This window comes from Peromyscus californicus, unplaced genomic scaffold (genome assembly GCF_007827085.1).
Source record: "Peromyscus californicus insignis strain IS unplaced genomic scaffold, ASM782708v3 Scaffold_11__1_contigs__length_118956290, whole genome shotgun sequence".
Classification (NCBI taxonomy): Eukaryota; Metazoa; Chordata; class Mammalia; order Rodentia; family Cricetidae; genus Peromyscus; species Peromyscus californicus.
The window spans coordinates 100,599,368-100,732,201 of record NW_026294402.1 but is presented as its reverse complement, the minus strand read 5'-3'; the positions used below and the strand labels follow the sequence as shown (position 1 = coordinate 100,732,201).

Genomic DNA, 132,834 nt, shown 5'->3' with positions numbered 1-132,834 from the left:
CTTATAAAAGTCTTTTCTTTCCTTCACAGGCCAAGAGGGAAAGAGGCATGTGAGAACATAGACAGATGAGAACAACTTCAGATGGGAAAGCGGTAGAGAGAAATTGAGGTGGGGATAGAGGCAGAGAAGAATCTGAAATAATACTTGTTAGAGAAATAGAGAAAGTAACTCCAGTCAAAAACTGTGATAAGAAGGAACTTTGATTGAGCAAGGAGATACGAAGTAGTATGAAGCACATCCAGGTTTTCCATCTTGTGGAAAGGGGGACCCAACTAGTTATGGACCGATGTGTGTTCTGTGGATTATGCCACAGGTACAAAGCTTTTGGAGATTTAAAGATTGCAGATTGGTGTTCGAGGGCAGAACCAAGGGGAGGGGAAAACACTGACAATTGAGTGGTTGGACAGGTGTAGTCAAGATCTAAAACTCAGGTGAAAGACACCTGTCCATCCCAGAGCATGCTGGGGGAAATGGTCAGGTGCTTTCAAATTCTCAGAAATGGGCTTCCTGGAAAGATCTCTGGGGATGTTTATTTTGTCACTGGCCAAGAAGAATGGAGTCTTGTCTGTATTCTGCTGCTGCAGCAGCAAACACAGCATGTTGTAGTTGGAATGATGAGTACTTGGTGCTTTGATCTTGACTCTTCTGTCTTGTTCTAACATCCCTAGGTCATCTTGTGCCTTCTATGTAAGGAACAGCTCATTATCTTACTGAAGTTTTGTGGTTCCTCATTCTCACCACATCTCCGATTCCTCCTTGGTCATAGGTTGCAACGGTAGACTGACTCCTCTTCAGTGTTCTCTGGGCTCTTAAACTTAGTGCCTTTAAAATCCTACGTTAGCTTAAAAAACAAAAAACATGCCCACGTTCTGCATCATTAGTCACACAGATCTGCCACATGTTTGGTTTTGTGCTATTGGATCTGAATGTATATATATATATACATTCAGATATATATATAATATATATATATAAAACTTTGGGGGTCTCTCTATGTAGCCTTGGGTGTCCTAGAACTTGATATGTAGACCAGACTGGCCTTGAACTCACATAGATTCACCTGCCTCTGCCCCCATGAATGCTGGGGTTAAAGGCATGAGCCACTATACCACACCTGACGTGATGATATTCTTAATGCAAATGACTTTAAAATTTAATTGTAATTAAAGTACCAAAGAGGACACAATAGGCTTCACATCTTCTGTTTACCGGAATGATGGGGCGAGGTCACACCAGACTTCCTAAGGATACCTTTAATTGTTGTAGAACATCCTATCTTAAAAGAGGAGTCGCCGGGTGGTGGTGGTGCATACCTTTAATCCCAGCACTTGGGAGGCAGAGGCAGGCAGATCTCTGTGAGTTGGAGGCCAGCCTGATCTATAAAGTGAGTTCCAGGATAGCCAGGACTATTACACAGAGAAACTGTCTCAAAAAAACCAAAAAAAAAAAAAAAAAAAAAAAAAAAAAAAAAGAAAAAAAGAGGAGCCTTTCCAGTAAGCCAATGAATCTATGCAGCCACAGCCACATTCAAAGTACAGAACGAAAAATGAAAGGATCCCGTTGTGTTCTCCAGGGAGATGGGAGACGGGTGTGTGTGTGTGTGTGTGTGTGTGTGTGAACAGTTATCAGCAACCACAGTGCCATGAAAAAGGGAAAGTGGAGCAGGGAAGGAGGGCTGGGTAGCAATTACAGACAGAGTGGTTGTGAAGGTGACATTTGAGTACAAACGTGGAAGAGGTGAGAGCCTTGGTCACGGAGCCATGTGGAAGAACATTCCAACCAGAGGAAACAGGAAGTGCAGAGCCCGTCACAGGGAGTGTCTGGCTGATCTGAAGAACAGCAGACCAAAGTGATGAGTACCGAAAGTGAAGGTGAGGGATGGGGAGATGGCTTGGGAGGTAAAGCGCTTGCTGGGCAGACATGAGGACCTGACTCCAGCCCCCAGAACCTGAGTAAAACACCTGGCGGACGCTTGTGAGCCCAGTGCTGGGGAGGCAGAGACAGGAGGATCTCAGGGCCTTGCTGGCTTAGCTTCGCTTAACTGGCAAGCCCCAGGGTCTAGGGAGAGACACTGTCTCCAGAGGTGGATGGCTTTTGAGGAACAACACTCAAAGTTGATCTCTGGCCATCACGTGCACACATGTGCACTGGCCCACACCTGCAGGGCCCTCCTCCTCCACCAGGTTAATTAAAAGTGAAAGCGAGAGATAAATGAGAGAGAAAAGCCAGGGTCACATCACTTAGCACTCTGTAACCTAATTCATCTTTCCCTCAGTTGAACAGGGAGCCTTGGGAGGTTTTGAGTAGAAATGGCTTACATTTCACAAGCACTTCCTTGGAAGTGCTGAGGGTATATTTCAGGAGAAAGGGCAGAGCAGGGACCCATGGAAGTTGTTACCGTCATCAGGCAAGAGAGATGAGGGTGTCTTGCCCCAAGGCGTTTGCTGTAGAAATGGTGAGAGATGGGTCATTTCTAGATAGCTCTCTTCAAAGGCTATCAGCAAGATTTTCTGTGTAGGGGAGAGGAGTGTGTGGTAAGTCCGGGGCTTTGGGGTCTGTACAAGTAAAAGACTTCAGCTGTCATGAAGACTTTTTTTTTTATTTTTAGACAGGGTTTCTCTGTGTAGTCCTCACTGTCCTGGAAACTCACTTTATAGATCAGGCTGACCTCAAACTCACAGAGATTCACCCGCCTCTGACTCCCCAGGGCTGGGATTAAAGGCATGTGCCACTAAACCTGGCTTAGTTGTCATGAAGTTAAGTGAGGGAAAAAAAAGGGCAGGGGCAGATTCAGGAGAGAACTGTTGTGGACGTTGATTGTTATAAACAACAAAGAAAACTTGACACATTTTCAGTTATTCATTGAAATAAGGGTACTAGGTTCAGAGACAAAGTGTAACAGGGGTGAGTGACTCTCCACCAGGCTTGGATTAGGAAGTGACCTGGGAGCTTGCTTCTGGAAAATGTGTAGGAGTCTACCAGTGTGTGCACACTCATGGGTGTGTATCAAGGAGTCCTGAGGATTCTAGGGAGAGGAAGGACTACACAAGCTTTATGAATCTGCAAAGCCTGAACCAAACTTGGCAAATGTGTTATCTTGTAATTACCACCTCCCTGGAGTTTGTAGCCCAGGGAATCTTATGACAGAAAATGAAATATCTGATCCTTTTCAGCAGCAGCAGATAGGTTTGTGTTATTGCATGCTTCTCCAATTCCATTTAAAGTTATTTAAGATGTCAAAAGTGATACAAAAGTAGTTCAATGTCACCGAGTTCTTTTAAGCTGTGATTCTTGAGATAAAAATGAAAGTCATTGAAAAAGACATAGACAGCTAGTTCTGAAGAGCTTGTTTCCCTGAGGTGACCATGGTCTCCTGTGTGGTGTCGCACCCATACCTGCATCATTTTGTTGTAGGGAGGCTCTCTCCCACTATTGTAGAAAGTCTGTTAGAATCAGAAACCTCATGTCCATCAAAACATGGCTGTTTCCTGGATTTACCAGGTCAAAGATGTGGTCAGCTTTTGATACAAAGAAAGCATTTCTCTTTGATTAAAAAATACTGATGCTTTGTTTCACCAATGAGAAAGGACTCAGCCCGGGGGTCCTATTTTGTAGACTGTCACTCAAAGGTGACAGACATCTCTAATTTCACAGCATTCCACAAATCTGTCTTCTTCCATGGGTTCGCTGTCTTCACACTAACTCTGTCAAATGGTGCTGGCAAAGAAGCACATGCTCCAATTTTATGGCTAACAGAGCTGAAGTGTAGAATATTCCAGAGACCTGCAGGAAGACGTAAAGCGGGAATGTGTCAGGACTGACACTCGATGGAAATTATAGGCTAGCTCTATGCAGTTCTCACTGTACTTTACTCTCCTTCGTTTCTGGAGGATTTCAGCTGCTCCCCTGCCTGTGTGCATCATCACCATCACCATTATATCATCATCATCATCAGCAGCAGCAGCAGCAGCACACTAGGCTGGTCTGGCACTGGGAGGATGTGGCTGCTCTTTTACACCTAGGTCCTCTCCTTCCCACTCCACCCTCTTTCTGGTCTCAGGTAGCCCAGGCTGGCCTCAAATTTGTTATGAAGCCAAGGCTGGCCTTGAACTTCTTGCCTTTTCTCTCCAAGCGCTGGGGTAATAGGTATGTACCACTGTGTCCATCTTACAGGCCTAGGTTTTGAGTAGTCAAGAGCAGGGGCCAATACCAACTGGTAGGGAGAGATACAGCAACTTGTCTCCATGGAACTGTAGTAGGTTAGCTTGGGGATGATGCATTACTGTGTGGGAGCATGGTGCAATGATGATCACAATGATCACGAGGACCTCAGTGACAGAGATGCAGTAACCAGTGGTCCTCTGGGCCAGGATACATCCTAGAAGTAGCTTCAACTTCAAGGTGACACACACAGGAGCAGCGTGGGCCATAGATGGATAGCAGAATACAGTGTAGGCTCTTTCCCTGGAGTAGTGTAGTTATGTGACCTCTAGGCTGCTTCTCAAGCTGCTGAAGGCCTGTGTGGATTGCAGTGTTCTTCAGTAGCAAAGACTGCAGATGTCTGGACAGTGCTTAGGGCCACTGTGGGCTTCCTTACTTTTCCTCTTGGGGAGAGGTGTGTGCTGGTTTAAGCTGATCTTGACTAGGAAAACAGGGTGTAGAAATGAGGTGTTTCCTTCCATCGCTAAGTGACCGTCTTGAACTTCTGTGTTCTACAGGGCTTCTGCCACTCCCTTGTAGCACCACAGCTGCACCCTGAGGTGTTGGCTCATTGTTCTGGTCATTTTTCTGTGTGGTATTGAGCCCGAGACACCTCTGGTTGGACATTGTACTGATGTCTGAACCAGGCATCACAACGAATCAGACAAGTCAGCACGTGGAGAAGATCTAGGCTAATTAAGAACGGCCCAGCAGCCAAGGTTCCATCCCATTCCAGAAGTTTAAACTCTTCACCAGTTGTGTGCCAGTCTTTGGATTTCCACTGGTGGTTGGCACAGGGCGGGAATCAGCGTGTACTTACTGCTCCACAGAGAGCCGTACTGCCTGGCTCTCTCTCGACACTTGCTGGTGGAGAGCTCCAGGCTCTACACATTGTTGCTTTTGGAGGCTAAGGAGCCATTAATTGTCATTGAAATGTTTGACACAGCTTCCCTCAAATATTTTACAACAAAGTTGTATTTATATCTAAGCCAAGATTTGGGGATGGGCACAGGAAGCAAATGTTAGTGTTTATGTAACCTCTTTAGGCTGAACTTTGGGTTCATTCTTACTGCCAAGCATACCGTTTGGGTTCCAGCGTGATGTGTGCAGAAGATCGTCTTTACACTCCCAATCATTTGCTTTCTGGAGCTCATGGTCCAGATGTATAACACCAAAAGACTATGCTGTAAGGAAGTTCCAGATCCAGTGCTTATTCTAACCCTGTGAACGTGAGAGGAGAGAACACCAATATCAGAGAGTTAAGAATAGATAGAAAGAAAATGGGAAAATATGTTAAAATAATTGTGCACATTTATATTGGATAGTTCATCTACGATCCTACCACTACAGTCCCTCCCTCCCTCCCTCCCTCCCTCCCTCTCTCTCTCCCTCCCTTCACACCCCCCCCCCCATTTTGGCTCTTTACTTAGCTTTTTCAGTCTTTCAGAATATCAATATCTTTGAGGGACACAGGCCATTAGTTTGCAGACTGCCCTTAAATTGTGTTTATGTGGTTCTCTCCCTTTGATGAGATTTTGGGGAGGAATGAAATACAAGGGATGGTGAGGTTTCTCACGCACAGTTCCAGGAGGTGCATGATGTCGCCTCATCAACCATTTGGTTGTCATGCCTGCCAGCTTTCTCTGTTAAAAAGGTTGTTTGTTTTGTCCATCGTAACTTGTAGATAATTTTTAAAAGAGATCCTTTGAGACTGTTATTGTCTTCGTTACTCTTCTATTGCTGCGACAAAACACCATGGTCAAGGCAGCTTATAAAAGAAAGCATTTAGTTGAACTTACGGTTCTAGAGGGTTAGAGTTCATGACAGTAGAACAAAGGCATGGTGGCAGGAACAGCTGGGAGCTCACATGTGGATCCACCAACAGGCAGAACGCCCTGGGAATGGCGCAGTCCTCCAAGCCTGCACCCAGTGACACTCTTCCAACAGCAAGCCCACACCTCCCAGTCTTCCTCATACAGCCATCAACTGGGGATCAAGTGTTCAAATGTGCAAGACTTATGCGGACATCTCATTTAAACCACCGCAGCAATTATCTTGTTTTGCAACAAAATTTTATCCAATGGTTTTAGCACCTTTGGACATGTCCTCTGGAATCACTTGTTCCTGTGGTGGCTGAAAAATAATTAGAAATAGTTTGATTATCTGTGTGTCTGTGTGTGGGTATGTATGTACATGTGAATGCAGGTACCTGTTAAGGTCAACGGCATCGGATACTCCAGAGCAGGAGTTACAGGTGATTATAAGCCACACTGTGTGGGTGCTGAGAGCTGAACTCAGGTGATTATAAGCCACACTGTGTGGGTGCTGAGAATTGAAGCCAGATCCTCTTCAAGAGCAGCAAGTGCTCTTAACCACTGAGCCGTCCCTACCAGCCCAACAAAGCCACTTTTTAATTGAGTGAATCTTAAAAAGTCGATTCTTGGGTTGAGGATGCAGCTCAGTGGATAGATAGGGGAACAAATTGCTTGTTTATATATTGATAAAGAAGTATTTCATTTTGTGTAACTTCATTGATTTTGTTTTATTTAATTCATTCAGTTGGTTTAATTTTCACTTTCACAAAATTGGTTGCTGCCAGGCTGGGGTGTAGCTCAATGGTAGAGTGTTAACCTAACGTGCAAAGCTCTGGGTTCAGTCCCCTGTGCTGTAAAAAAAAAAAAACAAACAAAACAAAAAACAAAAAACAAAAAAAACCAAAAAAAAACCCCAACCAACCAAAAAAACAACAAAAAGTAGATTTTTTTATTTTTTTATTTTTATTTTTTTTGATTGTTTTAACTTTAACATTTTTATTTATTTGTTGACAGTTTTATACACGCATATAGTGAATTTCAGTCATTTTCACCCCATTACACTTTCCATCATTCTTTTTGTTAATATTTTTATTTTATAATTAACTTAATTTCACATATCAGCCACGAATTCCCCTGTCCTCCCTCCTCCCATCCCTCAGCCCTCCCCCCCAATCCACCCCCCATTCCCACCTCCTCCAAGGCGAGGTCTCCCCTGGGAAGTCAGCCCAACCTGGTAGACTCAGCCGAGGCAGGTCCAGTCCCCTCCTCCCTACACCAAGGCTGAGCAAAGTGTCCCGGCATAGGCCCCAGGCTCCAAAAAGCCATCCCAAGAAGCCCATCTCCTACTTTTGTGTCTTCTGTTTGTGAGCCACTGAGTTTGATTAAGGTTACTTGTATGAGCACAAGTGGGAGGTTCTCTACCGGCTGCTTTTCAGTGGCTACACCACTGAAGAAGATGATCCGCCCTCCTCAGCAACCACTGACTGCCAATAGTCCCTCAAGAAGGGCTGGGCCTCAGAAGCCCCTCCCCACTTGTGGTGAAATATTGAGGGACTTTCGTTACATTTTTAATTCAGATATTATTAAATCACATCTCTTCTTCCCTTTCCTCTCTCTAAACCCTTCCAAATCCCCCTTTATTCTCTTTCAAATTAATGGCCTCTTTTTCTTTATTACTGTGATATATATGTATATATACATATATGTCTGTAAATATGTAAGTATGTGTAAATATATAAATACAACCTACTAAGTCTGCTTAGTGTTGCTTGTGTATATATGATTTCCGGGCTGATCACTTTGTACTGATAGTCAATTAGGAGGCTCATCCCTGGGAGAGACCGATTCAGCCTCTTTTAGCAGTCATTAGTTGCCTGTAGTTCCTTGCTCGGGTCTTGTTTAGGCAGCCATACTGTTGCGGTGTCACGGGGGCTTCCCTGCCATTTCTAGGAGACACACTCTCACTGTAGACTTGTTTCTCTGGCTCTGAGACTCTCTCTGACCCCGCTTCTGTGATGTTCCCTGAGCTGTAGGTGTAGGACTTGTGGAGTAGATGTGTCCGTTGGAGCTGCGCATCCCAGGACCAGTGGATCTTTGGTATGATGACCAGTTGTGGTTTTCTGTAATGGTCTACATTTGCTGTAAAGAGAAGCTTCTTGGGTGTGGTGCGACTTATCTGTGTCTATCAGGACAAGTTTCAGAGTGCAGCTAGGAATTGTACTGCTCTAGGAAAGTGGCATCCAAGTCTAAGATCCACGATATCCCTGGTCGTGAGTGGCTGGCTAGGTTTCTAGTTCCAGGCATGGTTTTCTTCCTGTTAAGTAGGTCTTAAGTTCAACTGGACAGTCGTTGGTTACTGCCAAGATATGAGTGCCACTATTGTACCTTTAGGGATAACAAGCCATGTATGTCATTGTTGTGGTATATAGGCATCACAGTCGGGTAGGACTATTGATGGTTTGCCCCCTTTGGCAGCTTGCACAGAACCTTCTGTTACTATGGAAGCTAGGCAACAGGAAGGAGGCTTTCAGGCTAGATACAGCTAGAATCTTCTGAGTCTTGTGTCCAAAGTGTGCGGTGTCTTTTGTAATAGAACTTACCTTCAACTTCGGTGAGGCAATCCCAGACAACAGCAATAGCCTATATTGTTTTGGGAGTACTTGGACAACCCTGACCAACAACTTTAAGAATGTTTCTCATGCATGACACTGGGGTTTTGTTAGGTAGTCTATGGCTTTTGTGGGGAGCATTGTCAGCCCAAGTGGCATACTCAAACTTAATTTTTCCTGCATATGCAAACTTTTTAAATTTTTGTTTTGCCTACTGTCGCGTCCGCCTTGACCAGCAAGGAAGACGCGACGCCAGGCTCTTCTCCAAGCAGTTTATTCAGGAACCTTGAACAATCTTCTGACCCCGGGGAAAGCCATCTTCTTCTTCTCTCTCACTCTCACTCTCACTCACTCTCACGCTCTCTCTCTCTCACTTGCTCTCTCTCTCACTCTCACTCTGATCTCCTATCTCCTCCGATCTTTCTATCTCCTGATCTCCTCTCAGGGAAAGCCAGCCCACGCCCTTTATAGCCACTGGGCAATCAACCCCGTAGTGCCACGTGGACAATGCCGATAGGGTCAGACATACGCAAGCAAGCCAGATTAGGTCCAGGTGTGCGGAAGCAAGCCAGATCCTAGCCTTAGCCAAATAAGGAGCACCTGCCATGGGGAAGGCAGAAGCCGGATGCCGCGCCATCTTTGAGGCACGGCCGTGCACGGCTCTCTACAGCCTACATACATGCCTGCTATGGGATGTCTTTCTGTATGCTGTGAATATATGTTGCTCTGATTGATTGACAAATAAAGCTACATTGGCCTATGGCAAGGTAGCTTAGAGGCAGGTGGAAATCCAAGCAGATAGACAGGAAGAGAAAGGAGAGGCAGAGAGACACTGCTAGCTGCCACCAGGAGAAGCAAGATATAAAAGTACCGGTAAGACACGTGGCAAAGTATAGATTTATAGAAATGGGTTAATTTAAGATATAAGAGCTAGCTAGCAAGAAGCTTGAGCCATAGGCCATGGCCATAAGTTAGTAAATAACATTTTGAGTGATTATTTTATAAGTGGCCATGGGACCACGGGGCTGGGCAGGCACGGAGAAACTTCTGGTTACATACGCCTGTGCACTACGTGTGTTTGTGTGTGATGCCATGGGGGCCAGAAGAGGGCATCAGATCCCCCGGGACTGGAGTTACAGATGGTTGTGAGCTGCTATGTGGCTTCTGGGGATTGAACACGGGCCAGTGCTCTTCAGACACTGAACTATGTCTCCAACTCCCAAGGGACTCAGTCTTGTGCAGGTACCCGGAACTGCAATGAGTTCATGTGAGTTAATTGTTTAACATGCTTTGAGAGAAGTCTTTCTCTGCTGTAACACCATTAGTTAGTGGACTCGATATCCTCTGGTTTCCCAACCTAAGCACCCTTTAATAGTTTTATGTCTTGATTTGATGGTGGGCACTGCATGTTTAAATGCAAACTATCAGACTTAAACAGCTTCCTGAAATAGTATCTATAATGTAAACGTCAAGTCATTGATGTATATTCATCACATATATGCACAGCTGTCAAACGTTTATAGATGTTTGATTTTCCCACTGGGTTTTATTTACAATTGTCTAAAAATGCTTCTCTTTTTTATGACTAATTGCATTAATTATAATGCAGAGGACATAATGGGATATGAAAATATAGACGCCTTCTTGGGAGGTTTTATTTTATATGTAACATTATTAGCCCCTGAATTAAACAAGATTGAAGTACAACCTTTTATTTTCCTCTCTCCCTCCCTCCCTCCCTCCCTTCCTTCCTTCTTTCTTCCCTTGCACAGGATCTTAATCCATAGCCCAGGCTGCCTTGGAATTCACTATATATCCCAGTCTAGGCTTGAACTCATGACTATATTTCTGCCTTAACAACACCTGACTATTTATTTACTTACTTTGAGACAAGGTCTTGCTGTTAGCCCAGACTGGCCTGGAATTCTGCTCCTTCTGCCCTGGTCTCCTGAGTGCTGGGATTGTAGGCATGTGCTACCGTTTCCAGCTAGAGTGTCATATGTTATAATATGAGGATCATGCATGGACTTATTCTGGCTCACTTTTTCTTGCCATTTTTCATGGATAAAATGTTTTACCAAGGTGGACTCATTCAGTTTTGATCACAGCACTGTGAGGTAGGTGCTATTGGGGAATCTCAGGCATAGAGAATTGATGCAATTTACCCAGGATGCACTATTTAGTGGATTTGTGGCTCATCAACCTATCTTCCAGAGTTCTATGGCTTCAAGAGTGATGGTCAAGAACATAAAGATAGGGTGTCACCTGCTCTACTTGGAGCCTCACACTCAATGTGATCACTACACTGTTCTTACAGTAAAAAAAAAAAGTTTCAAGTTCGGGGGAAAGAGGTTATGTTATGTTCCTTCCAGGGGAATATAAAATATGCTCCGGCTAAGCTGATCTTACCAGGCAGATGTGTTCTAAGACATTGGACTATTTCTGGACGTTGCAAATGTTTATCGGGTCATCAAACTCTTGTATAAAACTACAAGCAAAATCACCCAGACATGTTTATGTTCCACCAAATGAATTCAGTGTGTGAAGTGGGAGTTCTGCCCCCAACTCCCATATGCTTCCCCGACCCATAAACCGCTTCTGCACAGCTGTAAACAGCAAGTCTGAGGTGTACACGCCAGTGTTTACAGAGTTCTCCCCAAGTCAGACTAGTGGGACACTTTCCTTACCCAATTGAAGAAGTGTGGTAAGGTTTTTTTTTTTAATTATCATTATCATTATCATTATGATTATTATCATAATCATTATTTTACATGCATGCATGTGTCTTATATGTGTGGGTGGGTATGCTCACTTATATAGGCATGTGTAGAAGCCCAAGGTCAATGTGAGGATGTCTTCCTCAATGACAGTTCCACATTATTTCACTTATTTACTGTGCACTTATATGTGTGTGTGTGTGTGTGTGTGTGTGTGTGTGTGTGTGTGTGTGTGTGCGCGCACTCGTGCTATGGTACCACTGTGGGGGTCAGAGGACAGCTTGCAAGTGTTGTTTTCTCCTTCTGTAATGTGGGTTTCAGGATTGAACTCAGGTTATCAGGCTTGGGAGAAAGCCACTTCACCCACTGAATCATCCATCTTGCTGGCCCTTCAACTTAAAAATTTTTTTTTTTGAGACAAGGTCTCTCATTGGATCTGGCACTTGCCATTTTGGCTAGACTGGCTGGGCAATGAGCCCCCAACATTATTCTGTCTTCCTCCTCTCCCTCTCCTGTGGCGGGGAGGGGGTGACAGGCCATGCGCCCATACCCAACTACATGAGAACCTGTCTTCCAAATTTCTGTCAGCATTACTAAAGTATAACTTACACACAATGTAATACACTCATTTTAAATGAAGACGTAATTTTTAATCATAAGGTTTCTTTCTTTTCTTTTTTCTCTCTAGGATCACAGCCAGCATGGGGACTTGGAAGACATTTTGGTTGATCATCTCCCTTGCAGCTAGTCTGGGCTTCATTAAGTCACAAATGATTGGTAATATATGGAATTCTTAAACTCCAAATGCTTGCTTGCCGGGGACCTGGTAGTAGTGACAATTTTAAAAGGAAATATGATGGGAGCATTATAATTAATGAAACGGAATAGATTCCTTGAAGGAGAATTTCCTTGGAATTTGGAAGCACCTAGTGAGGGATGAGTACTTGATTTTTAAAAAATACTTAACCCCAAATGGTAAGATATATTAAATATATAGATATATTAAAAGCATTGTGCTTATGAATGTATTACCAGGCTCTAAAAAGCCTGTTACAGGGCTTTGCAAGAGTTTTGTGGGCTGCTTTGTCTCCATGACAGAGCTGTTCTCATGGGAACTGTCATCATGAGGTGGGTGCTTTTGTCCAATGCTAGTGACACCTCTGCAATTTTTTGTAGTCTCCCTCCCTCTCTCTCTCTCTCTCTCTCTCTCTCTCTCTCTCTCTCTATATATATATATATATATATATATATATATATATATATATATATGTAGTGTAATGCATATGGGTATGTTCACATGGTATACATATAGATGTGTTCATGTGTGCTTTCAGGTGCTTGTGCACATGTGTGTGCATGTGGACATTAGAGACATGACCTTTTCAATCACTTTCCATCTTATTTATTTATTTATTTATTTATTTATTTTTGGTTTTTTGAGACAGGGTTTCTCTGTGTAGTTTTGGTGCCTATCCTGGATCTCACTCTGTAGACCAGGCTGGCCTCGAACTCACAGAAATCTGCCTGGCTCTGCCTCCCAAGTGCTGGTTTAAAGGCGTGCACCACCACTGCCCGGCTCACCTTATTTTTTGAGACAGGATTTTTCACTGAACCCAGAGCTTGATTTGGGTAGGCTGGCTGGCCAGTGAGCTCTCTAGTGCTGGGATTCCAGGTGTGTACTGTGGTACCCAGCTTCTACATGGGTGCTGAGGATATGAACTCAGGTCCTCATGGTTGCATACACTTTACTGAGTCATTTCCCCAGCCCATTTGGCAGTCATTTTAATGGATTGCACAGACTTTTCAAGATGAAAGTCTTATCAAGGGAACATATTTTTGAGTGGCTTGAAACTCCACTGAGACATTGTTGAAGCCCCACTGTGACACTATTGAGCTTTAAATACTCAAATGCAGGTGCACAGACTGTCATTTGTTGGTGAAAACTCCGAATGAAGCTCTTCCCTTTCCCCTTGGCTCTGTCTCCCCTTCCTGTGAACCGAGCTGTGACAGTAAGTCTTGTCATGTTTCAAATACTGTCTAGAACTACAAAGAAGTAATGGAGACAGTATGATGAAAGCAGGAGGAACCTCTGTGGTGTCTTGTGGTATGAACAATACTTACTGGAAAAAATAGGTTACAGCTGGGGGTGGTTCCTTTAGTTTGGAAGGACCAGGGAAAACTTTATGGCTGTGTTTGCTCATGTGAGAGATGTGTATTAGTCAGTGTTCTCTAAAGGAACAACTGATAGAATGAATATATATGTGTGTTATATTGCTATATATAATTAATATTACTATAGTATTAATAGATAACATACAACACACACACACACACACACACACACGCACACACACACACACACACACACACACACACACACACACACGCGCACACACACATAAAGGGAATGCGTGAGAGCGGCTTACAGGCTGTAGTCTCAGTAGTCCAACAACGCTGTCTCTTGATGGAAAGGCCAAGAATATGGTGGTTGTTCAGTCTCAGTAGTCCAACAACGCTGTCTCTTGATGGAAAGGCCAAGAATATGGTGGTTGTTCAGTCCATGAGACTGGATGTCTCAGCTGTCCCAATCTGGTGCTGGAGTCCTGGAGATTCCTAGAGAGCTCCTGGTCTTCGGTCTACGTTGGAATTCTGAAGTAGATTCTAAATATCAGGGAGGAATGACTCCGCAGTAGGATGGAGGAATGATTCGACAGTAGGCCAGATGAACTTGCCCGTGAAAGTGAGGGCAAGCAGGCAAAAAGCCAGAGCCTCCATCCACATCCTTTTGTATAGGCTGCCACCAGAAGGCATGGTCCAGATTTGGGGTGGGTTTTCCCACCTCAAATGATCCCATCAAGAAAATCCTTTCACAGGGATGCCCAGCTTCTTAGTTTTAGTTGACTCCAGATGGAGTTGGGTTGACAACCAAGATTAGCCATCACAAGGGCAGAAGCCAATTAGCCATTTCTGGACGTCATTGAATTCTCTCTTCCCAATGGAAGAGCCCAAGAGCAACACATTCTGTGTGATACCTATCTGCCTTTTCTACAGTTGGACTCCACTTGGCTTTATGACCAAGGTCAGGCAAACTTCTGCAAGGCAGCTCCCAGGATTCCAGAAGAGACAGGGATTTGATGTCCCTCGATTTTACCACATTTTTCCCCAGTCCTTCTCTGTTTATGCCTGTATTGGGTCTTTCCTTTCTACAGTATAGGCTTAAAAAAATTTAATTTTTATGGGTTGGATGTTGGAAGAGCTGGGCTCTGTCAAGCTCTTTGAAGGAATGTCTGTAGGGTGCTATGCTGATCAGTTTTATGTCAACTTGACATAGGCTACAGGCTACAGTCATTTTGGAAGAGGGAATCCCAGTTGAGAAAAAATGTCCCTACCTGACAGGCCTGTGGTATATTTTCTTGACTGATGGCTGATGTGGGTGGGACCATTCCAAGTGGTGGTGCCACCCTTGGGTGAATGAGATGTCTTATTTTATACATGTCTTGTCCAATACAGTGGCTCCTAGCTGCCTGTGACCATTTGAGTAGTCTGTTTTTAGTCTATTGTGACTATTCGACTATTTTAGTGTGAAAATGCAGTAAAGTATAGAGTCCTGTTTCTCCTTCACACTAGCTGCACTCAAGAGCTCAATGATCACGGATAGCTAGTGGCTACACTCCACTGGTTACAATGATTTCTAGTCTACAATTTCCATTTCTTCATTTGTTTTCATTATTGTTCAAGAGTTCTATCCTTGGGCCAACAAGATGGCTCACTGGGTAAAGGCTATTGCCACCGAGTGATGTAAGCCTGATGACCAGAGTTTGATCCTCTGAACCCATGTGAAGATGGAAAGAGAACGGACTCTGTGAAGCTGTCCTTTGACCTCCACATGCATGCTGTGGCACACACATACACTGATGATGATGATAACAACAATAACAGAACCTCTTTCTTGTAAATGCTGTCTTCCCTCACCCCTCCCTCCCTCCCTCCCTCCCTCCCTCCCTCCCTCCCTCCCACTATGGCAGCTAGGGAGATAATGTGTGTCAGCCAGTAAAAAAGAAGTCTGAGTATTTTCTTCTTCTTCTTCTTCTTCTTCTTCTTCTTCTTCTTCTTCTTCTTCTTCTTCTTCTTCTTCTTCTTCTTCTTCTCCTCCTCCTCCTCCTCCTCCTCCTCCTCCTCCTCCTCCTCCTCCTCCTCCTCCTCCTCCTTCTTCTTCTCCTTTTTTGTTTTTCAAGACAGGGTTTCTCTGTGTAGTTTTGGTATCTGTCCTGGATCTTGCTCTGTAGACAGGCTGGCCTAAAACTCACAGAGATCCGCCTGCCTCTGCCTCCCCAGTGCTGGGAGCCTAAGTATTTTCTAACAGCACCCCCTACTGGTAGAAAGTGGGTTTCTTATTAAGTGTACGGGGCCGAATGGAGAACCTGGGTGAGGGACCTAACTGGAGGGTCAAATGTCTAAGAAGAAGATGGGAAGGTGGCAGATGAGCAAGGGTAGCTGGTACACATGGGATGCAGGCAAAGGAAGGAACAGTGTGTCTGGGCTGCCTCCCATTGGACACCTGTGCGGAGGAGGACAGGGCACCGAATGAGACTGGCTCTCAGCTAGTAGCTGTCCACTTGTACTTTTTTTTTTTTTAAGATTTATTTATTTATTTATTATGTATACAGTGTTCTGCCTGCAGGGACACATGCAGGCCAGAAGAGGGAGCCAGATCTCATTACAGATGGTTGTGAGCCACCATGTGGGTGCTGGGAATTGAACTCAGGACCTCTGGAAAAACAGCCAGAGTTCTTAACCTCTGAGCCATCTCTCCAGCCCCCACTTGTACTTTTTAACTCAAGGACATTCTCTTTTGAAGTCTGCAGGGAGGCCTCTAAGGGGGATGTCGTGTTTCTGGTGCACACCAGCGTCAACCCCCAGCACGCCCGCAGTGTGCGGAGATTCTTGTATATCTTGGCAAACAGCTTCAATGTCAGCAAAGACACCATCCGTGTGAGTCTGGCCCAGTACAGCGATACACCTGCTTCTGAATTCCTGCTTTCTACCTACCACCGCAAAGGTGACGTGTTGAGACACATCCAGCAACTTCAGTTTAAGCCTGGAGGCAACAAGATGGGCCAGTCTCTGCAGTTCATCCTAGAGCATCACTTCCGGGAAGAAACGGGGAGCCGGGCAAACCAAGGGGTGCCCCAGATGGCCCTGGTGATGAGCAGTGGCCCAGCTGAGGACAACATCCGGGAACCTGCCGAGGCGCTCAGGAGGGCAGGAATCTTGCTATATGCTGTTGGCGTTGGAGATGCAGCTCAGGCTGAGCTCAGAGAGATCTCGAGTATTCCCAAGGATAAATTCACCTTTTTTGTTGCCAACTTCTCTAGCCTGCCTGGCCTCGCCCAGAAGCTGCGGCAAGAGCTCTGCAGTACTCTAGCAAAGGCAGCTCAACCCACTGGGCACAAGTCTCCAGGTACCCTTTCCTTCTTTCTCATCTGGACGTCAAAGAACCCCAAACTTTGTCTTTCTTGTACCCCTTTACTACTCTCTTATTTGTATGTGGGCATATTTAACTCAGAGATTAGAATTTCACTAAACACGATGCAACCACTGACCACATCTCACCCATCCCGTGGGCCTTGTGGTGGTGCCATACACTGAAGGAGTGTAAGTCCATTTTGTTGAAGGGTTGTTTGCTCCTAGAGTGATATTATTATTCTGGGTTTAAGGGGCCACAGGAGGGGGAGGACCCGGATGTTTGCTCGGTCCGCTGTCAGCCTGTTGGTTAAGAGAACACATTTAGAGAAAAGAGAGACCTGGCCTTAGATCTAGTTTTTCACTTTTGGTGTCATCTTGGACCAGCCATTTCACCTCTCCGAATTGGAATTTTCTTCCCAGGACCTTGGTTCCTGTCTCAGAGAATTGGAAGCACTAAGCAAGAGTGTATCATTAAAAAGCTTGGCACGGTGGCTGCAGAACCAGGGTACCCATGTGCATTTCCTACTGTTTTGCCTGTTGGCACCTGAGAGAGGGCATGCCTGTCTTCAACTTTGTTTTGCTAGTGATAAGACCCAAACTGATGAAAATTCTTCATGTTAGTTACTTAGCTTTATTAGAAAACATACAACTTTGCTTTTAAAAAATCCCTACATTTGTGGACACCTGCACTGAATTTCCTAAAGCATAAAACTTCAAGTAGAGAAAGATGATTATGTATGTCTCCATCAAAATCCACAAGAGGACAGACCTTCATTATTTCATTATTTTGATATTTTCCTGTAAGAGTATATGAATGGGAAGAAGTCCTAAACTTGACCCCCCAGTGTGGCATTCCTATGGCTAAACAGTTATTATACACTTTTAAAATATCACGAAAGGTTTACAAAGATGTTTTATGTATGTAGTCATAACCACCATCTGCTTGTTGTTCTGGACCAGTGGTTCTCAACCTTCCTATGGTGTGACACTTTAATACACTTCCTCATGTTGTGGTGATTCCCCCAACCATAAAATTATTTCCACTGCTACTTCATAACTGTAATTTTGCCACTATCATGAATTATAATGTAAATCTCTGTGTTTTCTGATGGTCTTAGGTGACCCCTGTGAAGGGAGTCTCTGCCCACAGGTGGAGAGCTGCTGCTGTATAGAGTTTGTAGACCTTGTTTACATTACTCATCAGGCTGATCTACTATCTCAAAATTGTAAATAAGCAGGATGATTAGCATCATTGTTTTTGCATTTTTCAGATAAGGAAACTGAGGTTAGAGGTACCACGGGTCCGTGGTAGAGCTAAAGATTTGGTTCCTAGGACTGTTAGACCCATTGTCTACAGCAGGTATGCTAGACTGCAGGGGTGCGGGCGGAGGGCAGTCAATAAGGCTCTGCTGGACAGAGATGTAGAGGAAAGTAAGGAAGGGTGTGACTATGCTAAGAGTCCCACAAAGGCTGGTGTTGTCCTGACCCTTCGTGGGAACTCAAGAGCAGATGTTATGTCTCAGGGTTGTCTTGACCCTGAATCTAGGTCCAGCAAGAAACTGGCTTTTGTAAAACTGAGAAAAAGGCAGTAGGTGGAGGGAAGTCTTCCAAAGAGCAATGCTTAGAAATGGTCAAAAGGAACCGGCGGGACCTGGAAAGAGGATTGATGTCTGCTATGGTAGATCATTCTCAAAACACCCGCGAGCATGTAGGGACTGGTGCAAAGATTACAACAGGGCAGAGAAGAAAGGTCTCACGGAGGTGAGTGACAAACAGATCATAGGACCGCTAACTGGTCGACAGGCAGTGTGACCTGCTAAAGTGACATATTCTATCTCTCTGACCCGTTTGTGCCAGCACATGCCTGGAGATGAGGTTTTCATCAGGAGAGGGGAGACAGAGCATCCCTGACTGGAGAGAAGAGCACCCCTCTTGCAGGATGCTGTCAAAATTTCAAAAGGGTTAGCTTCTTGATGGGAGTCTAGGCACTGTCCCATGGATTCCAAGGTTGGAGGTGACGGTAGCAGCAGAGCAGGCCTGAAGCCTTGGAAGACGAGGGGTGGAGGGAAGGGACATAACTCCCCGAGCACACTGCCCTTGCCCTATCTTTCTGTTCACCATTCTGCTTTACAGACTCTAAGTGTTTAGAACAAAACCTCTGAGACTTCATTCCTTCCCTTCTTTCTTACAGTTTGCGCAGAAGCATCCCTGGCTGACATTGTGTTTTTAGTGGACAGCTCAACTAGCATTGGACCCCAGAACTTCCAGAAAGTAAAGAACTTCCTTCACTCTGTTGTCTTGGGGCTTGACATCAGCAATGATCAGGTCCAAGTGGGACTAGTCCAGTATAGTGACAACATCCAGCCCGCCTTTCAGCTGAAACAGTCTTCTCTGAAGAGCATGGTCCTGGAATGGATCCGGAATCTGTCCTACAGCACAGGAGGCACAAATACAGGAAGTGCCCTAGAGTACATCAGGTCCAACTACTTGACTGAGATGAGTGGAAGCCGGGCCAAGGATGGGGTTCCTCAGATAGTTATCCTGGTGACAGATGGGGAGTCAAATGATGAGGTACAGGATGCAGCTGACCAGCTGAAAAGAGATGGAGTCCTTGTGTACGTGGTAGGGGTCAATGTTCAAGATGTCCAAGAGTTGCAAAAAATAGCTAGTGAGCCATTTGAGAAGTTTCTCTTCAACACAGAAAACTTCAGCATCTTGCAGGAGTTCTCAGGAAGCCTCCTTCAGGCTCTGTGTTCAACAGTGGAGAGACAGATGAAAAGTAAGCCATGTTCAATCTACCACTCCAAATCTACCACTCAATTACAATGCAGTAATGTGCTCCCCAAGGGGAAGGAAGACCTACTATCATGGGAGCATCTGGGAATGCTTCCGAGAGGAAAGGAAGTTGAGCTGGGTTTGAACAATGAATAGAGTGTTCATGAGTAGGAAAGAAGTGAGGGGATATGCTGTCGAGTTGTTTAGAGGAAACAGCATGAGGTTTGGCGTCCAGAAGACATGCTTTTTAAATCTTGCATCTGCCACATTTTAGTTACTGTCAGGTCCAAAGGAAACTCCAATTCCCCAAACTACAAAAGGCAGTTTGTATATCCAGAATGAGGATATATCAACCTGGACTATAGGAGGATTTTTGGCAGTTAGATAAAAGCCAGCATTCTCCAGGAACTTGTAAAACCCATTTCCACCTGCCAAAAGAAGTCATTTCTCTTATTCCTGACAGAAGGGACAGATGGCAAGCTGTGGCACCTAGCAGCATATCAAAGCACATCCTCCCTCAGTACTACAAGAACCTGTCACACTTTTCAAAGTCCATGCTATCATCCCAGCCCTTCTCAACTCCTCCTCTACCCCAAACTCCCTCTAGCTCACAGGCTTCCCTCTCCACAGCTACTCATCCTCCTTATAACCCTGCTATTCTCACTACTCTCTGCTCTGGCTGTTCTCACTATGCTCTCTCTATTCTCTATCTCTTGCTATCTCACTCTCTCCACTACTCTCCCCTGCTCTCCGGCTTCCCTAGCCCTGATCATGTCCAGTCTGCTGGTCATGTTCAGTCTACTTCTTTCTCTGTCTGCTCTGGGCTCTTCTAGATGCCTCTGGATATTTGATCTCTCTTAAGTACAATTAAAAACCCTTTCCCTTAACCATGCCATGCAGTGGTCATGTTGGCAGCTATATGAGCATTGAAGGCAGCTTTACTTCCCTTCATTGCCTTCACCTTCATGATGGGGACAATAATCTTGTAGAAGAACGATTTGTGAGGATTAGATGGACCACGTATATAAAGATCTGGGATTCCCAGAGGCCATGCAGTAGTGATTAGTTTCTTGCCTTCTTGTTGGTAGAAGAAGAATGTGAAGTAGACAGTAAAGAAGCAGACCAGAGAGGAGAAGGAAGAGGTGGAGAAGAAGAAGAGGTGGAGGAAGAGAGAGAGAAAGACAGACAGAGAGAGAGAGAGAGAGAGAGAGAGAGAGAGAGAGAGAGAGAGAGACAGAGAGAGCCTTTGATAGAGTCCCAAGCAGAGAAGGGACAAGTCCTGGGTGTACAATGTAGTGTCAATATACTACTTGTCCTTATTATTGCCCACATCAAACCATCCTTGTACTCCACTTTTCTCATAAGAACTTGATTTGATTGATCTTTTCCTCCCACCTCCTTCTTTTACTTCTAGAGTCTACCAAGACCTATGCAGATGTGGTCTTTCTTATTGACACCTCACAGGAAACATCACAGGCCAGTTTCCAGTGGATGCAGAATTTCATCTCTGGAATTATTGGCATGCTGGAGGTTGGCAAGGACAAGTACCGGATTGGGCTGGCTCAGTACGGTGATCAAGGTTACACTGAGTTTTTGTTTAATACCTACACGACCCGGAATGAGATGATCACACACATCCATGAGCACCTGGTGCTCCGAGGTGGCTCCAGGAGGACAGGCCGAGCCCTTCGGTTTCTTCACCAGACTTTTTTCCAGGAGGCAGCAGGAAGCCGGATCTTCCAGGGCGTTCCCCAGTATGCAGTGATCTTTACCTCAGGCAAATCTGAGGGTGAGGTTGGGGATGCTGCACAGATCCTGAGGAAGAGAGGCGTGAACATCATGTCTGTGGGGGTGCAGGACTCTGACAGGACGGAACTGGAGGGGATAGGGTCTCTGGTGTTTGTGGCTGACCTGCAGGGAGAAGACAGAGTCAGACAGCTATTGCAGGATGTGAATGTGGTGATCCAGGGGACTCAACAGCCTGAGGTCAGGATAGAGGCTGCAGATGGAGCTGCTGGAGGTAAGCCTTGATCCTTGGCTATGTGAGTCACCAGGAAGTCACAGTATATGAAGAAGATCTGGGGGCCTGGGGGTGTAGTTCAATTGGTGGGGTGCTTGCCTGGCAAGCATGAAGGTTTGGGTTTGATTTCCAGCACGACATCAATGCTTACATTACATTCCCATTACCTTAGCACTCTAGGTAGAGAGACAGGGGATCTGAAGCTTAGAGTCATGCTTCATTAGTTACATAGTGAGACCCCCCCCTTTTTTAAGGAGGGGAAAAAGGAAGAAAGTGTTGGGAAAGACTTCTACTGAGGGCATTCCTCAGTGTTAGGACACTTGTCCCTGTAGATAGGGAAGAGAAAGGGGACATGGAGTACCTCAGTTGTCATCCTGTAGTATCTTTGGTTACCACGAATACGCTGCTAAGCATCTGCAGTGTTTGGAATAATAATTTATCCTCCTAGGTCTGGGTCAGCTGACCATGGGTAAGTCCCATGGCAGAGATTTGCTGACCTTACCTTGGTTTGTTCACAGATTTGAGGTTTAGATGGGGCTTGACTAGCTAAGTATGGCTCTGCTTCTGAGGTCAACCCAGCTACTCTGAGTAAATTCTCCCTGTGGTAATTGCAGAGACCCAAGAGAAAAATCCAATTGTATAAATGCTTTTCAGATCCCTGCAGTACCTGCTGATACACTATTAGTCAAAGTAATTCGCATGACTATCAGCATCAGTGGAGGAAGAAAGTACATTGTTTGCATGGGCATATGAGGAACAGGGAGTGAATATTTCTAAAGAATAGCCTAAGCTGCCACATACTTTTTCTAGGCTGACCATCAGCCTTCCATTTTATATTGTTATTTTGTGTGTGTGGGTGTTTTGCCTGCATGTATGTCTGTGTACCATGTGAGTGCTTGGAGCCTGTGGAGGCCAAAAGAGGACATTGGATCCCCCAGGACTGGAGTTACAGATGGCTGAGAGCCTCGTGTGGGTGCTGGGAATCAAACTCAGATTCTCTGGAAGAGCAGCCAGTGCACTTGACTGCTGAGCCATCCTTCCAGCCCCTTGCTTATTATTTTTATGTGTATGTGCGTGTGCCTGTGTGAGTTTGTGTGCACCACATACATGAAGGAGTCCCCAGAGGCCAGAAGAGAGCATCAGACCCCTGGTTCTGGAGTCACAGGTGGTTGTGAGCTGTCATGCAGATGCTTGGAACTGAGCCCAGGTCCACTGTAAGAGCAGAAAGTGCTCTTAACCACTGAGTCATGTTTCCAGCTCCTCAATTTCTTTCTTTTTTTTTTTTTTTTTTGGTTTTTCGAGACAGGGTTTCTCTGTGTAGCTTTGTGCCTTTCCTGGAACTCACTTGGTAGCCCAGGCTGGCCTCGAACTCACAGAGATCCGCCTGGCTCTGCCTCCCGAGTGCTGGGATTAAAGGCGTGCGCCACCACCGCCCGGCATCAATTTCTTTTTTTGAGACACAGTCTCACTGGATCAAGCTGGTCTTGAACTTGTGATCCTCTGCCTCAGCTTCCCAAGGGCTGGCATTACAGGCATGCTTCACCTTGTCCAGTTAGCCCAATATTTGGAGAAAGATTTTAGCAAAACTCTCAGAATTTCTTGTTGTCTCTGTTGAAATAACACCAAGGTGGGTGGGGAGAAGTGATTAAATAAAGGTGTTTCAGACCTGTAAAGGGCATATTGACCTAGAGTCTTCTTGTTGAAGGTAGAAAATGAAAGAAAAAGCCAGCCATTATGCAGAGCTTCTAAGATCATTACACAAACCGGAAGGTGATTTTGAGTGACTTTATGGTGGACATCTGTAAACTGAAAGAGATGCAAATGCTCTGTGTGTGTATGTGGTGTGTGTGTATGTGTGTGTATGTGTGTGTGTGTGTGTGTGTGTGTGTGTGTGTGTGTGTGTGTGTGTGAGAGAGAGAGAGAGAGAGAGAGAGAGAGAGAGAGAGAGAGAGAGAGAATTTGGGGATAGACACAAACCTCTTGATGCTTTTTGACTATCATGTTAAAAAGACTTTCTCTAAATTCTAAAGCCCGCAAGTAGAAGTTAACATATTGTAGCTTAAAACCTCAAACACATTATTGTGGCACATAGACCTCATCACAGTGATACCTTTATACACGAGTGTTTCCTTTATTCCTCTTTTCTCATGCTGAAACCCCTTATGTCTTTCTGGTTTCCAGCATGTCCAGCTGCCGTTCCAGCTGACTTGGTGTTCCTTGTTGAGGAATTTAGCAGGGCCAGGCAATCCAATTTCCAACAAGTTGTCCATTTCCTGAAGACCACTGTCCAATCTCTCAACATTGATCCTCATGCCGTGAGAATCAGCTTGGTCTTTTACAGTGAGGAACCACAGCTGGAGTTTTCCCTGGATACATATCAAAACGCTGCCCAAATCTTACAGCATTTGGACAAGTTGACCTTCCACGGAAGAAGAGGAAGGACGAAGGCCGGTTCTGCTTTGGATTTCCTGAGGAATGAAGTTTTCATTTCAGAGAAGGGTAGCCGGTCCAATCAAGGCGTGCAGCAGATAGCTGTGGTCATCATGGAAAGCCCCTCTGTAGACAATGTGTCTACCCCTGCTTCTCACCTCCGCAGGGCCGGGGTCACCATCTATGCAGTGGGCATCCAGCCTGCCTCTGAGAGTAAGGACCTGGAGAAGATTTCTACATACCCTCCCTGGAAGCATGCCATCCGCCTAGAGTCCTTCCTGCAACTCGTCATTGTGGAAAACAAACTTAAAAACAGGCTCTGCCCTGAGACCGTGAGCAGAATCTATCCTCAGATGAGTTTTACTCTAGAAAGATCACAAGAAGGTAGGAGGGCTTGATGCAGTTGTGTGTGTATATGTGTGTGTGTGTGAATGTGTGTGTTAGTGTATGTGTGTGTGAGTATATGTGTGTGTGTGAGTGTGTGTGTGTCCTTCCTATCCTTTTCCCACATTGGGGTCAACTCATTAAAAAACAGAAACCTCACCTTAGAAAAATCTTTATTTTTGTCTTGGTTCCAAGCAGTGCAGAGGAAGTGTGATTCCTGGTAAGTGTCTTACTTTTTGAGAAAGGGTCTCTTGTAGCCCAGGCTGGCCTCAAGTTCACTACGAGCTGATGTTCACCTAGAATCCTTTTCCTCCTGTCTCCACTCTCAAGTACTGGGATTGCAGTCCTGTATCACCACACCTTGTTTAACATGTAAATTTTACCTGTTTGACGGCTGTGAAAGCTTTTGTGTCTGCTTTTCTATTTTTCTCTCCCCTGCTAGTATTTCCTAGATTCAACTTCAAACAATATATTTAAATTCAAATCACTGAAATATAGATAATTGACTTAGAAATTCAAGCCTGTGATTATATCTTCAGGGGAAAATCACTGAGGTTTTATAAAAAAAAAAAAAAAAAAAAAAACAAACTAAATGACTTTTATATTTTCTTGATTCCTTGTCCTGAGGTCTAGAAACATGAATTATACAAAGGAGTCTCAGTCTTCCCCTTTGACCTGTCTTTTTAGTCTCTCTTTTTGTTCTGGGGCTGAGAACTTCATTAAAGATGGTTTTCATTTTCTGGTCCATCCTCTGCTTATATCCTGTTGGGCAGAAGGGGATAAAAGGAGCCCGACTAATTTACAAATGGTCTGAAGAGTGTGAGAGCTGACATCTGTCCCAGGCTGCACAGTGGCTAAGAAGGGACCTGGAACCAGGAAAATCATCCCAAAGTCTAGAGTGTAGAGGAAGCTTAGACATTAGTAGAAGCTTGGATGTTTTTACCAGAATTCTGTGTGGATGATCATAATGATCAGAATATCTACCAGATATTGATCAATGTGAACACATCACACACACACACACACACACACACACACACACACACACACACACACAGACACACACAGAGGCACACATGCACGCATGCACATGTATGTGAGCCTTTTAAACACTTGGTGTGGGCAATATATGTGGTTGCTCAGTAGCAGCCTGACTGCGAGGAATGCCCAATTTGACAAGATTGGCAAGAATGTATGATTCTAGGCAGTGTTCAGGACCCTGGGCTCCTCGAGATCGCGTGAAGAGCCTGGGTAGTGGCTTAGCATGTTGGTCTGCTGCTGTGGGAGCTGGATGCATACATTCCTTCTTGCACAGTGGTCCTTCTCTTAGAATTCAGGCAGCCATCTGCCTGTCACCCCCCACGGGGGCAGACTGTTCTTCCTGTGAATCAGGTGTGAACACAAACCCACAACTCTCACCTCAAAGGGGCTATGGTTTGTTCTGGAGTCAAATATGAGTAACAATGACACACTGTCTTAGTTATTGTTCTGTTGCTGTGAAGAGACACCATGGCCAGGGCAACTCTTAGAAAGGAAAGCATTTGACTGGGGCCTTGCTTATAGTTTCAGAGGCTTCGTCCAGGATCATTATGGCAGGGAGCAGGGTGGCGCACAGGCATGCTCCAAGCATGGTGCTGGAGCAGTAGCTGAGAGCTTTTACATCCTGATCAACAGGCAACTGGCAGAGAGAGAGAGAAACAGATACAGAGACAGACAGAGACACAGAAAGACACACACAGAGACAGAGAGACAGAAAGATATACACAGAGAGATACACACAGACAGACAGACAGATAGACAGAGACAGAGACATTGGGTCTAGTATATGCTTTTGAAACCTTAATGCCCCCTCCCAGTTGACACATGTCCTCAAATAAGGCCACATCTACTCCAATAAGGCCACCCTTCCTAGTCCTTCCCAATAGTCACTAACTGGCAACCAAGCATTCAAATATATGAGTCTCTGGGGGCCAATCTTATTCTAACCACCATACACAGGAACACAGATACCCCAAACTCCATGTTCCAACATGGTAATAGTCTGGTGAAATTTTTATAGTAACAGAACAAAGAAAGTCATGACTTGTAGCACTTTTCAAATACAATGGTGGAAACATTAGGCAGATAGGTGAAAGCCAGTGGTGAAGTCTCTGCTACAGGCCGCAGATGCTATCTGATGACACTCTTAGGCTTTTGGTTACTAGAAGCCAGTGGTCCATCAAGTTAATACATTCAAAATGGTTTACCTGGGGCCTGGAGAGATGGCTTAGAGGTGAAGAGCATTTGGATGCCAGTGGCTTGTCTGCATGCCTGACCTCAGGGGATACTGGGAGGGGAGCAGAGACTTGAGAATGCAGTGGAATATAGCAAGTAGGGTTGAGGGGTAACCTAAGGTTTGGCTGCAGGAAAATTCAGACCCAGTTCTGCTGGGACCTCAGGGAAGCCATGGGGAACTTACTTAAGAGTTGTTCTACCCAAGAGTGTGGGAGCTGGTGTGTGTGTGTGTGTGTGTGTGTGTGTGTGTGTGTGTGTGTGTGTGTGTGTATAGCTGGAGTTTTCCTGCCTGGCCCACAGTCAGGACAAATCTCTCTCACCTGCCAGTCCCATAGCTGCTCAAACCCGACCAAGTAAACACAGAGACTTATATTGGTTGCAAACTGTATGGCAGTGGCAGGCTTCTTGCTAACTGTTCTTACAGCTTAAATTAATCCATTTCTATAAATTTATACCTTGCCACATGGCTCGTGGCTTACCGGCATCTTCACATGCTGTTTGTCATCATGGCGGCTGGCAGTGTCTCTCTGACTCAGCCTTCCACTTCCCAGCTTTATTCTCCTCCTTGTCCCGCCTACACTTCCTGCCTAGCCAATGGCCAATCAGTGTTTTATTTATTGACTAATCAGCAACACATTTGCCATACAGAACATCCCACAGCATGTGTGTGTGTGTGTGTGTGTGTGTGCTTTATTTGAGACAGGGTCTCACTATGTATACCAGGCTGGCCCTGAACTCACAGATATCTACCTGCGTCTGCCTCCTTCATACTAAGATTAAAGGTGAGTACCACCACCACCTGCTAAGAGCTGGGGTGTTTAACCGACCCAGTCAGCTGTTGGCCAGTGGCTGCTACTAGTTTCCTTCCTGGCACTGTGGTCTGCCCCGTGCAAGGCTTATGATGCTCAGGGGATTGTGGGAGCGAGGGAGTAGGGTGGAGATTGGGATCAGTGGCTTTGGGTACCCACCTCCTTCTGACATTCTGTTCTCATGGGTTGTGGCTTCTTCTCGTTGGCCAGGTTGCGTGCATGTGGAGAAGGCGGATATTTACTTCCTTATTGATGGATCTGGCAGCATCAGACCAATAGACTTCATTGAAATGAAGGCATTCATGAAGGAGGTGATAAGGATGTTCCACATTGGGCCCGACAGAGTACGATTTGGAGTCGTTCAGTACTCAGACAAAATTATAAGCCAGTTTTTCCTCAGCCAGTATGCCAGCATGGCCGAGCTGAGGACAGCCATCGATGACATCCAGCAGGGAGGAGGTGGTACCACAACCGGTGAAGCCTTGAGCAGAATGGCCCTGGTCTTTGAAGACACTGCCAGAGTCAGTGTTGCCCGGTACCTCATAGTCATCACCGATGGCCAGTCTTCAGACCCGGTGGCTGAGGCTGCGCAGGGCTTGAGGGACATGGGAGTCGACGTTTATGCCATTGGAGTAAGGGATGCTAACACGACTGAGCTTAAGGAAATAGCAAACAACAAGATGTTTTTCATCTATGAGTTTGACTCCTTGACAGACATTCAACAGGAAGTTATTCGGGACATCTGCTCCTCAGAGAGTAAGAATTAAGAAAATGATCATGTATTAGTTGTACGTAATAATTGGGTTTCGTTGTGATACCTCATGTGTGTATATTTTGATCATATTCACCCCAGTATCCTCCCTTGCTCCCCTCCTATTTCTGCTGATCCCCCTTTTCTTCCTAACTGTTCTTCTTCTACTTTCATGTTTTTCCTCCATTTTTCCTCCATTTTTCCTCTTCCTTTGTGTGTGACCCGGTAAGTTTCGTTAGAGTTGCTATGGGAACACGGGTGAGAGGTTGTTTACAGGAACATGGGCAGCTCATCAGAGGCTTTACCACTGCTACATTAAGAATTTTTTAAATTTATTTAGTGGATCTTTAATTATTTGAATGGTCTTTATTTTTTTTGTGTGTGTGTGTGTGTGTAATTCACTAGCTGGTGTGTGAGTTTTGAGCACAGAGTGACAGTGACCTGGAATAAACCGAGCTGGTCAAATTTTATATCTTTATGCCACAGCTGTGTCTTATTTTGTGACTAGTTTGTGCTGAGTTGCTGAAAGTTTATTGACTGCTCTTTACTCCTTTTAAAAATATTTTTTTGTGCTGTGTATATGCTACCCTTGATTGTCATTTGGGGACTTGTAATCCACTGGCTCCAGGTTCTGACCAAATGTCCTCTTGTGCTGTCCCCACCTCCCTCAGCCTGTAAAAGCAAGAAAGCTGACATCATCTTCTTGATTGACGGCTCAGAATCCATCGCCCCTAAGGACTTTGAAAAGATGAAGGAATTCATGGAGAGGATGGTGAACCAATCTAATATTGGTGCTGATAAAATTCAGATTGGCCTTCTGCAGTTCAGCTCCACTCCCCAGGAAGAATTCAGGCTCAACCAATACTCCTCAAAGGTGGACATGCGCAGAGCCATCTTGAATGTCAAACAGATGAATGATGGTACCCACACTGGGAAAGCCTTGAATTTCACTCTGCCTTTTTTTGACAGTTTAAGAGGAGGGAGACCCAGTGTTTATCAGTATTTGATTGTGATCACCGACGGGGTCTCCCAGGATAATGTAGCACCCCCTGCCAAAGCCCTCAGGGACAGAAACATAATTATTTTTGCCATTGGGGTAGGAGCGGCCCAAAGAACCCAGCTTTTGGAGATTGCTAATGACCAGGACAAAGTGTACCATGAAGAAAATTTTGAGTCCCTGCAAAACCTGGAAAAGGAAATTCTTTATGAGGTCTGCAGTCCCCAAGGTGAGTGAGAGAGAAACTGTTGTCTGCAAGCAATCAGAGGTGCCAGGGACCCTGTTTGCTTTCTCAATAATGTAGAACTCTGATCCTCCTAGCTGGGCATGAGATGGGTGGGAAGGTCATCTGTCGGGTCTGAACTCTTGACACTGTGGCTCAGGTTTCCCTGGAAACTCTTAATTATTCCTGTCACCACACTGGCCACCTGAGACCTGAACATTCTCAGACCCATCACTTCCCTTGTAGCATAGACAAAGTCAGATGGGAATGTGTGTGCACAGCTTCCTGAAGGTTTGTGACCATCGACAGGGAACAAGCAGAGAGCCACGTCACTGAGACAGTCTCTTGTGAAGCAGAACACAGTCTTTCCTGTGAAACCCTTATACAGAAGCTTGCTGCCTGTTCCATTCCGTTTCTAAGGACCAACGCTGTCATTAATTCCTTTCTGCCTTACTCTGTAGGCTTCCCTTCATCTCTGCCCATGATGGAGGTTCAGAGACAGTCTAACCTCATCCTGGCAGTCTGGACCTATTCTTCTCTTCTTTCCCTAAGACTTGACTTTCAGGGAGTGATGGAGATAGAAAAGTACCTTCAGTAGGTGAGAGGCTATCACAAACACCTTCATCATCACAGTAGCTAACACATGTACAAGCAGACACACACAAAGATACACAGACACACATAGATATACACACACACAGACACACATAGATATACACAGACACACAGACGTAGATATACACAGACACAGACACACACACACACATAGATATACACAGACACAGACACACACACATAGATACACAGAGACACAGATACACACACACACATAAACACACTTATACTCATACATATACCCCACACCCTGGCTTTGAGGAATCAGTCCAGGGGCTTGAACATTCCAGGCAAAGTATTCTGCCATTATGTTCCATCTCAAACACCTAGGATAGCTAACTTTTATTTTTTTCAAATGTGTATTTTTTTATTTTATGAGTGTGTTTTGCTTGCATGTATGTCTGTGCACCACATGTGTGCAGTGCCCATGGGGGCCAGAAGAGGGTGTTGGATTCTCCCTAGGACTGGAGTTGCAGACTGTCATGACCCACCTTGTGAGTGCTGGGAACTGAACCCAGGTCTTCTACAAGACTAGCCAGTGCTTTTAGCCATTGAGCCATCTTTCCTGTTCTACAGACTGCCTGCCCGCTTCAGCATCAATGAGGCTTTGTGAGTGCTAAGTAAATACTCTGCCACTGTACTACATCCTCAAGGCAGCTGGCTCTGCAGTCTGTGTGGCACATTTTGTTTGTTTATTTATGAGACAGGTTCTCTTTATGTATTCCTGGCTGGCCCTGAACTTGCTGTGTAGGCTAGTGTGGCCTTGATCTGCAGAGATCCACCTGCCTCTGCCTCTTGAGTGCTGGGATTAAAGGCATGTACCGCCATGCCCGGCCACTATTGTGCCATTTGCTGCATGACAAGGTCTTAAAAACATAAACATGTTTGGAACATCTTGGATCTTGCTAAAATGAAGACTCTGAGGTCAGGTCAGAGTGTGCATTTTAAAAATGAGTTGACTTGCCGGGCGGTGGTGGCGCACGCCTTTAATCCCAGCACTCGGGAGGCAGAGCCAGGTGGATCTCTGTGAGTTCGAGGCCAGCCTGGGCTACCAAGTGAGTTCCAGGAGAGGCGCAAAGCTACACAGAGAAACCCTGTCTCGAAAAACAAAAAACAAAAAAACAAAAAAAAAACAAAACCAAAAAACAAAAAATGAGTTGACTAATTATTCTTTGAAAATTTCATCCATGTCTATAATGCTTATCGGTCACTTTTATACCCCCATCACCCACTGTCATTCCCCTTCCACCTTGATGAACCCATTCTTCTTCCCAACAAGTAACTGTGTGTGTGTGTGTGTGTGTGTGTGTGTGTGTGTGTGTGTGTGTGTGAAACACACTGAGTTTAATTAGGGCTGACAGCCTGTGCATGGATAGGGGTTGTTTACTGTGGCAGGGGCAGGAGTCTGTATAGCTAACAAGCTACCAGGTAGTACTAATCCTGCAAGTCTATGAACTACGCTTTGAATAGAGGGAAGTGTAATATAATATGGTGAGGCATAATATAGTCATAGAATGCTATAGTATGGGGTAATGTATAATACACCATGGCATAGAATCATGTAGAAGGATGTATAATGAAACCATAAACTATAGCATTCCTACAAAAGATACTATGTATATAGGAGATGATTTTGTTATTTTATCTCTAAATGTATATGTTTTTATATACACATGATTACATGAATTATCCATTTAATTTTTTGAGACAGGACCTCTCACTGTAGGTCAGGCTAGCCTGGAACTCACTGTGTAGCCTGGCAGGCACTCGACTTGGTAATTAGCCTTAGCCTTGTGAATGCTGAGATGATGGGCATGAGCCACCATACATGGCTTTGTGTCCTTTAGCACTTTGAGGCTGAAGGGACAAAGGGAAGAAAATCTTGTTTTTTTTTTTTTTTTTTTACTTATGTACCTGTTAACAGGGTCATGTGACCTGTCAGCCTTAGCAGGAGGCAGGACGTGGGCTCTGGACATTTACAAACCCTTTGGTGCCTTACTTGATTCTTCAGAATCTGAGAGAGCAAGCAAGTACTTAAAAAAAAAAAAAATCCTTTAATCAGGATGCTTTTCCCAGCGGGAGCAGTGCCACACCTGTCTAACGTGATGTGGCTGTAAGGTGGGGTGACTCCTCTGGGGCGCAACCAACATTCTTTCTCAGATTTCTCACTCTGTGTACAGTGCTGTTCTAATGTGTTAGACGGTGTCCATGCCTCTGATAGTCACGTGGGCTCCCCCCCCCCCCCCCCCCAGGTAGATGCCATTCTTAGGATACTCAGTTCCAAGGTGAGAAAAACAGGGCGGAGAGTGGTTGCCAACAAATGGGAAACAGTGGGAGGCAGGGTTTGAATTGCCCAACCATTTGGTGTCAAAAGACAGCGCAAGCGCTGCACTGCCCGGCATAGTGGTACATGCAGGAGGAGGCAGAGGTGGAGGCGGCCAGGCAGGATCTTTGAATTCTAGGCCAGCTGTGGCTACATGATGAGACCCTGTCTCTCTTCCCACCACCCGCTCCCCTCCCCCCCCCAAAAAAAAAAGAAAAAAAGAAGTCAGGTCAGGGTCATTTTGTTTCTAGGTCAACCTCAGCTACACAGAAGGTTCAAGGATAGCCTAGGTACATGTGACCCTGTCTCAAAAACAAACATGGAAAGCAAACAGAGGCTGGGGAGTTGGAGCAGGCAGTAGAGTGATTCTGTGAAAGCATGCAGACCTGAGTTCAGACCCTAAGACAAGCATGGTGGTCCGTACTGTCGTCCCGGGGCTGGGGAGACAGAAACGGGAAGATCCTTGGGGCTCGCTGGCCAGCAAGTCTGGCTGAGTCAGTGAACTCTGGGCTCATCCAGACACCTTTGTCTCAAAAAATAAGGTGGACAAATGCCTGAAGGAGACACCCAGGGCCAACCTCTGGGCCTCCCTCACCATGCACACAGGCACATGCATATACATGTATACTCACACACATACATGAATATGTACACACACACACACACACACACACACACACACACACACGCACACATGCACACACGCACACAGGCACGCACGCACGCACACACGCACGCACGCACGCATGCATGCGACCCCCCCCAAACAAACAACAACAAAAGCCCACACAATACTCATTATGTATGCATACAGAGACTCTTCTTGTGCAACTAGGGTCCAAGAGGTGCTCGGCTTTATTATGGAAGACTCATTTGGGCTCCCTGCGTTCTATCAAAGCTTTAACATCTATTTTTGTGAAGTATTAAATTAGTGTCTTTGCTTCTGCTGCCTCAAGGTGCCCGTTGTTTGAATTTAGAAATCATTTGAAACAAACACATGGATGCAGTTATTTCAAAGATGGAGGCTGAGGTGTAACTCGGTGGTAGAGAACACTTGCCCAAAACAAACCAAACCAAACCAAACCAAACCAAACCAAACCAAACCAGACAAAAAAGCAAAAGTCAATAAACAAAACAAAAAAGAAGCAAGGACCGTGGGATGGCCTGCATGTTCGGATTCTCCAGATATCGAAGTCCAGTACTTTCTTTCTTTGTAGGTGAACGGTGCCCACCTTTTCTTTCCCTACATTTTGTACCAGGTGGATTAAGGTTCTTGTTCATTCAGTTTTGCCTTTACCTTTTTGATGCAATTGGGCCAGACACTTTAATAACAGCTAGGAACTAATTAATTACAGAATTGTAGAGTCACAAAGCTGGAAAAGACCTTGGAGGCTGCCTGCCAAGATCCAGCTCTCTCCACCAACAGGAAGGAAAATGGCTCCTCGCATTTGTCAATTACTGAATAAAACCAGTTGAGAAGGTTCTAGGGGAAATGTAAGTTAGCAACACAATACTCTGTCACACTGATAAAGCAAAAGTTCTCTTGTATGAAGTTGGGTCTAACGTAGAAATGGGATTTACATCTGTAAAACTGCTCTTTTGTGAAACAGAACTAGATTTTAAAACAAAGCAAAATCCAGTTATTTTATATGAAAACAGGAGTAAGACACTTTCCACTGTGCTAGTTTTAGGAACATACCAGCTGGTGTGGGTATGATCTTCAGGGGCGCTAGAACCTCATGGCCCAGCCCTGGGTCTCAGATCTCTGGGAAATGTTTCATGGGTGAAGGGTAACTACATACTTATTCCTTCCCAAATTGTATCACCTAATCTTCAGTTTTAAGTCTTCTAATTCTAACATGGCCATTTAGCAAAATAACAATTACGGGTCCTATCTAGGGCCTCAAGTATTCCAATGCGTGTGTGTGTGTGTGTGTGTGTGTGTGTGTGTGTGTGTGTGTGTGTGTGTGTGTGTGGTCAGAGGACAACTTACAGCAGTTTGTTCTCCTTCCACTATGTGGGTCTTGAACTCAGGTCCTCTGTCTTGACAGCAAGCGCCTTTAACCACTGAGCCATCCTGCCAGCCTACAATGTGTGAAGATTTAAGGAAGGAATGTCCACATACTCAGCTCGCCTTGAGTAGTTTTAAGCTATGCATTGCCTCTGTTGAAGTAATTCATAGTGCTAGCTCTTCCATGGCTGCTAGTTTATTCATTCATCTACATTCTAACCTAGATGTTATCTGTGAGCATCAATTTTGCATTCTCGATGGAATTTTGTAAATGGGCTTATTATACACTAATTATAGCCTGAAACACCAGTGGACCTTCAAATTCTAGATTAAGCCTCCCCAGAGGGCCTTACATTTCAGGCAGAAGAAACAGAAAACAGATAATACTATTCAGCTCTGACCTTTTCTAATAGTCTGCCACACCCCCCAAAAAGGCTGATGTATGGACAGTAGATGAGGAAGAAAACTCCCAGGGTGGAAGGTGAGTTACAAGTACTGCTGAAAGAGACTCAAGACTTATTTATAGGCCACCCTTACCTCTCAGACATCCAACGATTGTCTGTATTAGGTCATGGGATGATAGGTTGACACAGCACCCACTCTTAAGGAACTAAGTAAAGATTCAATGGACACATAGGACATTAAGTACTTGATCGGAGGAGGTGCAGGTAAAAACTGGAGAAATCTTGGAGGAGGGCAAGGCAGGCATTTGGACTGCTACTTAAAGGACTTGAATATGTCAACCAGCTACATAGGAAAGGACACTCCAGGCGGAGGGACTAAGATCTGCAGTGACAAAGACACGGCATAGCCTATTTTGTATCAGTTGGCTTTTTACCACAGTACACCCTCCAAATGTAACCCACCATTGTTCAGGCTTGGACTTGTGGGACTTGCCTGGGGGAGTGTTCTTTCTGGCTTGGGTACTATCTTCTGCAGCTGCAGGTGATTGATACCACTTTCCCGCTTTCAAAGGATGCGGTGTGGATCTGTCTGTCGGAATTGATATCTCAACCTCTTCAGAGCGAGCTCAGCGGGAACTTCCAGAGTTGCTGCCGCGGCTGATGCAACAGCTGGCCTTGCTTTCTAACATCAGCTGTGACACTCCTGGCCAGATGGACCTGAGGTTCCGCTACGTGATTCCAGGCTCCAGCGGCCAGCTTGTCTTTGACTCAGGCTTTGAGAAATACAGTGATGAGACCATCCAGAAGTTCTTGATACATCAGGCTTCCGTGAACAACCGTATGGATGTAGACTTCCTCCAGTCCCTGGGAGACACTGCCATCCACCTGTCTTTTGCTAAAGTGAAGGTAATGCATGCCTCGGACCCAGTCTATGGAGTCTGCCCCAGTCTTGGGGCAGGGTAGGATAAAAAGGTTTTGTAACTGAAGCCAACAGAACTGACAAGAGGTGGGCTTTCATTCTACGGCCATGTCTTTCTTTATTAAGCCCTGGAGGCTCTGTGCTAAGCAGTACTAGGAGGGAGCAAAGAATATAGCCCTGCCTTCCAACTGCCCACTGGTGAGTGATCCAAATCCTTCCATGACATAATTCATCCTTTTGTTTGTTTGTTTGTGACAAGGTCTCTCTATGAAGCCCAGGCTGGCCTTGAACTCACAGAACTCCACCTGCCTCTCTGCCTTCCCAGTGCTGGGATTAAGGGGTGCGCCACCATACCTTCCCTGCACAATTCTTTCTTAAGACATTTAGAGAATGCTGTAAGATGCTCCCTAGTCTTTTGTATTCACTCATAGCTTTTCAGAGTTCAACTGTTATTTCTGTAGTCATCACCTTGAGCTAGCCCAAGCTCATCCATGAAGCTTCTCCCTTCCTGATGCCCCTTGAACGGTATACTTCAGGCGTAACTAACACTTAGTTTTTCCTACATTCACAATCCAACGTCCCCTGCCTGCCTTCTCTCCTCTTGTTAATGGCACTTTGATATTTTTTGAATGGATAAAGATGGAGGAGATAATTTTTAAAGTATCTTTAAGTGAAGGGTTTAGACGGTCTCGGCTCTTCCTCGAGAAGTTGAAATGAAAATAGGACCTTGAGAGCTTGTTTGGAGGTTCTAGCAGGGGAGCGCAGCTACTCGTATACCCTTGACCGAAGACCGGTCCTCCTCTATTCGGGGAAGGTCGTCAATGACAGAGAAATGGAATGAGATCTACATGAACAGCCTGGACATGAGTGGGGGTAATGAAAGGCGAGGGTTGAGGGAAAGAGAGCTTGGGGGAGCGGGAGATCCCAGCTGGATCAACAACAGAGAGGGAGAACAAGGAATAGGAGACCATGGTAAATGAAGACCACATGAGAATAGGAAGAAGCAAAGTGCTAGAGAGGCCCACAGAAATCCACAAAGATACCCACACAACAGACTGCTGGCAATGGTCGAGAGACAGCCCGAACTGACCTACTCTGGTGATGGGATGGCCAAACACCCTAATTGTTGTGCTAGAAACCTCATCCAACTACTGAGGGATCTGGATGCAGAGATACATGGCTAGGCCCCGGGTGGAGCTCTGGGAGTCCAATTAGCGAGAATGAGGAGGGTTTATATGAGCGAGAATTGTTGAGACCAAGGTTGGATAAAGCACAGGGACAAATAGCCAAACGAATGGAAACACATGAACTATGAACCAATGGCTGAGGGGTCCCCACTGGATCAGGCCCTCTGAATGGGTGAGACAGTTGATTGGCTTGATCTGTTTGGGAGGCATCCAGACAGTGGGACCAGATCTTGTGCTCATTGCATGAGTTGGCTGTTTGAAACCTGGGGCCTATGCAGGATTGTTTGGCTCGGCCTGGGAGGAGGGGACTAGACTTACCTGGACTGAGTCTACCAGGTTGACCTCAGTCTGTGGGGAAGGCTTTGCCCTGGAGGAGATGGGAATGGGGGGCGGGCTGGGGGGAAGGTGAGGGGGACGGGAGGGGGGAGAACAAGGGAATCCGTGGCTGATATGTAGAACTGAATTGTATTGCAAAATAAATTATAAAAAAAAAAAAAAAAAAGAAAATAGGTTTGTAAGTTAGTAACAAATGGATTGGTCAAAAGGAATACATTAAAAGGCTGGGCACACACACAAAAAATTCACTTGTATTTTTAAGAATTGTGTCGTGGTGGTGGTGGCACAAACCTTTAATCCTAGCACATGGGAAGCAGAGGCAGGCAGATCTCGGAGTTAGAGGCCAGCCTGGTCTACAGAGCTAGTTCTAGGACAGCCAGTGCTACAAAGAGAAACCTGGTCTTGAAACCCGCCCCACCCCCACAAAAATTCTGTGTACTTCTTCATTCCCTTTTCTTCTTCCTTCTTTCTTTTCCCCTCTGTTCTTCCTGCTCTCTTCCCCACTCTCAGGTCCTTTTAGTGCTTACGGATGGACTTGACGAGGACCCACAGAGGCTGAGGAGAACCTCAGAATTGCTTCGTAGCAGAGGTAAGTAAGTGTGCAGGTGCCCTGCCTGGCCTGGCCCCTCCCACCAAGCCCCTCCCACCAAGGCCCCTCCCACCAAGGCCCCTCCCACCAAGGCCCCTCCCACCAAGGCCCCTCCCACCAAGGCTGAGCTCCTTTATACCTCAAGTGGAGACGGACTCCAGGAAGCCACCTGCTTTAGTGGATAGAGCACATTTCCACCAGGCCGAGGCCCTGTCTCCCTTGTGTAAGTCAGGGGTTTGGAGGCATCTCCCCCTCCTAGCATCCCTGATGTCAGAGCTGCTTGGACGGTTTGCAGATGCCACTGTACTCCAGTAGTGTCGTCTCGTATTTTAGGTTTCTCAGAAGTCTCTGTGTTTTTTCCTTAAACACTGGAGTCAGCTGGAAGCCGAGCCTTGCTCTTAGCTCGGCAATTTTCTCCAGTCTTTCCCTCTGCCCTCCTCCACTTTTAAGGGCCGGGGAGCTACTCCAGGTGGCATGCTTGTGAAATTAGAAGATGCCCATTGCCCAGAGCGGAGGCAGCCCTGTGCAGGCTGCTGGCTGCATTTCAGAGCTCACTTGCTGCTCAGCTGGATGTCCTAGCGTAGGACAATTTTTCATCTGCATAAAGTGGCTTTGACTCTTCTCACTTTGTGTCACATGGAGCAAACGCAGGATGAATATCCTTGTTCAATATGACTTGTTCAAGCTCCCTTGAGGCGGGATAAAAAGGAAGGGAGAATGCCGGGGACACAAGGACAGGGGGAGGGGGAAGAGGGAGGAAGAGAGGTCTCTCATCCTGGAATCTGGTTGAAGCTTCTCACCCCCAGAAAAGCACAACTGACCGCTGCTTGAGGCTGTCCCCCCTCCACCCTGTAAACCCACAATTTTCTAAGAATCTCACCAGAAACCCCATTTACAGGGAAGGGATATGTGCCGAACCCCTGGTGGTTCTGGTTTTCTGGGATTTATTGGACTCTAATTCCATCTATGGCATCTCCAGAACTACCTCAGTTATCCATCTCACTTATCAGAAGAAGCAGGGGCGGAAGAAGACGTTCCTTAGCAATCTTTTGAGATGTAACTTGAGAACCACCAAAATGTACACAATGCTAAGGCTTAGATAATTCATTCTTACTCTCTCAGAGAAGCCCGGACGCATACTTCGGTCTATCTTAATTCCTGCTACTCCTTCTTTGGGGGAACCCACCCCATGGTGGACAAATCTTTCTTTTGAGCACCCCTCTTTCTTTTAACCCTCACAATCAAGCCTGTATTAGAATACCTTTAATAAAATCTCCAACTCTGCTTCACAAACAGGCTAGTCCTGCAATTCTTCTCTGTGTTGACAACATGAACCCTGGTTTGGCTTGAGGTTAGGTCTTTAAAAGTTTGGAGGAAGTCTCCAGCTGCTGAGGAAGGCAGTGTGGAGCTATGTGTCAGTCCCCTCATGGATGACACCTTTGTCCTTCTCCTTTGATGGAATGTATTCAATATATCTTACTGAGGATGATTTTGCCATTGATGTTGGAAAGCATTTTTTTTAAAGATTTATTTATTTATTATGTACACAGAAGAGGGTGTCAGATCTCATTACAGATGGTTGTGAGCCACCAGGTGGGTGCTGGGAATTGAACTCAGGACCTCTGGAAGAGCAGTCGGTGCTCTCAACCTCTGAGCCATCTCTCCAGCCCTGGAAAGCATTTTTATTATTATTATTTTTAAATGACAGCTTGCTTCCAGATGAACTTACTTCTTTGATTACTCTGGAAGTTTAAACTGTTGCAACTTTTTTTCTGGAAGAAATTTGGGAGTGTGTGACAAGAGACTGAAAACTTGTCTAACACGTTAGTTGCCAAGAACATATTTTTAAGGAGTAAATTGGGAATATGTAGAAGACAGCAGCTTGTTCAGTAGCAAAAAGCCAGCTGCGTATATGCTGAGAGTTTACTGATCAAAATATTAATGGTAATATTGTTATGGTAACAAACATGGCAATTCCTGCTTGAATTTCTTTCTTTTTCTTTTCTCTTCTTTTCTCTCTTTCCTTCTTTCTTTCTTTTCTTCCTTCCTTCCTTCCTTCCTTCCTTCCTTCCTTCCTTCCTCTCTCTCTCTCTCTCTCTCTCTCTCTCTCTCTCTCTCTCTCTCTCTCTCTCTTTCTTTCGAGACAGAGTTTCTCTGCATAGCCCTTGCTGTCCTGGAACTCACTTGGTAGACCAGGGTAGCCTCGAACTCAGAGATCCAGAGATCCACCTGCCTCTGCCTCCCGAGTGCTGGGATCAAAGGCATGCACTGCCGCCCACTGATTGAATTTCTTAAACACCCTTGATCATTTGGTCTCGTTGTGTGAACAGACTGATATTTTGACTGATAATTGAGTGCCTGTCTCATTAGTCAGGATAGGCTCTGCCTACACCCACATAACCTCCAAACCTCAGTGGCGTGAGGTGCTCAGAATAGATGCACTTAGCGCTTCCTGCCCACAGCTCAAAATCCCTGGCCCTTGTTAACTGCTGTGGCCAGAGAAACAGGGTGGAATCGAACACTCTTCTGAGGACTTGTTTCTGGGAGTGACACCTGTCACTCTGTTCACATCTCCTTGGTTGGAACAACTACATTATCACTCTGAACTGAAAATAGTTTTCAAGATAAGGAATTGAGGCTTACTGAAGTTTATAACCTTCTCTAAGAAGTAAAGTCCTGGGGCTGGAGGATGGCTCAGTGGTCAAGACTACTGTTGCTCTTACAGAGGACCTGGACTTGGTTCCCAGCACCCACATGGAGGCCCACAACTATCTGTAACTCCAGTTCCAGGGGATCCTGGAACTTGCTCTTCTGACCTCTGAGGGTACCTGGCATGTATTTGGTGCACAGACATATGTGTAGGCAAAACACTCATACACAGAAAATAAAAGAAATCTAAAACAAATTTAGAAGTGCAATCTTACCATGCACCCTCAAGAAGGAGACCAGAATATTCATAAACAGTCACATGATTACCATAATTTCCCCCATCCTCCCCTCCTTTCCTTACCAGGGCCATGTGTATATTAAGCAAGTGCTCCATCATTATGTGACATCCACATCCCTGGACATTATTTATCGATTTTAACTTTTATTTATTTGTATATGTTCATGTGTGTGTGCATTGTCAAGTCCCAAGAAACTTGGGACAAGTCTCACTCAGTACCTGTGGCTCCTCCTAGCACTTCTTACCCTGCCTCCTACCCTAACCTCTCCAGCCCAGGGCTGGGCTCCCTCCCCCCAGCTTCTGATTCCTGTCTAATCCAGCCATTGTGGCCACATGCTCTAGTCTTTCCTCTCTTGGCTCTGCTCTTGGATCCTCTCTTGTCTGCTTGCCCTCTCTCCTCTTCCTCCCTCCTCTTCCTCTCTTGCTCTTTCCCCTCTCTCTCCTCTCATGGCCCGATTCAGTCTGGACCATTCCAGAAGCCTCTGGCCATTCTCCCCCTCATATCTACAATAAAACCTTTCTCCTCAATCATGCCTTGGAGTGGCCATGTCCTCATTGTCACTCACACACATGCATGTGTTTATGTGGATGCATGCCATGGCACCTATGCGGAGGGCAGAGGACCCCAGGCAGGAGTCAGTTCTCTCCTTCCACCATGTGGGTCTGGGGATTGAACGCGGCTTGTTAGACTTGGCAACAAGGGCCTTTATTTACATCTTACCAGTCCCTGGACATAATTTCCAAGAGTCAACTTCAAGTCAACTTCAAGGATAGGTTTAGAAGGATCTAACAATACAGGAAAGGTACCCAAGGGCTGGAGAGCTGGCTCAGTGGTAAAGAGCACTGGCTACTCTTCCAGAGGACTCAAGTTGAATTTCAGGTACCCACATGGCAGCTCACAACCATCTGTAACTCCAGTCCTGGGAGACCTGATACCGACTCTGGTCTCTGTGGGTACTACATGTGGTGCACAGACACGCACTCAGGCAAACGCTCACACACATGAAATAAAAATAAATAAAATCTCAAAAATTAAAAAAGAAAGGCACTCGAGGGGGAGGCAGGATGACCGCTGATAATTTGAGGTTAGCCTGGGCTTTCTTGAGAGCACTGGGCCAGCTTGGGCTACATAGGTAGATTCTGTATGAAGGAAAGAAAGAAGCCCAAACCAAACAAGCCAACAATACTAACAACAGTGAAAAAGAAGGCTAGTTAGCCCATGCAGCCCAAGTGGGCCTTGAACTCCTGATCTTCATGCCTCAGCTTGCGTGTTCCGGGGCTGCAGATGTAAGCCTCCCTACCTGGCCTGGGAACTGATTTTGATTTGAACAAAAATGCACTTGAGACAAGGACTGAGGGTGTGGCAGTGGTGGATGATGGGTGACCATCTGGGGCTGAGGCAGAGACAGATGATTCTGAAGATAGGTAAGTAACCCTCCCCTACCCCCGATACCTTGAAGGACTCTCCGGACTCCTGCTCATTGGCCTGGAAGGCGTACAGAAGTTAGAAGAGCTGCAGGAGCTGGAGTTCGGCAGGGGGTTCGAGTACCGGCAGCCTCTGAGCGTCCATCTGCCGTCCCTCCCCAGGGTCTTACTGAAGCAGCTCGTGAGTCCTCTTCCAAAGTGTCCTCCACTTGATCCCAATGATGATAATGACTTTGAAAAGCTTTGGGGGTGGGTGGGGATTTTGCCTGTCTAGTGTGTGGTATGGTCCAGGGTGATATAGAAAGAAAAAGCTGTACATGACACAGGTTCTGTGTTTCAGGACACAGTTGTGGAGAGGACATGCTGTCACGTGTATGCCAAGTGTTATGGAGATGATGGGCTCCGAGGTGATCCTGGGAGTCTTGGGAGGGAGGTAAGAATTCCTGGTGGAGGGAATGCACACCAAGGCTGACATCCTCACAGCCTTCTTTCTGATTTTACAGTCGTAACAAGTCTTTGAGGACCTTGCTGTTTTACATAGTGATCTTGAAGTTCTGAGAGCGGACACTACTCTCTCCCTGAACCGTACAGTGTGAAAGGCATTTGAGAGCTGAGCTCCGGTGTTTACCTGACGTCACCATGGTCTATTCTTTCTACCACATAGTGCTGCCTCTTTATGTTGATCTAAAATCATTTTTCATTTTAGTTTTCGTTGCATTTATCTGTGTGCATGTGCATATGCACATGTGCAGGCTGCGGTGTTCCGATGGAGGTCAGAGGACAATCTCTGTAGTCAGTTCTCTCTTTCCACGATGTGGGCCCCAGGGATCAAATTCAGGTTATAAGTTTTTGTTTGTTTTGTCTTCTTTTTTGAGAAAGGGTCTGGCCTAGAACTTGCTCTGTACACCCGGCTGGCCTTGAACTCTCATAGGTCTGCCTGCCTATTCCTCCCAAGTGCTGGACTTAAAGGGTGTACTTTTATTGGCTGGGCCATCTTGCCAGCCAAGTTGTTTTACATTTTTTTTATTTGTATGTGTGGGTGTGTGTGGAGGCCACGGGTCAACATCTGGAATCTCCCTCAGTGGCAGCTGTCCGCTTTAATTTTTGAGACTGTCTTTTGCTGAACCTGGAGCTTACCATTTGGCTAGGCCAGGCAACTGGCCAGCAAGTGGCAGAGTCCTCCTGTCTCCACCTTCCTAGTGCAGGGATTATAGGTGCATGCTGTCACACCCAGCTGTGTGGGTGCTGAGGCTCAAAGTCAGGGCCTCAGGCCTGTGGGCAAGTACTTTTTACCTAAGGAGCCCTCTTCAAGTATCCCCACATGTTTAACTGACAAATGCAGTTTTAGATCCTTCCTTTGCACAGGATCTCCACTTACCAAACATTTACCTGGCCAGCATCTTCTTTTTTTTTTCTCCAGCAATAAATACCTTTCCCCCTCCTAACGTTTTTCTCACAGCATTAAACTTTGAGAAACCATAACAGTCATTGGCTTCATGTGGCAGTTGATTTTCATCTTTGTTAACTCTGACTTAACTGACAGGAAAATTAGTACTTAACACTTTGAAGGAAGAATAGCTCGTAGACATATTCCTCGTATTCAGGGCTGGCCAGATTCCAAGGTACATCCAGGAGCCAAAGTTTTGTGACAGGCGCATAGCCTCAAATCCAAGTGTGAGGTTGAGCCAAACCCACCAACCTTGACACTGCCCTTGAACTCTCTAGGCAGCTAAGGTGACCTTGAGCTGAGGATAATTACAGATGTGTCCCAGGTATGGTGGCACACACCTGTAATTATCCCCAGCTCAGTACCTGGCTGGAAGGAGTTCTTTTTTTTTTTTTTTTTTTTTCATTTGAAGATTTAATTTTATTTTTACTTGCCTGTATGCACCCATGCCTATGTATGGATATATGCAAACAAGTGTTGGTATCTGTAGAGGAAAAGGCATCTGACCCCATCTGTTGTGGGTGTTGGGAACTGAACTTGGGTCTTCATCAAGAGTAGTTTGCTCTCTTAACTGTGGAGCCATCTCCCCAAGCCCTGGCCTGTAATGACTTTGGAGGTCAGTCCTATCAATCGAAAGCAGTGCAAAATATGCAATGACTTTTTTATTTTTTGTTTTTGTTTTTTGAGATAAGGTCATATGTGGCCCAGCCTGGCCTTGAACTTCTTATGTAGCTGAATATAACCATGATGATTTGATCCTTCTGGCTTCAATTCCCAAGTAGCAGGATCAGAGGCATGTACTACCATGTTCAGTCGATGTAGTGTTGGGAATCGAACCAGGGTTTCATGCATGCCAGGAAAGCACTCTGCCAACTCAGTTACACGCCTGTCTCTATACAGACTTGGAAAAAGAAATCGAAGCCAAGCCTTAGTGACAGGCTTGTCTCGCTCATGTTCTACAATGTTAGACTAGAGGATTGAGTTTGGGAACCCCTTACTGTGTGTGTGGCAACTAAGAGGCCATGTCTCGAATGCCAGAAATGACAGGGTGAGAAAATGTTGATTTCCCTGCTCGGTTAGAATTGAGTAGTGCTTGGTTGTAATGAATTTTACAAATACAACATGTCTCACTGATCTTATCAGTGGATTTTAGGCTAAATAAACAAGTCTACCTTTCAAATGGCAAGCCAACATTCCTTAGGATGACACAGTTTGTAAACCTGAAACTGAAAAAAGAAGACTAAACAGTTGAATCAGAAATGAACCTTCCTCATGAGTCATCGGAGACAGGACCTTTGCAGATGGTGTTAAACAAGGACAGAGACCCGTTTAGGAACAACACTTAAAAAAACCAGCTTTAAATTAGAAACTGGTCTCGATTGAAGTTTTTATGATCGGATGGTTTAAAAATATTTTGGAATCATAACAATAATCTGATGAGCCAAACAAATAATTGTTCATATTCTCCCTGTAGTACAGGCCGAGAATCTCCATTTCTGTGTACCTCCTCCAGTAGCTAATGGATTTTTCAGTAACATATGGACCTAGTGAGACAAGCTTGCCTCATAGTAGCAATTGAAACTTTTTGCATAGATTTGAGAAATGATGAAGAATCCAAAGTCCAAGTTACTTATTTGAGTTTCTTGTCTTCTCAGGGAGAGAGGGGTTTGGACGGACTTCCTGGCTACCCTGGTGAAGAGGGTGATTATGTGAGTACTGGGTCTTTCTCCTTCTCCTCTTCCTTCCTCTTCCCCTCTCCCACTTCATCCATCAGCTAAATTGAGGTGATTTGTTCCAATTATTGAGACACCCGTAATTATAACAGGTGTGACGAGGTGAGTTGAAGAGAGTCCAAGTCCATTCTTACCACATAATGCAATCATTCAGCTTTCTTGGGTGTCAGTGAAGGTTCTGGAGTTATGGTGAACCACTGAAGGTTTGCATAAAACCCTGGATACCTCATGCCACCCCAGGACGTGCTGCATGAGAAGTATACACCATTTGTTTATCAGCGAGACGAATGTACATCATAGACAGAACTGTGAGGTAGGAGAGCAGAATGTGGTAGAGACCATCTTCATCTCATCTCAGAAATACCAGGAGGATTTAATAATTCTGTGGTTTTTCCAGATGATTTTTTTTAACAGTCCTTTGTTCCACGAGCCTGCTTTAACGTTGATTCGCATGTACATCACTGGTTCTCTAGCTTTCTGGTCTCAAGACTGTCGGGTGTTCTGTATTGTGAGGGTGAGTTGAAGAAAGAGGGTCACTCCAAGATGAATTTTAGGCTCTCTGCAGCATGGAAGGAGCAGTTTGAGGAACGGTACCTCAAACAGCCGTGCAGAAGCATACTTATTGATAGTCACACAAAAGTTGTTTTTTGGGTAAAACAAGTTCCTCAGACCAAAGCCCCTGATCTAATCTTTGTGTTTTCTGAAGGAAAACGGTCACATCCCTGCACCCTTAGTCCTTACTGTATACTGTTTGCAGTACCTAATAATTCAAGACACTCCAGGTGTGCCAGGAGAGTCTTGGGACCAAAGTTATACAAAGACTGTAAAGCTCCTTCAGAAAAACAACTCTGTAGGAAACAGAAAACGATCACCATTTCCCACAGTGATTTCTTCATGGTCTAAGTACTTCTAGAAAACAACTCTTTGTTCTGATGTTTACCTGAGGTACAGGGAAAACAACTGCTTCATTCTGATGTTTGTCCCAGACACAAGGATTCTTCTGGAGTACCACTACTAAGACATTGTCCTACTCTTTGTCACCCTGGCTGCGTTGAGATTTAATTGACAAGTGGAATTGCGTTCCCTAAGATGTGAACCTTGATGGTTTCATATATGTACATGTTGTGAGACCATTATACAATCGAGGCCATTGGCAGGTGGGCCACATTGCAGCCAGCACTTTTTCTGGCACTGTGTGGTAAGAACATTCAGGATCAATCTCCTTAGAGACTTTTAATAGCTAATGCTGTGCTGTTCACTATAGCTGGCATGCTGTGTGTTAGAGCCCAAGACTCACTTAAAATAGAGTTTACACCTTCTCACCAATGGCTCTCCATTCCCTCATCCTTCAGTCTTTATGCTCTTAACAATTACAGAGGATCTCAAAGACGTGTGTGTGTGTGTGTGTGTGTGTGTGTGTGTGTGTGTGTGTGTGTGTGTGTGTTGCTGGGGACTGAATGTAGGGCTGTGTTCATAGGCAAGTACTCTACCCCTCATCTTGTCCCAGCTCTGGGTTTTGCTTTTGTGCTATCTACTTTTTTATAAGCTAAAGCTAAGAGAATTTTATTTACTTATTTCATAAAGACAAAACCCACTATGTGTTAATATACATGGTATATTACTTTATGAAAGATGAATATATTTGACAAAAGAAAAAACATTAGTATGAAAAGAGCAATGTTTTCCATATTTAGCTTTTAGGAGGCAGCCGAATTTGCATGCCTGCTTCTGTCTCCTGCCTGCTCTGGTACCCCTGTCTATGTGGTTCTTCCCTCCACTCGTACTTGGGAAGAATGAGAGTTAAAAACAGAAAATAGCATTGGAGTGTTGTTACACCTAGTCCATTGTCTGTCATGAGGAAGGAGAAGACAACACTTATATATGGGTTCCAAAGATTTTAATAAATCTCCACATAAGCAGGTCACTGATGGATCAAGGCTGCAGGACAAGGACTCGGGAGCCTCGTTTCTCCTGGAAGCCCTGAGCAGGGGCAGAAAGCGGGGTTTATAAGCACAAAAATCACAAACATTTGTTGCTAAGGTACAGTTACAATTTTCACCAATCAGGAATCAGCGATTAGGGACTTCCTTGTGTGTTCCATCATTGTCAACCAACATACTATGCAAAACTTTTAGTTCAACCAACCAGATTCATATGTTCCTTCTGTGGTTAGGACCAGCCATGATGTTTCTAAAGAGCTAAAGATGCATAGCAACTATTTCTATGGTTTAGGGAGGAGGTGGGTCAGCCATTGGAAAGTTCTCGGCTCCCCTAGGACTTGGGAACCTGAACTTTATTTCATCCTCCAGGTAAAATGGAGTGTGAAGTCAAAATGGCAGAACTTAGGCCAAGGTGCTTTTGCCTGCTCCCTTCAGTGTAACTGGGAAAAATAACCCTTGTGAACTATTCTACACACAAGTATAGATGTTTTTTTTTGCTTCACCTATTTTTTTTTAAATTTATTTTATTCGTATCAGTGTTTTGCCTGAAGGTGTGTCTATATACTACATACATGCCTGGTACCCATAGAAGCCAGAAAAGGGTGTCAGATCCCCTGGAACTGGAGTTATAGACAGGTGTGAGCTGCCATGTGGGTGTTGAGAACTGAATCTGGGTCCTCTGGAAGAGCAGCCAGTGCTTTTAACCATTGAGCCATCCAGCCTGCCCTTCTAGCTGTTATTCTGAACACCTACACTATCTGAATATAGAAGATAAGCATAAATTAAAGAAAAAAATGTAGCTGCCAAGACATGTATAAACCTATCTACTTTGTAGTTTGGGGAGAACTGCTCACCCCCCTTCTCCCCGCCTCTTCAGTAAGCACAGCCTTACTGAACACGAGTATGAGCTCTTGTTATTTCATTTAGAAACAGCAAAAATATTCCTTCTAATTTTTTGATGTCTAAAATGACCTGGGTTATTTTTTATACATGCAGGGTGGGTCAATGAGTGAGCATGTGTATGCCACATGGAGGTCACTTTCAGGGTAGGGTTCTCTTCTTTCATCTTGCTGAGGCAGGATCTCTCTTGTTTATGCACTGTATACTTCAGCCAACTGGCTTGGGAGCTTCCAGACAGTTCTGTCTCTGCCTTCTGTTTTGCACACTGGGATCCCACCACAACCTCTGGCTTTTTGCATAGGCACTGGGGCGGGTGGGCGGGGGGGGGGGGGGGGGGGGACACGACTCAAAGCATCAGCTTTGCATATCAGGTTCTCTTGCCCACTGAGACATCTCTCCAACCTTCTTTTATGTTTCATGAAATTCCTTATAAAAGAAGATGACTTCACTGTGTGCTCTTCTCTGAACAGCTCTTAGTATGTTTTTTTTCCTTCTAAAAATGGTAAGTTTTCTTGCTCAGTGCCAGAGATATTTCTGTAGGCAGAGTGCTATGGGAGGTGCAAGAAGACATTTGTAGGATCAAGTGGAACATGTCTCAGGAACAGACAACTTATCCTTCCAGATGTCCTCTGTTAGTAACTGACCACACCTCTTCCACCCTCCAACTCAATGGTGTAAGACAACATTCTGAGACTGGGGGATGGCTCAGTGGGTAAAGCCCTTGCTGTGCAACCATGAGGACCTGAGTCTGGATCCCACAACTCACATAAAGCTGCATATAGTAGTGTGCACACCCATTCTCCTAGGGCTTGTATGCAGCTGAGAACAGGAAACTGTGTGTCAAAAAAGGTGTAAGGCAAATTTGTCTTCTTACTTCCATGACAGCCATGGGACAGATGTGCTTCACTCACACATGAACACACACACACACACACACACACACACACACACACACACACACACACACACATACACACATACACACGCATGCACGCACGCACGCGCACACACACACACGCACATGCACAAGCATGTGCATGCGTATACAAGATTAAAATTAAAAAAATTGTGTTCGTTGACTTTGTGGGTGGGGAATCCAAAAGGGCTCAAAGGCCAGGTGCTCCTCCATGTTTGGGGGCTTGGCTGGGCTGATGAGAACATCTGGGGCTCTAGTGACTGAGACTGGAGGACCCACTGCTGGAGGTGTCTTCTTTCATGTGACTGGCATCTCCGCTGGGATACTGGATGGGCACAAAACTCAAAATATAGCAGGAGATTCTAATATATTTTTTTTTTTTAAAGTGGGCTGGTGAGACGGCTTAGCTGGTGAGAACGCCCGCCATGTAAGCCTGGCAGCTTGAGTTTGACCCCTGGAATCCACAGTGGAAAGAGAGAACCAATGCCTGCAAGGTGTCCCCTGACTTACACACATTCGCTGTAGTACCTTGCACCTGTACACGTGCATGCACATGCACACATACACACACACACACACACACACCAATATTAATGAACTGCAAAAAATTAGAAAACATCTACCAGTCCTGATGGTATGTACTTATGATCTCAGTCCTTGGGTGGTGGAGGCAGGAGGATCACAAGTTCAGTGCTAGCCTAGGCTATATAGCAAGACCCTGTCTCAAACCATCACACAGACCAACCAACCCAAAACCTAAGAGACATGCAAAGCTGGTTTCCCAAACACTGTAAGGACAATAAAGGAACAATCAGGAGATCTCAGCAGAAAAAGTTGCTGAAGTGAGGAGGCGACCTTAGAGACAGGAAGGTGTCACTGACAAGGAAATGTTAAACAGTGGTTTATTCTCCATGAAACCACAGTTGGAGCTGTCTGAAGAAAATGTTAGACTCGTTTGAGGTTTGAATTCTAAAGTTGTTTCCTTATTTGGGGCCTCAGCTTGGCCAGATGATGAATTTATAATCTGATGACCTTGTAGGTTACGTCTGGTCAGGTGTTTGAAGATGTAAAATTCTAGGGGCTGCCTGTGTTCCAGTCCCTTCGCTGGGCATCACGGATGGTTGGAATTGCTTTGGTGGGCATGGAGACAGCTGCTTGAGTATCTTCCCATGATTTTCTTCACAGGGACAGAGAGGCCCCCGAGGTCTTCCTGGACTCCGAGGTGAGGAAGGATGCCCAGGTGTGAGAGGTCCTAAGGTGAGTGTGTCCTTGAACTTCAAGTTCCTTTGCCTTTCATGGCTTTGTCCCTTGAATTGGAGAAAAATCTTAATTCTTCACCACAGCAATAGAATCTTAAATCCTTAGACTGAAGGTTGGGGAAGTAAAACCTATAAAGTTTGCAGGGAGGATCCCAGGAGGTCCCAGGAGCGAAGTAATGATGTAAGACAGAGGGGACAGTGACCTAAAAAGACAACTATCAGATTCCACGCTGTGTTAGAGCAGGCCCATGGCCAGGAGCTCTGGTGGTCCGTGTTGAACATGAACCTGAGCCATGTTCACTCAGATACGAGAGAACTGGGGGTTCTACTCCGAATCCCGTCAGGAAGGAGTTAGGGGCTGGTCCTAAGAATCGTTAATTCCCTAATACTTTAGCCTGTCCTGCATTTGGGGAGAGCAGCTCTGGTCCCAGGAGGGAAAAAGACCCTCAAGACAAGAGTTGAGCATGCTGGTAGTTGGAAGGCAGACTTGGAACCCCGAATTTCAGCAGCTAAGGGGAGATGAACAGAATACCCCCTTTTAAATGGTTGCTTTAAATGGCTCTGAAGCTTCCAGGATTGGAATATTTCCTTCAATAAGCTCAGAAGAAATATCTACAGCATAAAAGTCCTAAAGAGAGCTTTTCCAGTCACACTGATTGTGTCCTCCACATGCCACGAGGTCTTTCAGTGACTTTGTCCTGTTGTTCCTAGAAGCCTCTGCCTGCTTGTGACAAAGTGTGTTATAAATATAAGTGGCAGGCCACTGCTACTCCCAGTACCCCTGCTATGCAAGAGTGTCAAGGGGCTGTTTTTACTAGGCATAGGAAGTGGGGAGGGTAGAGTAACTCTTTGAGACCCTTTTATTTGCTGGAGAGAGAGGGGCACCTTCATTTTGATCTAAGAATTATATTTTCTTCCAAGTGAAGTGACATGACTTTGTAAATGAATCAAGAGTTTAAAAATTCATCAAGCCCAAGTTTTCTTCTCTCTCTCTCTCTCTTTCTTTCTCTCTCTCTCTCTCTCTCTCTCTCTCTCTCTCTCTCTCTCCCTCCCTCCCTCTTATCTCTCTCCAGTACATGGAACTATACCTAGGGTCTCCATGAGCTAAACAAGCACTCTGCCACTGAGCTATATCCGCAGCCCTCAATCCTTTTTATCTTAGTTTTAATGAATACTTATGAACTGTGTCTATGAATGAATTCAGTGGCTTATTTCAGTAGCTATATGTAGAATGCACCAGTTGAATTCAAGCTCCTCCCTTTTCTGCTCTGCCCCATTGTTGTGGAATATTTCTTTAATGAGCAAAGATGTGTTACTTTTATTTATGCTGTGGAATATTACTTTAATTATGTGAAGGTGTGTTACATTTGTTTCTGCTGCATTTTTTTAACGATGTAAAGGTGTGTTACATTTGTTTGTGCTGTACTTGTTCAATTATGTAAAGATGTGTTGCATTTGGTTCACCTGCCTAAGGTACCTGATTAGTCTAATAAAAAAAAAATGAATGGCCAATAACTAGGCAGAGAGAGGGATAGGTGGGGCTGGTGGGCAGAGACAATAAATAGGAGGAGAAATCTAGGCTCAAGAAGAAGAAAGAAGAGAAAGAGAGAGACATGCCTGGGGCCAGAAGCCAGGCAGCCACTGGCCAGCCAGACATGAGAAGCAGTGAAAGTAAGATAGACAGAAGGAAAGAAAAGTAAAAAGCCCTGAGGCAAAACGTAGATAAAGAGAAATAGGTTAAGTTATAAGAGGTAGCAAGAAATGTGCCTAAGCTAAGGCTGAGCATTCATGACTAATAATAAGTATCTGTGCTATGATTTGGGAGCTGGTTGGTGGCCCAAAAGAAAGCCTGCTATACCCCATTGCCTCCCCAACCTCTAGTGATCAGTATTCTGCATTTGGGTTGACTTTTTATTCTTAATTTTAAAAACTATAAATGTATTACTAGTCTTTTTGTGTCTAGCTTATTTCATTTAACACAGTGCCTTCCAGTTCCAAATGACAGAATGTTTCTTCTTTTTTTTTTATGGTTGAATAACATCCCATTGTGTATTGTATTACATAAAAAAAATCCATTCCTCCATTGATGGGTTCCTAGGCTAATTTCTTGGCTATTGTGAATATTGCTACAGTAAATGCAGGCAGGGAATATATTTTTGGCACGGTAACTTCACTCTTTTAAATCTATGTGCACAGCTTAATTATTTTTATTTCTTCTTAACTTCAGGGAGCAAGAGGATTTTCAGGAGAGAAGGTAGGACCATCTTCCCTTTTCTTACCCTGGGTGGCAGCTTCCCTGAGAAACACAGTACTGAGTCCATGCCCCGTTCTATGGCTTGAGTGAAATGCCCAATTCTTAGACAAGGAAGTAGGCCTTCCCAACTGACTGCCTGGCTGGTGGGTGTCTGTAAGACAGATATTTAAGCTCAAAGATTGTGACAAATAGTGTTATTTTCAACTCTGTAATAACTGAACCACCATTATCTATCACATGATGGTCTAAAAAGAATTGGCCCTGGTCTAAGGTGTGGTGGGGAGAGTGAGGCCAGGGTGTACATATGGGGGAGGGGGTGATAAACTGCGTTTGTCACAATAAATGAATAACTTTGCATCCAGATTCAGAATCAAAGAATCTATTTGTTAACTTATTTGCTCCAGAAATACACATTGCACACCCTCTGTGTTCCCCTCTGTACCATGGAGGGGCATTTACAAAATGATAAGACAGACAAGGGCTCCTGGGCTGGTCTTACTCATGTGTTCTGGAACCTTCCATTACTTCCTGTGGCAAAGGTGTCACATCAATTCCAATTCAAGAACTTGATGGATGTGTTTATTGTCATGTGCTAATTAAATTTTACTTGGGTTTAAAGAAGAACTCTTTTAAACTTGATTTTCTTGGGTGGACAATAGGGATAAACCCAGTCTTCTTTCAAAGGTGTGAAAAGGGTTTCATTTGGTTTGTGAAATTCTGATGGTTTTTCTTCAAAAGATGCTGTCTCTCTGTCTCTCTCTGTCCCTCTGTCTCTGTCTCTCTCTGTGTCTGTCTGTCTCCCTGTCTCTTCCTCTCTCTGTTATTTGTGTTCTGAGACAGAGTCTTACTCTATAGCCCAGGCTGGCTGAACGCTGGATCCTCCTGCTCCAGACTGAGTGCGGGATTACAGGTGTGGGCCACAGCAGCTAGCAGGTGGCAGCGGTGGGAACCTTTCATCCAGCCTGGCAAAGGGCTTGTCATCTTCAGCGCTGAGTTGCAAGAATATTTCTCACCCTTTCTTAACACACGCGTGTGTCCCCCATCTCCATTTTTTTTTACACGTCTTCCTCTTCCTCCTCCCCTCCTCTCCTACCCCTGCCCCGCCTCTGCACAGAACCACCTGGGAAGTCAGTAAAGAAGGTTTTGGAAGACCAAATTGTTACTTTTTGGTAATTTGGTGTGGTGTTAACATTGTTTCCGAAGCTCTGTACTCTTTTGTCAGCTGAAAAAGAAATGCTAGCAAGGAAATGAACATATGAGAAACACCCGTCCTGTGCATCTCTTGTCTCTGACTTCTGCCCTTCCTTCCCACAGGGCGGCACTGGTGAGGAAGGTGCTGTCGGCTTAGATGGAGAACAGGTATGGAACTGTCTTGCTTTGTATTTTCTGCCCATTACGCTGGTATTATTTTATCTGTCTGCCTGTCTGTCATCTATCTGTCTGTCTATCTGTCTATCTATCTATCTATCTATCTATCTATCTATCTATCTATCTATCTATCTATCTGTCTATCTACACCACTGCACACATGTGGAGGCCAGAGGTCAGGTTGTAGAAGGTGGTTCTCTCCTTTCGCTTTGTGGGTCCTGGGAATTGAATTCTGATAGTCAGGCTTGGCAACAATAGCCTTTACCTGCTAAGCTACCTTGCTATGTTCCTATCTATCTATCTATCTATCTATCTATCTATCTATCTATCTATCTATCTATCTATCTATCTATCCATCTATCCATCCATCCATCCATCCATCCATCCATCCATCCATCCATCCATCCATCCATCCATCCATCCATCTATCTATCTATCTATCTAACTATTTATTTATTTATTGGTCTCCCTGTGCAGTTCTGGCCGGTCTGGAACTTGCTGTGTAGACCAAGCTGGCCACAGACTCAGAGATTCATCTGCTTTTGCCTCCTCAGCACGGAGATTAACCATGTCTTTTCCCTGACCATCTTCATGTCATTAAACTTTCTCCTCTCACTTCTGAGGAAACATCTCATATCCATATTTTAAAGTAATTATATACAAGTTTGCTAGAGTGATTTGCTTTTTAATTTTGAAAACTTTAATTTGTTCATTGTCGGACTGGACTGAAAAACAACTTTTGACTCCTAAAAATTCTTTTGTAATTTTATGACACACACACTGTGCTTTGATCATATACCCCCATCATCTTCTCTCATCTTCCCCATTCTACTGAACCCTGCTTCTTTCCAAGCCCCCTTCCTATTTTCATATCATTTTGTTTGTGGCTCACTGCTTTTGGATTAAAGTTGTCGTAACTAAACATGAGTGTGCGTGTGCGTGCGTGTGTGTGTGTGTGTGTGTGTGTGTGTGTGTGTGTGTGTGTGGTATTTATTCACGCAGGGTCGGCTTACCAATGGCTGTAACACTAAGGACTATGACTCCTGCCTCACAGCAACCATTAACCATACAGCTTCTGGGGGAAGGGTGTGGCCTTCCCATTCCATGATGGAGTGTTGATGGGACCAGCCTTATGCGCAGAGCCGCTGCTGCTGTGAGTGTGAGGAGCAGCAGCCCTGTAGTGTCCAGAAGACGGCTTTACACAGCACTCCTCACCATCTTCTATCTGCCTCCTCTTTCCCAGTGTTCCCAGAGCCCCGGAGTGAAAAATAGTCTTTTACTTCATAGAGTTCACGGTATACCTTAAAAGGTTTAAGTTAGTATGAAGAAATTATGGCATCTTCACACATAAATGCCAGTATCCTTTGTTCTTGTTCAATCTCCCCCTCCCTCTTCCCCTCCCTCCCCCTTCCCCCCTTTCCCCATCAGAGTCCTCTCTTCTGCTCTCACATTAGTGTGGCACATGGACTCTTACAGCTAGGGCAGCTCTTCCTGGTCAGTCATTTTAAAGCATGCTCGGCAGGGTTTAAACTGCTCTATTTGTCCTCATGCCTCCGTACAAGGACCCGTAACTTCAGTCAGTGCCCCCCCCCCCAGACTGCCTATTGTCCCGAATTTCATTTCCATGTTTTGTTATATATTATATTTTGTTAAATTCCAGCAATTTAGATGTGGTGTTTCTTTTAAAGATTTATACTTGTGTGTATGTGTGAACGAATGCCCCTGTGTGAAGGTGCCTGTGGAGGCTAGAAGAGGGTGTTGCATTTCTGATAGCTGGAGTTAAAGGCTGTTGTGAGCCACCATGTGGGTCCTGGGAACCGAACCTGGGTCCTGTGGAAGAGCAGCAAGTTCTCTTAACCACCAGGCCATCTCTCCAGCCCCAGACTATTGTTAATATTGTTTTAAATAGCGGACACTCTCTTAGCTTTACTCCCGTGTCTATTAGCTTCACAGATATCTTCCTTTAAATAGTTGATATCTTAAAACAAACAAACAAACAAACAAACTCCAAGAAATCACCTTGTTTCTTTCGCCTCAGAATCATCTTGCGGACTTTCCTTTAACGAGGGTCGGGTTCGTTGGAGACTCCTTTGGCTCGCGTTTCTCTTTGTTTCATGCTGTCTTTTTCCTTCTCCACAAAGGATAGCTCACCGAGTAAACAAGTCTGTTTTGAGAGTTAGCCCTTCACAGCACTTTGAGAATGCCATTTCTTAGTTTCAGGCGTCCTTTGCCTTAGATCTTTCATTATTACCGCTTAGAAGCTATCTGTCAAAATAATTATTTCTTGGCAAGCAACGTTTCAAAAATATATATCAGGCTGCATAAAAAATTCCCGTTGCGGTTAGTTTTGGCAGTTTCAATATGTTGTACCCAGGTGTGTGCTCCTTTTTATTTGGTGCACTTGGAACTTGATAAGCTTTTGAATCAATTTATGCCTTCCACAAATCTCAGAAAATCCTTAGAAAATTACCCCATTGAAACTTTTAGCTTTTGTATTGTGGTCAGCTTCCCATCACATAATGAAATACCCAAAGTAATTTGCATATAAAGAGAAAAGGTTTATTTTCCTTCATGATTTTAAGATTAAAGTCTGCGACGGGGTAGACCCATTCCTCTGGAGTTTCTGACGGGGGAGTCACAGACGACAGTCATGGGGAGCATGTCTTGGAGAGCTCTGCTCACTTCGTGATCCAGAAGGAGAAAAAGAAGAAAGGATCGGGGTCCCAGGGTTCCCCTCAAGGGCTCCATCTAGTGGCCCGAGGACCTCCCACCAGGTCCCACTCTTAAAGGTCCACAGCATCTTCCAGCACTGGGACCAAGATTCAATACATAGACCTTGGGGGCGGGGCATCCAAGACAGTGCACAGCATCTGGATTCTCTATTACAATGGGTCTCAACTGTGGGTTACAGCCCCTCTGGGGGCTGACTGACCCTTCTACAGGGTTCACCTAAGACCATCAGAAAACACAGATATTTACATTACACTAGCAAAATTACAGTTCTGAAGTAGCAACAAAAATAATTTTATGGTTGGGGGTCAGCACATCAAGAGGAGCTCTATTAAAGGGTCACAGCATTAGGAACCACTGGGCTATTGTGTCTTTATGGATATCTAACTAGAAATGTGTGAGACCTTCCCGTTTTGTCCTGGACTCTCAGTCACCTTTTCTTTTTCTTTTTCTTTTTGGGCTGCATTCCATATAATTCCCCCCCCCCTCCCCGCCCACCTTGGTAGAGTCTCACTATGTAGACCTGACTGGCCTGCAACTTGCTATGTAGACCAGGCTGGCCCTGAATTCACAGAGGCTTCTGCTTCCCCAGTGCTGGGATTGGCAGTGAGAGCCGCCACTGAAGCTTTGGGTTCTCATTGGTTATTTTTTAGTGCACCCAGTTCTGTTTACTCTGCTGTTGAACACATCAGCTGAACTTTAATTCACTCAGATTTTTCAGTTCAAGTAGACTCTCTCTGAGTCTTTTATAGCCCGACCTGTGTCCTGCTTTTTCTTCATCAAGAGCCCTAAACATCTCTTTTTATTTGCCATCTTGTTGATGCACCAGGAGTTGTCTTAATTGATCTGGTATTTGAAATTGGTTTGGGTTACTCAGAACCCCTGACCTGTCCTGTTGTTAGAAGTGCTAAAGCACGTTCCCACTCTTGGCTGGAGCGTAAAACTACGTGACGGAAGCTTCCAGAGTGACCAATAGGATTAAGATTCCTTGCACGTTTGTTTTTCCTAGGGTGATCCTGGAGCTGCAGGGTCGTCTGGAGAGAAAGGGAACAGAGGCAACAGGGTAAAGTATGAGCGTGTTTTCACTCTCGGTCACATCACTAGTGCACAAACAGTGTTTTCACTCTGTTACATCACTAGTGCACAGTGTTTTCACTCTTGGTCACATCACTAGTGCACAGTGTTTTCACTCTCAGTCACATCACTAGTGCACAAACAGTGTTTTCACTCTCTGTCTCATCACTAGTACACAGTGTTTTTACTCTCTGTCACATCACTAGTGCACAGTGTTTTTACTCTCTGTCACATCACTAGTGCACAAACAGTGTTTTTACTCTCTGTCACATCACTAGTGCACAAACAGTGTTTTCACTCTGTTACATCACTAGTGCACAGTGTTTTCACTCTTGGTCACATCACTAGTGCACAGTGTTTTCACTCTCAGTCACATCACTAGTGCACAGTGTTTTTACTCTCTGTCACATCACTAGTGCACAGTGTTTTTACTCTCTGTCACATCCTAGTGCACAAACAGTGTTTTTACTCTCTGTCACATCACTAGTGCACAAACAGTATTTTTACTCTCTGTCACATCACTAGTGCACAGTGTTTTTACTCTCTGTCACATCACTAGTGCACAGTGTTTTTACTCTCTGTCACATCCTAGTGCACAAACAGTGTTTTTACTCTCTGTCACATCCTAGTGCACAAACAGTGTTTTTACTCTCTGTCACATCACTAGTGCACAGTGTTTTTACTCTCTGTCACATCACTAGTGCACAGTGTTTTTACTCTCTGTCACATCCTAGTGCACAGTGTTTTCACTCTCTGTCACATCACTAGTGCACAGTGTTTTTACTCTCTGTCACATCACTAGTGCACAGTGTTTTTACTCTCTGTCACATCCTAGTGCACAGTGTTTTCACTCTCTGTCACATCCTAGTGCACAACACAGTGTTTTCACTCTCTGTCACATCACTAGTGCACAGTGTTTTCACTCTCTGTCACATCACTAGTGCACAGTGTTTTTACTCTCTGTCACATCACTAGTGCACAGTGTTTTTACTCTCTGTCACATCACTAGTGCACAGTGTTTTTACTCTCTGTCACATCCTAGTGCACAACACAGTGTTTTCACTCTCTGTCACATCACTAGTGCACAACACAGTGTTTTCACTCTCTGTCACATCCTAGTGCACAACACAGTGTTTTCACTCTCTGTCACATCCTAGTGCAAACAGTTTGAGCTGCTGCCAGCTTTACCCAGCAGTTTATTTACCTGTCGCTGTTTGCACTCCCTGTGGAATTATAGTAGTGCTTTCGTTTCTGGTCATCAGTGATGTGGAGCAGCTTCCCAGAGGTGAGGCAGAAGGGAGAGAGTCAGAGGCGCATCTCTTTATTAAGGTTTGCTTTCCAAGGAGAAAATCTGACGAAAAACTGCAAGTTTGAGGGTCAGAGTTTGGAGACGGTGGAGGGTCCTCTGCTTCCACAACGCAAAAAGCTTTGAGTTTCAGTTAAACTGAGAGAAATGTAATAAATATCCATCAGGTGCCTCCTACCCGTGGGGCGTTTTGCTATCCACAGGGAGAGGTCCAAAGGTAAATAAGTTTTGGCTATGGCCAGCACAGGGCTGTTACCATGTGGAGGAAATACAGTTTGTACAAGGACGGTAGTACAAGATCCGCCATAGTTAAGGATGTGGAATGGAGCAAATGAGAATTGCTGGACCACACTTGAGGAAAACAAATAGGGTCTCTCTCCTTCATGTGGTCAACCACCAGCATCTACCGAGCATCTGTTGGAATTCAGATCTAATTTAGAATGGGTGGCCCTGGCTGGTGCATTCGGGAAGGTTTCCTCCATGAAGATGGGATGAAGTATAAAGGGTGAATGACTAAGAGACCAAGATGGCTACCATCGGCACTGAGGCCCAGTGGGGCATTTGAGCAGAGACGGAGGGATAGAGGGGACCCCAACATTCCGGGGACCATGCCCAATCATGGCATTTTTATTCAGACCTCGATGAGAGGGGAGGGGAGAGAGATACCGAACCAGGGTAGTGCAGTCAGGAAAAAGTTACAAGGAAAAGCATAGAGTTGGGAAACTTCAGGGCGGGAAGGAGGACTTCAGTTTTGCAGGAGCAGAGGATGAACCAGAAAGACATAAAGAACAGGAGGAATGTCCTTAAACTCAAGCTGAGGTCAATTCAATGTCTCTTCCCCTGACTTTAAAAAAAAATGAATTCTTCTGTCATATGTTGCATCCCGACTGCAGTCTCCCCTCCCCGCTCTCCTCCCAGTCCCTCCCCCATGACTTTGGTTTTTCTTCCCACTGAGTCCTTAGGGGCTGTTGGCTGTTTCTGGGTAAGGGAGGTGCCACTGAAGCTACAGGCATGGGGGGGGGTGACCCTGGAAGTGCAATGTGTGAGTTGGAAAGGGCCCAGAAAGAAGTATGATAAACCGCAGCAGGACCTCTGGGCCTGACTCTGTACTGAACGTTTTAATTTCTAATTAAATTCATAAAATGACCCTATAAGGTCATGCCTAACCCACCTGAGTGCTGGAGTTCCAGGTGTGTATCAGTAATCATGCCTCCTCCCTCCAACCACGGGCTCTTACTCTGCTAACCCTACCCAGATGCATGGCATGGAAAGCAGACCCCCTCCTCCCCTGTGTATGATTCTTTACAGAGCTTTGGGGGAGGTAAAAAAAAAAAAAAACCAGGCTGAGACAGTAGGGAGGCCTAGGTCCTGGTGCATGCAGGAGGATTAATTCCTGAGATGTGAGAGTCAGGTGTGTAGACACTCCCATAGGGCCCAGCGTAGGGAGGATTTCCAGAAACAGTATGGTAATTTCTACCTTTCAGCTGTGCCGTGTTGACTGTGAATATGCTCAGCTTCAAGTCCTAAGCCGCCCTTGAGATCTGATCCCTAGTTCTCTTCTTACCACCTTCTTTGTAAGCATTCACTGATTTTATGATGTGATTTATTTTTTTTCTTTCTGATTTAAGGGCTTGACAGGACTGCCTGGACAAGCCGGACATCGTGGGGAGCCTGGGCTGAGGGGAGATCCTGTGAGTGATGGCTGCGGGGTTTCTTCTGCGTCAATTCCACAGACATGAGAACTGTGCAGAGGCAAAGACTGATCGATCTAGTGTTGGTTAAGGAGGCGTCAGCTCGGTCTGTCTTTACTGCATTGTGACAAGCTAGAGATTTGAGAGGCAAACCATCTCAGAGAAGATCCGGCTGGGTCGAGAGGGTGGGGCTTTATGTGGATTGGGTATCGGGATTATTGAGTAAACAGGTCTGGACAACGGAAGGGTCCACCTTGATTCCTGTCTTCCCTCTTGTCCTCCTCTTCCTCCTCCTCCCTTCTCACCTAGTGATACAAATAGAACCCAGAGCCTTGCACATGCTCTGTGGTTGCTCTGCCTCTAAGCCAGATCTCCAGCCCTTCCTCCCCTTCTTCCTGTTGACTCTTTTCCTGTTTTTTTTTTTTGTTTTTTTTTTTTTTTTTGCTGTTCATTTGAGGAAGGCTACCCTTTGTTTCCTCAGGGGGATCCTGGAATTGATAATTTCATCCAAGGCCCCAAGGGAGAAAAGGGAAGGCGTGGACATCAGGTAAGACGGATGCAGTTTGCTTGTGGGGACTGACATGCCGGAATGACTACATGTTCTTTCAGAACACTTGGACGCTTTGGTTGAATCCGATAGGAGACCAGAGAACAAAGCCACAGGACTCCTGTTTTCCAGGAGACAGGAGCCCTGACTGCCAACCTCCCTTAACTTTCTTGTCCTTGAGTTCTTGTCTCACCACGTCTTTTCCCTACACAAGTCCCTGCCCCCTCACTATCTGCTAACAACGTCTTAGAGGTGACCTTAAACCTCTCTAGTCTTCAATTTCTTTCCTAAAATGAGAGCACCTGACTCAGGGAGGTCTAGACTCCTCTCTGTTTTGAATCTCCCTGCTCCTGGAAGGCTGGGCTGATTTAAATGTCATTATGCAGCTGGCCTGTTTTCCATCCTAGCCAGAGCTGACTGGTGTGAATTGGGTAGTAGACAGTTGGAAAGATGGGATGCCTGTCTAATTCTGAAGACTGGAACCCTCACGACAGAACACATTACAGAGGGAGAAGGGACTTGTCAGCCTGACACATGCTAATGTCTTAGAAGCCAGCTTTAGATTTTTATGTCTCAGACATTAAAATGCATGATTCTGAAAAATGACTAAGATAATGAGTGTCTCAGTCCTCATATCTCATCTTTCCTAGTTTCTGGCCATAAGGTCTGCATGGCAGATATTTGCAATTGGAGAGGGACATTTATTCCCTTGGGATTCCAACTTGGGACCCTTTGACAAAACTGTAGGGCGTTGGTTATCCTCCTTAGATTGTGGTCAGTGAGAATCTGTGTTATGACGTGAATGGCCACTCACTGGGACTGAGCTAAGCACCCATTGGCAAATCAACCCTTAATCCCTGGGTCTCAGGAGCCTCATCTGGAAGATGGGAAGGGTAGAGAAACCATCAATTTCTGAGTCATTGGTTGCTATGGTAACAAACGTCATAGATGCAGCATAACCATGGAATGCTCATGACTAGCTGCTAGAAAGGAATCCAGGCTTCTGAACACACTGTTCAGGGTGGTAGCCATCACAGTGCCACAACTGTAGTGAGAGCCTCATGACCACAGATCCCACAGGCCTCCATCCCTGACTTTGGCCTATTGACCTTAACTCCATTCCTGTATTGTGTGTAACGGAAATTGTAACTGTTTCAGATAGTGCCATGTTTGATTGAATTTTGTGTTTCCTGTGGCTTCTCCTCCTATGCTGGGCTCAGTGAAGGGTGTTATGAATATGATTTAATAGACTCAGATGATAGAAAATTACTCCACTTGTCAGCAAGTGCCACTTGCTGACAATATTCTGCCTGCGATTAGAAGATAGACCTCTTGGGGGCAGTCTTTCCTTGCTATTATTTCTGAGAGGATTTGGGCTCTGTCACAGTTAAGACCAGGAAAATTCCTCCGTGAAACGTTCCCAACCAAGCAGAGAAATTGTATTACATACCTAGTATGGGGAAGGAGTGGAGAATCATTCATGCAGGTCAGAAGTGTGAAAAGCAATCTCTCTCTCTCTCTCTCTCTCTCTCTCTCTCTCTCTCTCTCTCTCTCTGTTCCTATGAGTGTAGAGGTCAGGGGTTGACATTGGGTATCTTTCTCAAAGCTGATCATGGATCAATAGACAGACTTAGCTCCAATTATGATTACTACAGTGATTTTTAAAATAATACAAAATTAGACTGGGAATAGGGCTCAGCTGGTAGAGTGCTTACCTAGCATGCACATAGCCCTGTGTTTGAACCCTAATAGGCATAAACTGGGCATGGTGGTACATGCCTGTAAGCAAGCCTAGCACTTTGGAGGTATAGGCAGGAGGATCAGAAGTTGAAGTTCATTCTCAGCTCCATAGTGAAAGTTTCAGGTCACCTAGATTATAATATGAGACCCTGTCTAAAAAATAAAGTAAAACATTGAAATATTCAACATCTGTCTGTCTGTCTGTCTATCTATCTATCTATCTGTCTGTCTGTCTGTCTATCTATCTATCTATCTATCTATCTATCTATCTATCATCAATCAAGTAAGCAATCACTTATATATACACAATGTTGCTTTCACATGATGCAGTAGTGTTAGGCAATGAAACATAACAAAGATAACTGTTTATTTTTGTTGTTCATTTTTGAGACAGTCTTACTATATAGCCCAGGCTAGCCTCAAACTCATTAGCTACCTGCTTGCCCTAGCCTTCTGAGTTCTGGAATTACAGGCATGAGTTGTCATGCCTGGTTTTCTGCAGAGGGTCCAGGCTTCTGCAGGTCAGAGAGACTGGGAATGAGATGCAGAGTTGGCGAGAAAAACGCACAGACTCCTCTTCTGAGGGATGAAAGCTGCGGCTGCTTTGTATTCTTCTTTCTGTTGCTTGTTCTACTTTCCTCTTCTGTTCTTCTACCCTGATGTTTCCCTTCTGTCTCTCTCTTGATGACTGCCTTCTCCCTCCCTCCTGATGTTTCCCTCTGTCTCTCTCCTGATGACTGCCTTCTCCTCCCTCCTGATGTTTCCCTTCTGTCTCTCTCCTGATGACTGCCTTCTCCCTCCCTCCTGGTGTTTCCCTTCTGTCTGTCTCCCGATGGTTTCCTTTTAACTACTTTATTTGCTCCTTTACAGCTTATATACCCCAGCTGAATCTTTCAAGCAATATAAAAATTACAATGTGGTTACATTCTATTTTTTCAGTGAGTGATTACAATGAATACAAGTGAAAAACAACATGTTTCCCATTTCTCTTACATTATTAAACATTTTACATATAACAGATGGAAACCAAATTATCCCCAAGAGCCCACATACAGTTAAAACATTTATCATTTAAACTTCTCTCAGATCAGGAGCCTTTCAGCCATAACCATTTACGTAGGCAGTAGTTTTTATAGTTGCCAGAAAACCAGGTTACTAGTTTCACTTTTCATATTTCAGAATCCTGTTCAGTTATCTTAATTAACATCCAATTCGTTGTTTTCTAGTTACATGAAATCAATTGTTTAACTATGATGCACCAAAACCCGTGAACACATCTCTCAATATCAAAAAGAACTTGAGCTAACTCCTGGGACTCGATTGTTTTCCTTAATCATTAACCTAAACCATAGTCTGTATGGCTTCTTAAGTAAAACTCATAAGTCCGAGCTGCGTGATATACTCCCTTGTTTCTATTTTCTATCCTCTGGGGATCCTGCTTTATCAGGGGAGGGGCAACATTTTGTCCTACCTTTAATTTTCCCACTAAACTAACTTCTATCATAATCCTTTACTACATTTGTTAAAAACTCTTAATCATCAAAATTCTATTTTTTTTTTTTGAGACAGGGTTTCTCTGTGTAGCTTTGCACCTTTCCTGGATCTCACTCTGTAGACCAGGCTGGCTTTGAACTCACAGAGATCCGCCTGGCTCTGTCTCCCGAGTGCTGGGATTAAAGGCATGCGCCACCACCACCTGGCCTCAAAATTCTATTTGAACCAACACTATTATTGTATAAAATTACTACCTTAGTTAAATAGTACAGTTTAAGAGGCAATCTTCTTCATAATAATCCGCAGATAAAAATGTCCAGTAGAACAGGATATTTCCAGGAAATAATCACACTACATTAAAGGCAGTGGGGATTCCCCCCACACCCATTCACACCATACCAGATACCAGAGAAAAATGGCATCAACAAACATATAAAGGCACAGCAGTAACAAGAGACATTCTGGAGCCAAAGCCCTCAGGACCTTGCCTATCCGAGATTCACCCGTCAGAGCCTTGCACTCTGGTGGGCCAAGCCCTGAGGTCGATTGCCACCTGCTGCTACTCTGACTTGGCCAGCAGCAATTCTCTACACATTTCCCTGTACCCTCCCCCTTTCCTCCCCTTCTTCCTCTCCCCCCTCCTCTCTTCTTTCTGCTGAGAACTGAAACTAGGACCTTGTGATGTTAGGCAAGTAAGTACTCTATCAGTGAGCTGCATCTTCAGCCAGACAACTGTTTCTCCATATGGAAAACATCCATGGCATAGTAGTACGTGAAAAAAACAAAACAAAACAAAACAGGTTTACAGGAGTGTATTCAACTGGAGAACAAATCTGTGGTGAAAAAAAAAATCCCTACCTATATTACCAGAATGTATGCATTTCTTAACCTTTGCATTCCGAGTTACTGACAAAGTCCGTGAAAAGCTCGTATTATTTTATTTTGAAAAATTCCAGATCTATAGGAAAAAACGTGTAGTTGCAGGAATGAATAGCCACCATTACCATATTTGCTTTATGTGTGTGTGTGTGTGTGTGTGTGTGTGTGTGTGTGTGTGTGTATGTGTGTGATTTTTTAAGCTACTCGAAGATTAATTAAAAGCATTATAACACGTTAGCCATAGGTATTCAGCAGGCATAGTTTAATAGAAAGAAAACCACTCTACACTGACACAATAGAGCCCTCATGCAATTGAAACATTTATACATTATTTTCTTTTTAAAAGTTTTAAAAATAGAAATAAAATTACGTCACTTCCCCTTCCCTTTCCTCCCTCCAGCCCCTCCTAGCTACCCTCCCTCAAACCCCTCCATGCCTCTCCCACTCTGAAGTTGATAGCCTTTTCCTTTGATTATATTTGTTACATACATATACATGTATATGAGTGCACAAATATATACATACATACATACACGCACACACACACACACACAACCTGCAGAGTCCTGTAGCTTGAGTTTTCCTGCCTGGCCCACAGTCAGGATAAATCTCTGTCCCCCGCCAGTCCCATAACCGCTCAGACCCGACCAAGTAAACACAGAGACTTATATTGGTTACAAACTGTATGGCCGTGGTAGGCTTCTTGCTAACTGTTCCTACAGCTCAAATTAATCCATTTCCATTAATCTATACCTTGCCACGTGGCTCGTGGCTTACCGGCATCTTCACATGCTGTTTGTCATCATGGCAGCTGGCAGTGTCTCTCTGACTCAGCCTTCCACTTCCCAGCTTTATTCTCCTCCTTGTCCCGCCTATACTTCCTGCCTGGCCACTGACCAATCAGTGATTTATTTATTGACCAATCAGCAACACATTAGACAGACCCTCCCACAGCACTTCCCCTTTTCTTTTCTTAAAAAGGAAGGTTTTAACCTTTACATATCTCTAAAGTTAGCTTAGTATATTTGGGAATTTGGGCGTAGCTTTTTTTATTATTTTTTGTTGGAGGGGGGCGCTGTATCTTTTGGGGAAACAAAGAAAATTTTAGGATCATGGAGTAGTCCGTGAGGCTGTATCGTCTGAGCCAGTTGTCTTGAAACCATTTTGGATGTTGGATTATTTGGGCCTTGATGTCATCGGAGACCTTTTAGGGGGTCTTGGCTGGTCAAACCTGATGTATCTTAATCTGGAACAAATCTATAGTCTCTGGCTTTCTGTGGGAACAAAAGCAGAATCTCCTTTTTAAAGTAACATATCTTTATATCTAAATTTTGAAGTCAAGGTACCTTTAAAATATACATTTTGGCATAATTGAACAGTTTTTACAATCGAATGTTTTTTTGTAGTTAAAAATCCCAAAGACGACATAATTTAGATTTTTTGTGTAATATTTATCTTTATGTGGCTTATTTTTTATATTAATTTTATTGTTTCTTTAAAGACTTTATTTTTAAAATCTATGTATTTGTTTTAATAACTCTATATATCATCTTTTTTGTCTTTTTTAAGCCTACGTATATTTTATATACATTGTAAACTATTATATCTGAATTTGTCTTATTGTGAATCTGTTGTTTTAAACTGTAGCAGCTATGGCTGTTGGCTTTGTCTACCTTAGCTTTCCAACATGGCTATGTTTACCATCAGCTTTGGGAGCTATCATGGGTCTATGCTTTTAGCCAAGTAGCGTGTAGTCTAGAAACCTCTTTTTTTGTTTTGTACTAGTAAAGGCTAAATCCACCACACAGCTTAATGTGTCACTTATAGAGGCCTCATTCCCGCCATATTGTAGATCGAGCACGCACACCAGGAACCTGCACACCAGGAACCCGCCCACCAGGAATCTGTTAGTAGCTCAAACGGGCAGCTGTCGCTTATTTGAGAGAGACAATTAGGAAGCTGTTTTTAGTTTTGTTTTAGAATCTTTTTTTAGGTTTTAGGTGAAAACTTTTGCCCCACGTTGGGCGCCATTTGTAGCTTGAGTTTTCCTGCCTGGCCCACAGTCAGGATAAATCTCTGTCCCCCGCCAGTCCCACAACCACTCAGACCCGACCAAGTAAACACAGAGACTTATATTGGTTACAAACTGTATGGCCGTGGCAGGCTTCTTGCTAACTGTTCCTACAGCTCAAATTAGTCCATTTCCATTAATCTATACCTTGTCACATGGCTCGTGGCTTACCGGCATCTTCACATGCTGTTTCTCATGGTGGCAGCTGGCAGTGTCTCTCTGACTCAGCCTTCCACTTCCCAGTTTTTTCTCCTCCTTGTCCCGCCTATACTTCCTGCCTGGCCACTGACCAATCAGTGATTTATTTATTGACCAATCAGCAACACATTAGACATACAGTCCATCCCACAGCAGAGTCCATTTTGTTGTTTGCGCCACATATAAACAGTATTATTTTCTGCACAATCCATGTTGACATTTTTCTACTTTTCCCATGTCTTAGTTTGCGATACTGTAATAGAATACCGTAGCCAGGTTGTATTAAACAACATTTATTTTCACACCTCTGGAGTCTGGGAAGCCAAAGACCAGGGCACTGGGAGACCTGGCGTGTGATGCAGGCCCATTCCTGCTTTATGCATTGCCTTCTTGACTGTCACCTCACGGACAGAGGGCTGGGGTGCACCAATCCCACCCTCTGGACCCAGATCACTTCCCAGAGGCCCTGTGCCCTGATCCCTTCAGATTGGGGATTAAATTTCAACATGTTCTCTTTAGGGGGAGCACATGGATGGCTAGCTTTCATAGTGACAGAAAAGACTGGGCAGGCTGCTGGGGAGAAAAGTCATCAATGGTATTACATAGCACTGACCCCTGAATTCTGCAATACCAACTCGCCAATAAGATGTGTTCACTGGTGCAAGATCGACATGAAGTGCAGTATTGGAACTGTCACTCCTGGAGTGTCCTTGAAGCCTGTTTTTATGGTCAGGGCATCTTTTTAGTTTTCTTTAATAACAACTGTCAGCCCATTGCTTGCTTGCTGATATGACATTGACATTCCTGAGCAATTCTTTTGCAAAACATCCCCCAATTAGCACTTGTCTGATGGTTTCTCCCTGTCTGGAGACAGACTAATGATCTCTCTTCAATAGATGACTTAGTGATGCTATTCAGGAGTCTGGCTTGTTTTTGGTGATGTTAGACCTGGCCCCTTTGTTAGCCCATGCTCACCAGCTTCCTCTATTGTGAGTGTATTTTCCCTCCCCACTAATGAATGAGTAAACTGAGGAATGACACTTACTTCAGGACTAGAGCAGTCTTTTACCCAGTGGCTCCAGCATCTGTCCCAAGAACCACTTCACTATGCTGGCGGCAAAGCGCTGTCTGTTACTGAAGAGAGAGATGATAAATTTTTCAGGAGAGAATCTTTATTACATCCAGATCTAGTGTGAGAGGCTTTGTCTATAGCCTTCTCCTACATACAACCCACTTCAAAAAGAAGTCCATAGAAGTAGCATTTACTACAAAAATGTGAGGATATGGAAAAGGTGTAGAAGAAAAAATGATCAATATTTCCAGTAGCTAAGAACTTACCTACTATTCGATAGCAATCACTCCCCAGAGGAAGTCAGATAAGACCCCACGGGATTGTTAAACATGCTTTTGTGTGTAGCATATGCATGTGTATATGTTCGTGTGTGTGTGCACCTGTGTGTGTGAGAGAGAGAGGGAGAGGGAGAGCCATGTGCATGTGCCGTGGTACACATATGGAGGTCAGAGCACAACTTGTGGGAGTTGGTTCTCTCTGTCTACCATGTGGGTTCTGGGGATTGAACTCGGGTTGTCAGGCATGGCAGCAAGCGCCCCTTCCTGCTGAGCTGTCTCTCCAGCATTTTTTGAGACAGGGTCTCTTTGGTGGCCCTAGAGCTTACTGACCTACTAAGCTGGCTGGCTAGCTCTGGGGGTCCCTTTGTCTCTGTCTCCCTAGCACTGAGGTACAGATGTGTGCTTCTGCTTTCCTGTGGATGCTGGGGTCCTGACCTCAGGTCCTCAAGCTTCTGTCACAGGTGCTCTACCCACTGAGCAGTCTCCCCAGTCCCTGGTTGTCACCACTCTAGAGGTGATGGGACCCATGAGAAATGGAGTCTAAAAAAATCAAGTGAACTAAAGTATCAGCAATAGCCAGCTTTATTTAGAGCATCAGACAATTTATATTTGGAGGGTTAAGCAAGGTCATCTGAGCAAAGTTCATGAGTTCAAGCTATATATAATCACAGGGCAGGTTTTGCCTGGGCACATTATCCAGTTAACAATAGTAAGATGATGGGTAACCTGAAGTGAACCCACTCCTGTTTACTACACCTGGGAGGGGCACAAAAGCACATTCCAAGAACAAACCTGTGTTTAGAAGGAACAGAGGTCACAGGACTCTTGTCTTAATTTTCTTGGAGTTTTCTCCCAAGCCCTCAGAGTTCTCCTCACACAGCTCCGTTCTTGGACTCTGTTCCAACACCTAGTATAATATTTTTCTTTTAAAAAATGAGGAATTGCCATTTTTCTTTATTTGGGATAAGATTATCCTTTCAAACAATTTACCTTAGAAAAACAGCACCACACCACACAGTTTTCTACTTCATAAGTTGTAAGAAAATTGCTTATCTTTGACTGTTTCATACTTGTGTGTAATGTATCCTGACCATGTCCACTCCCAAGCCTCCGAACACTTCCCATCACGTGCTCTTCTCATCTTGATGTCTTTTCCTTCGTTTCCATTTCTGGAACCCACTGGCCCAGTCAGTGCTGCCGCTGGAGTGTTGACTGGTCTTGCTGGCTTGATCTTGTGTGGGTAACCATGTCAGCAGTGAGGTCATGAGTGCAATGGCCCTCTCATGTCCAGAAGACAGCATTTTACAACATTCCTCTCTATCTTCTGGCTCCTACATGCTTTCCATCCCTTTCTCTACAATGTTGCCTGAGCCTTGAGAGGGTTGAACCTAGACATCCCATTTAGGACTGAACCTTCATCAGTCATGTTCACTAGTTGTGAGTCTCTGCATTAGCTGCTGTCCACTGCAGAAGAAGCTTCTCTGGAATGGTCAACAGTAGGTGTATGGGTATAATCAAAAGTATTTAGAATACAGTCTGACAACATTTCCATGTAGCAAAACACTAGTAGCAGGTTGACCCTAGGGCCCACGACCTCCATAGCCATGGCTTTTGACCTGGTTTACAGTACCAGGCAAGGATTCCCTCCTGTGGAGCAGGCTTCAAATCTAATCAGAAAATGGTTGGTTATCTCCATAACCTTTATTCCAGTATTGCACCAGTGAACACATCTTACTTGGCAGGTTGGTGTTGCAGAATTCCGAGGTCAATGCTTTGTATTGCCATTGATGACTTTCTTCCCCAGTGGTCAGCACAGTATCTTTTGGCACTATGAAATCTAGCTATCAAGGAGTTTTATAACCTCCCATCTGAGCTTATAAAAACATGCATTTATATCTTCTTGAGCATTCAGAAAAATTTTGGAATTTTACAAGAAACAATTGGTTCCCAGTGACTGACTGTCTTAGTCACTGTTCTATTGCTATGAAGAGACACCATGACCAAGGCAGCACTTATAAAAGGAAGCATTTAACTGGGGGCTTGCTTGCAGTTTCAGAGGTCAGTCCATGATCATCATGGCAGGAAGCAGACAGGCATGGTGCTGGAGCAGCAGCTGAGAGCTACCTTCTGATCCACAGACAGCAGGCAGAGAGAGACACTGGGCTTGGAGTGGGCTTTTGAACTCTCAAAGTCCACTCTCAGTGAGCCTCCAAGAAGGCTCCTCCTCCTCCAACAAGGCCACACCTCCTAATCCTTCCAAACAGTTCACCAAGTGGGGACTAAGCATTCAAATAAATGAGCTATGGGGATTGGTCTCATTCAAACCACCACGATACCACAGAAGAATGAGTTTAAGATTTTCTAAGTTTGTATTCTTTAATTTTTATGCGGTGTTTATTTATTCATGTGCTTATGTGTGTTGTGTGTGTGCATGTATGTGTGTTTCCATGTATGTGGGCACATGCATATGCACATGAATGTGGGAGGCCCAAGGCTGACATCAGGGATAGTCCTTGATTGCTCTCCACCTTCCTCATTGGAGCAGAGTCTCCCAATAGAACCCAGAGCTCGTCAGTGCAACCAGTCTAGCTAGCCAGCTTTCTTGCTTTGGGGATTCCCTCTCTCTGCTTCTGACCCAGAATTATAGGAAAGCACTATCCCCACCCGGCATTTACTTAGATGCTGGTGATCTGAACTCCTGTCCTCAAGTTTTCCTGGCAAGCACTGTACACATGTGGTCATCTCCCCAGCCCCACAGTGCACATTGCTTATATCATGACATTTAATTCCTTAAAAAAACCCAGATATTTAAAAATAAAAGTGGGAATATTGAAGATTACAATGACCAAGGAGTTGGCCATCCTGGAAATGCAGTGCAGAATAGAAAAGCCAAACTGAACAGGGTCTCCAACCCAAAGTGCACAGAGGACCCAGTGGACAACTAATGCTTCAACACATCCTTTGGATGGGTTCTTTTCACAATGCTGCCATCTCAAGCATGTGGACACCACTTTGAGTTGTATAGCTTTAGTATCATATGGTCTTTAACCAAAATCAGCACCTATTTAAATATTGAAAACATATTAATATTTACAGTCCTTGAAATATTTAATGTCCTTGAAAAGATACAATGAGCTAGGTATGGTGACTTACACCTGTAATCGCAACACTCAGGAGACTGAGGCAGGAGGATTGTGAGATCTCTGTTAGTCTGGGTTAGTTTAAGTCTTTGTCTTAATAATAAAAACTGGGTGTGATAGCTTATGCCAGTAACCCCAATAATTAGTTGGCAGGAGGATATGGAGTTCAAGGTCATCCTTAGCTACATAGTGAGTTCAAAGCCAGCTTGAGCTACATGAGACAGAAGAAGAAGAAGGAGAAGAAGAAGGAGAAGAAGAAGGAGAAGAAGAAGGAGAAGGAGAAGAAGGAGAAGAAGGAGAAGAAGGAGAAGAAGGAGAAGAAGAAGAAGAAGAAGAAGAAGAAGAAGAAGAAGAAGAAGAAGAAGAAGAAGAAGAAGGAGAGGGAGAGATTATTATTATTACAGATACATACTTTCATGAACACACCACAGAATTTAAATGAACTATCAATAATGGGTCCACTGATACATAACCTGCCCTTCTCATGTAGCTCTGTCTTGAATTTTTCACCCTTTTTTGTGTTTTGATAAGTATTTTAAAATTATTGCATAGTGTTTCAATGTTTATACTATATTTAACTAACAATATACTAGTATTGTGAGCTAAATTGTCCAGAATTTAGTCTTTCATAAAAGAGTAACAAGAGCCGGGCAGTGGTGGCGCACGCCTTTAATCCCAGCACTTGGGAGGCAGAGCCAGGCGGATCTCTGTGAGTTCGAGGCCAGCCTGGACTACCAAGTGAGTTCCAGGAAAGGCGCAAAGCTACACAGAGAAACCCTGTCTCGAAAAACCAAACCAAACCAAAACAAAAAAACAAAAGAGTAACAAGAGATTTTTTTTTTGCTCCAATATTACACTCACTTCCTCACTGTTCCCACTGAGGTAACAGGCAACTTCACTGAATGATTATCTGTGGGATTCCTGCTTGGGATCCTATGGTGTTTTCATTTGTCCTGAAAGATGACTCATTCACTGGACTCTACTCAGTTCCCCACTTCTGACTCCACAGAGGTGACAATTCCAGTGCCTTCTTGTGGAGCTGCGAACCCTTTCTTTCTGTCACCACCTATACATACATTGTGTGTTGATCCCTCCATGTTCAGAGACACGACTCCCTACCTCTCCTTCATGCCCTGCATGGCACCTGTGTGAAAGGAAATGCCAATATGTTTAGATGCCAAGCATGGCTTGTTGTAGAATATTTGATTTGCTGTCACAGCATAGTCAACTTTGTGCTGTTATCAAAGGGAAAGATGGCGACTATATCAGTATTCAGAAACATGAGAATTGAATGCCATTTACTTCTTTGTGTGTGTGCACGTGCGCACACATATGGCATGCTCATGTGTGTGTTTGTGTGTCCGTGTCCAGAAGTCTGTGTTGGTGTCTTCCTCAATTGTTCTCTCTACCTTATTTTTTGAGACAGGGTCTCTCACGACTCACTGTTTCTGCTAAACTATCTGGCCAATGAGCTCCTGTCTCTTACCCACCAGTGCTGGGGTTTCAGGCACATACATACCTCTGTGTTCAGCTTTTATGTGGGTGCTGTGGATCTGAACTTAGTTCCTCATGCTTGCACAGTAAGCACTTTGCCCACTGAGCTGGAATTTGGTTCTTGATTGGCGCTGACCAACAGACACTCTGTCTCCACACTTCCCAGTATGATAGCTAGTAGCCTGATGCACTTATTGAACACTTGTAGCCAGTGCTAACTTTTAATTTTATTTCATTTTAGTTAAGCTGAATCATCACATATTGCCAGCAGCTTTGGCATTGGATAACACAAGTCTACAAAGTAAAACTAGGGCTCGGTTATGGTTTTTCCAGGACTCTGTTGCTGTTTTCCATCAGCACAAAGGCTGTGCTTTGATCTACTACTGGTTCAGCCAGCAACTGTGGCCCTGCAGTGATGGGCCTGCTTCTCTGGCAGTGGCCTGGCACTTGGGCAGTGGAATTCTGTTCCTGTAGGCACCGGCTATGTTGCAGTTGCCAAATAAAGTTTTTAATAAAATCTTTATTGTTCTATTTATCAATAAGACTCGGAATCAAAGGCTGGGGTGAAAACCTGCTAGCTCAGAGAGGTTGAGTAGCAACTAGCTGACCTTCTTTCTTTGCCAATGTCTCAGAAAGAGAACGCCCTTCCACTCTGCCAAAACGACTCCATGCCACCCAAAGGCCCGCCCTTCTACTTCCTGTGCAGCTCTCTATTGCCTAGAAAAAGCAAACTCAGCATTCACAGTGTGACCGAATATCCCACAACACTCTGTGGCATTTAAACAGATCTTTCTTTTATCTCTTACTTTTCAGGGAAGTTCTGGTTTCCATGGACCTCGGGGGGAAGCAGGCAGTGCAGGACCTCGGGTAGGTGGAGCAGCTGGAGGGGGAGGGGGACTCCTTTGCAGGAGAGCTGGGCTGTGGAAGAGGGGGCTAGGCTGCCGCCTGATTGGCTTGTTTCCTTTTCTGAGATCTTGTCTTCCTTTGTACTTTTAGGGGTCACATGAAAGACATGGCCTGCCAGGGTTGAAGGTCAGTATTTTGGGAAAGTTCCCTTTGTTTCACAAGTAAGGCTAATTCCATGGTTCTCTCTGAGGTCAAGGGGAGTGCTGGTTGGCTGTGGAGGTGACATGGGGATCGCTGGGAAGTTACTGAGGAAGAAGGGCAAGTTCAAAATGCCCCTCCCCCCACTAGATTTCATTAGGATTTAAAATAGTACTGTAGAGAAGAGCTCTCATTTCTGATAAAAAGACATTTCTGGGTGAAGGCCAAGGGCGTCCTGTGTGTGCACAAGCAAGTGCACACTGTGGAGATGAAGTCAAAGGTCTGAGTCCATGTCGGCGCAGTTTGACAGTGGGCTGGGGACTATTCCTGGGAGGAATATTACCCAGATGGTGCATTAGATGCTTGTTGATACCATCTCATGGAAATCTTCCCATAGCTCCTGTTCCTTAGGGCCAGGAGGATGAGCTACAATAGCCATGCTTTCGGTTTAGAAAGTGAGTTATGAAGTACATAGGAAGTCAGAGCAAAGGAATAAATAGCAGGAGATTCATAGAGAGCAACCGTCATCAAATCGGGCGCTTAGAACTTCCAGCAGAAGTCAACTGGGGAAGCCCCTTCAGGAGGCAGCTGGAATTCCTGATAGAGTCCCAGGCAAAGCTGAGAGTCCCTGCCAGGAGAGATGTCCAGGTAAGGAACAAATAGCAACAGATAGGGATGATATCGTCAAATCCGGCGTTCCCAGCATCCAGCGAAAGCCGACAGAGGAAGTGGAGGCAGTGACCTGGAGTTCCCAATTAAGCTTTCTCTCCATGGATAAGCTTCCTCTTAGCTGGACTTTTGATTGCCCCTTCCCCACTGCAGGCATTTATTTTTTATTTTTTTTTTATCATGGGATAAAGAGCAGTAACCTCTGTTGGAAGGTTTATCATCTAACCGTTCCCAAGATAAAAGGTTTTGCTCTTGGGCTGTTTTGTTTTTCTCTTTCCTCCTCACTGAGGTGAGATTTGGCAGCCCATCCTCAGACAAGGGGGCCTTAGAGGACACCTTCAGACAAACATGCTTAGGTCCGAAATGGGAGAATGGGCCAGCCCCACTTTCAGAGACAGCTTCTTAGAGAGTTCAAACAGCCCATGCCAGTTTACCAATGTAATGTACATTACAGTCCCCCATTCCCCAGAGGTTGGTCACTTTTAAGGCTTGTCTGAGCTCTTACAGAGTGAGTTCAAGGCCGGCCTGGGCAATTTAGTGAGACTGTGTTTCAAAATGAAAAGTAGAAACTGGCCTGGGGTGTAGCTCTGCCTTAGAGCTCTTGTGTAGCAGGCCATCTTGGTAAAAGGAAGGAACTTGCCAGAGACCCCACAGCTGACAGATTCAAATCTAATGCTGGAATCAAAGACTACGATGCTCTTTGAAGATTTTGTACAAAGTCAGCTTAATGCCTGTAGGCTTCTCTCGGACACAGTCTGGGCCACACGCTGCTCATGTTTTAGAGACATAAGACCAGCTTGGCTCTGTTTGCTATTGATTTCTTATCCATCTACCTCCTTCTCCATCTACTCCCTGCCACATCCTTGTCATGCATTTATTTGTCCATTCTTGGTCAAATTAATTGAGCATCCACAGCTTTATGGTTTTGTTTTCTGTGACCCTCCCTTTCCCTATTTGTTCTGTGTTCTATGAGCCCATTGTTAACTAATCACACAGCTTCCTAATGGAAGCAATGGACCCTCACTATGGTCAGTCATGTGAGGACTACTTTCCTGTCACTCATTCCTCCTCATCCCTTCATCTTCTTACTCCAGTCCAGACTTTTTACCCTGTAGGCTTCCACAATGTTTTGTTGGGACAGATTTTGTAGTAGGATGCACTTATGAAAACTATGGGATGTAATTGGATGCTTCTTCTTTTCATAGATTATAATCATGATAGACCCTTATAGTGGCTTGCTTGTATTTCTATTCAAGTTTTTAATCAATCAGTTTTTCCTCAGTAGATGAATGGATAATGAAAATTTGGTACATAAACAGAATGCAATTTAGCTCTAAAGAAAAACAAAACCACAAAATTTGTAGAATAATGGAGGGACTTAGAATGTATAATATTAAGTGAGGTCACATAATCTCAGAAAGAAAAAAATCAGAGTATTCTTCTAAATATGTGGATCCTAGCATATATATCATCTGTGTCTACATACAGGTACAGTATAACATGTAGAAAGGAGAACAAGAAAATGGGGGTGGGGTGAGGTGGAAGTGTCACCTGAGCCTAGAAGTTCAAGAACAGCTTGGCCAAGATAGCAGGACCACATTCCCCAACCTCAAGTGAGGCCGTGTTCCTGACTTCCATGTGTGGTCAACATTCAGTTTCTGTGTGTAAGACAGAGGTCCTTGATACTAGAGAGATGTCTTAGGGTGTCTGTTGCTGTGATAAACACCACAACCAAAAGCAAGTCTGTAAGGAAAAGGTTTACTTTGGCTTATAGTTCCACATAACAGTCCATCACCGAAGGAAGTCAGGGCGGTTACTGAAGTGGAGACCAGGTAAGAATGACGCTTACTGGCTTGCTCTCCCTAGCTTGTTCAGTTTGCTTCCTTATCTATCCTAGGACTACCTGCCCAGAGTTGGCACCACCCACAATGGTCTGGGCCCTCCCATACCAGTCACTAACCATAAAAACGCCCCACAGGCTTGCCCACAGGCCAGTCTGGTGGGGGCACTGTCTGAACTGAGGTTCCCTCTTCCCAAGTGACTCCAGCTTGTGTCAAGTTGACATAAAACTAGCCAGCACATGAGAGTTGAGTCCCTATATCTTACAGAGAGGGCAGAGGGGCTGGAGAGATGACTCGGTTGCTAACATGCTTGCTGCCCAAATGCAGGGGCCTGAGTTCCAGTCCTAGAACCTGTGGGAAAAGGCCAGTCATGGTGGTGATATAACCTCACTACCAGAGAGGTAGAGACGGGGAGATTTTGGGGGCTCCCTGGTCAGCTGGCTTTCCTAATTGGTGAGACTCAGGTCCCAGTAACTGACCCTGTCTCAAAAAAAAAAAAAAAAAAAAAGGTTGACAGCCCTTGAGGCAGATTACTCAAGATTGACCTCTGGTTTACACACACACACACACACACACACACACACACACACACACACACACACACACACACACACACGATACAGTTCTTATGCAAAATAAGAATCTGGGTTATTTAAATAAAGGAATTCTGTCCCATTACTGGCCGAGCTTCTGGAAAGAGATGTATGAAGACTGGGGAGGAAAGACAGTAACAATCAGCCCCTGCATTTTCCCAGTCAAAAGGGAAGCCCCTCAGATTTCTTCTCCAGCATGGATCCATCTCTGGGGAGGATTGAGCACAGCCAGTCCAATCTTTTTTCTGTGACTCCTCCTCAGGGCTTTTAAGGGACGTGTTGCAAGGCTATCTTCAATAGAACACCTGCTATGCCCGGGAGCTTGTTGAGCTTTTTTTTTTTTTCATTTCTGCAGGGTGTGCGTGGATATGCTGGTGAGCCGGGTTTCCAAGGAGAGCCCGGGTATCCAGGCCCACAGGTTGTATGGGGAACTGGGTTTTAATTTAAGGATATGTGTTTGGAACCTTTTGTTTGTGTGATAGAGATTTGAGTCAGAATGACCCTAAGGAAGCTTCCTGGGCCTTAGCAAAGCAGACTGCATCGCCCCTCTTACGGGGAAGCCAAACCACAACAGCTGGCATGGATCAGACTCCACGTTTTTGCTGCTACACTAGGTCTTAACACTCATTCACTCCATCCATCACTGGGGGGTGAGTGGGTTTATTAGTCTGTTTCACAGGGATGAAGAAGTGGCCAAAGCCACACTGCTAGTGAGGGACAGAATTGGAATTCGTACTTACAGTCAGTGCACTTAATGAATGCCTCTGGAGCTGTCAATCAAGTTGTTCCAAAGTGGAATTTAATTCATTAAAATTGTATTCCATCAGCAAAGTGCTTACTGGGTGTCTGCCATCATGGGGGCTCCCTCCTAATAGTCCTGAAGGTGCTTTAGACCAGCAAGACTAGAGTCTTACCCTTAAGGACTTCAGACCGTGAGGGATTGAAAACTAGGAGTGACAAGTGGAAACTTGAATTTCCAAGCAGCTCTTTCGGAATCCTCAAAGCAAAAAACCAAACCTACCATTTTCTAGTCCTTCAAACTCTTTCTTTCATAAAGCAAGTTATTTCCAAGTTCCCTGCCATGGGAGAACCTTAAACTGACAACAAACTTTACTTGTATTGACTCCTCTCTCCATCATTAAAGATCCCGTGAGTGTCAGATGATCATTTGAGAGGCTGCCTGCTGATTCAGGTGACCATGACACTCTCAAGAGAAGAGAGTAATCACAGTGTAATTAGAGTGTGTCGGCTTTATGATGGGAAAATGGCACCAGGACGAAACAATGAAGAAACCTATTTTTTCCCATTTGCTCTTTGATCACTGGCTTATTTCAAATTGGGACCCCTGCTACTGTCATGTTCTCGCTTTCTCTTCTTTAGTCACAGGATTCTGCCTTTTGAAAGGGCTGCCCATGGTGCTGAGATCTGTAAGCGAGATAATCGATAGAACTTGTCCTCCATTCTCACCTTCCCACTGGGTTGTGGGGTGATGGTCTGTTTGCATAGATGATTGTCAATACCTCACCTGGGAGAGTAGAAACCGAGATCAATGTTTCTGTTAGGGAAGCATTTCTCAGAAAATCCGGAGAAAAATTAAAGTGTCAAAACCAGGAAAGCAAAATAGACCCAGGGGGAAATAAGCACCTCTTGCCCCTAGCAACAAAGATGGACCCCCTTCAGTGTACCTCTGGTTCTTGAGAGAGTAACGGCTGTGATCTGGTCTGTGCAAATAAAAGGTTCATTTCCAGATGAGAGGGGCGTCATAGCTGCTACTCTCAGCCCACTCTGTTGATTTCGAGCTAGCTGGGTGGAGGGAGATATGGAAACACTTCTGAACTTCAGTGCATGGCAGACCCATCTGGAAAGATGGCTAAGAGCATGGGCACCAAGGACCTATGCCCCACATCCTAGATGGAGCGAGTGTAGAGTAGGTGTTCCATGAGCACTTCAGCAGGTAGATACAACCTGACTCAGCTTGGCAGAGATGACACAGCCATAGGTCTTCCGGGCACTTTCGTTCAGCAGACATCTGAGATGACCTTGTATTCACATGGGATATAAATGGCGCTGTAAAAATTGGTTCAATTTTAATATCTCTTTTGGAACAGGGACCCAGAGGAAGACAAGGACCACCGGGACTTTTTGGCCAAAAAGGGGGTCTGGGTGCCCAGGTAGGTTTGCAAAACGAACAGCTACAGTATAGCTGCTGATTGGCAGTGGCTGATTCTTGCCTCTGAGGATTCAAAGGGTGAATCACTTGGGATGTGTGAGTACCAAAGACTTCCAGAACATCTAGTCTGATGAAGTTGGCATTGGCATCAACTCTGTATCCCCTTCATTCTGGGCACACAGTGACCAATAAGTTCTGGGTTTGAACCTCAGGGATACACATCACAGCTCATATTTATTCCTAATGCAAGATCAAATGATAGTGCCATACAGGAGGCATGCTCTAATTGTCCGTTCATCATGAGTATAAAAGGGCATCCTTGACTGTGAAGACAAGGTCACAGAGCCTGAAGGAAAGCCAGTGACTTGTTAGCTGGTAAGTGGTCAAATAGGCCTGCAGCTTGGGTCTTTCTAGGGCCTGTTCCATTGTCCATCCAATGTCTGTGGCTAGTGGAAAGGTCAGAGAGACTGAGCCTTGTAGTCAGGGTGGCTTCCTGAAGGCAGGAGCATTGCCACAGCTTTAGACACTTGAGCAGCAGGATTCGAGTCAGGTCTGTGGTCTCCGTCCACTCAAAATGGCAGCTCTAGGATGGTCAAAGCCACAGTTCTGTCCTCAGCCTCTCCCTGGGTAAGGAAGTCTAGCTTGTTGTTTTTAAAGCTTTTAAAGCACAGCTATCTATCTATTTATCTATCTATCTATCTATCTATCTATCTATCTATCTATCTATCTATTTCTATGATCTGTGTCTATCATCTACCTATATCTATTGAGGCAGGGTCTCACTATGTAGTTCTAACTGGTCTGGAACCCACAGAGATCTATCTACCTCTGCTTTTCTAGTGCTGCATTAAAGGTGTATGTCACAACCCTGGCTAAACTGTTATTTTAAAAAATTTCATTGTTGGGGGTGGAGAAATGATTCAGTAATTAAGAGCACTAGCTGCTCTTCCAGAGGACCCAGGTTCGATTCCCAGTACCCACATGGTGGCTCACAGCTGTCTGTGGCTCCAGTTCCAGGGGATCTGACACCTACACACCAATGCACATAAAATAAAGTTAAATTAAAAAAAAATCTCATTTTGATATCTCAAGTATCATTTGAACATGTTTCCAGTTTGGAGCAGGTAAAAGCCCAGGCTTTAGTTTTCCTGATCTTTTGATCAAATTACTCTTCCCAGATAGTATATAGATAATTCCCCCAGTTCTCAGTGTTTTGTAGATTCGATTCTCACATAGTAGACTTTGTGTCTCTTCCCAGACTTCCCCAGCCTAAAGTTGAATTGTGTCTGCTATGTGTTTTTCATGTTGGAAGATAACACAGCTTATGTCTTCATGCCAATTCCCTTGTTCCTTGTGATGATATATGCAAATGTTCTGTTCCTGTAAATAACGTCACAGAGGTTCAGGGACATGAAATGACTTGCCACCCAGTCAAAAAGTGGTCAGATTGGCCTCTGGCTTGGGTCTTGAGGGGGTGCTTCATGAGCACATCAATAATTCCAGACTCACATGCTCTTGACTCACAGTGGGATGATGTCCCAATGAAGCCATCCAGAGCTGAGAGTGTCATGGAGTAAAAGCTCATTTAATGGACTCGGCCAACCAACATTGTAGTTTAGCAATACAGCACCCCGGAGAGAATCAGTTGTGACTCCTGTGGCTTTGTGGTGGCGGCTCACTGCTAGCACCAACATCACAAGACAGTCTTGTATCAAGTATGATTAGCCCAGGAAAAGGTCAAAATTTCAACATTTGAAGTATGGGTTTTACTAAATGCGTATGATTTTCCTCTACTATAAATTAAAAAAGAAAAATTATTAGTCAAGTGACTGTCAGCCAGGGGCCATCTGTAGTAAGAGAGCCATGATTCTGGTCATTGCAGGGGAATCCTGGGCCTCCAGGGCCGAATGGCTCAAAAGGACAAGCTGGACCCAGAGGAACCAAGGTGAGTGTGAGAGAGCACACTCCTGGGTCTGACTTTAGGAGCCCTTCCGGCTTTCTTAGGCAAATCTTTCCTTGCTGTGTGATCATTTCCAGCATGTTTCTAATGTTGATGATGCTATTGACTGCCTTATAGCTGGATAGATGCATAAAAGAAGGAAATTATATAAACTGATCTGTGGAGAAGTGGCTTACATATTTATCAGTAGGCAAATGTACACTGACAGAGAGAGACACATAGACTCACTGCAAGCATATGTTCTCACACCCACACCTGGGAAGACCATAGTAATAAACACTCTCCAATTTATGATGTGCATCTAATCTCATCGTCAGTATGAAGACCACTGGTATATTTATAATTACCTTTATTTAACACACGCACAGAAACACACATAATTTTAAATCTAGCTTCTGCATCTTAGAGGAATCATGCAGGATTTGTAAGTGTGGCTTATTTCCCTTAACATGAGTTACATTGCATCCATTTTTCCTGCAGCTATTGTGATTTTTCTTTACAGCTGTATCCATTTCCACCGTGCATTTGTATCCCATGTCCAGACAAGCCTTAACAAGCCTGTCAACTGGGCGGTGGTGCTAACAGGACTTGAAAAGTCTAACCAAACAATATCTAAGGAAAGAGGCACAAAGGTGCATGGACTCATGAGAGGAAATTAATTTCATCCTTCCCCTCTATTAAAAGGGAGAGCTTGGCCATACAGGAGAGAGAGGCCCACCAGGTCAGCGAGGACCAAGAGGGCAGCCTGTAAGTCTAGTTTCTGTTTTGAACTCTTGATTGAATTGCTTGTATTTTTCTTGGTTGCTATGTGTTCTTGTTTCACATAAAAAAATATCCTTGATGATTTAAACTTGGGGTTGCCAATATGACATAATGGCTTGAGCTGTTGACGATTTAGCCAAAGGTTCATAAGTTTCACATAAATAAAGAATCCAAAAATACGTTGGGATTTCTTTTGCCCTTTTGTTGTTGAAGAGGGACGTGTCTGTGAGCCTCTTCTGTTTGATAAGGAAGTTTCTTAAATATCTGAGTCTTTGGGGACTAAGGAGATACTCAGAGAATCTTAAAAAAGCTCTGTGTGTGTGTGCGCGCGGGCGCAGGTGTGGGCGCATGAGCGAGAGAGAGAGAGAGAGAGAGAGAGAGAGAGAGAGAGAGAGAGAGAGAGAGAGAGAATATGTACATGTGGGTGTATGTGTGTGTAAGCATGCTCATTCCATGGCATGTGTGTGGAGTTCACCTTAGGTGGTGTTCTTTACTTTTGGCCTTTATAAAAAGATTTATTTTACATGTATGGGTGTTCTGTCTGTGTACCGCATGTTTGCCCAGTGCCTGAGGAGGCCAGAAGAGAGTGTTGGATCCGCTGGAATTGGAATTACAGATGACTGTGAGCTACCATGTAGCACGAATCTTAACAGGTCTTATTAATAAAAACAAATCTGGAGCCAGGTATTGGGGTGAATGCTGGAAGATCAGAGAAGCAGAACAAGCCACAGCTACCTCACCTTGCCAATTCCTCAGCTCATCCTGTTTCCTCAGACTGGATGCCTCTCAGCTGAACCGTGCTGCTCAAAAGCCTAAAAGCTTAACCAGGCTCTAGTTCCTGGTCCTCACGCCTTATATACCTTTCTGCTTTCTGCCATCACTTCCTGGGATTAAAGGCATGTGTCACCATGCCTGGCTGTTTCCAGTGTGGTTTTGAACTCACAGAGATCCAGATGGATCTCTGTCTCAGGAATGCTAGGATTAAAGGCGTGTGTGCCACCATTTTCTGGCCTCTATATCTAGTGGCTGTTCTGTTCTCTGACCCCAGATAAGTTTATTAGGGTGCACAATATTTTGGGGAACACAATATCACCATACTACCATGTGAAGCTGGAGATTGAATCCAGGTCCTCTCTGCAAGAGCAGCTAGTGCCCTTAACCTCTGAGCCATCTCTCCAGCCCCCAGCCTTGTTTGAGGCAGGATCGCTTTGTTTTTTATGCCTGTGTGAGGCAGCCCAGGTGGCCATTGAGTTCCACTTCCCTCTGTGAGCACTGGGATTGAAGATGTGTACTACCACATCTATCTAGCTTTACATGAGTTCTAGGGACTCAAACTCAGATCCTCACGCTTGCTCGGTAGGTGCTTTACCCACAGAGTCATCTCCCCCAGCATAGAGTCGACACACCTTTCTAGATAGCACAAAAAAGACACCCAGTTAGCATTGTTAATTTTTCAGAGTATGGGTTTAATTATCCAGAGTATAGGGATACCATTGCAGGCCAACAATCACGGGCGATTTCCTCCTACAGATAGATAGCGCTTTCAAAGACAGGGATCTGTTTTCACCTTCCCCACGGATCTGCACACAGGCGCAAATTATTTATTTTACGTGACTATTTTCAGCTCACCACTTTCCTGCTGTTTACTTTACCATAAGAGCAATGCTGTCTTCCAGAGGTTTCTTCCAGCAACAGTTAGGAAGGGCCTATAAGAGTGCCCCCCAACCACTTCAGCACTGAAATCCCATTTGTTGGGAAGGAGAGAAAACTGAGGCAGACCTGGAAAGATTAAATCAAAATGTGCAAGGAGAAGGAGCAGAATAGGGCTTCTGTGCACCGTGAGGCAAACAGTGCCCCGCGTCTATACTCAGAAAAGGTAGATAGTGAAATTAACATTTTGTTTGATTTTATTCAACTCTCTTGGTTGAAAATAGCACAGAGTGTATGCCCCCTGCCCTATCTCTATCTCTCAGTCTGTCTGTCTCTGTCTCTATGTCTCTCTCTGAAAGCCAGGGAAGGATATCATTAATGGAGGTGACATTTCAGGACCACATAAGCCTGAGGACCTAAATTTGAGTCCCTAGAAATGAGGTGAAGACAGATGTGGTAGCACACATCTTTAACCCCAGCACTCCCACAGTGGACAGCTTCCAAACGCAGGCCTTGGTCTTTCCCTGTAGCTTCAGGCGATGATGCCCTGTGAGTCTTTTTTAAAAAAATTTTTTTTAATTTATTTTTTTTGAGACAGGGTTTCTCTGTGTAGCTTTGGATCCTGTCCTGGAACTTGCTCTGTAGCCCAGGATGGCCTCAAACTCACAGAGATCCGCCTGGCTCTGCCTCCCAAGTGCTGGGATTAGGGGCTGGAGAGATGGGTCAGTGGTTAAGAGCACTGGCTGCTCTTCCTGAGGACCTGAGTTCAATTCCCAGCGCCTACATGGTGGCTCACAACCCTCTGTAATAGGATCTGATGCCCTCTTCTGGTGTACAGGCATATATGCAGAGCACTCATACATAAAATATAAATAAATAATTTAAAAAAAAAAAGAAAAAGAAAAATGTGTACCAAGTGCTGGGATTAAAGGTGTGCGCCACGACCGCCCGGCGCCCTGTGAGTCTTTAGGAGGAAGAAGACAGTAACAACCAACCAAGGGCATTTTCCTCCCCACAGAGAATTCAGTTTCCCCCCACTTCCCTGACTTTGCTTTCTTTTGTACTTTGAATTTTTCCTAATTAGGCCCCAGGAATGGTTTTCAGGCCTTCAGCTTCGTCATTTACCCTCTCTGTTGATTTACTTGATCTAGAAACAGTTTCTGTTCACCCCCAACCCCAAAGCCAATGTAAGTTTCTGAGTTCACTCCTTTTGATAGCTACTTTTTATCTGTCCGTGCAGGTGTTCAGCTCAGTAATGTACCAGAGCATGCGTGTGTGTGTGTGTGTGTGTGTGTGTGTGTGTGTGTGTGCGCATATGTGTATGCATGTGTATGTTGAGACAGGGTCTCACTGTGTAGCACAGGCTGGCTCAGACTCTCAGTCCTCTTACTTCAGCTCCTGAGAACTGGACATAATGTTAACATGTTCACCACACTGTGAGCATGTTGTGGAATAATCCTTTGCACTGTGTGAAGATATGTCACAGGGATTGGCTAGCTAAAAACAAGCCTAAGCTATTGGCTGAGCTTTCATAATTAATAATAAGAAGTCTCCATGTGGTTATTTGGGAGCTGGCAGGTGGGAAAGAAAAATCTGCCTATAGAGCACATCTATGCAAACTTGCCATACTCTTCCCAACAATCATGTAGATGATACTGTCATGGTATTTTTTTTTTTTTTTTGGTTTTTTGAGATAGGGTTTCTCTGTGGAGCTTTGGAGCCTGTCCTGGAACTCACTTTGTAGAGCAGGCTGGCCTCGAACTTACAGAGATTCGCCTCCCTCTGCCTTCCGAGTGCTGGGATTAAAGGCATGCGCCACCACCGCCCAGTGTCATGGTCTTTCATTTCCTGGGATGTGAGTGTTTTTCCTGTGAAGGTGTTCTCCCATCAAGCCCCACCCTCTTCCTCACTTTCTTACATTGTTAGCTTGTGCAAAGGTGTGGCTCTTGTCAGCCATGAGTTGGTCTGGGTGGCTCTACAGTTAATTCATCTGTGTCCTTTTCTTAGGGTCTTCTTGGTCAAGATGGTTACGGTCATCCGGGAAGAAAAGGCAAGAAGGTGAGGCTCATGGAAAGAATATTCGGATAATAAATCGCAGCTTTTATTTTACTAGAATATAGTGATTTTTCAAGATGTGTTTCAGTAGTGGTCCTCCCCCCGCCCCCGACATGTCATAGCTTGACAGCATTCCCTCCCGGAGAAGTAAAAGTCCGATTTAGTTTCTCACTTATTTAGAAACCACCCCCTAGCCTTGTCTTCCAGCTTCCCTAGGTATTCACACTCCATTCTGATCTGGAAACATGAGCCCTTTCTCAGCTCCTTGTCTCTGTAAATGATACAGAATGTTCTTTTCATTCTCCCTCCCTTGGACAACTGTAACTCATTTCCTAAGATGAACTCACACATCAGCTCATTCTTGGAGAAGCTTTGGATTCTCCAGGCAGAGTTTGCTGTCCTGTGCTTGGTGCCTTTAAAGCATCAGGCCCCCTCTACCCTGTGAGCTCCAGTTTATTCTTCTAGTTTAGGCTGATACCCAGACTCCACAGATGTTTCCTTATCATCCATCAGACAGCTTAAGATCAGCACATCCTCCAACAATAACTTTCTTCTTTTATTTTTCAACATTTTATTTATTTGTTTTTACATTTTAATTCATCTATCTCTGTTGCCCCAACCTCGTGTGTGTGTGTGTGTGTGTGTGTGTGTGTGTGTGTGTGTGTGTGTGTGTATGCATCACACACATGATATGAAGGTCAGAGGACAACTGCTTTTGGGAGTACCTTTTCTCCCTCCATTATGTCAATTCTGGGAATCAAACTCAGGTAGTTAGGCTTGGCAGCAAGTGCATTTAACCACTGAGTCATCTTGTTGACCCCAATTTCTTATCTTAGAAAACATATGAGTGAACAGGTTGGAATATTGACATATGTACCCATTCCCTTGACTCATCAATGGAAACCTTAGGACCAATTAGGTTTTATCTTACCCAAAGTCTCACTCCCTTTTCTCCCCTCATGGAAATTATTTTTAAGAACATCCCAGAAACCATATATTCCATGCACATTAAAATGTTCTTTTTAAGTTTAATCAGATACCATTACTACACCTAAGAATTAATGATTATCCTTTAACATCTTCCAACATCCCATCAGTCAGAACTGATGCCCTGGACAAAGTTGGCTTTCCTGCTCAGGGACAGAGAGCCCATTCTTCCGATCTCATCCTCTGGTTGCTGAGGACAAGAATTTAGAGCCATCTTTGTGAGGCTTCTTTCCATCACACTCTAGATTTAATCCAACAACGAAATGCAGGTCTAGCAGTAAAGTATATTTAGCATTTTGTCATTTCTCTGAAAGGGTTTGCTGATTTATTTGTGGTGTGTGTGTGTGTGTGTGTGTGTCTGTCTGTCTGTCTGTCTGTCTGAGTGCATGTACATAATGCGTGCACATGACCGTGGAGGCCATAGGTCAGTCAACCTTGGCTGTTGTTCCTCAGGAGCCAGGTTCCTTGTTTATTTGTCCCAGAGCTCATCAGTTAGGCTCAGCTGGCTGGCCAGGAAGCCTTAGTTGTCTGCCTATCCCCTCCTCCCCTGTGCTGGGATCACAAGTATGTGCCACCACACCTGTCTCTACTGCTGAGTCACACTTCCAGCCAAGCATTTCACCGCTTCTCATTGTTATTGCTGTCATCGAGGCTCATCTAGATTCGACATGGCTTTCTACTTGGTTCCTTCAGAAGCCACCTATATGGTCTCCCTGCTCTGCCTCTCCCTCTGCCTCCTACAGTTAGGCCTTCATGAGGCAGCCAGAGCCATCTTTGAAAAGCTTAGTGAGAGCATGTCCTTGCTCTCCCCAAAGCCTGCCATAGCTCCCCATGGCACCGAGAAGAAAATCCTTTGTATCCATGGCCTGTGTGTGAGCTCCTAGGCTTCTTCTCCTGCCCTCCTCTTCCCCCAGTTCTGCCTCATCATCTTCTTGTGTTAAGGTCTCTTCAGGACCTTTCCCATCTGCCTGGATGCTTTTTGCCCAGATCCCTGCTAAACTCACTTCTGCAGTTCAGGCTGCTCTTTGCTTAAATGATGGTTTTGTAAAAAGACTTTGTCTGGCCACTGTCCATGGAAGAGCTCCCACCTCACCCCTACACACTCTTTACACCCACAGGCTCCTATTGATAGATTCAACAAACTGAAGACAGACATTTGAGAAAAAATTTGCATTTGTACTAAATCTGCACAGACTCTTGTTATTCCCCTGAAATAATAAAGGGTAATGTTTATTTCACAGCATCTGTGTTGTATTAGGCACCATGTATCATCTAGGGACCAAAGTCTTTGGGAAGTGTGCGTAAGTATATACTGGGAGGCACCATATTACACCAGGGAGTTGACTGTACTCAGATTTTGGCATCTCTGGAGGATACTGGAATCGACCTTCTGAAAATATTGAGGGACAACTCTAATTCTTTTAAAAAGTACACAATATTTTTGTTTTTTCTTTGAGAATTTCATATATGTATACACTATACTCTGATTATATTCACTCCCCCCATCTCCCCCTCCAGCTCCTCCCAGATCTCCTGGCAATGTTAACTCCTTTTTCTTTCAAGTCTTTTAAACTTACTAAGTGTAGTTATTCCTGCCCATATGTACACAGGAGTGGGATCATCTACTAGAGAATGGTCAACCTACCAGGGGATGTATACCTAAAAAAAAAAACCCAACTCTCCTTCTAGCGGCCATCAACTGTGAATAACTCTTCAGCTAGAGGTGGGGACTCGTGTCCCTTCCCATCCCATGTTGTAATATCTGTCTGTCTATCTATCTATCTATCTATCTATCTGTCTATCTATCTGTCTGTCTATCTGTCTGTCTATCTATCTATCTATCTATCTATCTATCTGTCTGTCTGTCTGTCTGCTGTCTGTCTGTCTATCTATCTATCTATCTGTCTGTCTATCTATCATCTATCTTTTATCTGTCTCTCTCTCTCTCTCTCTCTCTCTCTCTCTCTCTCTCTCTCTATCTCTCTATCTCTCTATCTCTATCTGTGTGTGCATGTGTGTGTAAGAGCACATGTGCCATGACCTGTGTGCATAGGTCAAAGGACAGCTTGCTAGAGCTGGTTCTCTCTTTATCATCTTGAGTCTCAAGGGTTGAACTCAGGTTCCGGCTTGGTGGCAAGTGTTTCTCCCTACTGGACCATCTCACTAGCCCATTTCTTAAATTTCTTAATTCTCTCTCTAGAATACTATTCAGCTCTGAGACGCTATCTATTTCTTGCTCAATTGCTTCTTCCAGAATGTAAGTTCTGTGGGGGTCTCTTGTTCACTGCCAAGTCCCCAGTGCTTAAAGGACCTGCAGGTGAATGGTATAGCTAAAGAAATGCCTGTGGGATGGATGATCGCTTTGAAGCATGCCTGTGGGTCTGACAATGTGCTCCTTCTTCCCAAAACTCAGGTCAATGTCCTCCCTTGCTTTCTGCTGGTGCAAATCTCAAGGGCTTTAAATAGAAATAAAATGCCCAAGAACGAAGTTTCACTAGACATTGCATCAAAGAGGGGGGAAATTGTAAAAACTATTTCCAGTTGTTGACCTCCAGGAGTGAAATGTGGCCATGTGATGAGTTTCTTCTTTCAAGCAGGAATGTTGAGGAAAAGCTTAGTCATCTGGCCCTGATCATTATCTTGTCCCATTTCTGACCCTAGGGTGAACCCGGATTCCCTGGCTATCCTGGTGTACAAGTAAGAAGAGCTCTCTGTGGGTCTGGCAACTGGTATGCACTGTCATGTGTTCGCACATCTTTCTTTACATTCAGAACTCGGCTTTTGTCTTTGATAAGGGAGAAGATGGTGAACCAGGCCGCAGAGGAGTGAAGGGGGCCAAGGGAGTCCAAGGGAAGAGGGTAAGAACCAAAGGGTCACCCGTTGTCATCCCAGGCACGGAGGGCGCTGGCCTACCCCTGCTCAGTCAGTACACATTGCACACCCCCAGCCCATCCCTTCTCATTTACATTCAGGGGGGAGACGCAGCTTCCGGGAACAACCAACAGTAACAACAGAGCATGCAGGCTAGAGCTTCAGCTCTGCACCACCAATTACTCAAGACGATTGGAGGGCACCTCTGCCTTGGCAACTCTAGGGAAAATTTGGAGGACATTGTCAAGGACAATGCTTTTGACCAAGTGCGGTTTGTCTGAGTATTCCCTAAACCTCTTTGGGACTAGAGTCCCAAGAGCATGACTTCTGCCTTGGTGGACTACTGTGTTTCCTTGGGTCTTCCACTAAGAACCCATTCCTTCAGGTTCAGCTGGTTGAGTATGAATTTTAAAAAAAATTCTTCCTTTTTGTTTTTGAGACAGTCTCATATAGCCCATGCTGGCCTTGAATTTTCTACATAAGTAAGGCCTTCCTTAGATCCCTGATATTTCTTCCTGTACTTCCCAACCATGCCATCATGCCCAGCTACGAAGATTAGATCTTGAAGAGCCACGGTCAATGGCAGCTCATTTTGAAAAGAGTGACTCCGTGGATATTAGGATCTGGATAGTGTTTAGCCGATAGACATCAGGAAGCAAGCCTTGGGCTGGTGAGATGGCTCAGGGAATGTTCCAGTTTCTGCTGCTGTGATAAACACTATGACCAAAAGCAACTTGGGGAGGAAAGGGTTTATTTGGCTGACACTTCCATGTCACAGTCCGTTATTGAGGGAAGGCGGGCAGGAACTGAAGCAGAAGTCGTAGAGAAATGTTGCTTAGGGGCTTGCCCTTCACAGCGTGCTCAGTTTGCTTTCGAATATAACCCAGGACCACCTGCCCAGGGATGGCACACCCACACCAATCATTAATAAAGAAAATGTCTCACAGATGTGAGCCAACCTAGTAGGGACATTTTTTCGGTTGAGGATCTCTCTTCCCAGTGACTTGAGCTTGTGCCAGGTTGACAAAGAACTAAGTAGCACACTGGGTAAAGGCGCTGGCCGCCAAGCCCAACAGCCCAAATTTGAACCCCAGCACCCACATGGTGAAAGGAGAGAAACTGCTCCTATAAGTTGTCATTTAGTCTCCACATGTACACCATGGCAAACATATGCACCCACTCACGAATAAATAAATGCAATTAAAAATATTTACAGTAAAGCCTTCTGGGACCGGGACATGAGCTTTCATTCAGAGCAGAAGGGAAGAAAAGCCAGAGAGCATGTGTCTTCCTTGGACTCAGTGACTGGTGTTTTCATCTACAGGCAAGGTCATAAAGATAGTCAGAGCCATGCTTGCTCAGCTTGCTGCTGCTTATGGTTGCTCTGATCGTTAACTAATCTTTCTACTTTCAAATAAAAAAGATAAGGCATTGATTAAATCCAGATAATAAGTGTGCTGTGTTACTTCAAATACCTAGAATACAAGCAGTGAGCTCCTGGCCACCCAAAGTCTTTCCTGAGACACTGAGGCTCAGAAAGTGCTGTGGGAATTTTTCCTTTCCCCAGAGTCAGGCCCTCAATGTAGACCTCATGAGTATGTTTATCACATGCCCTTAGACTTGACTGAGGGTTAAGTTATCTTCTAAGGCTCTGCGTGGAAATGTATTTGTGTGTCTATTGCCCATGGGCAAGCTGGGGTTAGATAGGGGGTAGGAGGGAGTTGTCTGGTCTCCATAAAGCCTCCCTGTTCCTCTCCATGAATACATCATTAACAGAGGTCAACAACAGACTGATTGGTCTTAGATATGAAGCAGTTTGATGTTTTGGGAGGGTCAGTTCTTGTAGCCAACAGGGAACCTTATTCCTTTGATTTTTCACTTTTAGGGTAATTCTGGCTTTCCTGGATTTGCTGGAACTCCAGGTGACCAAGGCCCACCAGGAAAAATGGTAACAAGTACCCTTTCTTTTTTAATTTTCAACCTTGTGCCAAGATGAGTAAGAGTTTGATAAGCAGCCTCACTGAAGAAGAAACAAATACCTTAGACACTGAACAGGGTCAAGGGCACAGGCAAGCTGCTCAGAGAATACTAACTTCAAACCCTACACAGAGTGCTCCATATGTAGATTTTTTTCTTTGAATATGGAGGTGATCTCAGTAGCTAGAGCGTTATGGATCTCCTTAAATACATGAGCCAAGACATAAAGTTTGGGGAGAATGTGCTTACTAATGCAAACACAATGACCGACACGCAAAACCAGAAGGGAATCTTAATGAAATATTCCAACCCTACAATCTTTTTTTAGACAGAGTTTCTCTGTGTAGCCCTGGCTGTCCTGGAACTCACTCTGTAGACCAGGCTGGCTTTGAACTCACAGAGATCCTCCTGCCTCTGCCTCCCGAGTGCTGGGATTAGAGGCCTGTATAGCTGGAGTTTTCTCCAGTCCTGCTCAGACCCGCAGCCACTCAGACCCAAATAAACACACAGGCGCTTATATTATTTAAACTGTTTGGCCTAATGGCTCAGGCTTCTTGCTATCTAGTTCTTATATCTTAACCCATTTCTATTAATCTATAAGTTGCCACGTGGCTTGTGGCTTACTGGTACCTTACATCTTGCTTCTCATGGCTGTGGTGGCTGGCAGTGTCTCCTGATCAGTCTTCTACCTCCCAGAATTCCCCTTTCTCCTTATCCCACCTATACTATACTTCCTGCCTAGCTACTGACCAATCAGCATTTTATTTATTAATCAATCAGAGCAACACATTCACAACATCCCCAGCAGGCCTGTGCCACCACTGCCAACCCAACCATACAAAGCTAACTGAACTGATAATGTTGCAGGACTAGAAGAATTTTTAGAATTCTCTGGGACATGGAAAGACATTGGGGCTCTGCCCTATGCCCTCTTTTAGAGACTGGCTTAATATAGTTTGCTTCTCTGTTGCTGTGAGAAAACATTGACCAAAAGCAAGTTGGGGAGGAATGAGTTTATTCAGCTTACAGGTTACAGTCTATCATTGAGGGAAGTCAAAGCAGGGACTCAAGGCAGGAAGGAGCTTGATGGCTGGGACTGAAGCAGACTACAGAGGACAGCTGCTTACTGGTTTGTCCCCTACCTGGGATGGTGGTCCATCTATTTAGGGGTGGTACTACCCACAGTTGGCTGGGACCTTTTATATCAGCTGGCAATCAAGAAAATGCCTCATAGGCATGTCTGTAGGCCGGGCTGAGATAATTCTTCAGTTGAGATTAATTCTTCCAAGGTATGTCTAGGTTTGTATCAAGTTGATGGAAAGTAACCAGTGCAAAGGGCTGTCATTCTGTGAGGATAGTGTATTCATCAGCCAGGGGTGGGAGAGGGACATGCTGGGCTCACCGGAGCTCAGGATTTTTACTGGAGAACAACTAAGTCAGAAAACCAAACATCGCAGAGGTAGTTCATGGCCATTTAATGGTGAAATGCAGATTGAGTGGGTTTCAGTACAGTGACTTGTCTACAAGTTACTGCCTTGTAGAGTCTAAACAAAGACTTCCTAGACTCTCAGAGGGGCTGGAGCCAGATAGCTAAAGCTGGAAGGCTTCAGGGAGGATTCCTTTACTATGAGGGCAGAGTCAGGGTAGAGATGAGAGGCCTGAAGAGCAGGAACAGGGGAGATACCAGGATGTGCTTTGGAATAGCTTGTGGTAGGATCTTGAATGGTTAGTTTTTGAATTTGAACTTGAACTATGGATTGGTCTCAAAACTACCTGGTCTTCCAAGAGTCTGTGTCCCATCTACCCAGGTTTCCTGGACTCTGAGGTCTGGGATGTACTGCTCAGGCACTCTGTCCTCCTTACTGGGGCTGGGCAGAACTCCAGGGCCAGGAGAGAAGGGCAGTGTATGTGCCATGGTGAACACTCAGCGTCTCCAGTTGGTCGTGGAGAAGAAAGTGCTGGGAATTAGAATGTTGCATTTTGAACCTTGTTTCTGTTCTTTCCAGGGCATCAAGGGTTCAAAAGGTTTGGCAGATAGGACGGTAGGTGGAGACTCTTGATTTGAAAATTCACTCATTTCACAACATAAATCTATAGCCACAAAGTGAGGTTTGTTAATCTTAAAGCTTCTTTCTTTTTAATAAATTCTGTTGATACTGTAAGTTTACAGAGTTTTCCCAGAAATGTCACTGTAAAAATAGTAGAATAATATTTTAAACATTAAGTGACACAAAAGAAAACATTTGGAAGCTGCCACCTTCCTGCAGTGTGTTCTTTTATAATGTTAAAAATAGTGCTTATAAAGCTATACATTTTTAATAAACCAGTTCACAGAGTAGTTATAGGCCTTTGTGACTTATGGGACCCCTTAAAAACAACCTCAGAAATTGTGACGAGTGCTTCTCTTCCAAGTACACACAGACTGTTATGTTAGGTAGGCATGGGAGGATGTGGAAGCATCTGAAGAACAGGAAGTGATGGGGTCTGAGGTTGAGAGAAGAGTAGAGGAAGGGATAAGAGGAAAGAGGTAGAATTATTGGGGTGGGGGATGTAGGGGGCACCTGTCTTGGTGCTTCTAAAAGAAATGTTCTAGCAAATGCTGCTATAAGAATGCATACACTGTCAGCAGTCCCCAGAATTCTCTGCTGAAGTTCCTGGATTTCAACTTCAAAATCAGGTTTGATCCCATCGATTTGTGAGGCAGATTACAAAGTAAAGAATTATCCCTCACCTATCTCAACACACTATTTAAAATTCTTTACATGTTTGAAATTAGCTACTGGATCCAGAAATAGAATCGTTAGGTGGTGTCATCAGCTCTAACAATTTTGTGGTTTTCTGTTACATATGTAAATGCTTCAGATAGGTCCTGATAACGTGCACATAGCATTTCAAGTCACGCCAGTGAAATCTGCTTCACATCAAATGCTTACTTCCTTTCTGTCTTTCCCCATCTCTCTACAGCCTTGTGAAATTGTTGATTTCATTCGGGAAAGCTGCCGTAAGTTGTTTGGGAGACACTCAGATGGAGCCAGTGGTGTGGATGGGCAGGGATCAAGGACTAAGGACATGAGCCACTAAGGATTTGACTGAGGCTTGGGAAGTTGCTTGTCCATCATAAAAAGATCTTCTAAATGGACAGATTGGGCCCAGTCTCCCATTGAATAAGTCATCTTTTCCTCAATGGGCTCCGAAATGAAGTATTTGAAAGGCATACCATCTCAATAATGAAGAAAAACTCCACCCTATAAGGCTGGGTCCCCCAAAATATAACCATACCCACACACCTGTGTGCCTGCATCCTGGTGCGTGAAACAGCATGGGAAGTACTGTTCTTTTTATTTCAACAGGCAGGATCCATGATGGTGTTTTGGGAGAGGAATATGCCCTACTTGATTGGGACTTCCTTTGCAGAAATGGAACTAGGAACCACTAGGTCTCAGGTCCCACTTTGTCACGTAACTGGTTGATATTTATGCACTCTCTTTACAAAACATCGTGGGTACTTATAGCTACAGAGAGCATGCTCCTCCCCTTACTATGATAGGGAGAGCACTTAGAAGTTTGGGTTTTATCCACAACTGCCTTCTTGCTCAGCCTCCTGGCTTCTGCCCACTCCCCGCTGCTGTTCAGGGAGATTGCGGGATCCGTTTCCATGGAAGTCACACAGAGTAATACTATCACCTTGGACAGAAAGGAAGAACATCTGTACAGAAAGTTAAAGCCCCTTTTCATTGAGGACTTCCACAGGGTCAAAAGCAAATAGAAAAGTGAGAAAAACCATTTGAGATAGAAGCAAGACTCCAGGAGAGGGCCCAGTGTGCTTGCTAGGTGGTGTCAAAATAAAAATTGCTGCAGCAAATCATCTTTATCTATAAACACGGACATGTTTGGAAAGCTAAATCTAAATATTTAAAAAGAAACTTTTGAATTGTAACTAGGCAAAGGACAGTAAAGGTGAGTCAGAGAAGAAAAATTAACAATGCACCTGTGGGAAAAGTGACCCTCAGTGGAAATTAAAGACCATCAGTTAAAACAATAATAATGTTCTTTTTTGTTCTCAAACTGGAAGCATGTACATAATTGCTATATATTCATACATATATATGCATATTTATTTATATAGTTTTGTTCTTCAGAGATAGGATCTTGCTAACTAGCCCTATCTGGCCTAGAACTCCTTATGTATAATGCTTTGACTTCAAACTTGTAATCCTCCTCCCAAGAGCTAGGAATACAGGCTTGTACCACCAGGCCTAGGCTTCAAATTGGAAATATTTAAAAACAAATAAAAATAATCCTTACCTCTAATTTGGGGAATGTATGAAAGCACACGTGACTTGTGGAATTACTAAAATGCTTTCTAAAGAGCAATTGGACCAGCCATATAAAAATCCATAATTAAAGTGATAGACACAGACTGTAATTGGACAAATAGTCACAGATACTTGTACGTGTATGCTTTTCCTGAGAGACATTGGCTTAAGAAATCAAGGGACATAAACATAGTAGAATATATGACAGCACTTGGCACTTACTGATAAAAAATGTCATACCAAGTGGAATGTGATTCAAAGTTAAACATACTTTAAGCTCCAAGTTTTATCAAATAAGATGAAAAGTTTTTTATTTATGGATACACAGATGGTGCACTAAGGACAATCTTAAATTTTTTATGAGCATATGTTGCTCATATATATGCACATATATACATATATACTTTTATATAATATACACATATACATTGTATATGATTTATATTTTATGACTATGTATATATGAGATACATGTAAAATACAGCTTCAGAATAGCTTAGTGTTTTAGTTGGATTTAATTTTAGTTGAAGGTAACCAAAGTCCTCATAACAGTGGGGAAATATGTTTCTCAAGTCAAAGCTTGGACATGATATGGAGTTCTGGGGAGTGGGGCCTGTCCCAGGGGTTCCAGGATAGAGTTTCCTTGCATCTTCTTCTCTGTCAGTGTGTGTGTGTGTTTCTGTGTGTGTCTGTGTCTGTGTAGGTAGGTGTAGATGCTGTTTTTCCCAAATTATCTCATGCTCTGAGATAATGTTATCTGGATTTCAGCAAGCCTGGAAGGAAGGGAGAGCAGGGGCAAAGGGCAAAGGGTGCTCTTGCTTGTCTTTTAGCCAATCAAGTAATGGGCTTCATTAGGGTATAAAGATGCATTTGCAAAGTCTTATTGTTTTCCTTATCCTATTATCCAGAATGTAGTAAGCCAGCTAGCTCTGGGAAAGCATGTTCTGTGTTTCAGGCAGCCAAGTACTCAGGTGGAAACTGATGCCCTATTATAATGGAAAAAAATTAGAGAGTGGATGCTGGGCAAATAGTAGCAGCCCTTGCCGAACTGGGGAGGGATGTCTAGAAGGCCATTTGGATTTCTCAGTAGAGAGAGTTTTTAAAAATGGACATGGCTTGAAAAATCCCAGCACTTGGAAGACTGAGGTAGGAGGATTTTTAAGTTCAAGGTTAGCTTGAGTGACACAGAAAAACTGTCAAATCGAAAGAGTGTATTTTATACTAAAGTATAAATGGCCCATGTACACTAACAGTGTCTTCTTTTCCCTTCCAGCTTGTTCAAAAGGTAAGTAATGCTCTTTGCTCAGGTAAGCCCTCCCCCATCTAGAGGCAGCACAGACATCTCAAGTTCTGTGTATCTCTGTGTCAAGGGATTTCCAGATGCCCAGCATTCCCTTCAGAAGTGGTCTTTGCTTTGGACATGTCCAACGATGTCTCCCAGTTGGACTTTGAGAGGATGAGAAGCATTCTACTGTCTCTGTTGATGAAGCTGGAGATCAGTGAGAGCAACTGCCCCATTGGTGCCCGAGTGGCCATTGTTTCCTATAACACGAGGACAGATTATCTAGTGCGCCTCTCGGACCATCAGGGAAAAGCTGCCCTACTACAGGCTGCCAGGAAAATCCCCCTTGAACGGTCATCTGGATCCCGGAAACTTGGGGCCACCATGGGGTTTGTGGCAAGACATGTATTCAAACGTGTGCGCTCAGGCCTTCTGTTAAGGAAGGTGGCTGTGTTCTTCCAGGCTGGCAGGAACTACAATACAACCTCTGTTGGCACAGCCTTGCTGGAGCTCCATGCGGCGGACATTGTCACAGCAGTTGTAACATTCACAGAGGAGCACAACCTCCCGGATGCCTTGCTGGTACGTGACGAAGGGCCGATGGGAAGAGGTGCTGGAGCTGGTCTTGTTCTCACCCTCCACCAGGGATGGCGTGAGCAATTAAGTGTGGTCCAGGGGAAGAATTCTCCAGACGTTGCTGAATGTGGGAGAGGTGAGGTGTCTCAGTATGGGCACTATGGACAGAGTTACTAGAGAGTAACTGCTTCTTCTGGAGCACACGTTTGGTGCTAAGGGCCTCACAGACCTTACCTTATGTAATATCCCCGAAGCTCTATTAGTTAGGCCTTGTTGGTTTTCTCTGCTTTGAGAGTGAGAAAAATCGACTTAGAGAAGGGAAGCATACTCTTGAGGGTCAAGTAACTAGTCAGTGGCAGATGCAATCGGCTGTCAAACGTGTACACAGCACTGTACTGAAGCAGAGATTAGAGACGGTGACTTTCTTCCTCCTTCCTTTTATTGGCGTATAATCTTGTATATCCATTTAACAACATGGAAAAATGCAGTGCTTTTAAAGCACACACATGAATGGATTGTGTGTGTGTGTGTGTGTGCATCTGTGCGTGTGCAAAAATGCATGTGCACAGAGGCATGCATGTGAAGGCCAGAGTTCACTCAGCCTCGGCTGTCATTCCTCAGGGGCTGTTCACCTTGTGTTTTGAGACAGGGTCTCTCCCCGTCCTGGACCTGCTAAGTAGGCTAGGCCAGCTGGCCGGCCAGCCCGGGTACCCCCCTGTCTCCACCTCTCCAGTGCTAGGATTACAGGTTTGTGCCACCATATCAGGCTTTTTACCTAGTTGCTGTGGATCTGAACCCAGGGCTCATGCTTGCGTAGCTTTGTTGACGGAGCTCCAGTTGGATTCTTATGTACTTTACTCCTCTGTGACCAGGTTGCGATGAAGGCTCAGAACCCCTTTGGCATTTATAAATTCTCTCCCTGTTCCTTACCCAGCCATATAGCCCAGCATAACTACTCCTCTGACTTTGATTACAAGCTTATTCTGAGTCTTGATATAAAAGGAATCATTCACCATTTATCTTTTGTATCTGACTTATTCCAATCAACATGTCTGGTCTTGCTTATCCATGCTGTGTGTATGGGCAAGTTGTTCCTTTTTATTTCAGTGTGGCGTTTCAATGTGTGTAGAAACTAGGAGTTATTCACATATCTAGTCTCTAAAGTTTACTCTTCTAACTAAAACCTATGCAGTACGTGCTCACAGAATTTCTGAGACGATCTATCAAAATCAAGGTCGGTTTTCTTCCACTGCCTGTGAATGCTAGATTTAGTCATATGACATTACCAACATTTGACCATTTCTGACCTGGAAAAAATGGAAATGTCATATGATTCTACTCAATAACTAATGGATTCAGCTGTGCCAGACCACTTCATTTTCTCTTGAGAGTGAGTTGTGCATTGGAAGTGCTAGGTGAGGAATTTGGTTGACACACAGTGCATGTGGCTGAGAATCAATGGATAAGCTTGTGACAGCTTGCAAACTACCGGGAAGATGGGCAGCCATCTTAGGTAGAGAAACAAAGGGAAAATGATGAGAGGGAGTTCTCTGCTGTCCTCGCTGCATCCCTCTTGCCTAGCAGGACATCGGACAGGGTGGGCTGGTGGTGGAGGAGGTCTGCCTCACAGACCTCCTTCACATGCATGCCTCTGTGCACATGCATTTTTGCACACGCACACACGCACAGATGCACACACACACTCATTTAGAAAGTGACACCATGGTGCAATCACATCTCCCTGAATGCACCCCAGTGCTGCTCTCTGATGGGCTGCTGGGCAGCCAGTGTTTACTTCTGATTTGTGGGTACATCCTTAGTCAGAGCCTGCTTGCCCTCCTCATCTCGGGGTTCAGAGGGAAAGGATGAAATGCTATGTGAGGAGACGCTGCTGGCTGTAATACACTTGACACTCTGTGCTATCCTTTTTAGCTGCTCTCCTCTCCATTGTGTGGGCATGTTCTTGCCCCAGGGTTCTGGGAGACAGCTCGGCATTTTGAAAATTTAACGGTTTAGAAAAGATGTTAAATGATACTTGTCAGCTCGGATGTAACGAATGACCTCACTGCTGGTGACATTGGCAAGGAGAGAAGCTGTCAACATGACAACCCCATCTTCAGGGCCTCTCAGAAAAAAAAAAAAGCCCTTGTTCTTCTCCAGTGCCCACACTGCAGCCTTTCACTAACCTCCCCTACTCATTACGTGAGGGCCGTCTGTTGAAGACAGTGTGTTTACCATGTGCTTTCTCTTCTGAACTCACTGCCCGAAGGCTCTCTGACTCTGGGTGAGGCTTTTGCCTTTCCCTTCTATGTTATTATAATTTTCAGAACAGCCCCCACATACTTCTTCCAGGCAAATGATGGTAGCTCCAAATGAACGGATTATACAAACAGATATTCTAGCTTCTCAGTTCATTTAAACACACTTGGAGCCTGCCACACCTATCGGGAAGCTTTTTTACGCCATCCATGGAATTGTTGCAGCCCTCAATAAAACAGCATTATCACATTTGGGCTCCTGGTGCCTAATCCCATCATTAAGAACCGCCTTATGCCTGAAAACATAAGCCTTCATTAGGTCATTTTTTTTTAAAGCAAAGAAGCAAAGCATTGGAGGGAAAATGCAGCTTGCATGCCAGGCTTTGGATTTCATTTTTCTTTCTAAAAAGCCTCACACAGATTCCCTTGAAACAATGCCTAGGAAAATAGCTCATGTTTATTGATCCAGCCACCATTCTAAGCTTTTATTGATTCACTTAATCCTCAGAACCCAACGAGATAGGCAGTATGATGAGCCTATTCGTCAGACAATGATACTGAGACACAGAGCAGTTAAGTGAGTGTTCAAGGTCGGGAGCTCTCACGAGCTCTGAGGCTTTGAATCCCAAAGTCAAAAACAGTAAAGCGGAATCGAGACCTTCCAAGGTCTGAGTCTTTCCTCTCTTTTCATGTATTTTGTCTTAGGAGATATGTCTGTAAACTGGTCCCACTTTCACTCCTTAGCAGATCCAAAGAATGGAAGGCTGGCTGTCACAGACGACCCCTCCCTTCATGCAACATCAGCTTTAGAAGAAAAAGAAATTGGGCTGTGTGTGTGTGTGTGTGTGTGTGTGTGTGTGTGTGTGTATGTGTGTGTGTGTGTGTGTGTGTGTATGTGTGTGTGTGTGTGTGTGTGTGTGCGCGCGCGCGTGCGCGTGGAGGCCAGCTGTTGATCTTGGTTGTCGTTCCTCGGGAACTGTCGACCTTGTTTTCCCAGACATGGTCTCTCACTGGGAACTATTGCTCTTTATTAGACTAGGCTGGCTGGCTCTGGAGCCTGAGGCATTCACATGTCTTGTTCTTTCTAGCCCCAAGACTCACATTCACACTAACACCACCATGCCCAGTCTTTGGGTGCTGGGGTCAAACATCCTCAAGCTTGTGTGGCAAGTACGTTATCAGCTGGGTGATGTCCCTAGCTCGAGATATCATTTTTTTTTTTTTTTTTTTAGAGAAAGAGTGGCCTGCTGCTGACACCTGAGCTGCTGTGTTCTCCATGAGCTCTGTAATGTACTATGGCCAGGAGCAGCAACTTAGGGAGGAAATTAGACTTCATGACTTTGTCCCTTAAATTATTGTATCCGCTTGAGAAACAGAAGATTGCTATGCAATGAAGGTTGGATTAAGTCTTATTTGCTGGTGGTCGAGAACAGGCTCATGCCTAAAATGACTGTCAGCCCCGAGGTGAGGCAGGGAAGTGTTTTTTAAAGCCAAACCCCACAATCACATCGCACCAGGGGCAGGCCAGAAAACAGGAGTTTCCAAAGTTTCAGTTCAGTGGATTAAAACCACTTGTTTTATGTTGTAAAACAATGGATCTCCTTATGCTGCAGGAGAGAATGTTCTGCTCTGCAACATGTGGTTAGTTGGGGGTGGAGTGGGGCTGGGAGCAGTTGGATGGAGCCAGAGATGAAGTTAGCTAAAACTAGAATAAAATGGAGTCACTTTGAGCAGCTCAAAATAACTAGAGTGTATTTTTTTGGCTCATAGGATTATTGTGAAAATTATAAGGTATATCACTTACAAGGACATCTGATACCCTCTGTGTGGTAATCAGCTTGGATATGTTACACCTTGAGTGGCCCAATAGCTGCCATTCAACAAGCATCTACATGGTTCTAGCCCCCGCACTACACACTGGCCCCCGCACTGCACACTGGCCACCACACTGCACACTGGCCACCACACTGCACACTGGCCAACCACACTGCACACTGGCCCCCACACTGCACACTGGCCACCACACTGCACACTGGCCAACCACACTGCACACTGGCCACCACACTGCACACTGGCCACCACACTGCACACTGGCCAACCACACTGCACACTGGCCAACCACACTGCACATTGGCCAACCACACTGCACACTGGCCCCCACACTGCACACTGGCCCCCACACTGCACACTGGCCCCCACACTGCACACTGGCCCCCACACTGCACACTGGCCCCCACACTGCACACTGGCCAACCACACTGCACACTGGCCACACTTCATTATCCTAACCTCTTAGGACTCAAATTGTACTCTGGGGACCAGCAACAAAGACATCACCAGGCAGTACGGAATGCTAAACTTCAAGCCTTGATTGAGCTGATCCATCTGAACCTGCATTTATACGTCAAGATCCTTGGACACTGTGTGTGGATGTCAAGGTTTGAGGAGTGTTCTCATTTCCTTTCTGCTACTGTGTGAAAACACCTGACAAGAAGCAACGTAAGGCAGAGAGGGGCTTATTGCAGCTTATAATTCCAGGTCATAGTCCATCACTGTGAGGAGGTCGAGACAGGAACCTTGAACAGGTAGTCACATCATCCCACAGTCAAGAGCAAAAACACATGCTTGCCTGCTTGCCTGCTTGCTTATGCTCAGCTCCACTTCTCTACTTTAATACATTTCAGGGCTCACTGAGTAGGGAATGGTGCCACTCATGCCCACAGTGGGCTGGATCTTACCACATCAGTTAACCTAAGATACTCCTCCACAGACTTGCCTGCAGATGGACCCAAAGCAGACAATTCTGCATTGAGACTATCTCCCCAGGTGATTATCGGCTGTGTAAGGTTGGCAATCAAATCTAACTATCACAAGGAGTGACTAAACCTCATGACTATCCTACCCATTAATAATGATAGCCTTCATTTCCCAGATGAAGTGAGCAAAGTTAAGAGGGAGAAGTGATTTGTTCTAAGCCACATAGTCCAGGAATTTGCGTTCAGATATGGCATGTTCCCAAGTTCCTCTTTCTCATGGTACACTCTTAACCTGGTTCTGACTCCCAGTGTTTCTGGGGCGTACAGGGAGAGTGGGTTGTGTGGATGACTTTAGTGGCACTATGATAGTTTAGAGGAGCCCAAACTCTACTCAAGCTCCTTGGGCCAGGCACAGGTCAGGTGGTGACTTTGTCCTTTCTCCCTTCCTCTGTCCTCCTAACCCTAACCCACCCCCACATAGTTTCCTCTCCTTGTTTTCTGAGCCGTTATCCCAACTTGGTGCCAGGTACTTTGTAAACTCCCTAGGGTCTCGTCAGCTCTCACCCTCTCCAAGGTAAACCTTCCTCCCTAGTACTTTCCTCTTCCCTCCTTCTCTGCTTTTGTTTCCCCTAGCCAAGAGCCTTCCCAGCTCAGTCCCAGGAATGGACATTCTCTCTTGGCCTCTGGCAGCTGAGTACCACAGCTGAAGCCTCAAGTTAAAGCCTGGGAGCCTCTCCGGGACAAGGGTTCATGGGAAGTTCTTTAGTATGAAGGAAGGATGCGGTGAGGTTTGAGCATCGCTGTTGCGTCATTCTGCCTGTGAACCAGAAGAGGATGTCAGTGTGAACCCATGGGTGTATGTATTCTCTCCCGGTCTTTACTGTACCACTGAGGCAGGATAGAAAGACAGGAAACAGTGGAGGTGACATGGGAAGGGAGAGAAGCCTCCCACCCTGGGATCCAGTTTGCCTTTGCTGCAGAATGAGCATCAGGAAACTCCAGCACCACTGAAAGTGCCTACAGAAATGATGTGTGTTTTCCTATAACAAGAGATCTTAAACAAGAGCATCAAAACGAACAAACAAACTATGCCTACCTGGGGCCAGAACGTTTGCAACCTTGAGTTCACCCTACCAGCATTTCTCTCTTATCCCTAAATCTTTGTGTGTGTGTGTGTGTGTGTGTGTGTGTGTGTGTGTGTGTGTGTGTGTGTGTGTGGTATATGCCCATGTGTGTGAGAGTACTCATGAGCCAGGAGAAGACATTGGGTATCCTGTTTATCACTCTTTTTCTCATTCTTTTTTTTTTTTTTTTTTTTTTTTTTTTGGTTTTTTCGAGACAGGGTTTCTCTGTGTAGCTTTGCACCTTTCCTGGAACTCACTTGGTAGCCCAGGCTGGCTTCGAACTCACAGAGATCCACCTGGCTCTGCCTCCCGAGTGCTGGGATTAAAGGCGTGCGCCACCACCGCCCGGCCTTTTTCTCATTCTTTTGAGACAGAATCTCTCACTGAACCTGGAGGTGACTGGCAGCCAGCAAGTTAGAGATCCTGTTATCTCTGCCCTGTCACAACACTGGGTTACAGGAGTGTGTGAGGCTACCCTGAACTTTTTACATGCTTCTTGGGAATTTGAACTCAAGTCCTTATGCTTGCACAAAAGTGCTCTTACTTATTGAGCCATCTTCCAAGCCCCCATTCTTGAATCTTAAACAGTACACTACACCCCATAAAACCTCCTTATAATTTCATCCACAAAAAGAAATTCGTGTGTGTGTGTGTGTATGTGTGTATAGGTTCACATGTATGAGAGTGATCTGTGGAGGTCAGAGGACAGCCTTGGCTTTTCCTTGGGTGTCATTCACCTTTCCTTAGGAGACAGGGTCTGTCATCAGCTTGGGACTTGCAGAGTAGACTAGCCCAGGTGGCCACCTAGGCCCAGGGATCTGCTTGTCCCTGCTACCCCAGTGCTGGACTCATAAGCGTGTATCACTCTGCACAGCTTGTTTTTCTTTTTCCTGTGGGTTCTGGGGAGTAGGCTTAGGCCTCATGCTTACAGGGCAAACACTTGGTGACTGAGCTATCTCCCAGACCACAAAAGGAAAGTCTCCAAGATAAGAAAAATAAGTACACCAGCTTAAATAGATTTTAAATCTTACTTAAATTTTAAGCTTTGCTTAATGTTTACACTTGGTCCTAGCCAGAAGTCTGAGAAAGGATCATTTGGCTTAATCTTTAATTCTTGTTGTAGATTATATCCCCAGAGGAATGTAGACAGTTCTCTACAGGGCAAAGACACCAAAGCTCTTCTCTCTCTCAAGAAGCCCACATCCACGCCTTGGGACTGTATCTATCCCTTTCCTGGAAGATTCTGTCTGAATACTTAATCAGTCACTAACTTCGCCTCTTTCTAGCTTGTCCTGAAATTCTTTTCTGTGGCGTAGTCAAGAATCCCACTTTACCTGAGTGGAGATCCCTGAGGGGGCTTGCTCTCCTGAGGGGGCTCGCTCTCCTGAGGCTACTGTTGACTCTGTTGTGTGGTGACTTCCGTTGCCGCAGACATGACCCGACATTTAAAAATAAAGTTGGTTGAAAGATGTCAGAGGTGCAGATTCTAACGAAAGCCGCATTTTGCTTTGTGTTGAGATCTTCTAGACTTGATTCCCTACTCCGATGCAGTCCTCAGCAGGAATCAACGGGCCAGTATTCTCTCCCCATACCAACGCCCCCACTTTGTCTCTGCTTGAGTTTTCTCAGGAAACCTTTCTCCCACCTTACCCCTGACAACGACTCTGCTGACAAATCCAAAGTCAAAGGCATGGAATGTTGTTAATAAGGCCCCGTATAGACGTGTCTGCACTGAGTCATAGCTTCCCCGTGAACATCCACTACAGTTTTGGTCTTGTTATCACAATTATTTGGCAAGAACAGTACAGATGTTAAGTGGAATCTTAAAATTATTGTTTCTAAGCAAAGTTAAAAGTTAAAGTTGTGTCTCTAGTCACAAATTCAATTGAATTTGGCAACTTTCCAATGAGCCGAATAAAACATGGAAGAGTTATGGGCTCCGAGACGCCCAGAGCAGAAGAGCTCGCGTATTGTTCTGAACAGAAGCAGACACAAACGACAGTAGCCTAGGACCAGGTTGTGCTGGCACAGGAGAACCCAGCAGCAGAAACTCCCCCCTTAAAACTCGGTTCCCAAGGAAACCGAAGGCAGATGCCTCTCTCTGGCCACACAGCCACATCTGGCAGATCAAGGACTACAACCCAAATTCCCGACATCTAATCTCTTGGCCTAGAACTTTCCCCTTGAGCCATCTCTAAAGACAGAAGGACATGAATTTGTATAGCTGTAAGATGAATGTCTACATTTATCTGAAGTATTTCATTACCTTGAAACTTGATTTAAAGTTTGCATCTTATAGCTTCAGCCATACTTCCTGTGATTTAAAATGGTTGTATACCAACTTAGCATCTCCCTACAAGGCTTGGGTAAAGCTCTTGGGTTATCTCAGCTTTTTATTTCTCTTGGCTCATTGCCATGGATCCTGGTTCCAGAAGCCTCCCAATTTCCTTCTGTGATTTCCAGTAAAATGATGACATGTCACATTCCTGTCTACCTTGTTTTATCTAGAGTGATTAATTGGGTCCATTTGGTTAGTCCATGCTCAGATCTGATGGCCATTTGGAGGAGATCTGCATGATGAATGCCAGCAGCTCTACTCAAGAAGACCCTGTGTTAGTGTCTTCCATGTGTCAGGGAGCCTCATGGCTCAGATGTGCTCAGCAGCTGCACACTGGAGGTGGCATTAGCTAATATATAGGAAATGGGGCAGAGTTCAGATGAGTAACCACTGTCCAGCTTCGGGCCTTTGTGCATGTCATCCTTCACACTAGAAGGCCACCACCACTGCTTCTCTTTCCTTACTCTCCTAAAAATGTCAAATGGCTTTGCCTTTATCAACCCCTTCCCTTGAAGTGACTCTCCTCTTCCCACATCCCTAAAGCACATCTCTGGAGCCCTTTCTTTCTGGGAGATCCTTGGTCTCTCTTTCCGCAAATGAAGGTATGGCCATGTCACCTTTTGGTCCTCTACATGGCTTGTGAGGAAGGACCTCTGGTAGTAGCTACTGATCAGCCTGGGTACAACTTAATTGTTGCTTTGCCCCATAAAGAATGAGAGAGGATTTTGTTTTGCCTTTCTTCTCAGATTTTTGTCTGTTTTTGTTTTGGTGTGTGTATTACATTAATATGTAAATTCTTCACATTTCTTTCCTTGTTAAGATGTTTCCTTCAAGTGAGCTTGTTTTGAAAGGCAGTGCTGTTACAGGTCTGCTGGAGCATCAAGTAGAAAGATTAAAGAGCTCTGTGAAGGGTCTATGGCACAGAAAGTTCTTTTCCAAAGTAACCCTTGACTGTCTGTCTTCCCGAGAGCTAGCACGGTGTCTTCGTGGCCTAGGCCCCCTACGACCAGAGGAGGGCTCAGAGTTGCTGGCCATGTGCACCACGAGGAGCAGACCTTCAGTGGGGTTTCATCTTACGTGTTTTGGCAGAGAGGGGATAAAAAGATGGAGGTGGTTGAGCTTGGACACCTGCAGCTTTGCAGCCCTCACCTCAGCTCCTGGGAGGAAGGACTGGGGAACATTTCTAGCTTCCATCATGAGGTGGAAGTCTTGGGAACAGAATTAGTCAGGGCTGGCTAACTGTGGGACCATTCACCCCCGACCCAAATGCCATGATGTTTTCTGTGGAGTGACTGCAGCCCTTATGTGGGGTGGGGCATGCTCTGCTGCACGTACCCACTCCAGAACCTCTGCGTTTTCTATCAGTGCCTTCATTATACTTTAGGCCATCAAACCTGTTTCTTCTCCATCCTTTAAATCTGGCTGGCCAATGAAGGGGAGGGAGCAAGGAAACCACAGTACGTGAACCCGACTGACACGAATTACTTTTACCTGCATCCCTTTGGCCAAACCCCAGTCATATTTAGGAACTCATTGCAAAGGAGGCTGGGAAATGTAGTCTGGCTGTGCCTCTAGGAAGAAGGCATGGGATTGTTGATCTGCTTTCAAGGTGTTCCAGGGACCTTGTTGGGTTTATTGTTATTATTCACATTTTATTTATTTATTATTGGTTTTTTTGAGACAGGGTTTCTCTGTGTAACAGCCCTGGCTGTCCTGGTACATTTTATTTTTAATCCTTGTTGTTGATTGTTAAACTAATCATGATCAGAGAGGTACATGAAAGAGATAAACAGATTTTCCCATCTCTTCAAAGTTTTCCTCATCCCTCTCCATTCTTACCTTCTAGATGTACTATGCCTCAGCCTTGAACACAAGGGATACTCTACAGGTGCTTCCTTTATAGTATCGACCTCAATCCCTTTGAATGTTACAGGACTGCTTCCTTAGTATATAGTATATGTCCTGTTAGAGCTAGGGCTCTGTGTGATTATAATTGTGTTATGTAATGTCGAATTATTTGTAAGTATTTATTTATGTAATCATATATTTCTTAAGAACAACATTAGTGTCTTTTTTAATCTGACTCAGGAGAAAAAAAAGCCACAAAGACCATGACCTGGGATTTAACCCAGCTGATTATGAATTTGTGTGTGTATGCTTGAATTAGGTGGACGGACTCAAGGGATTTCACTTGTTTACATGGGAGACAGAGCGCCAGCAGGATGTGGAGCGCCTGGCCAGCTGCACTCTCTGCTATGGTAAGAGCTAGGACATTGCTTCTGATCGGACTGATGGCTTGAGAGTGGATGGATAAACTGCTGGCCATGGGCTAGGTCTGCTCTGCAGATGTGCATTTGCTGGGCATGTGCAGGGCTTTAGAATCTGGGAATTTTATTGCATCTGGAGTTTCAGTTTTTCTTAGGAAGTCAGAGTTATCCTGAGAGGCACAAACACTGCATTCCTGGGTAACCACACACAAGAAGATGCCTGGCTCCTGATGGGTCGAGTGACCGCTGTGTCCCACAGTTCCTCCTCCCCCACTTTGGCATATTCCTGATACATTCTGTTTCACTTATCCCCTTCAAGGTTCCCATATGTGTCTGGGCGTGAGAGTCATCCTTTAGCGGCACCTTTGTGTGATGGGCAGACCACTGGACTAAGAGTCAAGAGTCTTGGGTTCTAGATAATGGATCTATTTCTGGTCAGTAGTGAGATCCACCCTCTTTCGGTCTCAAGCCTCCACCACTGTATCCCACACTACTCACTAGCTTGAGGGAACTCTCTGTAGAAGCACACACATGCCTACCTGTAAGGCATTCCCAGCCATACACACTTCACCCAGGTCAGTGTGGTTGAACTCTAAAGAGGATGTAGTCATGCATTGCCCTGAGAGAGAAGGCAGATTGAGGAACTGCATGTGTGGACTATGCCATGGCTGAGAAGCTGCATTCACACACATCAGCTCATGTGACACACGGTCTCTCTTTCAGTCCATTTCTCTTCTGTGGAAACCTAACCTCATGGGTGTTCCTTGAGATCTTACTGTCTATTAGGTTTTGTTCTGAGCACCTACATATATGAACTCATTTTTAAAACTGTAAACATAAGGCCGGGTGGCAGTGGTACATGCCTTTAATACCAGCACTCGAGAGGCAGAGCCAGGCAATCTCTGTGAGTTCGAGGGCAGCCTGGCCTACAGAGCGAGATCTAGGACAGGCACCAAAACTACACGGAGAAACCTTGTCTTGAAAAACCAAAAAAAAAAAAAAAAAAGTAAACATAAAAAACAACATCATCATTTTTAAATTAAATGTCTGTGTGTCCTAGAGGCCAGAGGTGTCAGATTCTCCTAGAGCTAGAGTTCCAGGTGGCTGTGAGTCACTCTATGTAGGTGCTGGGAATAGAACTTGGGTGTAAAGGTGGTGTGGGCTCCTAACCACTGGGCTATTTCTCCAGCCCATGAAAACAATCCCATAAGACGAGTGCTATTATTATTTTCAGTATCTCTGACAGATGGAGGTTGGAGGAGACAAGTTCATTTTCCCAAGGTCACATGCTGAGTAAGAAATGAACCTGGATCGAACTAAGCAATCGGGTTCATTTTAGATCTCACACAGAAGTGAGTGTTGCCAGACCTTTTTCTCTGGGAAGATAAAATCACATGCCTACTCCCCCAAATAGGGCACCAATGACAAACCAAAGTATGTTTCCACAAAAGTCCAACTTGGGGAACCAGTGAGTTTATTGGGCTTTCTTGCAAAGCATGGGTGAGGGGTTACTTCCAGGATGTGAGTGACCCCAAAGCGGTTGCACCATCAAAAGTCTCACACTTGCACGGAGGACGACATCCCCACAGCTGCACAGATGGAGTCCCCGCTTCAGCTGACCTTCCACCTCTTACATACAATAGCACTTCCTGAGACCAGGAGGCCACGTGCAGTTACAGAATCACATAGCCTAGATGGGAGGAGCAGGAAGGAGTGGCTGGGATCTCAGGGGAGGATCTGCCGCCCCTCCCCACCTCTTCCTTCTAGGAGGGAGTATCAGTAGTCAACAGGCCTAACCTGAGGGTCTCTTGCAAGTAGCCACAGGCACTCTGATGGAGATGCTGAGCAGTCTGTTAGAGGATTGTGCTCTACAATGGTGAGGTCGGTGAGGTCGGTGAGGTCGTACGGCGTTTTCTTCTCTATGCTTCCCTTATTTCACTTAACATAGCGTACTCTTGATTGACTCACGTCACAAATGGCAGAACATCCTACTTTTTGATAGTTTAATATTATCCTATTGCGTCTATACAATACACTTGTTAGTCTAATCACAATTCAGCATGTGCTTTAAAAAAATGAGTGTATCAACAAGCTCTAGCAGAAGGCCTAAGCACTCTACAGTAAGGATGAGTTCATGTAATACTGAACTTGTACCTCAACTATAATACACGATTTGTTGCCTTTATGCGTAATGGAAGGAAATGTAAAATTTCATTTCAATAGAGGTAGTGAAAATAAAGATGTCATCCCCTTCCATACTCTATAGATCCCTTGGAAGCCTATCGCCCGAGGTTAAGAACACCAGCTGACCACCAGTTCTTAATGAAAGGGTTTGTCTAATGGGTGGGTTCCTAAAACATAGGCAGAATACCTGAGCGCACGTCCATGTCAAAACCCTGAGCTCTGTGTTAGCTCTATTAAACTAGAATCCAAGCCGGGCAGTGGTGGCGCACGCCTTTAATCCCAGCACTTGGGAGGCAGAGCCAGGCGGATCTCTGTGAGTTCGAGGCCAGCCTGGACTACCAAGTGAGTTCCAGGAAAGGCGCAAAGCTACCCAGAGAAACCCTGTCTCGAAAAACCAAAAAAAAAACCTAGAATCCACATTTTTTTAAAAAAGTACATTAAAAAAGAAAAAAAAAATCCATCTGCCTGTAAGGCTGAACCAGCTTGAGAACTCCGAGCTGATGATCAGACTGTCATTTTAAAACCACCAACATTTGCTTTTATATAGGAAAATAAACATAAAATGTCAGTCTTACCTGGTTACTAAGTTCAGTTAGTTCTAGCAATCGATGTGTGTGTGTGCGTGTATGTGTTTGTTGTGTGTGTGTGGTTTCTCAGACATCAGCATGATGTTCATGTACTTGCTTAAGCAGTTCGTCGCTAGTTCTTTTTTATGGAGAGGAACAGACACTAATAAACCAGAGATTAGGAAGCCAGAAGGCCTAACACACATGTCCACCCTGGGCCCGGTGGGCGCCATGCATCCCAGGGTAGCTATGGATGTGGCCTGACACACTTGTAGACCCCAATACGCTTTTGCAGTGTCAATAGTCTTGACACCCCTGGCAGCACTGGAGAACATTCAGTGCTCAGTCAGCTTCAGTGTTGTCTTCTGGGAAATGGGCACCTGTATTGAAACTGACTGTCAGATCACTGTGTCATCACAGTTCCTCTGGGGCAGCTCTCAGGACAGGTGTCCTCCATGAGGCTGGAAGTGTGTTCTGCAAGGAAAGGAAGGATGCCTGGTTTAATTCTGGCCTTTCTTGTATTTCCTTGCTAGACAAGTGCCGACCAGCCCAGGAATGCGGGCCAGATGCTCCCAGGCCCCAGGAGTTGGACATGGACTTGGTGTTCCTGGTGGACAGCTCCCAGGGAGTCAGCACTGATGTATACCTTGGGGCTTTGCACCTAGTGGATTCGGTGCTTAAGGACCTGGAGGTGGCTGCACAGCCTGGCACATCCTGGCATGGGGCCCGTGCAGCCCTGGTGACACACACGACTCCAGGCTTTTGGCCTGGCATGGGTCAAAGCCCTGTGCTTGAGTACTTCCACCTGACCTCCTACGGCCACCGGACACAGATGCAAAGGCAGATTCAGGAGGCTTCGGGTCGCCTGCTGCAGGGAGCCCCCTCCCTGGGCCACGCCCTGGAGTGGACGCTGGAGAAAGTGCTTCTGGCAGCCGTGCTGCCACGGAGGTCACAGGTCCTCTTTGCCATCGTGGCCAGTGAGACAAGCAGCTGGGACAGAGAGAAGCTAAGGACCCTGTCCCAGGAGGCCAAGTGCAAGGGCATCACACTGTTCGTGCTGGCTGTGGGCCCAGGAGTGGGAGCCCAGGAGCTTGCCGAACTGGCTGGAGTGGCCAGTGCACCCTTGGAACAGCACTTGTTACGCCTGGAGGGCGTCTCAGAGGAGGAGGTAGCCTATGCCAGCAGATTCACACAGGCCTTCCTGAGCCTTCTAAAAAGTGAGTGGCGACAGGGGTGGGTATGGGTGGGGGTGGGGTGTAGGTGGGTGGGGTGGGTAGGGACTGGATTACCCTAGGTAGTGTTGGCCACAGGAACTTAGATATGTTTGGATGTTTTTTTAAACAGCTTATTTTTATTTTTTCAATGTTATTTTATTTGGTAGTTGAAAGTTTTTATATTTCATATCAGTTGGTAATTTCATATGGGAAAATAATGTATTTAGATCACATCGCTCCTCCCGCTTCAACTCTTCCTGAACCTTCCTCCACATCCTCCTCCTAACTTTGTCATTTCCTCCTCCCCCCTCCTCTTCCTCCTCCTCCTCCCCCTCCTCCTCCTCCTCCTCCTCCTCCTCCTCCTCCTCCTCCTCCTCCTCCTCCTCCTTTCTGTCCCCTCCTCATACTCCTCTTTTCCACCGAGTGGAAATTGGCAATTGGTTCAGGACTGTTTAGGAACATGGACAACCTACCGTGGGGTACGCCACTGAAGACAACCGACTACCTCCCCCCCCCCCCCCCCCCCCCCCCCCCCCCCCCCCCCCCCCGCAGCTGTCACCTGTATACGGCTGTTTTCCAAGACAGAGTCCCCAGCAAGCCTGCAAGTACCTTGCCCCTCTCTCCTCTCCTGGTGGCTTCGAGGCCCCAGGCTTCCATGTAGCTTCTCAGTTTTCTCAGTTACCAAAATGAGAATTTTGATCTGTCTCTTCCCTGATCAGGAAGCCGGGTGCCCATGGAGGAACTCAGAAGTATCTCTGCTGTGCAAATACACGGGTGTGTTTGCTCTCACCACTACTGCTACTTCCCAGTGGTAGATGGCCATGCTTCTCAGACTTTAACTCACACACCCATCCCCTGGGGATCATTCTTTAAGAAAGTAATTTAATTATTTTTATTTTATGTGCATTGGTGCTTTGCCTGGATGTATGCCTGTGTGAGGGTGTCAGAAGTCCTAGAACTGGAGTTATAGTTGTGAGCTCCCATGTGGATGTTAGGAATTGAACCTGGGTCCTCTTAACCATTGAGCCATCTCTCCAGCCCCAGCCCCCCGCCTCTCACCACAGGGATCTTGGTCAGGTGTGGATCTAGTTCTGTAGGTCTAGGCTGGGGTCTGAGATTCTGGGTTTCTCATCAGCTTGAGAATGATGCTGTTGGCCCATGGACCACAGGTTTTGTTTGTTTTTGGACACAGAGTCTTGTTATTCAGTCCAAGATGGCCTTGAACTGGCTGCAATCCCCCTGCCTCACCCTCTCAAGTACTGTGATTACAGACATGACACCATCTCAGCTTCCATGGACCACATTTTAAGTAACAAGGGTGCAGAACTTTATTTTTCTTCTATTTTCTTATTAAGTTAGCATTCAGAGCAAAGGGTTTAATTATGGCATTTCCATATATATGTGCCACTACACTTTGTTCTCCATCACCCCCTTTCCTATTGCCCCCTCTTAGGGAATCTCTGCTCCCTCTGGCTGGCTCCCCCCCTCCCCAGCTAGCCCTTCTGTTTCCACGCCACACATATTCCATTACCCTCTCTTCCATCCCCTCTTACAATCCTCTTTCTAGTTACATGATCTGTACATGCGTACATACCACACACACACACACACACACACACACACACACACACACACACACACACACAATTTTAAATATAAGTTCTGTATATTAGAGAAAGCAGGCAGTGTTTTGTATTATTATTTTGAAGTATAGGTTGAATTGGCAGAGTGAGGTCAGAAGTCCTTAGAGACATTCCAGAAAGTAAGGGTGACCAGTCAAGAGCCTGAGGTCTCCCTCTTCAGGTTGGGGAGATAAAGCCAACAGTGAAGACTCAAGGATGGAGACTGTGTCAGTGCATCTAGGCTGGAATTCTCCCCTACATCCCTGCCCCAGCAGCCTCACCTCCCATCACACTGAAATGAACCTAATTCGTGAGCAGCCAGGACCGAAGTGTACCCTGACATAATAGTGGAGACTTAGCGTGGGGTATGGGGAGTATTATCCTGGCCAATTCCAGGTGTTTGTCTTGCAGTGAGTAATTAATAAAAACCAAACATACTCAGGGTGTGCTGTGAGCTATGGGTGATGCTCCTTAGCCTCTATCCCGGGAGATTCGAGTTTCTCAGTGGATGTGACATCCCACTGGGGGTCTTGAGGGACATCTGCTCCTTCATCACTCAGGAGATGAAGGGATTCTGATGGACATCTTAAAGTACCGACATGGTATTTGTGGCCTGCCATTTGTCAGATCGAAGCATGGATGAGTTAATCCTAGTCCTAGCTTTGTTACTTGTGAACTGTGTGACAGTTGGAAAAGCCAAGGGCTTTCCCTGAGCCTTAGACTCCTGGTCTTTGCAGGCAGTAGTGGAGATGGCTTATAGCTCAGTGATTCTTTGAGACAGAAGCAGGCTGAAAGCAATCGCTTTTCTCATCTGTTTAACATAATTTCGCTTTCTTTTTGAGGTTTTATTAGATTGCACCTCATATTTCGTTATATTCTTTTATGTTGGGATATTATTTATCTAACGGAATGCACTTTATGCTTTTGTTTTGCTTGCTTTTGATTTGATTTTTTATTGTTTTATTTGTGTTTTTTTTTATATTTGTTTTATGCTTTGTTCGAATCCCTTTTATGGTCCTTTGATTTTAGACATGGACTTTTTTGTTCTTATTGTTCACTTTGGCCTTTATTTTTCCATTTATTTTATCTTGTTTCATTTTAGATTTTGTTTTGATTTTATGACTTTTCAATTTGATGCAGTATTTTGGTGGTGATTTTAGTAGTATTTTGTTTTATTTTTATGTTCTATTTTTTATTATTTTTAAATATATGTACATATATTTATATTTTCTGAGACAAGGTTTCTCTGTATAGCCCTGGTTGTCCTGGAAACTCTGTAGACCAGGTTGGTTTCTTGAACTTACTGATCCACCTACCTCTGTCTCCCAAGTGCTGGGATTAAAGGGGTACACTACCACCACCTGGCTTTAAATATAATATACTCTTTGAGAATTTCGTACAATGTATTTTGATCATAGTCACACCCCCTTCTCCCACTAACTCCTCCCAGATCCACCCTGACCTCCGTACCCCTTCTCAACATCACATCCTCTTTATACTTTTAGTAACTCACTGATCTGGTTTGTGCTGCCTATATTCATAGCTGTGAGGCCGTCTACTGGAACATGGCTGGCAGGGGTCATACCCTTTAAGAAAACTGATTTTGCCTCTCCTAGAAGCCATCAGCTATCAGTATCTCCTCAGACAGGGGTGGGGGCTTGTGAACTTCTTTCCACCCATGCTAAAATGTTGACTGGCTATCGTCTGCAGGCTGGGGACAGACTGGGGACAGACTGGGGACAGACTGGGGACAAGCAGTCATGCCTGCTGTGGGTTTATGAGGGCAGCAGTACGATCATGTCCAGATGTCTCTATTCTGCCCTGGTGATCCCCGACCTCTGGCTTTTACAATCTTTGTTCCTCCTCTTCCTTGAAGGTCCCTGTGCCTTACAGGGTGCAGAGTTGTGGCAGTGATTGGATGTCCCATGGGTGCCGAGTTCTCCACGGACACGTATTCTTTTCACTTAGATTATTTTTACATTTTATATAGTTTTATGTTTGATTTGATTAAAAAATGTTTCACATTCAGGTGGAATGAACCAGTATCCACCCCCAGAGCTCACTGAGGAGTGTGGAGGCCCAAACCGTGGGGATACCCTGCTGCAGTTAGATGCTCCTACCAAGAGGTGAGCTTGTGGTGAGGTGGACCCAGGGAGGTGCTGTCTTCCTACAGGCAGTTCCAGTCCTCAACTTGACCCAAACCTTTCGGGAAACTCTTGCGTTTGACAACTCTGATGATGTTTAGTGTTTCCTTTGTAATTGTAGCTCAGGTGGCTTTGACAATGTGATTCTCTCGCTCCCTGAGTTCTGGGATTACAGGTATGGTACCATGCCTGGCTCTCTTTTCTAAATTTTTTTTTTTTTGGTTTTCCAAGACAGGGTTTCTCTGTGTAGTTTTGGTGCCTGTCCTGGATCTCGATCTGTAGACCAGGCTAGCCTCGAACTCACAGAGATCCACCTGGCTCTGCCTTCTGAGTACTGGGATTAAAGGCGTGTGCCACCACCGCCTGGCTTCTAATGTTTTTTTAATATTAGAAGAATGGACCTTGAGCAGGAGAGATGGCTCAAGTTAAGAGTATTTGCTATGCTTGTTCTCAACATCCACATGCAGCTTTCGACCATCTGTAACTCCAGTTCCAGGGGGTCCAATACCCTCTTTTGTCTTCCATGGGCACCAGGTATGTACATGGTACACATAAGTACACAGAAGGCAAATAGTCTATACATAAAATAAAGATAATAAAAGTAATATAAGACCAATATTAAAAAAAATCAAAGAGTACATGGCTGCATAAAAGCCCAAAGTGAAAAACCCCACCCCACTGTAGCACCCATCCTCCACCCTCAAGTTTCAGAGTCAAAGTTGATGCTGTCAAGAGCCCATTGCTGCCCCTGGTCCAACCAGAGGGTAGTGTGAAACCTCAGCTCAAAGCCACAGCAGCAATATCCACCAAGGACGGAACCTCTCACTTTGGTCATGTGACAGGGTCTTGTGGGAGTCTTCTGTGATGCTGGAGGTTGAACCTAGGGCCTTGTCCATGTAGGCAAGTGTTCCACCTCTGAACTACATCCCCAGCCCAAGTCACGCAGTGTGACAAGAATTGCTTTCCTACAGGTTGTCCAAGCGCCAGCTTGGCACATCTGCCTTTGGTTATGACTCAGAAGTTCTCAAGTCACCAGACAGTTTTCTAGAAGAAAAGAGAGAAATCAAGATGACATCTATAGCCCAGCAGGAAGCAGTGGGAAATTATGAAATGCACAAGTCTGACACTGAAGAAAATGGTCAAGAAACACCAGCAAAAGAAAGACGTTTGGGCACTGCCTACGGTGAGACGCCAAACCATGGCTTCCTTGCTCTCTAAGTTGGATTCACTTTTTTTTTTTTTTTTTTTTTTTGGTTTTTTGAGACAGGGTTTCTCTGTGTAGCTTTGCGCCTTTCCTGGGACTCACTTGGTAGCCCAGGCTGGCCTCGAACTCACAGAGATCCGCCTGGCTCTGCCTCCCGAGTGCTGGGATTAAAGGCGTGCGCCACCACTGCCCGGCCTGGATTCACTTTTTAAAATCTTTATCTTTAAAACAACTTTTTGTGTATTGTGTTAATGTGTGCTTTTTAAATACACCTTTACTCACAAGGTTACTCACACAGCTGTAGAAGTGAAGACATAAAAAGAGCTTTCACTTCTGTAGAATACATTTCAGGGTATGGTGTGCCACCGTCTCTCCAGGAAGTGAGCCCAGACCACAAAGAATCAAGGGTCTGTTACAGTGGTTTTCAACCTTCCTCCTGCTGAAACCCTGTAGTATAGCTCCTCACATTGTGATAACCCCAAACCATAAAATAATTTTCGTTGCTACTTCATAACTGTAATTTTGACACTGTTATGAATCACAATTTAAATATATGATATGCAGGATATCTGATATGCGACCCCTGGGAAAGGATGGTTCAACCCCCAAAGGGATTGCGACCCACAGGTTGAGGATTACAGGTCTAGTACAAACAACCCACCAACCAAACGGACAGCTCTTGCAGATGTGGTGAACTTCTTTTAACCTTGAACTGAACTCCTTGGTAGACAGACTTCTTGGTCTATGAATGTCCACTGTGGTATAGTCTCATCACATTTAAGGAGCATTTTAAAATAACTGTAGGTTGGTTTTAGATCACAACAAGGAGAAATATTATGTCTTATCTGTGGTTGTCAGACTTAGCTGAACAATAAACATGTTATTGAGGGACATGGGGGGACTTTACTGTAATGTTTTCTAAAGTTATTTATTTTTATTTTCTGTGTATGGGTGTCTTGCCTGCATGTATGCCTGTGTACTACATGGGTACAGTGCCCTTGAAGACCAGAAGAGGCATTAGATCTTTAGCATTAGGGTTACAGATAATTGTGGCCCACTATGTGGGCTGCGGAAATTGAACACAGGTCCCCTAGAAGAATAGCCAGTGTTCTTAACCACATCTCCAGACCCCGACCTCAACACTGACAAAAGTCATCTGAGAAAGTGGAAAAGGTTTCTAATGAGTGGTTAGTCCTATTTAGATAAAGGGAGAGTTGCTGAATGTCCCTACATGGCTCATCCTCTTAGGGCTACTGGCTAGGTGGCCACGGGAGCGATGTAGTAGTTTCTGTGGCTCACTGTTCTGATCTATAAAGTGGGAATTAGATGAGTGTTGTTCTCTTAGGGTTGTTTTGAGGATAAAGCTTGTATTTTGTGTTCAAGACCTACTAAGCCCACCGCTAAGCTAACACCGTTAGCTGTTGAAATGTGGATGCCGTGCGTAGGTAGTTAGAACCTTTTAGATTCCAAAGCAACACGCATCCAAGAGAAGTAACAGAACTAGGAAACACAGGAATAGCAGCTCCCAACAGTGACTTCCCCTCCTTCGGTTGAAATGAACACCGGAAGAACTTGCACATAGATTATGTTTTCAGTACAGAATATCCTCAGCCAACCTTACTGAGGTGATGATTTGTAGTCCTGGATACACTTTGGAATCCTTTCTTACTAATCAAACTTGTTCTGGGACAATTTTATACATGTACATAATGTCTGCTTATTCTCAACCCCCACCCTCTGTTATTCCCCCCCCCCCCCCCCCCGTCAACCCTCCTCCCCACCCTCTGTTATTCCCTCCCCCCCCCCGTCAACCCTCCTCCCCACCCTCTGTTATTCCCCTCCCCCCCCCCCCCCCCCCGTCAACCCTCCTCCCCACCCTCTGTTATTCCCCTCCCCCCCGTCAACCCTCCTCCCCACCCTCTGTTATCCCCCCCCCCCCCGTCAACCCTCCTCCCCACCCTCTGTTATCCCCCCCCCCCTCCCCGTCAACCCTCCTCCCCACCCTACAAATCCCCTTTTCACAGTCTGTGACCCATGAACATGGCCACCTGTGTGAATTATGGGTTTGGAGCTATCCATTTGAACCTGGTGGGCTCAGCAGTGGGTATGCAACGGAATACGATGACTCCTTCAGCTGCCAAAAGCTCAGCAAGGAGGGGCAGGCCCTCAGGAGCCCCTTCCTCATCAATGACCGACTATTGACAGGGTTAATCTTGGGAAGACTCAGTTTGGGTACCACCATTCATGATTGCAAGGGCCGTGTTGGATCCAGAAGATGGCATTCGAAGCCCTCTTCTCTGTCTTCTGATCTTACACCCTCTCCACCCCTCTGGGATGTTCTCCGAGCCTTAGAAGAGGTGGTGTAAATATCTTATTTAGGACTGAGCATTCAACCACCACTTACCACCTGGGAATCTTGGAAAATTCTCCCCAGATCAGTTCAATCAGTCTTTTGGAGGAGGGGGTCCTTACAGGTGAGTCTCCAGGGCAATCAACAGTGACAGCCACTGCTCTGAGGCATCCTTTACCAAGATCAAGGAGATGGAGGATTGCTGCCTGGCTGTCTAATCCAGTGCCATCTATAAAACGGGCACTCCCAGTACTCCTCGACCGCCTGCTGCATGGCTCCACCTGGCGCTCTCTCCTGCTCTCCAAGGCCATCCTTAGCCTTCATGGCAACCTCAAACTCCTTCCTCCTGTTTCTCCTCCCACAGTTGCTTGTAGCTAGAGTTTTCCTGCCTGGCCCACAGTCAGGACAAATCTCTCTGACCTGCCAGCCCCACAGCCGCTCAGACCCGACCAAGTAAACACAGAGACTTATATTGGTTACAAACTGTATGGCCGTGGCAGGCTTCTTGCTAACTGTTCTTACAGCTTAAATTAATCCATTTCTATAAATCTATACCTTGCCATGAGGCTCGTGGCTTACCGGCATCTTCACATGCTGTTTCTCATCATGGCGGCTGGCAGTGTCTCTCTGACTCAGCCTTCCACTTCCCAGCCTTATTCTCCTCCTTGTCCCTCCTATACTTCCTCCCTGGCCACGGGCCAAACAGTGATTTATTTATTGACCAATCAGCAACACACTTGACATACAGACCATCCCACAGCAGCTCTCTTTTAATTTTTCAAAAGAAATAAAGGTAAATGAGCCAAACCTGCAATTTCTTTTACCTTGCCCCACCCACCCCATGCTCTCCCATGGGAGAAAGGCACTGGCTGGCCCCTGGCTTGTTCTGAACTGCGGAGGAAGACCAAAGTGCTTTTTTTCAGACCTCAGTGCCTTGAGTTCCTTGGGGACTTGGCCACTGTTGACTGTCACTTTCCTTTTCAAACCTCCCCCTTCCATTGGCTTTGGGGACAGCCAGTTTGCATTGGAGTAGACAACCATTTTGGGGCCAGGCCTGGAAAGTCACACCCCCATCTTCCTATTATCCATCCCTCATCTGCTCTCTGCTTCCTTTTTTCTTATCCTTTCATCTGCACAACTCCATTCTGAACACCTGTCAAAAGTGTGGATCTGATCACGTCATTTCTTATAACAGGGGCCTGGGTAAGGAACATCGGCCCTTAGAGTTGACCCACGTGCTCAGGCTCATGTTCCTGTATATTATGTTTACATGAGTCACACTTGGCCCTTGGTCTTGCTATTTGTTCCCAGCTTCTATGGTCCCCCTCATTCTCACCTGCCTATCTCTATCTACCATATCTGCTCATGAATTACTTCTGGTTTACCCCTCCTCAGGGTCCTCTCTGTGCCATTATGAAATTTTCATCGCCTCCTCTGTGCCCCATACTGTAGCTGGGCTCTGCCATAACACCTGCAACCTGCTATTGCACTTGCTTGTGAAGAATTTAGACAAGTGTTATCTCTTTTCCCACAAGCCAAGATGATCTTGACATATTTCCAGTTTTGGTGTTATCACCCAAGCATGCAGAGTTTTGTTTTTTTTTTTCCTTTCTTCCCTCTGAGTAGGGTTATATTGTAAAACATCTATACTGGGCACTAGAACAAGCCTAGAATTCAGTGAAATTGTAATTTCATTGTAGCTGCTCTTACACTCCCAAGCACTCCCCCGCCCCCATGCCCCTTTCTCTTTATCACTAGAGTCCATGGACTTGAGTAAAGTCCTAGACAGCTGCTGTGTCTGCCAAGAAGGCAAAAGTTAACATTCATGGGAAAACAATGGCTAATACAAAATTAGGGGTTCCAATAATTGCTTGAGTAAAAGCTTATTATTCTCCCATGTTGTATCGTACTAACACAGAAGGCTCAAGACTGCGAGGAACACCGGTGTTAGGCTTCAAGCAGTAGCTTAGGGCTGATTAGCTGAAAGCTCTGAGGACTTGCCTGTAGTTCTGACCAATATGGTAACCACCGGCCACATTGGCTGTTTAAGTCGAGATATTTTGAAAATCAATAAAATTGAAGTTTGAGTTTCTTGGTTGACCCAGACACACTTCAAAGGCTCAGCAGCCACATGGGCGGGAGTGTGCTGGTCAGCTAGATTTCCCATTTGATTCTGATGTTTGTGTCATTATGGAAAGTTCTGCTGGATGATACCACACATCACCTAGGAAAAACAGCCTCTGCTAGTCTCCCAGACCAGGCAAAGTGGGGCTTCCAAAGATGAGGGACCCTTGAAAGGGCTTGCACTGATGTGACAAGTCCTAGGTTTGTGGGTTCCAAGTAGATTGGCCTTGGCAGAGGCAGGGACAGCTGGTTGCTGAGCTCCCAGTCTCTTGGTCAAGTCAAGACAGAACAACTGGCTGTTTACCTTTGCAGTGTTTCTCTGTTGATTCCCACAAGGCTTTGGAGGTTTATTCTTCCTTTTCCTGACATCCCCCCAGAAGGGGATGATACTATGACAAACCCAAATGTGTCCGCCCCAGGCGCAGCATACTCCTAAGAGCAGGTCCTCAAGGACCAAGTGTGTTCCCATCCCCCTGGGTGTTGTGAGTCGCCTAGAAAACCAGCAGGTGTTGATTGTGCTAATGAGCAGTTGGTCTGCAGTTCCTGTGCGTTGTGCCTCCTCCTCCTCCTCGCCGCTGTATGATGTCTTTATCTGTAGTCCTCTGAAGTCCCAGAGCGGACGAATGAAGAGATGCCAGCCAGCATTCTGTGCTTCAGGGTTGGCCCAGGAAAAACACACTGCTCTATGATGTAAAGTATCTCCAAAGACATGTGGAGGGATGGGGTGTTACACAGCTGGGAAACCAGCCCCTGACTGAAAATCCAGGAGGTCCCAACCCTCATCTGGCTGTTATCTGCTGCTGCCATTGTTAAAATCTTCGAGGCATGCCATGTTCCTTTTTCAGTTGTTCCGTTTTTAAGTTGTTGAGCAAAACCCAGGATGCTCCAAATGATAGATAAGCTGGATTTGTGTAGGTTATCAGGAAGGCTGGTCAAGTTTGGGATTGAGCAAAGGACTGAGATGTTTTGCAAAAGGAAAAGAAACAAGCATCTCAGTCTCATAAAACTTCATTTATTCATTCACTCATGTATATGTCGTGTATAATGTATCTTTATTCCATGCACAATGATAATTACATCTCTATGCACATTGCATATATTGTAACATATGGCTTATTACACCACACTTGTGATATTAGGCTTAAAAATATTGCCACTGTGATTGAGGAAGTTGAGGCTCAGACAGGATCATTACCTTGCCACCGTCACGTAGTCAGTTGCTGGTGAGGTGGGGTTTCAGTGCCTGAGACACCGGACCCATCACATTGGAGCTCAGCTCTCTCCCCATTTCTTTGCTTGCAGGTCCTTGTTCCACGGCTCCTGAGGAAGGCGAGTGCCAGGATTATGGTCCTAAAATGGTACTACAATAAGGAAGAGCAAGCTTGCCAACTCTTCTGGTTTGGAAACTGTGGGGCAGTGCCAACCGGTTTGAAACCAGAGAAGAATGGGGGACATGGTGTGCTCCTAGCTAGGCTGAGCCTTGTAACTGGTGCCCTTCTTTTAACAGTTAGACCACGAGACTGGCCTTACTCTGGCCAAAGCAGTCTACCCAGCTCGTGACTGACAAAGTGCACTCCACAGCCCTGGATATTACATTATAACTCCCTCCATTGTTTCCTGCCTGTGGAGCCTTAGACTAGCTCATTTGTAAATTCTAATTTTTCCCTCGTTTTGAAATCAGTTTTAGAGAATTTTATATAAACTGTTTTGGTCATATTCACCCATACTCCAGCTCCTCCAAGATCCGCTCCCTTTCTCCTGCCAATACAACTTTGATCCATCTCTTTTTTAAAAAACTCGCCAATTTGTTGACTCCCCATGGGAGGCCTTACCCTTTTGGAGGAGTGGATGGGAGGTGGATGAGTGGGTGGGAGGCTAGGGGAGGGAACAGGAAGAGGGATGGGAGGGGGAACTGTGGTTGGTATGTAAAATGAAAAAAATTTAAATAAAAAAACAGCAAAACAACTTGCCAAGTCCAGTTTATGCTGTCCATATGTGTGGCCTTCCATGGAAGCATGATCATAGCAGGAGCTACATGTAAAGAAAACTGACTCTGTTTCTCCCAGAAGGTATCAGTTGCCAACAGCTCCTTAGCCTGGGGTGTGACTGGGTGCCTGCCTTCCCTCTCCGTGCTGGGATTTTAATTGGCTTGATCTTGCACAAGCCTTGTGCATGCTGTCACAACAAGTGCCAGTTCATGTGTGCACCTGCCCTGCTGTGTCCTGAAAACATTGTTCCTGGTGGTCACCCGTCACCTCCGACTCTTCCACTCTTCCTACCCCCTTCCACCATGATCTCTGAGCCTTGGGAGGAGGGGCCATGAGACATGCTTCAGTGAGGGCTGAGCATTCTGCAGACTGGCATTCTCTGCACCTTGAGCAGCTGTGGATATCTGTGTTTCTCTGAGTGGGCTGAATGACGCATTAATGTGTAGATGTCCTTAGGAAGGACCAAATTCTGGTTTTTTAATAATAGTAACCAAACCTTTTCTGAACATTAAATGGATTGGAAGTGAGTGGAAAAACAACTTGAGTTTGACCTGTCACGTTGTTTTAAAAATGTTGGGAGCTACACAAGTATAAGAAAAATCAGTAAAAGGAGTAAGCAGAACTTCAGGAATGAGTTGGAAATAGATTTTTCTTCTAAGTCAAAGAGGGAGCCCGGAAGAGGAACGTGGAATGTAAAATTAATCTTTACTACCTAATGTAAATGACGAACAAATAAAGTATTCTTCATTAAGTCTTTGGCGTAAGATTGCAGGTGACTCCTACACTCTGACATAGCAGTTGGGAGAGGAGACAGAAATAACTTCTATGGGACCAGCCCTTTGCCACTGATGGCACCCATCATGGACTTCTCTTCTTGAGAATGTACTGACTGAACAGTTAAACCGATGCTGTCACTGAGGAGATGGAATGGAAGGATTGGGCTCTTGTGAGTGTTTGTCGTATCTGCCCATGAGAAAACTCTCTGAGGGAACAAATTAAGGGAAAGGTTTGTTCTGACTCAGGCCTCAGAGGTTTTAGTGAAGAGCCTTTGTCTCTGTTGATCCCTGGCCCAGGGTGAGGCAGAGCAGCACGCTGTAGGGGGGCTGAGCAGGAGGCTGCTTACCTTGTAACAGGAGAAGGGAGTGAGCTGGGCCTAGGGACCTGGTCAGACCTTCATAGTCACACTGCTAAGGACTTCCTCCATTGAGGTCCCCCCCTTAAAGTTTCCGGTGCTATCCATCTGGAGAGTGAGCATGCCACCCATGAGCATGTTGTGGGACAGTTCATGCTCATGCCCTGACCCCAGGGGATGAAACATTTTGCAGGATGGTGGTAGGTGAGATGGCTCAGCTGTTAACAGCGCTTGCTGCCCTTACAGAGGCCTGGAGTTCAGTTCCCCATACCTATGTCCCTCGGCATACAGCCACCTGTGACTCCACACACACAGACTTAGACACACACAGATGGACAGACATACAGACTCAGACACACGAGACACATACAGACACACATAGAGACACACAGACACATAGATGACAAAGAGACAGACAGACAGACACACACACACACAGACACACAGACAGACACACACACACACACACACACACACACACACACACACACACACACACGGCATTTTTTTTCCCCTGGCCTCTGAGCTCATTCCCAGAATCCATCAAGCACTGGGAAGGAGGGGAACTCTGGGAAACTTAGGGAGTCTGCCTTGGGGTCTCTGTGAGATCATGCATTATTCATCTTGGGTTTCCCTAAGGGAACATCACAGACTGGGTACCCTAAGCAACAGGAGTCTACTTCTCAGAGCTCTGCTCTAAGCTCGGTGTGTCAGCCTGCTCGGTTTCCTTGGTGAGGGCCGTCTTCCTGGCGTGCAGATGGTTACTTTCTCGTGTCCTCACATGGCCTCCTTGGGCCTTTTCTTTAATGTTCTCATGGAGGGAGGGAGGGAGGGAGGGAGGGAGGGAGGGAGGGAGGGAGGGAGGGAGGTGGCAAAGAGACCCTTTGGTATCTTCTAAGCACTAATCATATTTTATTAGAGCCTCACCCTTCTGAATATTTAACCAAAAGGCTCTAAATGCGAATGTAGTCAGATCTGGGATTAGCACTGTCATATGAATTTGGGGAGACACAAGCCTACCAGACAAATAGCTGACAGTTTCATAACTCCCCCCCCCCCACACACACCCCAAGGCACAGTGGAGTTTGCTTTCTGGCACAAAACTGTTCTGTTTAAAATTTTAATTGTTTTTAATTTATATGTGTTGCCTGCCTACATGTCTGTGTATCACGTTCATGCCTGGTGCCCACAGAGGTCAGAAGGGGATGCTAGGTCCCCTGGAACTGGAGTTGCACACTATTGTAGTTGCTATGTGGGTGCAGAGATTCAAGCTGGGTCTGCCTCAAGAGCGACAAGTGATCTCTACAGCCGAGTCATCTCTCCAGCCCCAGAAACTGGGCTTTTAGGTTTGTTTTGGTTCCTCCGCAGTCTGGTGACACTCATGACATTTCGGAGGAAATGGGAATCAAGCTTCCAAGTAAAACACCTTGAAACTTGCTTGTATGTTTTCCATGTGTACGGGTGTTTTGCCTGCGTGTATGTCTGTGCACCACGTGTGTGGCTGGTGTCTGCAGAGGCCGAAAGAGGGCATCGGGCCCCCTGGAACTGGAGTTACAGATGTTGGGAGCTGTTCTGTGGGTGTTGGGGACCGAATTTAAGTCCTCTGGAAGAGCAGCCAGTGCTCTTAACCGCTAAAACCTTCTCCCCAGCCCCGGGAACCAGCTCTACAGAGAGTGCTCAAAGAGACAAAATTTTATTCTATTTTTACAATGATCACCTTTATCTTATCACAGAGGGATGACGATGTGTTTGCTGCAACAAACCGGCCCAGTACAGAAAGACACGTAAGACGTGACAGTAGACCTATCTGTAATCTTTTCTCCCAACCGTTTGTGCCTACTCTAGTTTACCTAACACCCGAAGGCCCTATCTTTTTCTATTTTCTGTGGTAACATATTGCATTCCGATTTGGGATCCGGTGTTTTTAATGAAGGGAATGAAACAGCAGATGTTCCAGCTCGTTGGCAAAGCTGCTGATTGTGCAGGTGTCTGTTTTAGACGCAGGCCCAGCTGCCTGGGCAGAGGGGGCATGCTTCTCTATCCAGAGGATGGTATTTGAGTGTTGATACATTCGTACTTCTGACTCCTACTCTGTCCTTCTTGAGTCCGGGAACTGGGGACATGAAGGCAAAGATTCAGGGGTATGGGAAAGCCGGGTTGGTTTCCTTCCTCGGGACAGTTGAGGTCTAGCTGCAGTTCTCCTTGGGCTTCCTAGATGGCAGTAGAACCCTTCCGCTCCACTTCTTGTGCTTGCAGACACTGCAGAGGAGCAGAAAAGGTCATCTGCTGTTCTAAACCCTCGCTGTCCTGCTTAGTGCACACGGCTTGAATACACAGCTAATGCTTTCTGCTTTCTCTGATGTATTTACTCACTCCCACCACTAACCCTCAGATGGTATTGAATGTCATTTCCCGGATGAGGAAACCATCTCAGGGCAGGGAAATGGTTTGACCTAAACACAAGACAAATTTGGCTTTGAATTCCTTATTATCTCTCATGAGAGAAGTCATGGGGTGGGGTGGGGTGGGGTGGGGGAATGACAGGTTTGGCTTTCGTACCTTGCCCTTGTAGTTCTGGACCTGGAGAGAAACTGGGATATTATGGACAGTGGTTGAACTGTGATGCCAGGCAATCCTGATGGCAGCTTTGTCAACCCCAAAAGAGCTCTGGAACAAAAAGGGCTTCTCAGTGTTGCCCAGGGCAGACTCAGATGGCTGGGTCAATATCCCCTGCCTCCACAGCCACTGGTGTTGGCAGCTGAGGAACCATGTCTGTGGTCCAGACACCTCTGCAGTCATGGCAGACACTGGAAGGGACCCCGCTGAAGGCTTTCTACCCAGAGCCCCCCAACAGCTGGCGTCAGGGGTCTTTCTTGTGAGGGTATCTGGGAGACACATTATTTCTGTCAATCTCTCTACTTGGAATGTCTTTTTTCTTTCCATTTTCAGGTCCCTCTACCTTTCTGAATACAACAGGGCACATTCAGTGTTTGTACATCACATAAGGCATGGGGATATGGTCTTTGTGTCCATCTCTGAGCCTCACCAATGGTGCCTCCCACTCTTCCCTTCAGCAGAACCAAAGAGAACTTTGCAGTTTCTTGGAAATGTCGTGTTCTGTCCCATCTGTGCTCTTGATATTTCCATAGGAAATGTTTTAATTTCATTTGTTTAAAAAGTACTTAGGGGCTGGTGAGATGGCACAATGGGTAAAGGGCTCTATACAAGCATGGGCATCTGACTTTAGATTCCTGGTGTCCACTTAAAAGGCTTGGCATGGTGGCACATGCCTATACTAGCAGCACTGGGAGGTGGAGTCAGGAGGATCCTGGGCTCCTGATGGCCAGCCAGCCTAGCCAATCACTGAGCTCCATGGGCAGTGAGAGACCCTGTCTCGAAACATGTGGGTGGAGAGCTATAGAGGAAGACTTTTGACGTTCTGGGTTGATTTGCCTTGCTGCTGATTCCTTTGTTGCTATCCGAACCAGCATTTCTGGGTTTCCACTATGGCCTGAGGACCAGTGGCTCTCAAGGAAACTTCCGGGTTTCCAGAATCAGATTAGAACTGTTGAGACATCAACTTCCAGGACTGAGAAACCACTGGGTTCTCAGCCTCTCAGGTGTCACTTAATCAATTCTCTTTCTCTGTCTTTGTCTCTCTCTCTCACACACACTTGTATATACAGTGTGTATTCACCCCATTGGTTCCATTCCTCCAGAACAGGGGTTCTCAACCTTCCCAATGCTGTAGCCCTTTAATACAGTTCCTCATACTGTGGTGATCTCCAACCATAAAATCATTTTCATTGCTACTTCATAAGCGTAATTTTACTACTATTATGAATTGCAATGTAAATATCATATATGCAACCCCCCAAAGGGTTGTGACCCACAGCTTGAGAATCACTGCTCTAGAGAATCCTAACTGCACTGTGAGCCTTGTACCCAAGAACCCTTTGCCGAGCCCAGAGCCACCATCTCATTTTAGTTAGGATTTAAGTCTCTAGGAATGTTCCGCGAGTGGCCCCTGTGGCCAAGGCTTAGCTACCAGACTGTGGTGCTATCAGGAGTGTGGTGGACCCTTTAAGGGGTGGGACCCTGGAAAAGGAAGCTAGGTCATTGGAGTGTGCCCTTGAATAGCCCTTTGTGTCTCGTTTGTGGTCCTTTGCTCTCTGGCTGCTCTGAGGTGAGCAGCCTTCCTCTGCCTCATGTTCCTGCTGTGTCCCTCCTGGCTGCAGGCTCAAAACAAATGGGTTGAGGGACCATAGACTGAAGCTCAAAATCATGAGTCCAACTCAGTCAGCTTTTCTTCCTACAAGTTGATTTAGTTCAGTCACTTAGCAACTTTCAAAGCTATTAAGGATGTCCCCAGACCCCCTCAACACTTGCTTCCTTTCTGTAGCTCTTGCTCTAGAAAGAGCACTTTATAGATTCTGCATTGGGCTGGAGAGATGGCACAGCCACTAAAAGGCTAGGCTCACAACCAAAAATACAGATTCTGCATTATTTAATGCTTGTCTTTAGATATATTTATATACACGAGTATTTTGTCTATATGTATGTGTGTGCACCACATGCTTGTCTTGTACCTGCAGAGGTCAGAAGAGGGCATCAGAAGCCCTGGAACTGGAATTATGGGTGATTGTGAGTCACAACATGGGTGATAGGAATCTAACTTAGGTCCTCTGTTGGAGCCTCCATTGTTCAAAACCAGTGAGCCATCTCCTCAGTCCCTCTGCCTTTATTTTTATTCTGTATTTACTTCGAACACCAAGGCTCTGTGTGCCCTATCGCCCGGTGGAAAAGCTTCATGCATTTTGAAGTTCTCAAAGTTTTGGATTTGTCGTCTCGTTAATTATCACCTTGTATTGCTTTGGGGACATTAATTCTTACGGTGAAATTAAGTTGTAGAAAGGTCAAGTGACATCAAGCCTCATGCACTGAATCAGTTGGTCTAAAATTAGAATGAAATGAGTTTTGAACTACCTTGGCATCTGTTTGGTGCACTTTGCAAAACTTAAGCATTTTAGTCATTAGGTGAATCGATTGCGTGGTGCTTTTAAACATATAGTACATTTCATTGATTCAATGAAACTGGAGGGTTCAGGACTGCTGGGCTCAGAAATTGGTTCCCAGCTGTGTTTAAAAGTGCAGAAATCAATATGAGATCCAGGTGTGGTAGTGCCCACCATAATCCCAGGTCACCCTCTGAAACACAGTGAGTGAGACCAGTTTAGGCTATGTGAGACCCTGCCACAACAAACAAACAAACAATTCCCCCCAACAAAAAAGCAAAATGAAACAAACAGAAAAGGCTAAGAATGTAGTTCAGGGATGGAGTGCTTTTAAGTCTGATCCCCAAGCATGCATACATGTGTGTGCGTGCACACACACACACACACACACACACACACACACACACACACACACAAATGTAATGTAAAAACAGGATAAGGAAGGATGAAAATAAATGGCCAAAGCTGAATTGAGATTCAGCAACAAGAATAGATCTGAAAAGATACATTTCGATAGCAAGATGGAGACACTTCTGTGTACTGCACATATCCAGCACCTGGGCCCACAACCACAAAGGTTTCTTCTTCAGCTGGCTTAGCTGTCCACTGTGACTTGGGGCTGATGGAGCAGGATTTACTTGTAACATTGTCATCTTAGCATTTTTTTATTTCTCTAGATAGATATTCATATTATCTACAAATGCATTATATACAAATGCACATTGCTTGATTTTTTCCCCTTTCCAATCCTTTCCAATTCCTTTCTCAATGTTCTCTCTAAGCTTCAAAATAGACAACAATTAAATTATATTGTCCCTTATGTGGTCAAAGAAGAAAAAAAATGAAGATGTGGTTGACATGCAAGTCAGGATGTCAATGTGATGGGGGCTCTGGTGTTCTGTGCCCCCCCCCCCCGCCTCCTTCCGGCCCCCACCCAGGGAGCAAAGAACTTGTCCATCTGTTGTAGGAATTTAATCCAGTCAGTCAATGGTATTGGGGTGTACTAGCCCCAGGGTGTGGTCTTGGCTGGTAGCTGGATAAGAACTGAGGAGGAGGGTCACAAGCTCTCTCTGGCATGTGGAAGGTTTCCTGATGCCACTGTTTGGTGAGCTGGAATGATGAGCTGGAATGGAGTTTTCCCCATCCTTCCCTGGTGGATGAGGAGGCAGAGGCACTGCTTCATTCTGTATTCGTGTGTTATTCCCATTTCATCCCTTAATGACTTATGGACCAGACTCACTTCATCTGTCCAGCTGTTGTGCAACTCCTGGCAGGCAACCTCTAGATGAGACATCGAGAGGATTTCACCAGTTGGAGAGGATTCATATCCTTTCAGGGGCAGATGTGTCTAGCAGCTGATCAAAGCTGAGTTATAAATGTCCACCTTACCATGTGGGACAGGTTGACTCCAGAGCTGCCTGAGGGGTTGGCTGTAGCCTGCACACTAGCCTGGCTTCTCTCTGCCCAGTTCTTTCTTTCCTTCCCAACCGCAGATACTGCTCTTCAGGTAACCCTGTATGAACATCCTTCATGCTACCTATATCAGGGACTGCTTCCTGGGAACTCCACTCCATGCTCCTTTTGTGGAGGAAGAGCCTAGAAGTGGGATGTGGAACATGGATGTTGACATTCTCTAGCCTCCTTCTGGAGTTGTATAGTCATTAGGTGTGGTGGTTTGAATAGGAATGGCCCCCATAGACTCATGTATTTGAATGCTTGGCCCATCAGGAGTGGCATTATTAGGAGGTGTGACCTTGTTGGAGTAGGTATGGCCTAGGAGGAAGTGTGTCACTGTGGAGGCGGGCTTTGAGGACTCATACATGCTCAAGCTATGCCCAGTGTGGCAGTCTCTCCGTCTACAGTCTGTGGATCAAGATGTAGATTTTTCAGCTCCTTCTTCAGCACTATGTCTGCCTGAATGCTGCCATGCTTCCTGTCATGATGATAATGGACTAAACCTCTGATAATGTAAGCCAGTTCCAATGAAATGTTTTCCTTTATAAGAGTTGCTGTGATCATGGTGTCTCTTCACAGCAATA

General features: G+C 45.1%; 1 protein-coding gene across 1 annotated transcript; it reads left to right on the top strand.

Moving 5' to 3' along the window:
• Nucleotides 1-12,041: 12,041 nt before the first annotated feature.
• Nucleotides 12,042-124,509, top strand: LOC128098234 (collagen alpha-4(VI) chain-like). The gene is made up of 37 exons (XM_052719067.1): nucleotides 12,042-12,117; nucleotides 16,199-16,801; nucleotides 18,998-19,585; nucleotides 20,996-21,601; nucleotides 23,783-24,415; nucleotides 27,709-28,254; nucleotides 28,921-29,475; nucleotides 35,394-35,728; nucleotides 37,775-37,853; nucleotides 42,261-42,406; nucleotides 42,566-42,658; nucleotides 45,328-45,381; nucleotides 50,347-50,418; nucleotides 52,648-52,674; nucleotides 53,989-54,033; nucleotides 57,782-57,835; nucleotides 60,781-60,843; nucleotides 61,325-61,390; nucleotides 74,570-74,623; nucleotides 74,753-74,788; nucleotides 78,259-78,321; nucleotides 80,012-80,074; nucleotides 81,956-82,018; nucleotides 82,718-82,780; nucleotides 86,453-86,503; nucleotides 90,149-90,184; nucleotides 90,283-90,345; nucleotides 92,244-92,306; nucleotides 94,342-94,377; nucleotides 95,300-95,336; nucleotides 97,925-97,936; nucleotides 98,022-98,515; nucleotides 109,153-109,243; nucleotides 112,536-113,219; nucleotides 116,868-116,964; nucleotides 117,954-118,165; nucleotides 123,963-124,509. The coding sequence occupies exons 1-37, from the start codon at nucleotides 12,042-12,044 to the stop codon at nucleotides 124,028-124,030; spliced, it is 6,927 nt and encodes a 2,308-aa protein (XP_052575027.1). The 3' UTR covers nucleotides 124,031-124,509.
• Nucleotides 124,510-132,834: the final 8,325 nt, after the last annotated feature.

Bases quoted from the DNA above. Each gene is read 5' to 3' on its own strand.
- LOC128098234 (XM_052719067.1), top strand. From the start codon at position 12,042: ATGGGGACTTGGAAGACATTTTGGTTGATCATCTCCCTTGCAGCTAGT. The intron at 50,419-52,647 runs GTGAGTGTGTCC...TCTTAACTTCAG, and splicing joins CAGGTGTGAGAGGTCCTAAG to GGAGCAAGAGGATTTTCAGG. The intron at 90,346-92,243 runs GTAAGAACCAAA...TTTCACTTTTAG, and splicing joins AGGGAGTCCAAGGGAAGAGG to GGTAATTCTGGCTTTCCTGG.